This window comes from Panicum virgatum, chromosome 2K (assembly GCF_016808335.1).
Source record: "Panicum virgatum strain AP13 chromosome 2K, P.virgatum_v5, whole genome shotgun sequence".
Classification (NCBI taxonomy): Eukaryota; Viridiplantae; Streptophyta; class Magnoliopsida; order Poales; family Poaceae; genus Panicum; species Panicum virgatum.
Window position 1 is genome coordinate 58,722,894 of NC_053137.1, and position 121,896 is coordinate 58,844,789.

At 47.4% G+C, this 121,896-nt stretch overlaps 13 protein-coding genes and 2 long non-coding RNA genes across 39 annotated transcripts; 6 read left to right on the forward strand and 9 right to left on the reverse strand.

The window, feature by feature from the left end:
* Window positions 1-1,106: 1,106 nt before the first annotated feature.
* LOC120696185 (GDSL esterase/lipase At4g10955-like) lies at window positions 1,107-2,782 on the reverse strand. Its single transcript, XM_039979320.1, has 2 exons — window positions 2,522-2,782; window positions 1,107-2,411 (listed from the first exon to the last, which is right to left on the reverse strand). Exons 1-2 carry the CDS (start codon window positions 2,605-2,607, stop codon window positions 1,325-1,327), a joined length of 1,173 nt encoding a protein of 390 aa, XP_039835254.1. The 5' UTR covers window positions 2,608-2,782; the 3' UTR covers window positions 1,107-1,324.
* Window positions 2,783-36,809: 34,027 nt separating this feature from the next.
* LOC120689914 (GDSL esterase/lipase At4g10955-like) lies at window positions 36,810-38,465 on the reverse strand. Its single transcript, XM_039972365.1, has 2 exons — window positions 38,140-38,465; window positions 36,810-38,059 (listed from the first exon to the last, which is right to left on the reverse strand). The coding sequence occupies exons 1-2, from the start codon at window positions 38,205-38,207 to the stop codon at window positions 36,946-36,948; spliced, it is 1,182 nt and encodes a 393-aa protein (XP_039828299.1). The 5' UTR covers window positions 38,208-38,465; the 3' UTR covers window positions 36,810-36,945.
* A 1,166-nt stretch (window positions 38,466-39,631) lies between these two features.
* On the reverse strand, window positions 39,632-41,211 carry LOC120689922 (GDSL esterase/lipase At4g10955-like). Its single transcript, XM_039972377.1, has 2 exons — window positions 40,987-41,211; window positions 39,632-40,840 (listed from the first exon to the last, which is right to left on the reverse strand). Exons 1-2 carry the CDS (start codon window positions 41,049-41,051, stop codon window positions 39,814-39,816), a joined length of 1,092 nt encoding a protein of 363 aa, XP_039828311.1. The 5' UTR covers window positions 41,052-41,211; the 3' UTR covers window positions 39,632-39,813.
* A 1,639-nt stretch (window positions 41,212-42,850) lies between these two features.
* Window positions 42,851-46,362, forward strand: LOC120689999 (syntaxin-132-like). Its single transcript, XM_039972505.1, has 13 exons — window positions 42,851-42,982; window positions 43,251-43,358; window positions 43,512-43,568; window positions 43,723-43,771; window positions 43,871-43,959; window positions 44,034-44,107; window positions 44,401-44,443; window positions 44,520-44,580; window positions 44,685-44,710; window positions 44,789-44,860; window positions 44,967-45,047; window positions 45,248-45,313; window positions 45,465-46,362. The coding sequence occupies exons 1-13, from the start codon at window positions 42,965-42,967 to the stop codon at window positions 45,624-45,626; spliced, it is 906 nt and encodes a 301-aa protein (XP_039828439.1). The 5' UTR covers window positions 42,851-42,964; the 3' UTR covers window positions 45,627-46,362.
* Window positions 45,648-60,546, reverse strand: LOC120689930 (putative nuclease HARBI1). Of its 17 annotated transcripts, none has more exons than XR_005681531.1 (11): window positions 55,441-56,099; window positions 55,280-55,353; window positions 55,123-55,193; window positions 54,278-54,371; window positions 53,994-54,077; window positions 50,245-51,166; window positions 49,727-50,160; window positions 48,659-48,842; window positions 48,319-48,535; window positions 47,852-48,003; window positions 47,709-47,754 (listed from the first exon to the last, which is right to left on the reverse strand). XR_005681531.1 is itself a non-coding variant. In XM_039972478.1 (10 exons), exons 4-10 carry the CDS (start codon window positions 54,316-54,318, stop codon window positions 46,603-46,605), a joined length of 786 nt encoding a protein of 261 aa, XP_039828412.1. In that variant the 5' UTR covers window positions 54,319-54,371; window positions 55,123-55,193; window positions 55,280-55,353; window positions 55,441-56,087; the 3' UTR covers window positions 45,648-46,602. The 17 variants fall into 17 exon arrangements, 14 of the variants coding, with proteins under 14 accessions (XP_039828412.1, XP_039828425.1, XP_039828419.1 ...); XR_005681538.1 differs by having other exon boundaries at window positions 49,727-50,157; window positions 50,243-51,166; window positions 55,441-56,097; XM_039972478.1 differs by lacking the exons at window positions 49,727-50,160; window positions 50,245-51,166 and adding an exon at window positions 45,648-46,670 and having other exon boundaries at window positions 47,715-47,754; window positions 55,441-56,087.
* On the forward strand, window positions 57,388-59,883 carry LOC120690007. The gene is made up of 2 exons (XR_005681547.1): window positions 57,388-59,374; window positions 59,495-59,883. It is a non-coding gene; the product is annotated as an uncharacterized LOC120690007 (long non-coding RNA).
* A 3,209-nt stretch (window positions 60,547-63,755) lies between the features above and the next one.
* On the reverse strand, window positions 63,756-67,579 carry LOC120695514. Its single transcript, XM_039978743.1, has 3 exons — window positions 67,001-67,579; window positions 64,339-66,832; window positions 63,756-63,835 (listed from the first exon to the last, which is right to left on the reverse strand). The coding sequence occupies exons 1-3, from the start codon at window positions 67,577-67,579 to the stop codon at window positions 63,756-63,758; spliced, it is 3,153 nt and encodes a 1,050-aa protein (XP_039834677.1).
* Window positions 67,580-78,005: 10,426 nt separating this feature from the next.
* On the forward strand, window positions 78,006-80,253 carry LOC120690012. The gene is made up of 4 exons (XR_005681549.1): window positions 78,006-78,176; window positions 79,101-79,145; window positions 79,271-79,391; window positions 79,914-80,253. It is a non-coding gene; the product is annotated as an uncharacterized LOC120690012 (long non-coding RNA).
* Window positions 80,254-81,106: 853 nt separating this feature from the next.
* On the reverse strand, window positions 81,107-83,413 carry LOC120690020 (isocitrate lyase-like). The gene is made up of 2 exons (XM_039972530.1): window positions 81,670-83,413; window positions 81,107-81,547 (listed from the first exon to the last, which is right to left on the reverse strand). Exons 1-2 carry the CDS (start codon window positions 83,303-83,305, stop codon window positions 81,456-81,458), a joined length of 1,728 nt encoding a protein of 575 aa, XP_039828464.1. The 5' UTR covers window positions 83,306-83,413; the 3' UTR covers window positions 81,107-81,455.
* Window positions 83,414-87,438: 4,025 nt separating this feature from the next.
* On the forward strand, window positions 87,439-89,583 carry LOC120690031 (probable xyloglucan endotransglucosylase/hydrolase protein 8). The gene is made up of 5 exons (XM_039972541.1): window positions 87,439-87,797; window positions 87,923-88,023; window positions 88,111-88,253; window positions 88,421-88,480; window positions 89,015-89,583. The coding sequence occupies exons 1-5, from the start codon at window positions 87,587-87,589 to the stop codon at window positions 89,442-89,444; spliced, it is 945 nt and encodes a 314-aa protein (XP_039828475.1). The 5' UTR covers window positions 87,439-87,586; the 3' UTR covers window positions 89,445-89,583.
* A 1,716-nt stretch (window positions 89,584-91,299) lies between these two features.
* LOC120690036 (protein translation factor SUI1 homolog) lies at window positions 91,300-94,254 on the reverse strand. Its single transcript, XM_039972554.1, has 5 exons — window positions 93,608-94,254; window positions 92,175-92,250; window positions 91,867-92,078; window positions 91,681-91,734; window positions 91,300-91,586 (listed from the first exon to the last, which is right to left on the reverse strand). The coding sequence occupies exons 2-5, from the start codon at window positions 92,209-92,211 to the stop codon at window positions 91,542-91,544; spliced, it is 348 nt and encodes a 115-aa protein (XP_039828488.1). The 5' UTR covers window positions 92,212-92,250; window positions 93,608-94,254; the 3' UTR covers window positions 91,300-91,541.
* Window positions 94,255-98,471: 4,217 nt separating this feature from the next.
* On the reverse strand, window positions 98,472-107,259 carry LOC120690043 (tyrosyl-DNA phosphodiesterase 1-like). Of its 5 annotated transcripts, XM_039972571.1 has the most exons (16): window positions 106,828-107,247; window positions 106,727-106,752; window positions 106,335-106,526; window positions 105,996-106,253; window positions 105,141-105,359; window positions 104,654-104,714; window positions 104,289-104,365; window positions 103,955-104,212; window positions 103,094-103,183; window positions 101,152-101,286; window positions 100,380-100,529; window positions 99,920-100,023; window positions 99,371-99,424; window positions 99,185-99,275; window positions 98,793-99,012; window positions 98,472-98,718 (listed from the first exon to the last, which is right to left on the reverse strand). In XM_039972571.1, the coding sequence occupies exons 2-16, from the start codon at window positions 106,742-106,744 to the stop codon at window positions 98,645-98,647; spliced, it is 2,001 nt and encodes a 666-aa protein (XP_039828505.1). In that variant the 5' UTR covers window positions 106,745-106,752; window positions 106,828-107,247; the 3' UTR covers window positions 98,472-98,644. The 5 variants fall into 5 exon arrangements, 4 of the variants coding, with proteins under 4 accessions (XP_039828505.1, XP_039828498.1, XP_039828510.1 ...); XM_039972564.1 differs by having other exon boundaries at window positions 106,727-107,248; XM_039972576.1 differs by lacking the exon at window positions 103,094-103,183 and having other exon boundaries at window positions 106,727-107,252.
* Window positions 107,260-107,647: 388 nt separating this feature from the next.
* LOC120690092 (protein LTO1 homolog) lies at window positions 107,648-109,280 on the forward strand. 4 transcript variants are annotated; one of them, XM_039972616.1, is made up of 2 exons: window positions 107,648-107,790; window positions 108,454-109,280. In XM_039972616.1, exon 2 carries the CDS (start codon window positions 108,522-108,524, stop codon window positions 108,954-108,956), a length of 435 nt encoding a protein of 144 aa, XP_039828550.1. In that variant the 5' UTR covers window positions 107,648-107,790; window positions 108,454-108,521; the 3' UTR covers window positions 108,957-109,280. The 4 variants fall into 4 exon arrangements, with proteins under 4 accessions (XP_039828550.1, XP_039828543.1, XP_039828566.1 ...); XM_039972609.1 differs by having other exon boundaries at window positions 107,650-107,790; window positions 108,457-109,280; XM_039972632.1 differs by having other exon boundaries at window positions 107,759-107,892; window positions 108,457-109,280.
* A 1,574-nt stretch (window positions 109,281-110,854) lies between these two features.
* Window positions 110,855-116,251, forward strand: LOC120690075. 2 transcript variants are annotated; one of them, XM_039972602.1, is made up of 11 exons: window positions 110,855-111,264; window positions 111,557-111,708; window positions 111,815-111,985; window positions 112,545-112,706; window positions 112,909-113,138; window positions 113,262-113,347; window positions 113,445-113,620; window positions 113,716-113,900; window positions 114,901-115,078; window positions 115,204-115,368; window positions 115,937-116,251. In XM_039972602.1, exons 1-8 carry the CDS (start codon window positions 110,955-110,957, stop codon window positions 113,815-113,817), a joined length of 1,389 nt encoding a protein of 462 aa, XP_039828536.1. In that variant the 5' UTR covers window positions 110,855-110,954; the 3' UTR covers window positions 113,818-113,900; window positions 114,901-115,078; window positions 115,204-115,368; window positions 115,937-116,251. The 2 variants fall into 2 exon arrangements, with proteins under 2 accessions (XP_039828536.1, XP_039828529.1); XM_039972595.1 differs by having other exon boundaries at window positions 114,914-115,078.
* Window positions 116,252-118,596: 2,345 nt separating this feature from the next.
* On the reverse strand, window positions 118,597-121,185 carry LOC120690115. The gene is made up of 2 exons (XM_039972639.1): window positions 120,979-121,185; window positions 118,597-120,854 (listed from the first exon to the last, which is right to left on the reverse strand). The coding sequence occupies exons 1-2, from the start codon at window positions 120,989-120,991 to the stop codon at window positions 118,738-118,740; spliced, it is 2,130 nt and encodes a 709-aa protein (XP_039828573.1). The 5' UTR covers window positions 120,992-121,185; the 3' UTR covers window positions 118,597-118,737.
* Between the last annotated feature and the right edge of the window lie 711 nt (window positions 121,186-121,896).

The window sequence follows — 121,896 nt, forward strand, 5'->3', positions numbered from 1 at the left end:
CAGGGAGATCAGTGATGCTTCCCCCGATGTCGGCGGCAAGGGTGGAGATGTTGCTGCTGGTGGTGGAGGGCCGGAGGCGGAAGGCGGGGACTAGGAGCCGATGTTGATGTTGACGAGCGGGAGTTGCTGGGCACGATGGAGGGGATCGACAGCGGGGACAACGGCTCAATCTTCTCCCATGAGCCACCATTCGACTTCAGTGACGGCGATGCCGAGCTTGACGACATCTTCCAAAGTGGCGTCGGGTGGGAGCTGCTCCCGATGCCCATGGACGAGGATGACTTCGAGGTGCTGCTGGGGCACCTCACAGTCGTGGAGGCGAGCGTGGCCGCGCCGGCGGTGGGCACGACCGTGGAGCGGTTCCAGGCGGCGATCGTCCGCGGGGAGGTGGCCACACAGGATGCGCCGTGTGATGGGATGGGCTTCACGGGCCGACACGGCACGAAAATGGCCCATAGGGCTGTGCCTGGGCTGAAGGCCAGACACGGAGCACGCGGTGGCACAGCCTGAGAGGCACGACCACCACTGGGCCGGCCCGGCCCATTGGCCATCTATAGTCCTAGTGGTAGTGGCCCATAGAGCGAGTCCCTCTGTAGTAGGGAACTGCTTCCACGGGCAACGCATGCAGCCACCGCCGAGTGTCCCTCGCTCGATGGCCACACTTACCGCCTGCCAGCTATCGTTTGTGCAATTAGAAGAGGAGGAAGAGCCAGCATTGTAAAAGGAGTTGCTTCGTGCCGGATTTCGGCCGCGCTGCAACTGGGAGCCTAGCTGACTGTCTACCGAATGGTTGAGCAGGCGGATGATTCACGGCTCCTAGCACTCTGACTGCAGGGGTAGGAACGAGAAGCAGAGCCATCGGAAGAAGCTTGCGACACGGCGGCGGACTACTGCATGTTTCTGATTCAAACGAGCAGGAGAGCCAGCAGGTCGACGGGAAGGCGGCGGTGGATCAACGAGTAGCCGTGGGGCGGATCGACGGGAAGCCACGGTGAGGGGCGGAGGCAGCCAAAAGAATCATCGGTGTCAGCTCCATTAAGAACCGCTGTCAGGTCATTTGATGAACAAGATGTAACAGTAATTTGCCACTGATTTTGGAAAAAATTATCGCTGTCAGCTTACATCCACAAACAGCCATGGCTCCGCCCCTGACGGTGAGCCAACTTTGCCAACCAGCAGAACGAAGATGACTTTCTTAGATGAACGGCTAATAAAAGCTCTTAACACCATCCTTGAATACCACACACGCAAATTGGTAAAACATAAAATTAAAATTATAAGCATCCACTGAATCCGGGGGCCGGGCCATGTGCATTGAAGCTAATTAAGCAGGCCATTTGTATGCCTTGTGGGTCAACACTAGTTCCGGGCCTTGTGGCTGCCACCACTGCCGGAGCTCGTGCGGGTCACCCACTGAGCTCTGGTTCTTGCACAGCATCGCGGATGGCAGGAGGTGCGGCCGTTCGTTCTGCATGCCGAGCACAGCGCGGCACATGTCCCGGTAGGACAGCGTGGAGCCCGACACGGCCACGCAGGGCAACAGCTTCTGCATCCGCTCCCGCTGCTCGAAGTAGTCGATGAAGCCCTTGCAGATGATGTCCCGCTGGTGCACGTACAAGTTGGGCACCCACGGCGACAGCTGCTCGAACTGTTCCTCCATGTTCCTCTTGTGGGGCTCGAGGATTATCCCCAGTCCGTGCTTGAGGATGTAGCTCGAGGAGATCACAACGCTCTTCGCCACCTTCGCCATGGGCAGGTTGTCGTTCATCGCCGCAGGCAGCGATACCTGTGGTGGGTTGAATAGGAAGGTCGGGATGTTCAGCTCCCTTTTGGCCATCATATCGCGCCCCACGTCCAGCGCTATGGACGCGCCAAGCGAGTGCCCCGCCAGCCACACCGAGCAGCTGCCGCCGGCGCCATTGACGACGACGGTGGCGCCGCCGCCGCTGGTCATGGAGTCGGGGAATAATTTCCCGACCTCCTCGCGCGCATGGCTGAAGCGGCCGCAGCCGCGGTGCGCGTTGAGCAGGATTCTGAGGTCGAGGCGCATGTCGCACAAAGTTGTGGCATCCCGTCGCATGGTGCCCCGGAAGGCGACGACGTAGCTCGGGGCCGACGGGTGGCGGGGCGAGCCGCCCGGTGGCGCGTACTCGAAGATGGCGCCGTAGATGAAGCGCTGCCTTCCTAATTCGATCTCGATGCGCCGGCCGATCATGCAAAAGACGCATTCGCACTCACACTTAAGCACGCGAAGCTGGCGGAAGTGGAAGCTCTCCCACCACGCCGGCGCGAGCGGCACGCATGTGTCGTCGTCGTCGGCGGCCTCGCGCAACTTGGTTCGCTCGCTCTCCAGAACGTAAGTGCCTTTAACAAGAGAGGCGGTGATGCAGCGGCGATGCTCCTCGTTGTCCCTGAAAAGCATTGCATTGGAGGTCATCATGAAATGCAAGCTATACCAAGAAGAGATCAGCATAATCTAAAAAAAGAAGAAGAGATCGATCAGCATGTTGTACGTCCATACCAGTCTATCTCAATTGTCTTTGTCGGAGAAGTTACTGCCATCAAATGCCTCGGGCCGATGATGGAGAATTCCTCGCCTGAATCCATGGCTGAATGCTGCAGCCTACTAGCTAGCTAGCTAGCTGGGGAATCGAAGGCACGCGGAAAAAGATTGGCCGATCGAATGCAGTAGTGGGCTATTGCTGGATGCTGGTCGATCTCTGCCGCCTATTCGATCGTTTGCTTCGTTCTCAAAGAGCTAGCCTTGTGCTCTTTATATTTATACACATATACATACACCGGCTGGGGCGTGGGGGTATCTAGATGATGCAATGCAACTAGTTGCCAATATATATATATATATATATATATATATATATATATATATATATATTCTCGTCTCTTCTCCGTAAGAGCATGGCAATAACGCAGCCGGCGAGCGGGCTGCATGCGAGGCCATGCGCCTGCTGCCGGCTGCATGCTGGTGGTTCAGCTCATCCGGGTCCACAAGTAGACAGTAGGATGTCTGCTTTGGCCGGTAGCAAGAGAAACGCTCACTTTTGTCTCTTTTTTCTCTTTTTTCTCCTTTTTCTCTTTTTCTTCTCTCTCCTCCACTTAGAATTCAGTCTTTTTTAGTCCACTATAATACTTGCTTTAAATTCACCAAGTAGCTGGCAGCGGCTGTGATTACGCCAAACACCCTCTTATTGGTGGGTGGACTTCTCTGGCCGGCTACACATTTTGGTTTGAAAGGAATCGAGCACTCGTAGCCTAAGAGGGGCCGGGGAAAGGGTCAAGTAAACAACTTAAAACTTTAATCCAAGACTTCAACTAGTTTGCACGTAAATTTAAACTAAAACAAACTATCTAGGGCTGGCAACGGGCACAGACCCGTCAGGTTTTGCCTACCCAAACCCGTGCCCACGACGCTAGAATGAGATCGGTTAGAAAACCCATGCCCGTCATGGGTTCGTTTTTAAGCCCAGACCCGTGCCCGCTCGGGCCTCGCTTCGCTCGCACCCGGTAACTAGCATACGCCTACGAGGGATGGTGGCGTGGTGTGGTGCAGGGCAGAGGCACGGCGAGAGGTGGGCGTGTGGCGTGGTGTAGGGGCGGAGGCGTGGAGCCATGGAGGTGGGCGTCGCGCGTCACCTGGTGTAGCGGTGCTGCTGCAGGGGCGAGTGGGTGCGGTGAAAAGTTGTGGCGTGGCGCGGCGATGTGGTATAGGGGCTAAGCCGCGGAGGAGGGCGTCTCCGGTGGAGGAGGAGATGACGGGCCCGGCCGCTGGGTCGGAGCGTCGGAGGCGCGGCATGGCCGCATGGTGCAGGGGTAGAGGTGGGTGGCGCCAGCGAAGGAGGAGACAACCGGAGGCTGGGCGCGGAGGCTCAGCCTCGGTCCCTCGGATGCACTGCCGCCAAGGGGTGGGGTGGGGTGGTGGAAATGAATTAGGTTAGGCTTTTGGAGGCGGCGTCAGGTTTTATATGAGCTTAATTGGGCCAGGATGCTTGTTTTATTTGATCTGAGATAACTATTGGGCCGGGTTAGAAAAACCGATGGATTTACATGTTCGGGTTTTATGTTCCTAGACCTAAACCCGTAAACTCGTTGGGTCAGACATTTATCCATCCACCTATTCCTCTGCAAGCCTCGTATTCTTGCCATTGGGCTTGGAGAGCGGCTAGGGAATACTCGGCGCGTGCGGCTCTTGCCCGTTGTTCCTCCAGTTCTTGGGTTGCCTTTTCTGCCCTGTGGATTTGGTGTTTCAATTGTGCCGCCTGTTCGCGGTAAAGTTCATCCAGGCCGGTGAGGTAGATGGATAGGTGGGAGACCGTATCTTCTAGGTCTTCTTCTTCTCTTCCAAGTCCTCTCATCCGGGCAATCCATGAGCATCCTCTTCCTTCAGTAGGCGGGAAAAATCCCATAGAAGTCTGCTGAAGATGATGCTTGTAGATCACATGCAGACGTCGCAGGGCTTTTCGGGCAGCTTTTCGGTAGGTGTCAGGGAAGCGAAAGCCAGTGGTGGAGATGAACCAGGGGTCTACGTCAAGATAGCAGGTGCTTCTTCCCACGAAAATCATCACGTCGCACCGAAGAGTGCCCCTGGAGTCGTATTCCCGGTAGACATACTCTGGTGGGTCCACCACTCCGATGCATTCCAGGCTGAGTATCAATAACTTAGGAAGGCCGGGCTCTGCGTGGCAGATTCCGCCACTCCATCCATTGTCAGCCATCTGGAACAGGGCAAGAATCAGCGGTGAGTGTTTGTGTGAAAAAAGGATTAAGTAAGGAAAAATCCTAATGTGAAAAGGCCTGAAAAGGGTTTCGATCCTAAGGGTCACGTCCTACGGCCAACCTACGGCTCTGATACCACCTGAAGCGTCCCCTTATAAGAGAAGACTTGAAAGTGATACAATATCAGTCCCAGGAGGCTGATAACACTTTTATTACATCAGATGGTACATCACCATACAACTCTACGCGGAAGTGGGCAGTGAAACGCCACTATCGCGAGGATAACAACTAACACCCACACAACGATATTAACTACGAAGAGAGGGTCATCAGAGTCTTGCGCCATACGGAACTTCCTGCGGGTGACCCTATCCACAGGCAAGGTTGGGTGCAGGACGGACTCCTACTCAACGTCTTCGGGAAGAAAGTCGGGATCTTCCTCTGTAAAAATTAATAATAAGTTTGAGGACCTAAACGGTCGATTTGTAAGTTTGGGATGAGATGACACATCCGAACAAGTTTAGAGACCTGTGATGGACTTTACTCTTTTCCATGTTACTAACTGTAATATATGGTGTGTGTGTGTGGATATACTAGCTGTCAAAGTATATAAAGTTCAGAACTAACTATATGTTGTTAAATTAGGTTTATCGAATGGTAACCAATCCACGATCCAGGGATGGAGTCTCCAACTTTGAGCAAATACAATAGTGCAGACGTCTGCTGTCTTTTTGTCACAAACAGACAGCTGAACAGACAGATTGTACAATGAGCTCTTTGTTTGGCTGTCTGCAGGGTGATTAATTCATCCTTTGACACACAAACTCATGAATTTGAGGATGTGCCTAAAGTAAAAATGTAGCCAAATAACAGGCCTATAACTTTCATTTGGGCGTTTTTTTATGTTTACATGTGGAAGAGATCCAGGGGCTGCAAGTTTCGGGTTCAGAAAGAGTGCAACTCAAATTCAGAAAATGCAGACTGAATCTGGCATGCCCTTGTAGACAAGGTTTGACCACGGGTGTACAGAAGCATCATCTTTTAATAATGCTGATAGCTTCTTACATTATTTAAGATTTTTGCTTGAACTTTAATAACTACAAAGTTATTTTCCTATTCTGATCCCTCTTTGAATTCTCAATCAAAGCATGTTCCCGTTGTATGTGCATATAATACTCTGCGCGGAGTAATGTACGTATCTGCCGGCGGCCGATGAGTCGAGCGAAACGGAAACGACGCGCCGCGCGTGCACGCACATGGTCACGTCCCGCGGGGGTCGTTAGTTCTTGGTTCGCGGAAGCCTCGATCGATCGATCCGATCCAACGGCAGATGCAGCAGGCTACTCCGATCCGTCACCGGTTTTCGCCGCCTCCCCTACGGTCTACGGTCTACCCCGTCCACTACCCGTGTGCCCGCGCCGTGGTCTGCGCTCCCCTGTAATCCCCCGGCGCGAACACGAGGCCAACCGCGGCGCCCGTCAGCTCCAGCTCAGCCAACATGCACGGGCCCAACCCTTTCTTCCTTCCTCGAAGCCAGTAACCCACCGGTCTTGATTCGGTGGCACCGTGCACTGCATGGCGATGCGCACACCGCGAGCTGCCGCCTACAGTACAGGCCAAGAGAGGCTAACAGCAGGCCTACAGGCCAAGTTGGAGGATCTCTATAATTGGCATTATAAAAATCGGCAGAGGAGGATCGGCGGGTGGCCGGAGGATCATGTTGGCATGGCACCGTGCACTGTGCACTGCATGGCTACCCGGGCGTGGTGCATCGCCCACCGTATCCCAAATCCGTATGATTGGGCAATGGCCAGGACTCGAACCCGAGGAAACAATCGCCGGCCGGCGGTGATCCGGATGCACGGGTCTCCGAGGAGGGGCGGACACATACCCCCTGCCGACCGCGTCGCGTCCCGCCTATGCAGCTACCTGGAGACGGGGGTGAATTGCGGGAATCGTCGTCGGGTTCTAACCGGCGGCCGGCCGCTTTCCGCGAGCTCGTTTGTGCGGTTGCTCCACTCGCGCGGCGGGGTCCCTCCTGACTCAGCGTCGAGGCCATATATCGCCCGCAATGCAAACTTGCAATCCGTTGTCTAAAGATTTCCACATATCTTTTTTGAGCTGTCCGTTTGCTGGGAAATATTTTTTCTGATTAGACAGCATATACATGCATACGCTTTTTTCATTGGACCGCATGTGCATGCAGCAGAAGCTCCTATATTTCTTTTATTTTCTCTCTTCATATTCTGACACGTGCGCTTTTGTGCTTCTTATTTTTACTCTCTCTCCATGCATGGTCTGACACCATACCCACTTGCATGCAAGTTTGGAGTTTGTTTTCTTTTCTCTCTCGGTGCATCATATGACATCACATATGTCCACTTGCATTCATGTTTGCGGCTTGTTTATTTTCTCTCTTCATGCATGGTCCACATCACACATGCCCACTTGCATGCATGTTTGCATCTTATTTTCTTTTTCCTCTATGTGAATGCACGCTTTTTTTCTCAGTACATACATGCCGGCACCTGCAGTTACTCCTCTCTTTTCTTCTTCTTTCTTTTGGCCGGAACATGGCACCGGTTGGCCGCCGCCTCTGCCGCACCATCGCAGACTGCCCCTGCAAGGTCCGCGCCATGGCGCCGCGCGCGCCAACCCCGCCGGGTTGCCTTGGCCGCGGGCCAGCCCCACGTGCCCCTCTTGTCCCGGCCGCCGCCAAAGTCCTCCGCCCGCCGCCGCCGGGAGTTGCGTGCCGAGAGCTGCAGCCGAGGTCCACTGGGGTGGGCATGGGCCCGCCCGCTTGCCGCACGACCGCGAGAGATAGGAGGAGGAGAGTGGGCCGCTGGCGGGGAGGAGCCGGGCTCCGCCATGCCGCACTGCCGGGAGCCGCATGCAGGGGGCTCAAAGAGAGAGAGGAGGAGGAGGAGGAGGGAGAGAAGAGAGGAGAGCATTCAAAGCAGCCCAAGATCCTCCTCCATCCTTCACCAGATGTGCCAAGCATTGGTACAGCCTCAAGATCCAGTGCTTGGACACACCAGAACACATTATTGACGATGAACGAGCATCGGCCGCTGACCAGTGAAAAAAGAGAGAGGAAAACCAATCCGCCGCCACCGACCAAGAAGCTGATGACCGGAAAAGAGGATCTTGAAGCTAGCATCGCCAGCTCCGCATCCAAGTGAAGCGTCCCCTCATAAGAGAAGACTTGAAAGTGATACAATATCAGTCCCAGGAGGCTGATAACACTTTTATTACATCAGATGGTACATCACCGTACAACTCTACGCGGAAGTGGGCAGTGAAGCACCACTATCGCGAGGACAACAACTAACACCCACACAACGATATTAACTACGAAGAGGGGGTCATCAGAGTCTTGCGCCATACGGAACTTCCTGCGGGTGACCCTATCCACAGGCAAGGTTGGGTGCAGGACGGACTCCTACCCAACGTCTTCGGGAACAAAGTCGGGATCTTCCTCTGTAAAAATTAAGAATGGGGTGAGTACAAACGTACTCAGCAAGTCCAACCACACCCACGGAGGGGGTATAAACAGAATATAAGGCATAGGATAAATCAAGGATAAGGCTAGGGTTTAATTTGCGGAAAGCTGATTTTTATGCAAGGGTTCATTTGAAAGAAAGGATTTTCAAAGCAAGTTTTTCGAGTAACACAGGATCCAAGTTTTAAGTTGCTACCGGACTCCTTATCCGCCGTAGCAGACGGCACAACTGTCGGACACTTTTCCAAAACAACTCACGCCAACCCATCCAATCCCAGAAGAAACACTAGTTATGTGACCACACCGTAACTCGCCTAGTACCGTGGGCACGGCTATTCGAATAGATTTTAACTCTGCATAGGTGTGCAACTTTACCCACAAGCGGGGTACCGCAACATCGATCACCTTAGTGTCGGCGCAGATCCCAACAAAGCCATTACCCACCTTAGCTAGACCTGACTAGCCATCACGGGATCCACCAAGGGGTCATTGACCTATCACAGAGGTTTTAACCGGGGCATAAGTCACACAGAGCTAATCCCTTCTCCTTGATCACCCGTTGCTCTCAGCTCTCCTGATGGCTATCAGACTAACTAGTGGGGTTTATGCTAAGCCGTTGCCCATACAACGGTCGAGTGGTTTGCACGATAGTGGAGTTAGGTGAGATGACACACCAACTCGGTCCTTAATTGTGACAAGATGGATATCTCCCTTCCTTGCTCAACCACACAGGCACGAGCACACCATTTGGCAAATCACACAGAAGTGCCATCCATCCCGTCTAAACTTATCTTTCGAAAATTTCACATTTTTTCTTTCCCACACACTCACACATTTTTCTTTTATAAAACAAGATGTATTGTGTTTAAGGTCCTAAGCGTTCTAGCAGCGATTTACGTCCAAACAAATCATATTCAGACATTAATCTAGGTGGTCAAGGAATGGTTATAACAAATCAAGGGGTGGCTATCCAACCATGTTTTCAGCAGGCAAAACATATGCAATTTTATAAAATATGCCAATAGGTTGTGTTTATAAAAACTAGGACAAAATATGCATTAAAGGGCGGGATTGAACTTGCCGTCTTCAAAGCCTTCCAGGAAGTCCTGCTCGAGGTACTGTCCTTCAGGTTCGGGGTCGCGGAACTAGTCCTCATTCACTTACTCGCAGTATTGCTCGTCGACGGGCTTTCCCTCGTTCACACCGTGGTCTACGACGCATACAAACAAACACACAATCAAGAAAAAAGAAATAAAAGCTTTATCGTTGAGCTCGAATCAGAAACAATTAAGATATGGAGATAGGAGTAATGTTTTTGGGAGATTTCCTAACGGCATGGCCAGAACTATGTTAGGAATGGCGTGGTAAAGTTTCGGGTCGATCGGAGATCGTTTGGCGCATGAAATGATAGGTTGGAGAGGGATTTAGGGTTAAATAAGGATTCAGGGGCTCATTTGTAAATTGTCTGGAATAGAAAGGACTCAGTTGTAATTTCTAGAAATATCTGGGGCATACTAAAAGTTGTGGGCATACTAATTCCACCATATAAACATAATTCTAAATAAACCCCCACAACTTTTAGTATGCCCCAGATATTTCTAGAAATTACAACTGAGTCCTTTCTATTCCAGACAATTTACAAATGAGCCCCTGAATCCTTATTTAACCCTAAATCCCTCTCCAACCTATCATTTCATGCGCCAAACGATCTCCGATCGACCCGAAACTTTACCACGCCATTCCTAACATAGTTCTGGCCATGCCGTTAGGAAATCTCCCAAAAACATTACTCCTATCTCCATATCTTAATTGTTTCTGATTCGAGCTCAACGATAAAGCTTTTATTTCTTTTTTCTTGATTGTGTGTTTGTTTGTATGCGTCGTAGACCACGGTGTGAACGAGGGAAAGCCCGTCGACGAGCAATACTGCGAGTAAGTGAATGAGGACTAGTTCCGCGACCCCGAACCTGAAGGACAGTACCTCGAGCAGGACTTCCTGGAAGGCTTTGAAGACGGCAAGTTCAATCCCGCCCTTTAATGCATATTTTGTCCTAGTTTTTATAAACACAACCTATTGGCATATTTTATAAAATTGCATATGTTTTGCCTGCTGAAAACATGGTTGGATAGCCACCCCTTGATTTGTTATAACCATTCCTTGACCACCTAGATTAATGTCTGAATATGATTTGTTTGGACGTAAATCGCTGCTAGAACGCTTAGGACCTTAAACACAATACATCTTGTTTTATAAAAGAAAAATGTGTGAGTGTGTGGGAAAGAAAAAATGTGAAATTTTCGAAAGATAAGTTTAGACGGGATGGATGGCACTTCTGTGTGATTTGCCAAATGGTGTGCTCGTGCCTGTGTGGTTGAGCAAGGAAGGGAGATATCCATCTTGTCACAATTAAGGACCGAGTTGGTGTGTCATCTCACCTAACTCCACTATCGTGCAAACCACTCGACCGTTGTATGGGCAACGGCTTAGCATAAACCCCACTAGTTAGTCTGATAGCCATCAGGAGAGCTGAGAGCAACGGGTGATCAAGGAGAAGGGATTAGCTCTGTGTGACTTATGCCCCGGTTAAAACCTCTGTGATAGGTCAATGACCCCTTGGTGGATCCCGTGATGGCTAGTCAGGTCTAGCTAAGGTGGGTAATGGCTTTGTTGGGATCTGCGCCGACACTAAGGTGATCGATGTTGCGGTACCCCGCTTGTGGGTAAAGTTGCACACCTATGCAGAGTTAAAATCTATTCGAATAGCCGTGCCCACGGTACTAGGCGAGTTACGGTGTGGTCACATAACTAGTGTTTCTTCTGGGATTGGATGGGTTGGCGTGAGTTGTTTTGGAAAAGTGTCCGACAGTTGTGCCGTCTGCTACGGCGGATAAGGAGTCCGGTAGCAACTTAAAACTTGGATCCTGTGTTACTCGAAAAACTTGCTTTGAAAATCCTTTCTTTCAAATGAACCCTTGCATAAAAATCAGCTTTCCGCAAATTAAACCCTAGCCTTATCCTTGATTTATCCTGTGCCTTATATTCTGTTTATACCCCCTCCGTGGGTGTGGTTGGACTTGCTGAGTACGTTTGTACTCACCCCATTCTTAATTTTTACAGAGGAAGATCCCGACTTTGTTCCCGAAGACGTTGGGTAGGAGTCCGTCCTGCACCCAACCTTGCCTGTGGATAGGGTCACCCGCAGGAAGTTCCGTATGGCGCAAGACTCTGATGACCCCCTCTTCGTAGTTAATATCGTTGTGTGGGTGTTAGTTGTTGTCCTCGCGATAGTGGTGCTTCACTGCCCACTTCCGCGTAGAGTTGTACGGTGATGTACCATCTGATGTAATAAAAGTGTTATCAGCCTCCTGGGACTGATATTGTATCACTTTCAAGTCTTCTCTTATGAGGGGACGCTTCACTTGGATGCGGAGCTGGCGATGCTAGCTTCAAGATCCTCTTTTCCGGTCATCAGCTTCTTGGTCGGTGGCGGCGGATTGGTTTTCCTCTCTCTTTTTTCACTGGTCAGCGGCCGATGCTCGTTCATCGTCAATAATGTGTTCTGGTGTGTCCAAGCACTGGATCTTGAGGCTGTACCAATGCTTGGCACATCTGGTGAAGGATGGAGGAGGATCTTGGGCTGCTTTGAATGCTCTCCTCTCTTCTCTCCCTCCTCCTCCTCCTCCTCCTCTCTCTTTGAGCCCCCTGCATGCGGCTCCCGGCAGTGCGGCATGGCGGAGCCCGGCTCCTCCCCGCCAGCGGCCCACTCTCCTCCTCCTATCTCTCGCGGTCGTGCGGCAAGCGGGCGGGCCCATGCCCACCCCAGTGGACCTCGGCTGCAGCTCTCGGCACGCAACTCCCGGCGGCGGCGGGCGGAGGACTTTGGCGGCGGCCGGGACAAGAGGGGCACGTGGGGCTGGCCCGCGGCCAAGGCAACCCGGCGGGGTTGGCGCGCGCGGCGCCATGGCGCGGACCTTGCAGGGGCAGTCTGCGATGGTGCGGCAGAGGCGGCGGCCAACCGGTGCCATGTTCCGGCCAAAAGAAAGAAGAAGAAAAGAGAGGAGTAACTGCAGGTGCCGGCATGTATGTACTGAGAAAAAGAAGCGTGCATTCACATAGAGGAAAAAGAAAATAAGATGCAAACATGCATGCAAGTGGGCATGTGTGATGTGGACCATGCATGAAGAGAGAAAATAAAACAAGCCGCAAACATGAATGCAAGTGGACATATGTGATGTCATATGATGCACCGAGAGAGAAAAGAAAACAAACTCCAAACTTGCATGCAAGTGGGTATGGTGTCAGACCATGCATGGAGAGAGAGTAAAAATAAGAAGCACAAAAGCGCACGTGTCAGAATATGAAGAGAGAAAATAAAAGAAATATAGGAGCTTCTGCTGCATGCACATGCGGTCCAATGAAAAAAGCGTATGCATGTATATGCTGTCTAATCAGAAAAAATATTTCCCAGCAAACGGACAGCTCAAAAAAGATATGTGGAAATCTTTAGACAACGGATTGCAAGTTTGCATTGCGGGCGATATATGGCCTCGACGCTGAGTCAGGAGGGACCCCGCCGCGCGAGTGGAGCAACCGCACAAACGAGCTCGCGGAAAGCGGCCGGCCGCCGGTTAGAACCCGACGACGATTCCCGCAATTCACCCCCGTCTCCAGGTAGCTGCATAGGCGGGACGCGACGCGGTCGGCAGGGGGTATGTGTCCGCCCCTCCTCGGAGACCCGTGCATCCGGATCACCGCCGGCCGGCGATTGTTTCCTCGGGTTCGAGTCCTGGCCATTGCCCAATCATACGGATTTGGGATACGGTGGGCGATGCACCACGCCCGGGTAGCCATGCAGTGCACAGTGCACGGTGCCATGCCAACATGATCCTCCGGCCACCCGCCGATCCTCCTCTGCCGATTTTTATAATGCCAATTATAGAGATCCTCCAACTTGGCCTGTAGGCCTGCTGTTAGCCTCTCTTGGCCTGTACTGTAGGCGGCAGCTCGCGGTGTGCGCATCGCCATGCAGTGCACGGTGCCACCGAATCAAGACCGGTGGGTTACTGGCTTCGAGGAAGGAAGAAAGGGTTGGGCCCGTGCATGTTGGCTGAGCTGGAGCTGACGGGCGCCGCGGTTGGCCTCGTGTTCGCGCCGGGGGATTACAGGGGAGCGCAGACCACGGCGCGGGCACACGGGTAGTGGACGGGGTAGACCGTAGACCGTAGGGGAGGCGGCGAAAACCGGTGACGGATCGGAGTAGCCTGCTGCATCTGCCGTTGGATCGGATCGATCGATCGAGGCTTCCGCGAACCAAGAACTAACGACCCCCGCGGGACGTGACCATGTGCGTGCACGCGCGGCGCGTCGTTTCCGTTTCGCTCGACTCATCGGCCGCCGGCAGATACGTACATTACTCCGCGCAGAGTATTATATGCACATACAACGGGAACATGCTTTGATTGAGAATTCAAAGAGGGATCAGAATAGGAAAATAACTTTGTAGTTATTAAAGTTCAAGCAAAAATCTTAAATAATGTAAGAAGCTATCAGCATTATTAAAAGATGATGCTTCTGTACACCCGTGGTCAAACCTTGTCTACAAGGGCATGCCAGATTCAGTCTGCATTTTCTGAATTTGAGTTGCACTCTTTCTGAACCCGAAACTTGCAGCCCCTGGATCTCTTCCACATGTAAACATAAAAAAACGCCCAAATGAAAGTTATAGGCCTGTTATTTGGCTACATTTTTACTTTCAGGCGCATCCTCAAATTCATGAGTTTGTGTGTCAAAGGATGAATTAATCACCCTGCAGACAGCCAAACAAAGAGCTCATTGTACAATCTGTCTGTTCAGCTGTCTGTTTGTGACAAAAAGACAGCAGATGTCTGCACTATTGTATTTGCTCAAAGTTAGAGACTCCATCCCTGGATCGTGGATTGGTTACCATTCGATAAACCTAATTTAACAACATATAGTTAGTTCTGAACTTTATATACTTTGACAGCTAGTATATCCACACACACACACACACACACCATATATTATAGTTAGTAACATGGAAAAGAGTAAAGTCCATCACAGGTCTCTAAACTTGTTCGGCTGTGTCATCTCAGTCCCAAACTTACAAATCGACCGTTTAGGTCCTCAAACTTATTCATCTGGGGTATCTTGGTCCTCAAACTTGTTTGGCCATGTCATCTCATCTCATACTTACGTTTCCGTATTTCATATTGCAACTTGTGTGCCTTTACTTTCTTACTGTAGTTCTTTTTAGGATTGGCTATAGGTTACAAAACTCTTTCGGGATAAGGCTTTCACACTAGAAGAACCATAGTTGCACATCTAGATAGCTTTTAGAGATGACAATGGGTACCCGAAACCCGACGGGTTTGCTCCATTAGGGCATGTGTTTGGGACAATTTCTCGACCTGCGGGTCTGCTAATGGGAAAATAACTTTGTAGTTATTAAAGTTCAAGCAAAAATCTTAAATAATGTAAGAAGCTGTCAGCATTATTAAAAGATGATGCTTCTGTACACCCGTGGTCAAACCTTGTATACAAGGGCATGTCAGATTCAGTCTGCATTTTCTGAATTTGAGTTGCACTCTTTCTGAACCCGAAACTTGCTGCCCCTGGATCTCTTCCACATGTTCTAGACATGCGCTTTTTGGGTAGTGGTTGGTTTTGCGGAAAAGAAACAATTACAAGTGAGTCCTTATTTTTCTATGTTTTAGCTTCAATATAAAGTAATATCAGCAATCAAGGTGAACAAATCAATAATTAGATAATATCAGCCCGCATCTCATCTCTTTTAATTCATTTCTTTGCTACGATGTGACCAAGAGATCAAGGCTCTCATGACCGCGAGACACGGCGAATCGATCCGATTTAACCTTGCATGGTGGACCTAACTAACACGGCAAGCAAAAGCCCTGTCGGACCCCACGCACCAACCTTTCCCCTCCCCGCCTCGAACTACAGGAACCAGCCCAACGACATATGGTCAGCCGAGCTCAACGTGAGACCACCAAAAGTAAACATATGCATCCCAATTCTCCGCGACTACTCGACTCGCCCCAGGAGTTGGGTGCGGGTTCCTGTACTTTCGAAGCAAAGCAGTACTCGGCTTACCAGTTTCGACTACCTCCTACTCCCGGCATGCGGCTAGTACAATTCAATCCCCGATCAGCACAGCCGACAACGAAATGGTCCTTAATCGACACAGATGGGGCTACACCTTTCCCCATCCAGTCTCCCATCCCATACCTTCTATCTTGAATATAATAATTCATATACTGAAATATAAAAACACCCTATATCTCGCGAGTGACAGTATTATCACTCGACTTCTATCGAGCCCTATTAAGCATATCAGTGCTAACGACCTATTTATACTAGTATAAGGCCCAGGAAAACCTAGGGATCATGCAGCTAAAGTTTCAAACAATTCCTAAACCTAATGCACAATTATAGAGACATATATAGGTGACATAATTTAAAATAGTAGGATGTGCACCGGGGCTTGCCTTCGGGTAACACTAAGTTAGTGTTAATATTATTTTCGGCCTTGGGCCCTTCCGACCTTGGGCCGGGTCTTCGGTTGTTTCAGCGGTCCTACCACCTTCTGGAGAAGTGGAGATGTCCACCAAACACCGTCTTGTGGTTCGACTCCATACCGCGTGCTTCACGTCCACACGTCGTACATCTAGAGTACCTAAATGAGGTGCAACGATGCATATGTATGAATGCATGAATAATGCAATAAAAAGTGGAGCAATACAAGCACAAGGTCGATATTGCCTAACTATAAACAACTACACCGGTGGAGGTTAATTAAACCTTACATGAGTCTACACAAAGTTAACCCAACTGGTTTGTATTTTTAGAATTCTCCTAACTCCAACTATGCATTTATAAACTATAAAAGCATTTTATCTAGCACCATTAAAAATTACATGTAAAAATTGTCAAACAACACACTTTATAGTTCTATCCTACCGAGCATGGAAATATAAAGCTAATAAACCTAGTTTTACATTCACCACCGTTCAGATTCGAGACCAAAAATCCGGAGTATCCGGACATATATCCGGAGTATCCGGGACAACATTTCCAGAGTATCCGGGCACCTTCTCGGAGTATCCGGACTCCCAAATCCGGAGTTTTCGGGCCTATACCCGGAGTTTCCCCCGAAGTGTTCCAAGTCCGGAGTATCCGGGCTTATACCCGGAGTTTCTCCCGGAGTGTTCCAAGTCCAGAGTATCCGGGCTTATACCCGGAGTCTCCGGGCCCGACAGCATTTTTATCTACCAAGAACAGAAATTCTCATGGTGGAAAAACTAGCCCACCAAAATTGAAACCCTCTTGAATCCTAGTTCAAGGATGCATAAGGAGATGATTGATCAAAGGAAATCACTTAAAACCTCCTAGAAAGATAGATCGGGCCGGCACAAGTTGGAGTACCTTGAACAAGCTTTTCCCCGCGTGAAGAACTCGAAACCCAAGGCTTCCCGGGGAGGAACATGTGGAGAAGAAGGTGCTCCTCGCCATCTTGAAGCCTTCTTGGCCTTGAGCTCAAGTTGGGGTGGAGGATTTGGGGTTTAGGGCTCTAGGGAGAGGGAGAGCACTTGAGGGAGAGAGTGAGGGAGGGAGTGGACGTGAGAGAGGGAGAGAGTGACGTGAGAGAGTGAGGGTGAGCGTGAGGGAGTGAGGAATAGAGAAGAGCTGATGTTTTAACATTTGGAAACAGTGCAAGTGCTAAAACACGTGATATAGAAAACTCCAGGTCCGGACTATCCGGAAGCAAACCCGGAGTATCCGGGTTTTCCCAGGCTCCAGAAAATTAGACTGAACTTGAGTCGATTTTGGTGACTCGATTTGTACCCGAAGGATTAAGTCTCTAATTAACTAGTTAAGCCCGTGATTAATCTTGATTATAGGTGATTAACACCTGGGTGTTACAATCGCCCACAGTTGTGGCATCCCGTTGCATGGTGCCCCGGAAGGCGACGACGTAGCTCAGAGCCGACCGGTGGCGCGGCGAACCGCCCGGTGGCACGTACTTGAAGATGGCTCCGTAGATGAAGCGTTGTCTTCCCAAGTCAACGTCGACGATGTGCCCGCCGATCTGGCAGAAGACGCATTCGCACTCACACTCCAGCATGCAAAGCTTGCGGAAGTGGAAGCTCTCCCACCACGCCAGCGCGAGCGGCACGCGTGTATCGTCGTCGTTGGCCTCGCACAACTTGGTTCGCTCGCTCTCCAGAACGTAAGTGCCTCTAACAAGACAGCCGGTGATGCAGCGGCGGTGCTCCTCATTGTCCCTGAAATCATGAAATGTGCACGGTGATAGTCTATTATTCATCAGTATGGTCAACGGTTGATGTATGAGTATGTGACAAATCAAAGTTCACCGTTCATCATTATTACTACTGCCTCCATCCCAAATTATAGTTCGTTTTGATTTTTCTAGACACATATATTTTGCTCTACATCTAGATGTGCACGATGTCTGGATATATTGCAAAAATTATGTATCTAATTAAGTCAAAGCGAATTGTATTTTGGAACGGAAAGAATAGTTCTATATGGAACTATGTAAGCTAGCTGAAGAATCCTCTTAATATGAAAAAAATCATTGATTTGGTACCTCCAGCAATATGTAATTTTAACAAATGATAATTTAACTAATTAAAAGGAACTCAGAGAATCAAAAGTGTCAGTAGGTTAACCTCGTCTAGCTCTATAACTAGGGTGGCAATGGGTTGACCCTAATATCCTCTTCACCATCCAACTCAGCTCTTAATCATTCTTAGCTTAAAATATATAGAGTATAAGTCTAGCCTTTTTAGCCTACTTTTAAAATTTCTATGCTGAATTTGTAGGCCATTTACCGCCCTTAACTATATCTCACGGGCGAATGCACCCCAAAAAATAGAAAAACAGTGATCATGTCCAATTTTTCACTATATTTGCACCCCTCATGACTCAATTCACCCTCTTCCAATTTACTCTAGCTTCGCCACTGCTATATCTCATATGCTTGGGATTGGCTAAGGAGCATAAGGAAGAGAGGAAATGTTTTGATTTTTTAGAAGAAATCATTCACTTTCTTTATGTAGGCAGGCTACTTTTGGAGGAACATATAATAGCTACGATTTTGGACACTATTCCAACACGTGGGGATACAAGAAAGATAGTCTGTTTATTTGATGAGAAAAGCATTCGAGGTCATGAAATGCACTCTCTACCTAGATAGAAGAGAGCAGGAAATTAAAGCATGATGTACATCCATACCAATCTATTTCAGTCGTTTCTGTCAGAGAAGTTGTCATCATATGCCTCGGGCCAGTGATGTGGAAATCCTCATCTGAATCACGCTTGGGTAGGGGCGGACGATCCGGCGTGGGAGTAGGGGGGGGGGGGGGGGGGGGGGGGTTGGAGCCTTTGCTACGCCCATCCAGTCCATGACGCGCTCTAATATATTTCGACCATAGATGTAGAGGAGAAAGAAAAAATGGAGGAGGAAAAAGAGAGAATGCAGAAAGAAGAAGGGGAAGGTGATCCCCTTCTCCATTGAGAACCTGGACCCCCCTGAGCTGGGGAATCGAAGGCACGCGGCAAAGATAGGCCGGTCCAAGACAGAATGCAGTGGGCTAATGCTGGTCTCTCTGCCTGTTCCTTTGCTTTGTTGTGATTTGTGAAATGTGGAGCCTTGTGCTCTTTATACTTGTACGCATACACCGGCTGGGGCGTGGGAGCAGATCAGCAGATGCAGGCAACGACTATTCTCATGCTCTGGTACAAGTTGCAATGAGTTTTAGGGTCGCGCTGTTTAAAAAATAATCCATCGAGTAGCTGTGGTTAAGCAGAGATAATGTAAGTGCATCAACTTGAAGACGAAGCTTCTGTACTCGTTATCAGAAGCTAGCTGACGGACGAAAGATAAATATAGATGGAGACTCCGTCAAATGCACCAAGTGTTTGGTTCGAATCAGAAGCGAGCTATATGTCGAAACAAAGAGAAATACAGATCGAGACCCCGTCAAATAATGCACGACCTAATAAATTACCGGGTGTTTCGTTAAAAAAAATACCGGGTGTTCAGTTGGACGAATAGAGTAATTGTTGCCTTTTCGCTCGCATTTTTATTTGGTTTGGGCAATGAATATATATGAGCTTAATAATGAGAAATACGTTCATCTCACTAAAATTCGAGAAATTTAGGTTAGTTTTTGCCATCCCAAATGTTGGGCTTCGCATAATTGAAATTGCAAAACGTTGGTTTCACAAAACTGCCATTTTAGTTACCTCATCTACAATTTAATTTATTTGCCATTTTACCTATTTAGCTAATTTTTAGTTCATTTTTCATTTAACAGGCATAGGATATGACGAATATGCCCATGAAATCCTGTGATGTTGTCCACATGGTGACCACATGTTGCAGCTCGCTGCTCACTCTGCCTGTCTGCTCACCGCCACGCCACGGCTTGCGCCACCCGCCGCCCACTCGCAACTTGCAAGCTCGCCGTCCTGCCCACCCGGCCTTGCACGCTTGCCGCCCTGCTCGCTCTGGAGTCTGGACGCCTCCCTGCCTGCTCCTCGCCGCCGCCGCTCGCTCGATCAACCTGGCGCGGCCGCTCGTCGTCGCCACGAGCTCGGTCCACTCCGTGCTCCCTGGCAGCTATCCATCCACACCCCTGCCACTGGACGCTCGCCGTCGCCGCGAGCTCCGTCCACTCCGTGCTCCCTGTGGCAGCTCTCCACCCTCCCCGGTCATTTTGCTGGCAATAACATCGTCAAATATAAATTGAGCATAACTAGTTGTTGCATTCACACTTGATGTTGATGAATTGAAACTGAAACTATTAGTTGCATTCACATGATGAATTGAAACTGAAACCAGGTATGAGTTCACATCTCACAACTGAAACAGGGCAGTGGCTTCAGGCTTGTAGTTTACAGTCATGCTTGTAGTTTCATTCCAAACAAGACACGAGTAGTTCCGTGAGTACATTACAGTAGCTATATCTATGTAGATACATGCATACATTCCTTAGTTTTCATAATGGCGCTCATCATTTATGTTTACTTTGAGTCTGTCTTAGCATATTAATAGTGGTACAAGTGTGCCATTTACAATCTATTATCTTATTATTTGGTCAACAAACGGAGCCTTCTCATTCGCTCTCAAGGCGTAGAAATTCCCACGTTAATCGGAGAAAAATAGAAAAATAAAAATTACCCACCACTGCCATTACGATAAAAATTAGCCTAAAATACCCATGTGCCTAATTAAAAATCACCCACCAATGCCATTACGAAAAATTAAATATTAAATAAAAATTAGCCTAAAATACCTCTATACCTAATTAAAAATCATCCACCAATGCCATTATGAAAAATTAAATATAAAATATCATTTAGCTATGTATTAGTTACAAATATATACTATTAATAAAAACTAAAGCTAACAACAATCAATCAAAATAAAAAGAAAATAAAAATAATTATCTGCATAATATTATTAAGCTCAACAAATCAAATTGTTATTATAGGTAGATTATAGTTGAATTGTTTTAATCAATAATAAAACATAATTTACGATAATGAACATGATGATGCATATATGGTAAAAAAATAGTATAACCTTTAAGTAAGGATATAACGACATGCAAATTTTTGAATTTTCAATACTGAAAGGCCCCTGTTTGGTTTTGGTAATTGAGTGACAACTTAGGTGGACTAATAAGTGTTTATGTTGAGATACACAGGAAATTAGTCAACACAAAGACATTAGTATGAGCAACATGTGACATGGAGGAGAAATGGCTAAGGGTTGATGCTATGCTTATATAGTGTGATCGAGGAGCTCATTGCATATGAGACATGACATGGAGTCATGTGATCAAAGTGGAGAAGATCAAGACTAGGCTTGGCTTGATGGACCGGTTGCAATGGAGAAGGGCAAGTCAAGGCTTTGAACCGAGGGACCGCGAGGCGGTGAAGCTTGGGCAAGATTTGGCGCTGATGGACCGAGGCAACGGTGAAGAGCGAGCAAGGTCAAGATTGATGGACCAAAGAGGTCATGTGATAATATGGAGTGGATCATATCATTCAAGAAAGATCAAGCCAAGTGTTGACTCATGATGATGATCAAAAGGCTTGATGGAGTTTGGTGCTTGTGCGGCATCAATATTTGGAAAGATGAAATGGAATGCGCAAGGCAAAGGTATGACTTGTAGGGCATTTCATTTCACCGGTCAAAGGTTGTGTAGAGAAGTGCATGACCGGATTTAGGATAGATGGCCGTACTATCAAGAGGGGCAAACTTGTTTGCATATTGGTCATCTAGTGCCACTTGAGCGATCTAACATTGCGATGTTGCTAGGATCGAGTGGCGTGGTGAGATCAAGTGAAAATCCTTTGAAAATGATTGTGAAATGCTAACACACATGCACATGGTGTTGTTCACGTGGTGGTGTTGGCACATTTGCAAAGGAGAAAGAGTTGGAGTTGATGTTGATCAACTTTGGGAAGTAAGAAAGGTTTTTCGGTTTTCTCCGGAAATTAGGTGGTCTCTTGGAGTGGAATACTGTTTTGATCCATTGTGTTTTGGATCAAGTATTTAGTTGGGTTGTGTAGCCCTCTGAATTAGCTTTCCATAGAGTCCAAGATCACCTAATTTGGACATCAGAGTTAAGAGTTATGGCCGTTTTACCGAGGTACATTTCTACTGAAAATATACCTGCGGACGGTCCGCTCAAGGGGGGCGGACGGTCCGCCGTTATCTCGGATGTGCTGGAACAGAACCGTTTTTAGCTCTGTTGGTGGTCCAAAATGAACTGCGGACCGTCCGGTCCATGGGGGCGGACGGTCCGCCTTTAAAAGCTGAAACGGGCGCAGAAACTTGGTAGTTCTGTCTTGGGTGTCCAAAATGAACTGCGGACCGTCCGGTCCTTGGGGGCGGACGGTCCGCCTCCTACTGAAATTTCTGGGACAGAAACACTGCGGGTTCTGTGTGTGCTCACCTTTTGAACTGCGGACAGTCCGCCGGTAACTTCCAGATTTAGTCAGAGACGTTTGCAAATCGGTTGGTTCGAAGTTTTGAACCGCGGACAGTCCGCCCCAGGGGCGCGGACAGTCCGTCCGGGGCTCTAACGGTCGACTCTGACACATAATCATTGCAGTTCTAGCCGTTGGTTTTGAATGGCGGACAGTCCGGTCTCTGTGAGGCGGACAGTCCGCGAAAACTCAGTTTTCACGGGATTTGAGTGTAACGGCTAGTTTGGGGCCTCCCTCTATAAATAGAGGGTGTGGCCGGCCATTTGTGAGTGCTGAGCACCTTGGGGACTTGGTGTCCATGTGTGAGAGTGCTTGAGAGCCCTCTACTCACTCTAACTTGATAGTAATCATCCGATCGAGTGAGAGAGCGATTCTAGTGCGATTACTTTGAGAGATTGCATCGAGTGGCACTAGGTGATCATGTTGCAAACCGGTGTGCTTGTTACTCTTGGAGGTTGCCACCTCCTAGACGGCTTGGTGGCAAGAGGCTCCGTTGAAGCCCGCAAGAAGATTGTGCGGTGCTCCGGAGAAGAGATTGTGAGGGGTATTGTGCTCACCCCGCGGGAGCCGCGAAGAGCAACTATAGTTGAGCGAGACGTGAAGAGCAACAAGTGGTTCGACCGGATCATGTGCTAGAGCTCGGTGTGAGCACTCCACGTGGGAGAGTGTGACTTGAGAGTCACCACTAGCAAGAGGATCGGCGGCAACCTTGGAGCTTGTCTCAACGGGGATTAGCTTGGTGGCAACCAAGTGAACCTCGGGATAAAAATCACCGTGTCAATTTTGTCTACTCTTCTCGGTGGTTTGCATTCTCCAAATCACAAGCATTGTATTTACATTCTTTTATATCTTGTGCTTGTGTAGTTGCTCTCTAGTGATTAGTTAGCTTGTGTAGCTTGGTAATCATCTTCTTGCTTGTGTAGCTAGAAGTAGAGATCCTAGTGTAACTAGTTAGCTTGTGTAGCTTAATTAGTTGCTCTTGCTTTGATTGTGTAGCTAAGCAAGTTGAGCTCTTGGATTTGGATTGTGTATCCTTGTCCTTGAGCATCTAGTGAGCTTAGGTTTGGCTTTGTGCTTTTGCTCATTAGAATTGTGTAGGAGCTCTCCCGGTTTGTGAAGTACTAGTGCTTAGGCTTGTATGACTTGGCATTAGAATTGTTAGGAGAGCTCTTACTAGCTTGGCACTCCATTTGCTTTGTGTAGGATCTTTTTGGAGGTGCCTTAGAGTCATAGTTAGAGGGGTGAAGTCTTGGCTAAGCGAATAGTTAAAATTCCGCATAAGTTTCGGTTAGCCGGCGCAATTAGTTTTAGAAAGGACTATTCACCCCCCCTCTAGTCCGCCATCTCGACCCTACAAGTGGTATCAGAGCCGAGGTCTCTCATTTGTGGTCCTTACCGACCCGAGAGGATGGCGACTTATGGGTTAGATGTTGAGTGTCCACACATTTTTGATGGCACACACTTTACACGGTGGAAAACTTGGATGATATGTAATTTCAAATTTATTTGCCCTCAAATGTGGTGGATGGTGGATGTAGGTTTTTCTCATGTGTTAGATGAAGGAAATCTAACTCCAACACAAGAGAAATGCCTAGATCTAGACATCCAAGGTACTAACATTTTGTTTAGATCTTTGCATAATTGTATACTTGGTGAGATCATGGATATGAAAACCGCCCACGAGATTTGGAGTTATCTCAATAAGAAATATGGGGCGGCCTCCGATGATGATGATGATTTTAAGGCCAAGGAGGAAGTGCATGAGGATGGTGAGCTCATTCACGACATGGTAGTTGTGGAAGATTGCTCCACCTCATGGTCAAGTGATGATGATGATAATAATGATGATCAATCTACAACAAGCTCACTTGACATAATTGATGGTGATGATTCAAGTGTTACAAATGATAATCCTACTCCAAGCACACTTGTTGATAAAATTAGTTCATGCATGGATGATATTTATACTTCAAGCTCATCTCCATCATCATATTGCTTCATGTCACAAGTTGACACGAAGGTATCAAATTGCAATGTGATTGATCCTAATTCATATGATGAGCTCTTGAATAGATATGCTAGCATGACCAAATTATTTGAGGAAGTGTTAGCCAAAACAATCAAATTTGAAAAAGAAAACTCTTTTCTCAAAGACACATGTGAACAACAAAAGCATCTACTTTATGTCATGAGTTGTTCACATGAGGAGTTAAAATTGACTCATGAGGAGCTTAGTGTTGCTCATGAGAACTTGGTACTAGACCATGCTTTACTCACTAACAAGCTTTCTAATAAAACAATTAAAACTAGTGAGAGCTCATCACATGGGTCAAAGGATCAATTGCAAAATGTTGCTAACCCTTGTGATGTAGGCAAGAAACATATACCCACCTCATGTGATGAATTATTGTCTATGCCATGTACTTCAAATATAGATGCTTGTTCTTCTTCTACTATGCAATATGAGACTAACCTTGTAGAAGAAAACAAAGAGCTCCAAAGTCAAGTGAAGTATTTGAGCAACAAGATAGAGAGATGGACAAAATCAAAAGTCACCCTTGAAAGCATAATCAAAAATCAAAGAAGTTTCGGTGACATGAGTGGCATTGGTTCCAACAAGAGCAAAGCCAAAGGCAAGAAATGGGGCAAGAATAAATATAATAGGAAGATGAAGAAGCAAAAAGAAATGAAGCTATCTCATTTTATGTGCTTTCAATGCCATGAAATGGGACACTTTGCAAATGGTTGCCCCAACAAAGAAAAGCTCAAGTTGAAGAAGGAAGAAGAGAAGCTTAAACATGTCAAATGCTTCAAGTGCCGCACTTGGGGTCACCTCACCTCAATGTGCCCAACCAAGCAATTGGTAAAATAACAAGAACCTCAACCAAAGCCACAAGTTGAGCAAGAGAAGGTACCCCAACCTCAAGTCAAGATCAACCATGATGATCAAGTTGATGACTTGAAGATGATGAAAAAGAGAACAAGAAGGGGTGGCAAGGCAAAAGCAAGGCATCAAACTCACATTCAAGATGCCAAGATGTTGAGCAAAAACAAGATTCAAGAGAAGAATCGACATGCTCACATCAAGTGCCATAGTTGTGGAATATTGGGTCACCTAGCTTCGGGTTGTCCAAATAAGCTTGAGAAGAAGGCTCAAGCAAACTATGAGAAGCAAAGCAATGAGAAACATCAAATGAGTAAGGAAGAAAAGGCTCAACAAAAGAGAAGATGCTACTTATGCCGGGAAAGGGGACACATGGCTTATTCATGTCCCTTAGGTCACAATTCTAAGCCTATTTCAATTGATGCAAATATTATGTTTAGAAAGGATGATAATGGTACCTCATTTGTTACTATTGCAAAACATCCCGCTATTCGTACAAGTTTGTTGCCAAAGTATGTTGCTCCTAACTTGAGAGGACCCAACCTAGTTTGGGTACCATCAAAACGTGGATGAATGAGTGTAGGTACCAAAGGCATTGGAGGCTTGATTCAAATAAAATTCATATTTTTGATCTTATGATTGAATCAAGGAATTGAAGCTTTTTGCATATATACAACCCGATGCCATGACAAGCTTATGAAGTTCAAAGTGCTTTCAACATACAAGTGCCATTATCATGTTGTGGGTGATTCTTTGGAAATATTTAATGGCTTGCAAACTTATTTGTGTTAAATCTTGCTTTTGGATGAAAAATCTTTTTGCAAATCGAAAAATGAGCTAAATATCTTTTACTTCTCAAATGTGGCTTGAAAACTAGTACATATGACATTTGGTTCTTATGTGCACTCTTTGCTTCAAATTTTTTATTTTTCAAAGCTTTTATGGGCTATTTATGAGTTTCCTTGATTTTACTTTATTTATTTTTGATTTCTCATTCTTACTCACTCTTATGAGTCTTTGGATGGTGTTCATGCTAGTTTTGAGATTTTTGGAATTTTATTTGAGCAATGATCCCAATTCAAAGTTGAAATTGTGAAAATTGGAAAAATTCTGGGCTGTCTGAAATTTGGTAGTGCGGACAGTCCGCAGGTAAGAGGCGGACGGTCCGCCATTAATGAGACTTATTTACCAGAGGCTCTGATCAGCAGAAAATTGCAGCGCGGATAGTCCGCCCATGGATCGCGGACGGTCCGCCAGATGCACCGGTAAGCTTCGGTTACACCGATGATACGTCCACTATGCAAGCGCGGACGGTCCGCCAAGTATACCGCGGACGGTCCGCCTGAGATAAGTTGAATCTGCCCAGAAAAGTGACAAATATCGGATTGATCTTGAGTCACTTAAATTGAAAGGTCCTCAAGTTGATCATCTTTACAAGTGGTTGATGAGCCTAGGTTTGGTTTTGAAATGATATAGAAGCATGACGAGTATTGGGTACAAGGCCATTTGATTGAGAAGTATTTTTGGCACACTTTTGGTACTCAAGTTGAGAATCAAGACCAACCTCAAGTAGAAAGAAAAAGACTTAGAGCAGACTCCAAAATTACTCATCATGATAAGTCCATTGTTTGATCAATCAACTAAATTCATTTCAAGTGAGTGTCAAAAATGGTTCTTGGAGAGATCACTTCTCTCTGGAGAGGGGCGAGCCGCCCAAGAGTGGGTTTGGCAAGCAAGGTGCTTGGAAGGCCAATATGTAAGTGGTGATCTAGAATTATTGGAGATGCTTAGTTGAAGATATCAAATGGGTTGATCAAGAAAAGCAAGTAACACCCAAAGTAGAGATATTCTTGAAAATTCAAGTGATATTCAAATGGTATTCTCTTATGCAAGCAAGAATCATAGAGATGAAGCAAGCCAACCACAACAAGATAGTGCATTTGATGATAAGTGGTATTCATTTCATATGGGTGAAGAATGGTTTTCATATTGGTATTCATTGTCTTCGCCAAGGTATTATAATTGGACTTCATGATGCTAGTTGGAGAACTAAATTTGAATCTAATGACTATCTTCTACTCCAACATAGCAAGGTGAAATTGATTGACATATGCATTCATACTATGCTAAGGACAAGATTAGTGCATATAGTCATATATAGTGATCATTCATGAAAAATAAAATAATTTTAAATGTTTTATGATGCCACTATTGCTTCTATGCTTGATATGATCTAGTGGTAACATATGACATGATTCATGAGCTAGTAAAACCAAGTAGTTGATCTAGAAAATGAGCTTTCAAGTGTTTAACTCAACATTGTCAAGATAACCCTTAGAATGAGGTGTGAAGAAGCTTGTCATTGGTTCAAACCGAGTTGAATTATTTGGGCAAGTAGTCTAGATCAAGTCAAAGAGAAAGAAGCTCATCGAAACAATCTAGTTCAAGAATTGATTATCAATGTCAAATTCAACAAAGTGGTCTATCATGATTTTACAAGTGATACTAGATTCAACAAATGGTATATCACTACATCTCTACAAGTGATATACATGGTCATACAAGTGGTATTCATTCAAGTAGATCTATTGCAACAATGGTGGTTCCACAAGTGATCCTCAACTTTAAGTGATCAATTCAAATCAAGAAAGCTACCCTTATCAAAAAGAGCTCAAGATTCAAGTAAATTGACAAACACTTTGACATAGGGGGAGGAGCCCCACTACAAAGTATCAAGATCAAGAATCCTACTAGTATCCTACATGTGGCATTTCAAGGTGGTCTCCATGCTTCCACATGTTGGTATTCAAGTGGTGTCAATTCCAATCAACTTGAAAGTGTCCATCAAAAATGAAGATTCAAGACTCAACCATCTACCCAAGTTCAACTCTTTGTATCAAACCACAAGTGCTTCATATAATTGCCTACAAGGGGTATTCAAGTGGTAACCCTACAAGTACAAGAGGTACAACTTCAAGTGGTAGTCTTTGATCTTCACATGGCAAATTTCATGTGGTTTCGGCCCTTTTATGGTCATTGATGACAAAGGGGGAGAGAAATGAACAAAGATATGAATTATCCTTGTATGACAAAGGGGGAGATGATATGAGAGTGCGATCATGGACATGGATCAAGAGGAGCAATATTGAGGAGGATCAATATTCTTGGACAAGAGGAGCACACAAGTAGGGGGAGCAAGCTCATGAACTTATGTAACATCCTAGTTTTCATCACGATTAAGGGGGAGTGTTGAAATTTATAATGCAAACTTCTAGAAGGTTCTATAAAAATATGAATAAACCATGGCGTAATTTTGTTCACCATGACAAGGTTCTAGAATGTTCCACAAGAATCATAAGAAGACAAGAAACTTGGATATTTTCTTGTCATGGTAAAATTTAGAATTTTTTAGAATTAGATATTTGTAGGGAACTTAGATATTTGTAGGGAACCTCCTAGATTGTGACATGTGTCACTCATCCAAGGGGGTATGGGTGCCTATATAAGGAGGGTGCCACCCCTTGCCATGCCATACTACTCCACCCCATCCCACACATCCAAGGGCATGGTAGAAGTGAGCATAGGTAGAGTGTGCTAGGTGTGTTCCTTTGCTGCTTCTATAAGGTAAGCATCTTTATAAGTGTTAGTCTCCCGGTTAAATTTAAGTACTTAGTGTATAAGTTGTGATCCATCGAATGTTGGCTCTGCCACCCGGGATCACAAAAGGGCCTGGGCTTCATCGAAGGTTGGCTCTGCCACCCGGAAGCCAGCTTCATCTGTTGGTAGGCTCTGCCTCCCGGAAGCAAAAGGCGGCTCTGCCGTCAAAAGGACCCGGTACACTAAGTAACTAGAAGCTGACCGACTCTGAAGTGAGTTGGTGTAGATTCTCAATTTAGTAGGACAACCTCGATTTCCAACAATCACTAAAACTTATGTTAAACTAGCAACGTAAAATAATAATAACGTTATACGAGGCATTACATAACTATTAGGTAAACTATTTTATACTCTTGCCTTGCATTAGTACATTCGTTCCCTCCAGTAACCAGCATACGCATGCTTACACCTACGACAAAAATCATCTCGTTTCCATAAAAGTCTCTCAAGTCACCGTACCATGCCATAATCCCCAGACAATCATGACAGCGCCTACCTCCTTTGCCATAACTTCATCATTCCCTGGAAGCCACAGAGTACCCATGCCATTGACCTTGAAAAGACTCATCATGGCAGCACCCACCTCGCCATAAATCAGGGTCGCCACGCACAGTGTCGGCCGAGATATTTTCCGCCAAACCGCCTCACCCGCTCGCTCTCGCTCGCGCACGCGCGACACGCCGGCCCCACGACGGGACCGCGCACTGCCACCGGCATCAGGCCGTGCCGCCCACTCCCGCGTCCCCACCTCACCCACGCCGCTGCAGCGCCCTCGTTGGCTTTGCCGCCTCGGCACTCGCGCCTTCAGTGCTGCCACTGTTCGCGTTGACGACGAGCTGCCGTAGCCCACGCCGTCGCCCGTCCTTGCGCGACGCCGCTGCTACTCTCCTCGCCTATAAAAGGAGCAAGGCCGTGACGAGCCCCGTCACCAGCCCAAGTACGCCGAGCCGCTTCGCTCCACCAGCTGAACCACTCCTCCCGAGCCCAGCTCACTCACGAGACGAAGCTCCAACAGTTGACCCTCTTCCTCGAGCTGTTCCGCGCCAAGGTGAGATGGCAGGCAGCTCCCCCGACCATTAACTCCACTAATAAAGGCCCAAAACACCCCCAGGCCGTGAGCACTTAATCCAAATCATTCTACCAATCAATACTGTAAACTCAATATCTCCTTCATATCAACTCCTTTTCACGTAACTCTTTTTCCTCCTATTTTCATCTCCATTTGAGCTTATTTTATTGCTTGCTTGTGTTGGTTTGCCGGTTGTGCTGTTCTCGCCCGTAGATCACGGAGTGACCGAGGAGGAGCCTGCCAAGGAGCCAGAAGACCCGTACCGCGAGCAGGAAGCCGCCGCCGCCGACGCGTACGAAAGCGAAGGCAAGTTTCATCGACCCCTACGTGAGCGGTTGCATCCATGTGAGGACGTTTAGCTGTAGCCTGGGTCTAGGATCGATTACATATACCAGTACTTGAGTGATTGAGTGTGCTCATGCATGCATCTGAGTAGTCATGCATATCCAGAGCTGATACTAGAATACGAAGGGATCTGGCTGAGACCAGGGCAGCTGGATATGCTGGAGCCGGCGCTACCGTGGTGGTAGACTGGCAGGTGAGTGCTACCGTGGTGGTAGGCTCGAGTTGACATGTTGAGGGATGGTTGCTGCCCTGGTGAACCATAAGGACCGAGTTGTTTTGACATCTCACCTAGCTTACTTTAGTACGACCGCAGGTTCCGGTATGGGCCGGACTTAGCCTAATCCCACTGGTTAGCCTGACGGTCGCAGGGATGGTTTACGGGCATAGACCATTGGGGTCAGGGCCCGAGGGTTGTGCGGCCGGGCTGGGGCGTGACCACGGCTGGGTGTCGGCTATGTCGGTTGTCCGTTAGGGCAGCCGAGCGTGTGGGTACAGTGTACGACCTCTGCAGAGTGTATAATCCATTCGAATGGTCCGTGCCCACGGTATGGGCAGGCTACGGTGTGGTCCTGACAACTAGTGAGCTACCTATTGTGGGTTGTGTCTGGAAGGGTTGCATACCATTAGTTGCATTGTTAGTAGAATGTGCTTATTATATGTCGTGCATGTCAGTCCCCTCCCGTAGGGTGAGGTGGAGCTTGCTGAGTACTTTTGTACTCACCCCTGTTGATTTTTCTCCAGAGGATCCTGACTTTGTGCCAAAAGACTACGAGTAGATCGTGTCCGCACCCAAGCTGATCGAGTGGAGCCGTGATGGATGAAGAGCTAGTCCTGCATGTCGCTATGCTAGTTGTTATCCTATGGTTGTTCTGTGTAGCCTTGTGTTGTCACTTTACTCCTCATGTACGTGTTAAATAAAGCTCTGTATGACTCTGGACTCCACTTGATGTAACATGTATTATGCCGGAGACCTTATTCGGTAATTAATACATGGTTTAGCCTTGATTTTCGGGTCGGGGCGCTTCAACTTAGTTGTTTGCATTTGATATGTGCATATTCATGTGCTTGCTTGCGTTTGCATAAGTTTTAAAATTTATATATGTATTGCTTGTGTGTGATGTATGCTAGACATAGAACTTGATTGATGATTTGATAACTAGCATGCATAGATTGTAGCTAGAAATTTTTTTTTACAAGTAAATCAAGAGCCTTGCTAATATTGTTGATCTCATGAGGTATCTTGAGTTTTTGATGAATGTCTAGTTACTCATTGATGCTAAGAAATGAACTTCAAGGATGCAACTCAGATTGGTATCACGCTTCAAAGGTTTATTCAATATACCTCAGCATCACTTAGTAGTGATAACAATCCCACAAATTTCATATTTATGCATGTGTGTGAGTTTAAAATCAAATCTCTTGAGCACACATGTAGGGGGAGTTATCACTACCAAGTCGGATTTTTATGGTGCTTATCCAATCCTTTACAAGTGGTCTTAATGGTGGATAAGAAACATAAAATCCAAACCAAGTTAGCTATTTACACATGTGTGAAGTGCTAGCTTGGAATATGCTTAATTTCCATATCTTTGTAGAGTTGTCATCAATTACCAAAAAGGGGGAGATTGAAAGGCCCCTGTTTGGTTTTGGTAATTGAGTGACAACATAGGTGGACTAATAAGTGTTTATGTTGAGATACACAGGAAATTAGTCCACACAAAGACACTAGTATGAGCAACATGTGCCATGGAGGAGAAATGGCTAAGGGTTGATGCTATGCTCATATAGTGTGATCGAGGAGCTCATTGCATATGAGACATGACATGGAGTCATGTGACCAAAGTGGAGAAGATCAAGACTAGGCTTGGCTTGATGGACCGGTTGCAATGGAAAAGGGCAAGTCAAGGCTTTGAAGCGAGGGGCCGCGAGGCGGTGAAGCTTGGGCAAGATTTGGCGCCGATGGACCGAGGCAACGGTGAAGAGCGAGCAAGGTCAAGATTGATGGACCAAAGAGGTCATGTGATAATATGGAGTGGATCATATCATTCAAGAAAGATCAAGCCAAGTGTTGACTCATGATGATGATCAAAAGGCTTGATGGAGTTTGGTGCTTGTGCGGCATCAATATTTGGAAAGATGAAATGGAATGCGCAAGGCAAAGGTATGACTTGTAGGGCATTTTATTTCACCGGTCAAAGGTTGTGTAGAGAAGTGCATGACCGGATTTAGGATAGATGGCCGTACTATCAAGAGGGGCAAACTTGTTTGCATATCGGTCATCTAGTGCCACTTGAGCGATCTAACATTGCGATGTTGCTAGGATCGAGTGGCGTGGTGAGATCAAGTGAAAATCCTTTGAAAATGATTGTGAAATGCTAACACACATGCACATGGTGTTGTTCACGTGGTGGTGTTGGCACATTTGCAAAGGAGAAAGAGTTGGAGTTGATGTTGATCAACTTTGGGAAGTAAGAAAGGTTTTTCGGTTTTCTCCGGAAATTAGGTGGTCTCTTGGAGTGGAATACTGCTTTGATCCATTGTGTTTTGGATCAAGTATTTAGTTGGGTTGTGTAGCCCTCTGAATTAGTTTTCCATAGAGTCCAAGATCACCTAATTTGGACATCGAAGTTAAGAGTTATGGCCGTTTTACCGAGGTACATTTCTGCTGGAAATATACCTGCGGACGGTCCGCTCAAGGGGGGCGGACGGTCCGCCGTTATCTCGGATGTGCTAGAACAAAACCGTTTTTAGCTCTGTTGGTGGTCCAAATTGAACTGCGGACCGTCCGGTCCATGGGGGCGGACGGTCCGCCTTTAAAAGCTGAAACGGGCGCAGAAACTTGGTAGTTCTGTCTTGGGTGTCCAAAATGAACTGCGGACCGTCCGGTCCTTGGGGGCGGACGGTCCGCCTCCTACTGAAATTTCTGGGACAGAAACACTGCGGGTTCTGTGTGTGCTCACCTTTTGAACTGCGGACAGTCCGCCCCTGGGGAGCGGACAGTCCGCCGGTAACTTCCAGATTTAGTCAGAGACGTTTGCAAATCGGTTGGTTCGAAGTTTTGAACCGCGGACAGTCCGCCCCAGGGGCGCGGACAGTCCGCCCGGGGCTCTAACGGTCGACTCTGACACATAATCATTGCAGTTCTAGCCGTTGGTTTTGAATGGCGGACGGTCCGGTCACTGTGAGGCGGACAGTCCGCGAAAACTCAGTTTTCACGGGATTTGAGTGTAACGGCTAGTTTGGGGCCTCCCTCTATAAATAGAGGGTGTGGCCAGCCATTTGTGAGTGCTGAGCACCTTGGGGACTTGGTGTCCATGTGTGAGAGTGCTTGAGAGCCCTCTACTCACTCTAACTTGATAGTAATCATCCGATCGAGTGAGAGAGCGATTCTAGTGCGATTACTTTGAGAGATTGCATCGAGTGGCACTAGGTGATCGTGTTGCAAGCCGGTGTGCTTGTTACTCTTGGAGGTTGCCACCTGGTGGCAAGAGGCTCCGTTGAAGCCCGCAAGAAGATTGTGCGGTGCTCCGGAAAAGAGATTGTGAGGGGTATTGTGCTCACCCCGCGGGAGCCGCGAAGAGCAACTATAGTTGAGCGAGACGTGAAGAGCAACAAGTGGTTCGATCGGATCATGTGCTAGAGCTCGGTGTGAGCACTCCACGTGGGAGAGTGTGACTTGAGAGTCACCACTAGCAAGAGGATCGGCGGCAACCTTGGAGCTTGTCTCAACGGGGATTAGCTTGGTGGCAACCAAGTGAACCTCGGGATAAAAATCACCATGTCAATTTTGTCTACTCTTCTCGGTGGTTTGCATTCTCCAAATCACAAGCATTGTATTTACATTCTTTTATATCTTGTGCTTGTGTAGTTGCTCTCTAGTGATTAGTTAGCTTGTGTAGCTTGGTAATCATCTTCTTGCTTGTGTAGCTAGAAGTAGAGATCCTAGTGTAACTAGTTAGCTTGTGTAGCTTAATTAGTTGCTCTTGCTTTGATTGTGTAGCTAAGCAAGTTGAGCTCTTGGATTTGGATTGTGTATCCTTATCCTTGAGCATCTAGTGAGCTTAGGTTTGGCTTTGTGCTTTTGCTCATTAGAATTGTATAGGAGCGCCCCCGGTTTGTGAAGTACTAGTGCTTAGGCTTGTATGACTTGGCATTAGAATTGTTAGGAGAGCTCTTACTAGCTTGGCACTCCATTTGCTTTGTGTAGGATCTTTTTGGTGGTGCCTTAGAGTCATAGTTAGAGGGGTGAAGTCTTGGCTAAGCGAATAGTTAAAATTCCGCATAAGTTTCGGTTAGCCGGCGCAATTAGTTTTAGAAAGGACTATTCACCCCCCTCTAGTCCGCCATCTCGACCCTACAAGTACTAGCCACGCGGGCTATACGCCTAGTTATATAGTATACAATATGTAAAGTTAGGCCGGCCCCATCCATATTGGACCCTTTACCGTAGCTTATAGGAAGACACAAGTAGTTCCATGCATATATACATGCATGCATTTGTACTTAGTTTTCATCATGGCACGCATCATTTATGTTTACATTGAGTTTTCCATTTTATATACCAACAGTGGTACAAGTGTGTCATTTGGAATTAGTATATACACAATACTTTATTGTACTGTTTTATAATAGCAAATTTGCGATCTATTTTTTGAAAAGAAAAAAGTCAAACTCAACGATACACCCCACACTTGATCGACATGAGTGTGACACCCCATCCATCCAATCACACAGCTGCTTCGCTGTTTCTTGCAGCAGGCTGCGAGTAAGCGGAGCCAGGCTCTGTTTCCGTGTTTCGTGGCTCGTGGTGATCGTCAAACTCGCACTTAGAGGAGGTACCGGTTGCAATTCGCGTATTCAACGGTTTTCTTTGCAGCCCACACAGCCCCTAAGACAAATTCACATATACTTGGGAAGAAGACCAATCTGTGCATCCATGATGAAACGAAAAAAAAAACAATATATGCTCCCTAAAAGACACCCCAATCTCTGCAATCCATGGAGATCCATAGCAAGATCACGAAAAACAAAACGTAGCAGATGAGGGGGAGTCACTGCTTCCAACAAGGAACCTTGTTGTTGCTGCGCATGGCACCACAGCTCTCGGCAAGTGGGAAAATAGAGCTCTGATTGATTAATGGAGGAGGCAAATTAATGTTGCTGGATGACGAGCAGAGTTGCTCCCTCGGCCAAGCGCCAGCGTGGGTGAAGGCAGAGGCGCGTAGACGCAGCGACGAGCGAACGCCGAACAGTGAGGTAGAGAGGATGATGAGATCTCATTACGATTTAGATTTAATCGGACAGTATGTATAAGCTGGTAACGGTTAACAGCGGGACTCGATTGCAAGGGAGCCGAACCAAATAATGAGTAATGGGATCTGTTAGCTTTTGTTTGTAATCAAGTCACGTTATATTGATAGAAACCAAACGCTACACGTCTCCGCTAGGACAGAGCAATGGAGCGTCGGCAACTCGCCGGCGTGACGGCGATCCATGACGAAGGCGGCCGCGCTGGCTGTAACGAGGCCGAACTCCAAAGAGAGCCCAACAGTCTCTTTAACGGCCTATACAAATTGGGCTGGACGCACTAGTACCACCAGCCCAACCCGTTAAATCCCGGGATGGCCGAAAGACCACCGAACGGAACCCTGCATTCCATGGGAGGCCTGCTGCAGCCCAGGAGATGAGAGGGGGCTGCCGCGACCCACACGTACTTTTCTTTATTTCCCTTCTAAAATTTTGCAATTACTTTCTAATCAATTCTATTCACACCACTACATTTTTATGATTAGATCTATCAAATAATAAGCATGATGTATATGTTTTGAAATACTTTTATATATTGGCAACTTATGTTGAATAGAAGTAGCTACTTATATATTAAGCATGTAGCAGCTTATGTGTAAAAATATTAATAAATTATGAATATAAATTTCTACAAAAAATAAATTTTACCCTCATATTATCTACCTACATGATGTCTAAATAAGTTGTCACATTAACTCTGCATAAGTTGACGCTAGGTACAATATCTAAGTTATCATACTGTACGAACACAACTTGTCATATAATTCTTTATATAAGTTGATGTATTTATTTTCCTATAAATATCTTACTGTGCAAGTAAATATAAGTTGTTATGTAGCCATAAGGTAACTTATAATATAATAGTTGATATATAGTATTTAACAAATTGATACAAAATATCAAAGTTGCTAAATACTGCTATATATAAATTGATGAAGAATATAAAATTATTGTAAAGATATGGAAAGTGTGTCTTTTTTCTTAGATAAAATTGTAAAGAATCTAACGGTGCAAACTAATTTGAAAATAGACGCTTAGTAATAAAGTTATCACCGATAAAAAAAATAGATCAAAATATCCTATTGGGATTCCGATGCATGCACAAGATTTGCTCTCGAGGGGATTGTTTTTTCTGGGATTCTGAGTTGTATGCATGTAATTTGCTCTGGATGCTCTGGAGATGGGGGCGCCATGATTGCCTCATGCGCAACTGGTCGCGTGTTAACGCGGTCCAAGAGTTTACCCGTTAGCACAAAAAATTTGGTCAAAACTGCCTGAATTAAAAGTACAACAATATAGCACTAAATTTCATTTTCAAAATAAAAGGAAATTTACTGTGCAAATTTTCTATTTTCAAGAGCTCGTCGGGAGATGATAGCAGCTTATGCTTCATATTTGTATAGTTTGTGCCTCAAGTTGAGCTCTTCGTCCGGCTTCCACCAGTGCTTGAGCTTGTGGGCGTGACCAAGGCCGCCGGTCTGTGTTGAGTTCTTCCACAGCCTCGCCGACGGCAGAAGGTGCGGCTGTACTCTCTGCTCCCCGCTGTCGTCGTCAGCGCTGTGGCCCCGGAAGCTGCGCCATCGTCGCCGTACGGACCGGGCCATGTCGCGCGACGAGTGTTTCATCCCTAACTGGGCTAGCGGCTGCAGGATTCGGGGGCACTCCGCCATCATCTTCTCCCGCCCCTCCAAGTCGTCGATGTAGCCTCGGCAGATCACGTCGTCCTTGTGCACGAACAGCTCCGGCACCCATGGCCCCAGCCTCCGGAACAGGGCCTCCATCATCATGTCGTGGGACCTCGTGAACGTGAGCGCGGCAGCCCCCTTCGCCATGGACTCCACGAGGCGCCAGTACTCCGGCCGCCACGCCGTCGCCGCGGCCGCCAGCGACACGCGCGGCGGGTTGAAGAGGAAGGTAGGCAGATTGTGCTCCCTGTGGACCATCATGTGACGCCCCACGTGGAGCGCCACCGACGCGCCGAGCGAGTGGCCGGCGAGCCAGACGCCGCCGCTGCTCCCGCCGTTGCTCTCCAGGAGCTCCGCGACCTCCTCGCGCGCCCTGCGGAAGCGCTCGCACACGTCCTGCCTGCTGAGGATGATGCTGAGATCGTCTCTCAAGTCGTGGATCGCCGCGGGCAACGATAGCTTGGTGCCCCGGAAGGCGACGATGAACCGAGGAGGCGGGGAAGCGGCCGGAGCCGCCGGCCGATGGCTGCGCCTGCGCCAGCGCCAGCGCGGGTCCTCTGGCGGCGGCACGTGCTCGAAGATGGCGCCGTAGATGAAGGGCTGGTTGGCCTCGAAGCGTTCGCAGAGAACGCACCTGCAAGAGCAGTCACACAGGACGAGCCTTTTGCGGAGGCGCAGGTGGAAGCTCGTCCACCACGGCGACGCGCGCGCGTCGGGGGTGCCCTGCCTCCCCTCGGCCCGGTCGCTCTCCAGGATGGAGGTGCCCTTCACAAGGCAGGCCATGGCGCAGCGCCGGTGCTCCTCCTTGCCCCTGAAATAAACCATCATTGAGGAGAATGTACATTATTCTGCTTGTTCTAATCGATCTAAAAACAAGCAGAATGCGTATACCAGTCGATTTCATCAGAAAGATGCTTGGGGCCGGACTCGGCGAAGCATTCCTTGTCTGAATTACCCATGGTTCAGTTCAGTGCGATCGAGCTGCAGGATCGGAGGCACCGGCGGTGACGACTGACGATCAGCCAGCAGCAGCATTCAGCAGCAATAAACAATCTGCAAATGAACAGAGCTAGCAAGGCAGCGATGCAGAAAGAGTAAGCTGCTAAGTGCCTAGCAGGCTAGGCTACTAGTACGTGCGTCCCTGCTCATGCAGTCATGCTTGTGCTTTCGCCTCGCGCGCCGCGTGGAAAGGCCGGGCCGTGTGTCCGCTAGCTGCAAATAATTTGATTTCTATCCCGCCGTGCCGTGTCTCTGCCGAAAATTTGAATGCGAGATGTGGCACGAAATTGAGGAGAAGAAACGGCCAAACTTGACGGACTTGTGTGTGTGGCTGTGCGCGCGCTACATCGTGAGTGAGTGTGAGACCTACTCAGAACCTCAAATCCAGTTGACCGACCCCTTCGCCATACGGCCAGATGGTGTTTGGATCCAAATGTTAATACCGTACCAAAAATACTAAAGTTTAACACCAGTCCACCCAAATAGGAGTGGATGAGCTAAACTTAACTAAAATTTAAAAAATTATCAAAGATATGAGTGCTAATAATGAGTAGAATCTAACTTTAACCCATTCAAACAGATCCCTGATCGGTCAGAACAACTCTCGGTCTCGTCCACATTGTCATAGATTTTTTTAGCGGCCGGATGTCTGATGTCTCTGCCGAGGAGAGACTCCACGCTGTCATAGATTGAGCAGTACATCGTCTTTTAGTTAATATACATGTTTATATACCCATTTCAAATAAAAAACGAATCAATTTAAATCGTCACCTTCTTAGAAGGTGTAGGATACATCCTTGTAGGACCACCCATCGAGAGTCGAGACAGGGAAATTCCAAGTAGCCATGTGACGGACATGATGGTTAAGTAGACCACTCAAGGTCACTGATCAGGTTTAGTTATCTGTGTCAATACTGATGTGTCCCTATCCGAGATCCCAAACGTGATCTCGGATAAACCACTTAACACGGTTTAGAGACACATGTGGATGATTTGAGAGTTTATGGATCTAGGTAAAACATCGGGACAAACTGGGGGACCTGGGGTGCAATTTACTCTAGTAGAAAAATTCTACTTTGGTCAAAAAAAATTTATCATTTATTTGGATCCTAAGCGAAATGGGTGAAATTTGGTGAAATTCGGTCACTTCGGACCAAATCCCAGAACCCATAAGTCTCAAAAACAAACATGTTTACAGATCCTTTTCAGGACGACATACCTAACCAGAATATCGATGTCACAGGAGGACAGGGGTACTATATCTACTACTTGCCTGGTTATGGAGTCAACTGCAATGGAGATCTTCGTAAGGAATGTGTGGCAGTTTGGTAATAGTTGTAATCTGTTTTTCATTTACTTATGAACTGTGATCTGTAATAATGGCTGGAGGCTGGGATATTCATATTCCTTAATCTAAAAATGTTCAACACGCCGCCCTCTTGTACCACAAATCAAAACTCGTATAGCATACCCAAACTGAAGTTACAAACGTACACCCGCTGAATCAATGCAAATAGATTGCAGATCGAACAGCAAGCACAATGCAAGAAATCATATCGTCTACATTCACGGCCACGTGTATCGCTTGGGGCTCAGCAACAGCTTCTCCGAGCCTTCGGGCTCCCGCCACTGCGAGAGCCCGTGCCCGTCGCCGTGCTGGCTCCGGTTCTTCCACACCATCGCCGATGGTATGTGGTGCGGCCGCTCACGCTGCTTGCCGAGCAGCATGTCGCGGTACGACAGCGACGCGGCCGACGCCAGGCGGGGATGGCGCTGCTGTATCCGCTCCCGCTGCTCGAAGTAGTCGATAAAGCCCTTGCAGATGGCGTCCTCCGGGTGCACGTACAGGTTGGGCACCCACGGGCTCAGCTTCCGGAACAGCTCGTCCATGTGGTTCTTGTGTCGCGGCAGAGCTTTCCCAAGCAGGTACTTGCCCACGTAGCCCATGGTGTACACGTCCCTCCTCGCGTCTTCCCCGATCGCCGGAGCCAGGGACACGTGCGGCGGGTTGAACAGGAAGGTCGGCAGGTTGAGCCCCCTTCCGCTCATCAGATCTCGCCCCACGTCCAGCGCGATCGACGCGCCAAGCGAGTGGCCGGCGAGCCAGACGGCCGCGGAGGAGCTGCCGCCGCCGCCATTAATGGGGATGGTGCTCATCAGGAGTTGTCTGACCTTGTCGCGTGCGTGGCGGAAGCGGCCGCACAGGTGCTGCTTGTTGAGCAGGATGCTGAGGTTGTTACGCATGTCATGGAACAGCGTGGGGCCCCGTAGCATGGTGCCGCGGAAGGCGATGACGAATCTCGGAGCCGACGGGTGGCGCCCGCCCGGCGCCGGCGGCGTGTACTCGAAGACGGCTCCGTAGATGAACCACCTGCCCCGGTCTTGGAAGACGCGTCGTCTGGTGTTGCAGATGGCGCACTCGCACGCGAACTCGAGCTCGTAGTCGCGCCAGCGCCGGAAGTGGAAGCTCTCCCACCACGCCGGCGCCAGCGGCCTGGGCGAGCTCTCCTGCCCCGTGCTCCGGTCGTGCTCCATCACGTAGGTGCCTTTGACTAGGCACGCGGTGACGCACCGGCGGTGCTCCTCCTTGTCCCTGAAGCAAGGTTGATCCAGATTACTAGCTAAGATAGCTAGAATACGTTTGCAAATTGGACGTTGTGATCTTGTAATAGGCAGAATTAATGGATTTGAGCAATAAAAATGAGAGTGATGATGAGAAATTGAGAATGGTGCCGTTACCAGTCAACCTCGATCATATGCTTGGGGCCGTCCTCGGCGAATGCCTGATTCTTGACTCCACCCATGCTTGGCTGATGGAGGATCGGAGGCAAATGGTGGTCAGGCAAGGCTGTTTTAATGCAGGAGCAACCAGTGGTGCGAGCGTCTATGTTAGTCTACGCTTTTTTAAAAAAAAAAAGATAAGGGAAAACCGGCCTTAAGCTTGTGCTCATCAGAGTAGCGTAGACGAGGAAGACTTAACCTTTGTGATGCGTGTATGCAGGGGCGGAGCCAGGAATTCCAAATGAGAGGGACCAAGCAGTCATTTGGAGGGGGCCAAAAGCTAATTAGAGGAATCATAAAGTGTAATTTTGTATTTGATTAGAAATTCTAAGTGGAATTAATGAAGCATTAGGGGGGCCAGGCCTCTGCCCGCCCCCCATGTGGCTCCGCCCCTGCGTGTATGTAGACACTAGACAGTATTGCGACCTTGTCTCTTGCGCGACATGAGTGTGACACCCCATAGCTGGTACGCTGTTTACTCTGGTGCTTCTTTCCCCTTCTGCACAGTACCGGAGAAGGCGAAACAGGGGTGCTTCGCTGCCGCCGCCGATCCGCTCGATTCCCCTCGCCGGCGGCCTCTCCGGCGGCCGTGCGGGGGTGGGAAATCGGGTGGATCGGAGGCTGGCGTACTTACTGCTACTAGTATTAGGGTAGGTTAGTGCTAGGTAGCTAGGTTGCCAGTGAAGCAAGCGACAGTGTCCTCGTTCCCGGCGACGGCGGCGTCTATTGCTTCATGGCGGCGTCTTTTGCTCCTGCTGGTCCCTGTGCGACTGGCGGGGGGCTCTGTATATCTATGCTGGGTCTCCGCCGGCGGTCGGGAAGACGGTGGATCCGGGTCCATCCTCGGCGTGGTGGGCGGCTTCATCTTCTTCCTTTCCATCATCGTCGGCGACGGTACTAGGTTTGGTTTTCTTCGTCCTTGCGAAAGGGGGGAGATCTTGTGCATCCATGGGGATGTGCTCTTTGTCCGCGTTGCTGCTTTGGTCACCGACGCTGGACTGCGGGTCTGCTTGCCGGCGACGGTGTCGGTGCCGGCGACGGTGTCGGCGGCGGTGGACTGCTCTGCCTCTTCCTTTCTCTGCGTGTCGGCGGCGATGCGTGCTGGCGAGTCCAGGCGTTGGCTCTTGCGGTGTAACCATGCTTTGGAGTCGTTCGTGGAGGAGGAAGGTGGATTGATCTTGGTCGGGGTGTTCGTCGCCGGCTACCGGGACCTCAGAGGCTCGCCTCTCCGATGGGGTGTGGTGCAGTAAATTTTAGTAGTTCTAGGGTGTTTCTAGTAAACTTCTATGGATGTACTGTGCTTCCTTTTTAATATAACCCCCATTTCGCAAAAAAAAAAACTGGTACGCTGTTTTTTGCAGGATGCGAGCGTGCCAAGTCAGCGGAGCCGGCTCTGCTTCGTAATCGCAGCACGAGCACGACGACCGAGCCGCCGGTCAACCTTGACCTGGGCGACGAATAAATGGAGCCCACACGCGAGTACGGCGATCCATGAGGCCCAGGAGAGCCCAACAGCCTCTTTAACGGCCTATGGAAATTGGGCCGGATGCACTACCACAACCAGCCCAACCCGTTAAACCCGGGCTATACCTATATGGACTGGGCTATTCGAACATATTATCCGGTAAAAGACCACCTCCCATCGTCCCTTTGCCATTGCCAAGTTGGCAGCGCCTTCATTACATTGAATATGCATCGAGTCTCTTTAGTTAGTTGCTAAACCCGGCTGTTTGCTAGTTATTTGTTTCTAGTGCCGGCCGGCGTCGCCACTGTCATCCTTGCTAACTACTAGTTTATTATACGGCTTATTATCCTAGCCCGGAACGGTGTCTCCAAAGTCCTCTGAGCACACCATTCCCTTCTCGATCGGCCTGCTGTTCTTCGCACGAGAAACCCAAGGAAGGCCTGCTCCGTCTCTTTCTCTAGGGGCGGCAAGATGAACAATCTTCTCACGGTATGTTCGTTCACTCCGTCGCTCCAAGATTGTCTCCCTTTTTTTATTTCTATTTTTCATTCATGATCAGTAGTTAGGCTGTATGCAAACACTGATCTCGTCATGCTCAGAACATCCGACTTTGAAGCCTAACTGGCTTTCTTGTCGGGATAACCTGTAAAGACCGAGATACCAAATTCAGTGCAGCAGGGTCTGTCGTAACTGTGGATGTTCTACTGATCGATACGCCTTTTTGGAACCGCTGTGGGTTCTGTTAATTTTATGACAGGATTCCTTTGAAAGCGAAGAGAAGCCAGAAAGGGAGAGGGACGTTGAGATGGGGAATCGAAATCCCAAGGACAACTCTGATTATGGTCTCAAAGACTTCTTTGAAGAGGTTTGATCTTCGGTTTATAATGAAAGCACAAGTGCAGATCTGAATTTTGTATCAACTCTTCCTGTATGCGGTTCGGTACTAGTGGTATAGTTAGTTATGCAGAAACAATTTTTAGTATTTTCTTACAAGGGGAGAGTTTTTTTCTTTCGCTAGGTCAAAGATATTGAAATGCTTTTGGATAAGATGTCCAATATAGTTCACAAGCTTCAGGTAACTATTACTCTGTATTTTTTTTCTAAAGTTTACTCAGAAATGTTGGTTATCCATGACCATGAGACCATGACTCTACCTTTTCCTAGATTTTGCCTCGTCATTCATTTTTGAACCATTATACAGACAGCTTATTCTTTCTGCAAACCTGCAGGAAGCTAATGAGGAGTCAAAGTCAGTCACTAAGGCGTCTGCAATGAAAGGTGCAGCTTCACTTGTTGAGAAAGACAAATATCTTCATTTCTTAGCACAATGATCTAACTGAAAGTCTGAAACATTTGTCCAAATATCACGCCTTCCAGCGATCAAAGGCCGCATGGAGAAGGACATTGATGAAGTAGGGAAGATCGCACGCAACGTAAAAGTGAAGTTGGAACAAATGGACAGAAATGTACAGACAACCTGATCTTCAGTATGTGATTCGCATGATGCTCGTCACGGCTCATTCTCCTTTCCGATTTGCAGAATCTTGAGAACAGAAAGAAGCCAGGGTGTGGGAAGGGCACGAGCGTAGATCGATCAAGGATGTCAATGACCATGTAAGATCTTCATGGATTTGTTGTGCATATGTAAAGCATCTAGAGTGATCCGGCTCAACTGAATACTGCCAAGCACTAGCTAGTTGTTGCTTACCATAACACTGAGAAATAAAGAAACAAATTCAAATTGGTTTGCTGTTTATCACTTTTTCAAGATCTTTGGCCAGTTTATGAGTTAGTCGGCGATAACTTGAATTTGGACAGAGATTAGTAGTTGCATGTATGGCATATATTACTTGTTCAATATATATAAAAAAATTCTTAACTGACAAAAAAGTGAACTTTGGTCTCAGTGCATTGAAGAAGAAGCTGAAAGAAAGAATGAACGATTTCCAGGTGCTATTCCTTCCTCCATCTTCCATGTAAAATAGAATGAAAGCTTTGACATCACATTATTAAGCATCCTTAACAGAATCTAAGGCAAACCATACAAGAAGAGTACCGAGAAGTTGTAGAGAGGAGGATCTTCACAGGTCAGAAAAACCTTCCATTGTTCTCTTTGACCATCATCTTGATCTGAGTTATCTTGTGAACATATATATTTACAAACCTCAATCTTGAACTTGAACTTGAACAGTCACCGGAACAAAGCCTTCTGAAGAGGTGAGGGTGCTGGTTCTACTAAATTAGGTACAGTGAATGCTAACCTTTTTCTGATCACAATTTTGGCACAATGACTAGGTGATCGACCGTCTCATTGAGACTGGCAGCAGTGAGCAGATCTTCGAGAGAGCAATTCAGGGACGAGGGCAGGTCAGTTAGCACTAAAGCTTGTTTGGTTCTGTTAAAAATGATAATGTTCCTCTCAGTGTGTAAACTATTCTCGCTTTGTATTTCATTATTTGCATTTGAGGTATAGATTCTTGCAACAGTTGAAGAAATTCAGGAACGTCATGATGCAGTCATGGAGATTGAGAAAAGGCTTATGGAACTGCAACAGGTAGTTTTGGCAAGATGGCATCTTTGATGTTTGTGTTGTCAGTGTTGTTGAAAACTTCAACAAAGAGATTTACTTATAAAACTACGATAAAAATTAGTATTGTCATCTAATCTACTAACTTATAACATGTTAAGAGTTGATACGTTGTCTCCCAAATTCGCCTTGATCACAAAACCATGGTATGTTCTGTTTCTTTTCAGATTTTCGCAGACATGGCAGCACTCGTTGATGCACAAGGAGAGATTCTAGACAATATAGAGAATCAGGTTTGTCACTTATGCTCTTGCTCTGATTAATCTTAACTTAAACTTAATAACAGAAAAAAAATCAGATTTTTTTCAAGGAAAAAAACTTCAGATTGTCATCAGTGCTCTTGGAAATTCTGCCATGCTTGATAGCTGATGCCTTAACTGTCAGGTTCAAAATGCTGTGAACCATGTGGTTACTGGTACTGAAGCTCTACGCACTGCAAAGAGCCTGCAGAAGAAATCAAGAAAGTGCATGATGATTGCAATTATCATTCTGATTATAATTGCTGTCATCATTGTCCTTTCCATTTTAAAGCCTTGGGCTAAGTAAAGGAGGGGGGCAGAAAAGAAATATACTATGTCTTCTGTTGCGTGTTTTGTAAATCTAGGCTAGTACAGTTCTTGTGAGTTGCGACACCTCTCTTGGCTATTACACTCTGATAGTTTTATTTATGTGCTTGAAAAAGCGTCATAAAAGCCAAAAAGTTTACATTGGATGTACATTAATAGCCTTTCTCAGAACCTCTACTGAAGGAAACTTCATCCCAATCTTGAAAATTGGGTTGTTGACATCCTCAGGTCTGAATGATTTCAAATTCTTGCCAACCTCAGCTTCTCTATCTGATTCAGGCAACTCTAGCTCTTCATCATCAGTAGATAGCTGATCCCAATCTCTTTGTGTAGTGTCTGACTCCATCACATTGTACCTTATTATACCACTCTTCTTTCCCTTGGAGATATTCTTGCCCCTGCCAACACCATTATCGATAACTGTTTCATCCACATTGTCATAGAATAGGTCATCATCATCATTTTGTACCTCATATTCTGAGTCAACAAAGTCTGAATTTTCAGTATCATCATCCTCAATACCAGCCTCTGATCCTACCCCTATATCACCTCCACTACTGCTCTGTATGTTATTGTAGAATGAAGGTAGCCTCTCATCAAATCTCATGGGAATGTGCTCTACTTTTTTAGGGTTTAACACCTTAGGCAATGAGGAAACAGGGTTCACAACTGTATCTTTCCAGTTACTATTGGATACATGGTTGTGATGATCATAATACAGCACAAAATTTTTCACTCTATTTGACACTTGCTTCATGACTAAAGTCTCCTCATCTGAGCTAATTATGCGCAATCCATCGCTCAAATCCTTACCAGGTACTTAGTCATCTCTTCCAGTGTTGAGTCGCCGTCGTTGTGTTGGGCGATCATTATGGTCTTCATTAGGGAGGTCTGCCGTTGGCGAAATATATATTTAGTCACAAGAAAGTGTCTGATGTTTCACTCCAGCACTCTTCTTAGCCATCAACAATAGTTACACCCGGAGGGAGCGTCATTAGTCTCTTAATAACACGTTCCTGATCATAGGCGGAGCTGCCCATACCGCACGGTGGGGCAGCTGCCCCAGCTACTCCCCGGCGAGCTCACCCAAAGACCCCCGATATTTTTCCAGTGACCCCTACCCAGTTGCCTTTCTCCGTCTCCCGTCTGCCCCTCCATGGCTGCCCTGGAGGCTGGAGCTAAAACTCGGAGGAAGAAAGCTGTCGCAGGGCTCACAACTGGGCCTGATTTTTAGCTAGAATCCACACATGCCAAAGACCAAAGCCCAATACTCCTTTCACCTAAGCACTAGGAGCCAGCACCCACAGCTAGTGCCTTGCGGAGCAACCAGCATCCACAGCCAGCGGAGGAGTGGAGCAGCCCTAGCGGCGGTGGCGGCGGGCGTGCGGCGAGCCGATGAGGGACAGCATGGCCGCGTGGGCGCCGCAGGTCGCAGCGCAGGTGCTGGCCTGCTGTCCACTCAGACGCTGAATCCTCATGGAGGGAGAGGAGGATCAATTGCAAGGCCTAGCTGGGGCTGGGCATGGCTATGGCACGGCGCCGACGCCGGCGTCGGCAAGAGCATCATCCGAATAATTTAGGCACATCAACTCTTATACTTGGCATATCTTGCTGTCAATATTGGGAAATCATCTGAACAATTTAGGCTAAATCTCGATGCTAAACAGGCTATATAATTTGGATATGAAAGCTATTTAGTTCATTGTTGTTAATTTTGTTTCCCATGTTGTTTTGATCCTTGTAATTTCATTTACCTCTGCGTGCGGATATCAAATGTATGCATAGTTGTAAGAACTAAAAATTTATTCTTCAAATTTAAGGTAACATTCTAAAACTTAGCTTGTAATTTGTAAAATTGCAATGTGTGAATGCGCTAATGTGGTGTGAATATGTGTGTTTCTACATTTGATTTAGTGTCTTGCTAAAAGCCGCCCCACCTATAATATTTTTCTGACTCCGCCACTGTTCCTGATCAAGGCCCCGAGGACAACAAATACACAACTATAATCAATCCAGAATCGAACATCTCCAGTGGAAATGGTACCATACAACACAAGATATGACATTACCTTGTACTGGCGCCTTAACACAGCTTCCCTAGCTTTCACCTGTAAAATAAGGGGGAGATGAACACATGTAATCTACACCGAAGCAACAAGTATTAAAAGAGGCTGAAACGAGTCCCAAGGAAATAAATAATCATACATATTTAACATCATCACTGTCAGAGTCACTCCACTTTGCGAAGCCGTCACATGGCAAGCCCACATCCAAGTGACCAGCAATGTATTCAACAGAACTGTCAGGGTGCTTCATATCAGCATGTCCGCGATTGGTGCAACCATAGCAGTGCTGACCTAATATTAACAAAAGAAAAGGTGTCAACTTAGGGTAGCCAACCAAGCACAAACACATAAAAATATTGAAGATAATAAGAAGTCTTTATACAGTCATGGTTGTGCAGAAGCAGTTTGAAATACTGTAAATTCAAATTTCCAGGATAATGATGATGCCAAACATGGAACAAGGGGGCAAACAAACAGGCCAAAATAGCAAAGATCATGTACTACAACCAGAAACAGATTACAATTACAGGCAGATAAGTGGAAGTTACTAAGATCAAAGAATTCAACAATACTTATTTAAGGTAAAGAGTATATAATAATATATACCATTGTCATTAGGATTAACCGTGCAGAAACAGGTGATCAGCAGTTCTACATGTTGTCCTTGTGGCATATGTTTGACCTCCGCAAAGTTAAGATTGTCCATGCTACAATTTTTTGGACTAGCCACTTTACTTGTAGTGAAGTTGAGATGATAGTACAAACTCCGTTTCTCACAAATTGATGAGCAGTTCAAAACATCTTTGAGTTTGTAGGCATCATCCTAAAATAAGAAGCATGAATCAGATCAGCAATTGTTACATTAACAAGGTAATAAAGACACAGTGCAAAAATGCAAACAGGATAGATACAGAGTGGGCACAGGAGGGAGGGAGAGAGAGCAAACCTTCAAAAGATTGTAATCCTCATTATACTTGTCCACTAAAGCTTGAGCAATTAGGCACCTTTGATTATGAGATTTCTTGGCTATATATGATTTTGTACGCTTCCTAATTGTTCCATCAGGCCAGTAAAGAGATTGCCGTACAGCCCTCTCTATTGAAAACCCTGCACCTTCCTCCTCCACACACCTAATTTAGACCAGAACATTCTATATGTTAAGTAGATTGTATTTTCTCAAAAGTGAAGAACACACAGAAATACCAGTCACTAGGTTCGCTAGTGTGCATATAAGGTTGTTGACTACCCCTAACATTGCTAGTGGTAGTAAATAACAACAGCGTCGACAGCAAAATGACACCAGATTGTTCACATGCGTACATGCCTACAAGTTCTCAAGTGCATTAACCTCCTTTTAAGGGCCCTGTTTGGTTTAAGTGAAGAAAAAAAAACATGAAAACTTTCTCATGCATTTGGTACAGCCAAACACATGAAAACTGAGAGAATTGCTACGTGCACACAGCTTTGTGTCCCCAAACTCATAAATTTGCTAAGTGCAAACACATACTCCCTCCGTCCCAAAATAAGTACTCATCTCGCACTTCGAGGAGTCAAACACTTTTAAGTTTTACCATATATATACATATATATATATATATATGGTACTAAATAAACATCATTAGATTAATCATGACATGTATTTTCATAACAAACTTGTTTAGAGATATAAATGTTAATATTACTTTTTTATAAATATAGTCAAATTTAATGTTTGTTGACTTCTCGAAATGCGAGATGTGCGCTTATTATGGGATGGAGGGAGTAAGTACAAAACCAGCCCAACACAATATACAGACTTTGCTCCTTTGCAACATAAATATGGTCCACAAACATAAATTTTCATCAACCAACTATGCTGCCACAATGCACACATTGTCTCAAAGTTTACAGATCAAACATAAAGTCCCCAAACAAATACTAACAACGATACAAACTTGTTCCGGCCGCAACACATGTCACATATGGCATAATTCACAGTTTTCTCAACTACCCCTTTGAGCCAAAAAAAACATACATTTGCAATTTCATCACGGACAGCATTCATGTTGACATCATCTTCAACTTCATCGGCCTCCCGTGTGTTCTCCGCATCCTCATCTTCGTCAACCATTGACACTCCGAATGCCGCAGCCACATTAAAGTCCACATCGTCATCATCATTTTCCAAAATAAAATTATGTAGGCCACAACATGCTAAAATGATTTGTGCTTGTTTACGCTCAGAATAGCTAGGGATTTCCAGAAGCATTCTCCACTTCATCTTCAAGATCCCGAATGACTGCTCTATGACTGACCTAAGTGAAGAATGCGCTTTGTTAAATACCTCTTGTCTATCCGAAGATCGTGGTCCATATCTCCATGCCCATTGATGGTACTTGACCCCCCTGTATGGTGCTAGATATCCCGGCCGGTTTGGGTAACCCGCATCCACCAGATAAAACTTCCCTGCAATGACATTTCAACAATTAACCAACCTAGTTTACATAACCATAGGAAGATACGACACTACACAATGATCTGTGGAATGTACCTGGGACGGATGGGGGAAATTCGGCCCATATTTGCGAATGGCTTCTTGCAAAACTGTCCAATCATGTGCTGATCCAGGAATCCCGAAAGCCACAAATGTGAAGCGACGATCAAAGTCACATATGGCCAGGACATTCTGAGTTTTATCACTTTTTCTATTGATATATTGGCCCACCTTACTAAAAGGTACGAGAACTTTGACATGGGTTCCATCTAATGCCCCTATTGCATTGTTGAAGGAAGGAGCAGACTTATGATTCGCTAGCTTGGGGTGCACAAAACTGAAAGTGGGGTCCTTGGAGGCAATTATGTCTTTGGCTAGATTCGTGACACAAGTTAAGACATGGTTGAATTTGCGGCTAACAGTCTCCATGGACCTCTCAAACCTATTCTCCGCCTGCCTAATAGGTTGTGGGGGTTCAACCATGTACAAGAACAAGCCTAAAGCCTCTCTAGATGACATCCTCTTAGTAGACTGCAACCCATATTTGGTAACCAACTGTTCATGCAGCATCTCAAACACATGGGGATGCATCCTAAACATATTGTAGCAAGCAGTTGGATTTCTCAATGTCCTCATGACCCACTGAATTCCTGTCTCCACAGGCACCCTATATGGTTGTTTGCACAAGTGTCATGGTACATACCTAAGAGGATGGCCTTCTTAATAAGTTTCCGCCGCCTCCTCTTATGCTCCAAGACAATCTTTATGCCCTTGAACACTGGATTTGCCATACAACTCCTCTAGATCCTTGTACCGCTCGTCATCGGCCTCATGACTTGAGTTACCGTCACTCAACGAACTCAAGTCTCCTTCCGAGCCGATGCCCTCCCATTCGGATCCGGATGTGTCATCATCGCCTTCCTCTTGTGGCACGGCTTGACCCGTTCCAATAATTTCTGCATTGTCACCTCGACTTGAAGCCTGCATGAACAATCGCAAACCTTAGTTAGTATAAGCAGTATGTTAGAATAACATAAACAGACATCGTATGCAAATGATTTACGACGCAATTATGACATAACATGACATTAATTATTGCACGAACGAGTACAGACATGCCACATGGAATTGCATAATCACATAGTACGCACAAAACTACACAACACAGTACATCAAATCCACCAACGCACACATTACATGACAACGGCACATCACTAGGTCACTACGACATACTACATCATCCATGGAAATGGTAACAACTCATCCCCGTCGGTGCTTCTCGAATGCTCTCTGGATCCAACTCCTTCTAGCCTCACGCGTTTCAATTAGCAGGTACGCGTCTCGTTCTAGCTCGTCCTTGAAATGCTCATGAAGGAAGAAATACTCCTCGCTGCCATCATCGATCCCACAATCAATTGCCAGCTGCAAGCACTGCCGATAAGCCTGCCGTTCCACTTCTCTCCGCTGATGTTGCTCAGCATTAAGATGTGACAGAGCCTTTGAGGTTTGCTCGTCATCTGCTTTCATCTTACTTAAAAGTTTGGCTAACACCAATTTCGATTTTTTGGCCCGACCGCTACTTGATGGGGACATTGGTGGTTCTGCTTTCTTGGAAGGGCTGTCAGCAGTCGATTTGGTAGCGCCACTGCTTCCCCTCTTGCGGCTACCTGATGTTGGTGGAGATGTGCTGTCAGTGACCGGGGTGTCATCCGAATCCCTGCCTTGTGTGCTCCGTTGGGCCCCTGTTCCCAACATGTTGGTCCACTCGATGGCAATGTCGTCGAAAATGTCAGGCAGCATTGAAGCCCAACTTGGCACTTCCCACTTCAAGCGCTCAATCTCCTTTACCTTCTGTTCATGGAATATTGACAACAATTAGCATTCATCGAAGCCGTTGCGCTCGTCGAGGAGGGGCCGTACTTGTTGAGGTCGAAATCGGAGAACCCATGCGGCGGCGGTGGCCTGCCTCCAGCGGCCGGCGCTTGGCTCAACGACGAGCCGAAGTACGGGTTGTAGTACTCGGTCGAGAACCAGGGGTCCGGCTGTGAGTAGTTACCTAGGCCGTCATCCCCCTAGCCGGCCATGGCACCGCGCTGGCAAGGGTGGGGGGCAGGGGGACGGAAGGAGCACTGGAGGGTGTGGGACGGAAGGGGTTCACGGCCGGGTGGGGGAAGCTTGCTGCGGGGAGCACTAGGGTGGCCACGGACCGGAGGTTGAGCAGGAAACGGGGTGGCAGGGCGAGGACCCCAAGGCCGGCGATGCCACGACGAACTATGGCACAGAGACGGCCGCGGGGCAGGGTTTGGAGGCGGGATGCCGGATCCCTCACAAGGAAGGCGTGCGCCGGGCACCGGGCCAAGGAAGGAGGCCGGCCGGCACACCGAAGCCGGCCCGGCGGCGGCGGCGCAAAAGGAGGTCAATGACCCTGGCCGGCAGAGGGGTTGCAAGGGCGAGGACGATGCAGCAGCCGGGGATAAAAGCAATGGGGGCCGGTCGGCGGCGGATCCGTTTGCTGCCGCGGCGGAGGGGGGCGAACACGGGCCGCCGCCCGCCGGTCCGCCCCGACCTTGAGGCGTCGCTCGTGCGCCTTGTACGGCGGAGGCACGGAAGCCGCCTGCAGATCCGGTGTGTGGGGGGTGGCGGCCACCGGATCCGTGCAACGGACGGCAATGCGGCGGCCGGCGGCGGCGGCGGATTGCGGCGGCGCGTGGAGGAGCAACGGCGGCGCGTGAGGAAGGAGGCGGATGTGGTTTGCGGTGGGGAGGAGGGTGCATGAGCGTGTCGTTGCGCTGGGGCAGGCGACGGGGACACCTAACGCGGTAGTCCGTGGGTCCCCCCTATGGCCCCATCCCCTGGGTTACTGTTACAACCAAACACATGATATTCAGACCACGGGATTTTTTCCACTCCAACAACCAAACAGGGCCAAGGAGAAAAAGGGTATCCCTCTGCAATTTTCAGATGCCCAACTAAGTGTGCTCTCAATGTCCCAAGGTAAAAAAAAAAAAAAAGCTAAGTGTGCTCTCACCACTATTTGTACCAGTTCATGGAACATATTGTTTGGCTATCACCACTGTTGTTTTTACCTGAGAAAACATTGTTATATGGGACCCCTTTTTAGCTGACTGAAGGCTAAGCTTAATTCTACAAATCACAATTCACATAAAAATATACATTACAACAAAGTGATAGTGTGGTACCATAGCATCCATATGCATTTATATTCACCTTTGTCAATTTTTAGGCAAAGTGGTAGTATGATTTATGCATTACTAGCAACAAAGAACGATGTTGCAAAAAAAAATGACCACACTAAATTTTAGTTGCAACAAGCATTTTTAAGAAACTATATAGACAAGCAACGAGATCTCAGTTGTAGTGAAAATAGACAAATATTCGAAATATAGAAGTATATAATTATAAAGTAGGTAAATGGTATGAATAAGATAGTACAGAGCACGTGCAGATAATTAGATAGATAATTAGACAGATAATTAGATAGCATGATATTAATGCTAACTGTCTTAGATAGCATGATATCTCTTTACAGAAGAACACGATCTGGTGTCCATTATGCATCCAACCTCTTTCCTAAGCCAAGTTATTATCATGAAATCTTTATAGTTGCACTTTAGCATCAGTCAGCCTCTCTTTTGGCCTAATAAAGGGAAAATATATAACGTACTTTGCTTTAAGCTTATCATGCTTTCTTATCTGGTTTGACAATCTCTACTTGCTTTTTGCAACAAAATTTAGCTAGTAAGATGAAGAATAATATTCAGAGGTCATGAAGTGGTGAGTTGCTTACCTGTTGTTTAGTTTTATTGTCTGATCAAGACCTTGTAGTTTTATTGTCTGATCAAGACTCTGCCATGCTCCATCCAAACAGCCCCTAAAAAAGACAATATTCAAACATGTTGGATACTTTTATATCCAAACAGGCGCTAAGTGTTATATTAACTATTAAGCTTAAGATTTAGATAATTAGGTTAGAACATAGACTATAGTTCTCTCAGTCAACTGAAAACAATTATAATTCAGATTGAATTTATTTACTCATGCAGCTAGAAGATGAGATAAAGGAACACTTACTTGGTATACGGATGTTGGAACCCGAGTTTCATTGGGTTCATTCAGTGTGATAACTGCTTCAGGCGTGGAGCATTGCAAAGGAATGGAACAACTCCTACCAAAACATATGAAAAATAGAGGTGGTACGAAAAATGAGAAGGGATAAGGCATGCTCCCTATAAAAATAATAACTGGAAGAAAATTATTTCCAGCGTTCCCAAATATTCAAAGTCTAGTGTCAAAACTGTTTGGGTGTGTTTTTTCTAAAGCAGAGTCCTAATTCCAACAACAGTTAGATGAAAACAGCAAGAGAATAAAGACTAATTCCCAACAAAATAAACCAAGTAACACCCAATCAACATTGTATACAAAAGAAATCTTCAAATCTCCATTCTCAGTTGGGTGGTTCATTTGTACCTCGCAACAATATGGAAAAGGCTATTCTTCTTTTGATGTTTCTGCTGGGGAACTTCAATCTCATGAGGATTGAGCGGAATCTCTCTTTGATGCATCACTTTACTTTTGCACTGGCCATGTCAGGCTAGCTAACTCCACTGGCTTCCTAGGCACGGAGAGCCATTGCCAATATGCAGGGAGTATGTGAACAAGTGGTCGGAGTTGCGGACCTGTTGCTTGGCACTTAGAATTTGGTTTTATTTTTTGAACTAACAAAATGGTTGTCGCTGTTTCATAGTTACTTCCTCGGATCGAACAACATCATAAGATTCTTAACTGCCAAATCTAATCATCACTAATTTAGCCAAATCTCCCACCTTTTAATTCAGAGGCACATACAAAATTAGAGGATATATGAAACAATTACAAATGGTCATTGAAATCTAAACGGAGGTTTCTGCAGAGTGTACCTTTGAATCAGATGTGGGTTCCTTGCTGTCTGAAAATACTCCTGTATATCCTTCTTTTTCTCTACTCCAATCTATTTAATTGATCAAATTGCAATTAATATCAATGGGACAGCGGAAGAGAGGAATCAGGGCAAGGCAGGATACAATATACTGTTACCGCAATTGGCTTCTATCATTTAACATCTCACTGGTGCATTTCATCGAACATATGGCATTCACAAGACAAGGTGGCTGTTCAGATTTTCAAAACTAAGCAACTCGCGGTGGATTTAGATGCAAATAGGCAAAAACGGATAGAGGAGATGATTAAGTGCTCACTTGTGATCCTGGGATGTCGTGAGGATGAGCATTGTCGATGTCCTCACGACCTGTTCTCGAGCTCCAGTGGCGGGGGCGCGTCCGGTCCTTCTCGCGGGGTCCCCTGCAGCTACGGATGGCGTTCCCTGCAGCTGCAGCAGCCTCCCTGGGAGGCCAGCGATCCGTCGGGGAGACCGGAGCCGGACACAGTGGGATGGCTGCGAACGGCGTGCGCTGGGCGAGGGCGAGGGCGCGATCGACGAGCAGAGACGGCGGGCGAAGGTAGGTGCCACGGGGATCGCCAGGATGTTCCCGTCCTCCGACAACGCCCTCCGCGTCGCACCTACCGCCGGCCACCTCCGCTCGGCAAGGCGGGGACGGCGCAGCAGCTGGTGGGGTGGCGACGTCCCGGCCACCAGAGGTCTCTCACGGTGGACGCCGCCGGGGCCAGGCGAACGCGCGGGACTGGTGCGGCTAGTCCTGCTTCCTGCGCTACGACGGCATCTCATCGGCTAGGGCTAGGGATTCGCTAGGATCCTAGGATGGGATGCAAGAAGGTGCCCAGGAAGGAATTGCGCACCCAGGAAGGAAATCGCCCCACGAAGGAATTGCGTGCTCAGGAAGGAAAATGCGGCGGCGGTGCAGGTGGAAAGCAACGCGGGCAATCCCGTTCCCGTGATTAACGATGGAATTTCCGACGGTGGGTACGTCGGGCGGGTAAAGACAGCGCTCGGTGTCAAAATAATTAGCGATTGAGCGGAAACATTTTCTAACGACCAAAATTGATCGGTCTGCTCCTCCAGACCAAGGTTGGGGCTTGACAGGTGGGACTACTGTGAAGGGTACAAAGTGTTTTGTCCAGGTGAATGCTAATTTCAATTCTTTTCGTTTTTTTATAGGATAGATTTAAACAGCTCTTGCAAATAAATTTAAAAAAAAAATTCCTCAACTTTGGGTACACCCAAAAGAGGAATTCTAAAACTGAGGTTATATGGACCTTTTTGAATATAATCAACTGCAAACATGCACACAAAACGGAAGATAACCAATGAAAAGCTATGCAGGTGTTCCACTTCACATTTTTGGATCCCGACAGCCTTCAAGATAGAGATTGGTAGCCTTGGCTGTGTTTAGTTCCCCAACTTCCTCCAAAATTTCCAAAATTCCCATCACATCGAATCATTAAATGTACCAAAAGACGCATGCATGGAGTATGAAATGTAGATAAACAAAATAACTAATTTCACAGTTTAGATGTACATTTCGAGACGAATCTTTTGAGCCTAGTTACTCTATGGTAGGATAATATTTACCACAAACAAACGAAAAAATGCTACAGTTCGCTACAATGCCAATTTTACAGAATTTCGCAGGATCTAAACATAGCCCTTGTCAACTTCCTGCAAGTTCTGAAATGGCCCACCCACATCAGGGTATGTATGGAAACATCCCTGAAGATCGAGCCTGATGCAGAATGTACGTCCCCAATCACGCCGCTGCCGCTCCCAAACGCGTGACCCAAGAAACAAGGTAAGGCAGCGTCCTGATGGTTGCTAGGGCGAAGCTACTGGTTTTGACTGGAAGGCAGACAATGTTGCCTCTTGCACCGTCTGTGCAGATGCAGGCTTCGCCCACCATGCTCCTCGTCCTCGTGGCACCTGAATTTATTTATTGATGATGAGTAAAGATGAACAACCTATATTATCAGCATGCAAAGATGAGCAATCCATATTATCATCGTTTTATGGAAAGTTGATGCGAGAAAAGGGGCTGATATTCCTTTCAAAAAAAAAGAGATTTGCTCCTTATCAACTGATTGAGATTTTGCTTTTCTGTCAATCAACATGGAGAGGCGTCGGATCGGCGACGAAGGGAACAGATCGACTTGTGTGTCGGGTCCGCTTCCGCGATCCGTTTACTTCCTTATCGGATATTCGGGTCTGTATATTGTTGTCTCGCCTCGTGCGTTCTCTTCCTCGGTCCTCCCTCCTCTGTCCGTTACTCCATCTCCTCACCATTCATTCCTATTTTCCCATTTCTTAGATCCCGTGATGAGCAAAGGAGTTGAAGGTGGGGGAAGCAGTGCCGCGTCGGCTTTGCAGCGGCAACGACGTGGGTTCCGTGAGGCACGGCGCGATCCCCGCACGGCGGTGGATCCGCGGACCGCGGATGTCGGCGCATGATCCGCGGTGGCCTCGGCAAAGGAAGACTGCAGTGGTGGTGCGGCTTCCCGGCAAGGGGTGACGGCGTGTCTCCCTGGCGGGCGAGCGTGGCTTCCGTCCCCATGGCGTTAAGTGCCTAAAACTTTACTCCCCATTTCCTCCCTTTACTGAATCTTCTCCTTCTGTTTCCTTGTTAATTTTGCTTCCTATGAACTGTGTGTGTGATGCTTCATAGGTTGCGAGTTCCTATGGTAGGAAATGTGATTTTCTGGATTTGATGGTTTGGGAGGAGATCGAGGTGATGGGAGAATCTTGTTCACTCAAATCTGATTTGCTGAATTAAGAAAAAAAATGTTTAGGATGAAGGACAAAGCCACAAAGGAAAATGCGCATGAGTATTAACTATGCATGTCCATGACTTTGGATGAAGTTTCTACTCTAGTCTTCAGTAACCATGCTTGTGTGAGTGATTGTTTGATTACTTGCTCGCTGCAGCCATCTCTGAACTCTTGCTTTGTGCTTAAGTAATAAAAATAGCATGAATGAGCTGACTGTACTACACGTATTTTAAAATCTGATTGTTTTTGTGATCATGCTGTAAATTCAGTAACTTTTTTCTTTTTTTGTATTTGTTGGTTTTAACAAAATATTGCATTATTTTCACCCAGAGTCATCTTATTATGCTTAGATAGAGTGTAATCTTGTTTTATCTTCTAACAAATTTGCATGGAAGATTTTTACAATATCAATTCTTTTTTCATGTATGAGCTCGCCTTTTCTTTTAGTACTTGTATCATGTGTCTTTATTAGACCATTCTTTAGAAACTTAGCTGCCGCTCAAAAAAAAAGAACTCACTAGTTGTGTATATGAAATAACACATTCTGTAATTTATTTATTTATTATTCAGCTACCACTTCAAAAAACATGTGCGTGCGTGCGTGCGCGATTTGCACGGCTAGCACATTCTCTAAAATTTTTATTTATTGTCCAGCTACAACTTGGAAGTAGCGGATGATTTAACCCATGCAAGTAGTTTATACTTTTGAACTTTGGAAGCATGTATCCAAATCCCAAGTGGCAGCTAAGATTCCTTATAGTTTTAGTTTTCGATGTTCTAAGCTGTTATTTTATATGTATTATATTATTATTTAGTAAGGCATGTCTTGCTCTAGGAATATAATATAACTGCCATGCCATTTCTTGAGTGTATACGGTATTACTCTTAACGCGAGTAATTTATCATCTCACCTGAATTGAATTATATACCACAAAAGGTTTAGTGTGTGTGTTGCTTTGTGAGATTGAATATGTTTATTTATAGATGTGCTTTTTTATTTTAGGACTTACCAAACTATATATATTCAAACACATCAACATGTTGCTTAATTGACATCTGTTTGTTACTATGAATGTTTTTTTGAATTAAAAAGATATAGTCTATACCTTCTCATTAAGGATAAGATGATGCAGAATGTGGTAGGACTAGGAGGTCACATGCCAGTAACTTGAGGCCAGGCAGTAGCAGCTTGGAGTCAATAAGCAGTATTATAATCTCTAGCAAAACTTTATTGTTAATTGACAAGACTTCTCTTAGTTGTAAGTCAAATTATGCCATATTTACTTGAAGGTTAGTTTTCAGACTTATGGACATTGTCTGGTTACCGTAGAAATCATGGTTTGATTGTTTGGTGTTATCTCATAAATAGATAGGCATTTGTGGACATCATCGTAGAGAGCCTTTGTCAATTTCTCTCTACACAAAGATTGTGAAGGTTTCTTGCTCCCCTTTCAGGTAGGTCAAATGAATAACTCATAATCTAACTCGAAGAATATCTCATTTGCGGAAACTCTATTATGTTAGTTGTAGTTGTAGCAAATCTTAGCTTAATTTTTTCTTAAATATCTTCTATAGGGTTTCGATTGTGACAGCTGCAGTTTAGGAGGTGTATCTATGGACGCCATCTTGTCAGCCACCAGATGCCCAGAATGTTTGTTGTTGGTGTATCAACAAATAATAACACAAACCCATATAATTGGTAAATTTGCTGCCTATTATGTAGTCACATTGAATGTGCATATGCCACCCAAAAATTTTAAATGTAAATTTTCTATTTATTGTTTTTGTTTTGCTATTTTTTTGTTTGTACTCGAGATGAGAAAAATACACAGACAACTTTTTATTTGTTCTATTTTGGGGATTTTTGTATGTATTTTAGTTGTAGAAAAAACAATTGTGGCTGATATATGTAGTCTCCTTGTATGTTCGTATTTTGCCCCAAAAATTTTAGGTGTAATTTTTTATTTTTTTGTGTTTATTTTGCTATTCTTTTGTTTGTACTCAAGTTGACAAAAACAAAGATACAAAATAGTAGTCACTGGGCTTAATGCTTGTACTGGGCCGGTACCGGTAACAACAAATGCAACATTTTTAGCAGAACTCCAACAGGGACAAAAATTACCAGGTCCAATAGTGAGGGCGCCCAATAGAAAAGAAACACAAAAGCTTGCTAGGATACGTACAACGTGGATGAAGAATCACTGGTCCAGGCCGGTGATTGACAGATATGTATATATCAATCGATCGACATGGAGACACTCCCAAAAAAAAGAGGGGGGGGCTGATAGAGGCCGTTCATACGAAATTTCCCCCTGTGGGGAGGGGGAATCCGATTGAATCACATAGCGATCTATATCTAAATAAGGAGGAAACATTCCCTCCCAAGGAACCACCCAATCCAAAATAGAAAACGAATGATGACGAAGGGGAAACGGACATACGACGAGCGGGAGCGTTCTTCACCAGATCCACGATGGCGGCGACGGCTTTTGGTACGATGGATAGGCATGCTGTGTGGTGGGGGTTTGGGGGTAGGGGTGGGGGAAGGGAGGGAGGGAGAAGGGAGGTGGTGAGGCGCGAGGAAGAGGCTAGGGTTTGGCGATTTCCTGGGACGGGAGACGGGATGGATCGGGACTTCAGGAGAGGACCAGAACAGACGGTGAGGGAGGCAAATATTATAAGGCTCTGTTTAGTTCGCGAAAATTTTTAAGTTTTGACACTAGCACTTTTGTTGTTATTTGATAATTAATATTTAATTATGAATTAATTAGACTTAAAAAAATTCATCTCGTGCTAATTAGTTAGACTGTGTCATTAGTTATTTTTTCAACTACTCTATGTATGTGTCCAAAAATTTGATGTGACGAGTTCTGTAGAAAATTTTTGGAACTGAACAGGGCCAAGTCGCGTGCTGCAGGGCGACAGGCGGTGAGGGAGGCAAATATTATAAGTCGCTCGGGCTACTAACAGTCAAATCATCGTACAAGGTCCAATAACTAATTTTTTGTTCCAAATAAAATTTTTATATTGCTAGAACAATTAAAAATTTGTTCTGAAACAAAAAATTTTGTTCTGCAACAAATTTGACTGGATTACATATGTGGATCTATTTATTGGACTGATTTAGGCCCAAAACAATAAATCTGGAGTGGGAGGGGACTTGTGCGACGTGACTGCTCGCAGTCACGCGCGCTGCCCCAATAAGCCCCCGGTGAGGGAAGCTGGGGTGTGTGGTTCATTGGGCTGACTTTTGTAGCCTGTAGCTATTTGGGCTGAATCTATACTATATCTAAAAGCTCCAAGAATTGGAGCTCCCTCATGAATTGAGGTCCCACGTGGGACCCATGTGCTGTTTAGGTGGGCTCCATATGGGACCCGTGTGCTATTCACGTGGGACCCACGTGGGACCCACACACATTTAGTGGGACCCACACTTTGGGGGCCCACTTAGTGGGGGCCCACACCATTTGGGACCCATGCACATTTAGTGTGGCCCATTTAATGGACCCACAGTACTATTAGGTGCCTCTATCATTTGAAAAAAATCGATGGTGATTTCGTATAGAAAATATAAAATAAATTTATCTTTTTCTATATATGAAAATAATAACTTTGTACACCACGTTCATCTATGATAGCTCTAATACTTTTTTATAGTTTGTTTCCCATACATAAATTCAAAAAATAGGATCGAATTATTCTTTCATCACTAATTTTATACGTTAGTCTGTCAGCTATTTTTACTCACACCTAAAAGTCAACGGATTTCTAAGAAAAAAAGTTATACTGTGTTTAGATGACCATTATGATAGCATAAAATATCTAAATTTAATATTGGATTGAGTACAACAAAATATAAATTTATGTTTCATCATTTTTTTCAAGTTAATATCTTTCGAATAGACGCGCATCGCGCGTCAACCTGCCTAGTTTTATACTATGGCTCTGTTTGGCAGGGCTTCAAAATCGGCTCCAACGCTGGCTTCGGGCGGAGCCCTGCCAAACGAGTGGGCACACAACAGCTCCATCCTAGAAACAGCACCTGGAGCCATTTTCGGCTTACACATGGGAGGCGAAGCCACGAGAACGTGGCTCCGCGCGGCTCCTCCTCCCCCTTCCCATCTCTGCCTCTGGGCACAGACTGCGCGCGGGCACGCGGCCGTAGGGCGCCGCTGGGGCGCGGCCCAGCAAGGAGGAAGGCGGCCAGACCGCCGGAAGGAGCAGGAGGCGCGGGGCGCCGGCGTGCGGAGGAGGAGGGGTGCGGACCGCCACCAGTGTGCGGAGGAGGAGGAGGAGACGCGAGTCCCCGCCGCCGGGAGGAGGACCGGAGGAGGAGGCGCGGGTCCCTACCGCCGGGAGGAGGAGGAGGCGCGGGTCGCCGCCGCCGGTGTGGAGGAGGAGGAGGCGCGAGTCCCGGCCGCCGGGAGGAGGACCGAAGGAGGAGGCGCGGGTCCTCGCCGCCGGGAGGAGGAGGAGGCGCGGGCCGCTGCTGCCGCCGCCGGGAGGAGAGGAGAAGGAGGCGGCGGGGCTGGCAACGAGCGCCGCGAGAAGGAGATGGGGACGGGGTGCGGCGAATGGATAAGAGGAGAGGAGGAAAAAAAAGAAAAGAGGAAGAAAAAGAAAAGGAGAGGAGAAAAAAAAGAATAAGGGTAATTTAGACATTTTACAACCTCAATACAATGGTGAACCTATTTTGCCAAATATTTTTGAAAACGGCTCCAGCTCCACCAGAGAAGCCGCTCCACCAGAGGAGCCAGAGCCGGAGCTATTTTCAGAAAAGCCGAAGCCCTGTCCAACAGACCAATGCTTGTAGGCCTCGTAGCATCTTTCTCGTTGGGAATCCTATCTATGTTGCGGAAAAAAATTACTTAGTACATATCTTCTCGTGTTTGGGATAATATGCGAATATTTTCCATCATCCAATTTAAGCACACGAGTACATTGAGCGCACCATGCGCGCGTCTTGTTGGCTGTGATCTTTTTTGGAAATATTAAGTGAGAGGGCACTAAAGAATGGTAGGTATATCTATCTATTTTTTCTCTCCTCTATCTCTGCTACTAAAAAGAAGAAGGTAATAATGACATTTTTTCGTCTACACCACTGGTGGGATCCCTTGGTCTCCTCTTGGTTAAGCCTCCAACGGTCTCGATCTATCCGTTCGAAATCGTACGATAATCACGGCCGCGCGTTGCCCTCGCCTTCGCCTGCTTCCACGGCCAATCTCGCCGTAACCATCGCGCGTCCCTCGTCGCCTTCCCGCCTCCCACCGCGCCCTCATCCGGCCCCACACGTTTCCGCTTCCTTAGTGCACGCAAGCTCCCAAACCCCCGACGCCTGATCTGCTCGTCAGGTTCCGCCCTGTTTACATTTATGTATGCTTCTTTTTCTTTTTATCATTATCGGTACAACTGAGTATGCATGATTTATGTTGGATTGCCAGATGTAGCTCTGCAAGTTCATTCCGGAATATACAAATGAGATTGCCAAGAAGATGGAGGCTTCTGACCACCGTTGGCCCAACAATCTTGCTATCACACCTATGGGTTAGTGAACATGCTCAACATAGATGCATGACTTTTAACGTGCCCACAACTTGTTTGATTGATTGCCTCAGAAAAAGAAAATTTATGTCCCGTTTAGTTAGCCACTCACAGTTATTGCTGAAAAATTGTAGAAAACAAAGCACATAGTGGTTTGGAGAATGGAAAGGAAAAAAATCCAGTGATGATGGAAATTTACATATTTTGCATTTGTTTGATCTCATCGAAGATTAGCTTATTTTCTAGCCTTGTTAATTCTCCAGTTTTGCTCCGTATTAATTACGGATGCTCTACCTCACACTGCTGAAGCTAATGTTAAGCTGGTCATGCTCATGTTGAATCTGAGAACCACGAGGGATTGCACATGGAAGAAGTCTGGATATGGCATGGTGGAATTCATGTAATTTTGGATGCCCCCAATCCCCGTCCAGGGCCGGCGGCGGCGGCGCCACATGCCTGTGAAGGAGGAACTGGATGCAGCGGCCGCCCACACCTCCCTCAACTCCTCAAGCCCTCCACCACGTAGCATCTGTGTCCCCTCCCTCCCGCGTCGTCGATCTTGCACATTGCCCGTCCTCATTAATCCTTACAATGACCTTGACCCATAGAGATGCGCGCTTACTTGGTCAATGCAGGAGGCCGAGCTGTCTAGATCGCCGCTACGACGATCTCGATCCCTAGCGATGTCGTTCACTACCACACCCTCAATCAGGTACGTACTTCAATTTTTGTTGTGTATGTAGTTTTTTTTTTTGAAGGGCAACGGGGGGAAGGTTCCCCACCTGATTTTCGATTGATAGGCTCTGTAGCCAGAATCATACAACAGTTTTGAGGTGTTACAGGAAGGTGATGAGCATTGAGCATTGCTAGCTTATTACATGGGAGAAAAAGTGAACACCAGGACTCAGCAATCGTCATGTCTTCCCTGGGCAGGCGCCACGCCCACAATCTGGCATCTTCACGGCATGAGTTCAGGAGGAGCGGGAGCGAGGGAGCGACTCCGTCGAACACCACCCGGTTCCTATGTTTCCAGATGTTCCAGCAACACAGGAAGATGAACACGGAGTTGTGTTTTGCAAGGATGGAGCTGGGGGTCGCCATGGAGTGCAGCGCGTCGACGGTCAGCGGCAGGTCGACGCCAACGTGTTGCCATAGCGACGCAGCAACCGGGCAGGCGAAGATGAGGTGGTCCACCGTCTCGGGGTGGTTTCTACACAGCTCGCACGTTGCGTCGGTGACGAAGGTTTTCTTGAGGAGGTTGCTGCGGCTGTGAACGCGACGCTGCACAAGTAGCCAGACAAAGAATTGGACCCTTGGGGGAGCCCGATTCTTCCAGACGAAGTCGGAGCAGGCGGTGTGGGGTGTGTGGGCGGCCATGAGTGCCTTGTATAGCGATGAGGTGTCCAGGCGGCCATCGGCTTTCTGGAAGGCACATACCCGGACGTCATCTCCATGCCGTAGTCGTACCGGTGTGAGGAGCAGCTCCAACTTGGCGCGTTCCTCCGCAGCCGCCCTGGTGTGCCTTGGTCGAAGGAGGGTGTCGATGCCGTGCAGCAGGGCGTCCTTGACCGAGGCATTTGGCCTCATTGCATGACTGTGGAGTGCCGGGAGGAGTTCTGAAAGGGGCTCCTCACCCAGCCAGGAATCATCCCAGAAGGAGGTCGCAGCCCCGTCGGCCACCCGGATCGTGGTGACCGCGCGGTAGAGCGGTAGGAGGCTGCGGAGCGCGTTCCAGTGTTGCCCCTGAATGTCTCCCTCCAGGGTTGCGAGGCAGATTCGTGGGCGCACCCAGCACGCCCATGATGAGAGGCCTAGATGGTGTAGGCGATGGATCATCTTGAGGAGTAAGCATTGGTTTTGGACGCTCAGATTCTTGAGGCCAAGTCCGCCGTTCTCCTTTGGAACACAGACATTGTCCCATGCGACAAGGCACTTGGCTCCGTTGGTCTTGTCGCCGCCAGACCACATGAATGATCTGTGTTTAGTGTCCAGGGCTCCAATTACACCTTTCGGCAGTTCCATCGCCCCCATGGCGTAGATGAGCAGGTTGCCAAGAACGGAGTCGGCGAGCACAGCGCGGCCCATCGTGTTGAGCAGTGAGGCTTTCCACCCGGCCAAGTATTTGTCTGCTCTGCTGATCATCGGGGAGAAGGTGGAGAGTCGTAGCTTCTCGTGCGACAGTGGGAGGCCAAGATATGACTGAGGGAATTGCTCCTTGCGGCATCCAAGTATGGAGACACATTGCTGCAGGAGGGAGGAGCTCACGGCCATCGGCACTAGGGTGCTTTTGTGAAAGTTGATCTTCAGCCCGGTTGCGTGTGCAAAGCTGTCCAGACTGTCCTTCAGCCTCTGAACAGAGTCGATGTCTGCCCGCACCAGTATCAAGGTGTCGTCGGCATATTGCATGACTGGGCATGGGCAATCCGGGGACAGGGGGTGCTTGATCGTCGGGTCTTTCTTGATGAGCTGTTGAAGGACATCCGCGACAAGCAGGAACAGATATGGGGACAGTCGATCTCCTTGGCGCAATCCCTTCCTGCAGGTGAACCAGGGCCCAGGCGTGCCATTCACAAGCACTGCAGATTTGGATGTACTGAGCAGTTGGAGAATCCAGGCGCGCATGATCCGCAGCAGACTGCTCCTGAGAACTGTGTCGAAAGCCTTGGAGAAGTCTAGCTTGAGCACAAGCGTGGGTACCTTCCTTTTGTGGCAGCATTGTACAAGTTCCATGGCGTAGACGAACGATTCGGATATGGATCGCCCTTGTAAGAAGCCTGTCTGGTCCAGGTCGATGAGGTGGTGGAGCTCGCGCTGCAACCGTGTGGTGAGGATCTTTGATGCAACCTTGACGTCGCAGTTCTGGAGGCAGATTGGCCGGAACGCGTTCACGGTCACCACCGCAGCCGTCTTGGGGATAAGGACGATGTATGAGCGGTTGATACGCTCGAGCTCCACGTCCAGGTTGTGGAAGCCTTCCAGGAACGCCATGAGGCGCGGTCGCACCGTGGACCACGCGGCCTTGTAGAAGCTAGGGCCGAAGCCGTCTGGGCCCGGCGCGCTGTGCGCGTTCATGCCGCGGATAGCGGCGTGGGCCTCTGAGCAGGAGAAGGGCGCAAGCAGGGCCGCCGTCGAGATGGTGTTGCTGTCGTCGTACAGCGCCTCCACGTCGAAACCCCATACGGCGTCCCCGGCCGTCCCTAGGGTGTTCTGGAAGTGTGTCGTGAGCGCCGTCGTCTTCGCGTCGTGGGCGGTCACCGCCTGCCCATCCACCTCGATCGACTTGATTTGGTTCGCACGGTGGCCGTGACTGGCATTGGCGTGGAAGAACTTCGTGTTGCAGTCACCCTCTTTGATCGCCCGGACTTTGCCTCGCTGTTTCCACGCCGCAGCCCGCTCTTACAGCGCGAGAGCGAGGCGGTCTTGGTTGAGGCGCCGGAGCAGTTGTTCACCTGCAGTCAAACATCGGCCTTCCTCTGCGGTGTCAAGTAGGTAAATCAAGAAGCGGCAATTGTGGTGGAGTTGAGGTGGGGAGCGTTTTACCCAGGCCCAAATCTTTGCCATGCGACGCACCGCCTTAAGGGATGCGGCCAGTGCTCCAGCCGTGTCGTCGGGAGAAACCGCATCATGCCAAGCCGGGAGCACCGAGGGCAGGAAGTCCGAGTGCAGGAGCCAAGCATTTTCAAACCGGAAAGTGTTGGTTTTGGGGATGTTTGAGGAAAGGTGGACTAGGAGAGGCGTGTGATCGGATATGTCACGCGATTGTGAGGTGATGGAGGAGTTGGGGAAGAGGAAGCTCATCTCGGTGTTAAAGAAGATCCTATCCAAGCGTTCCAAAGTTGGGTCCTCTCTACTGTTCAACCAAGTGAAGCGCCGGTCAAGGAGTGGGAGTTCATCCAGTGCCAAGGCATCCACGGTTTGGTTGAATAGGGAGCTGAGGGAGTGGTTGAAAGCGTCATTGTTTTTATCGGACGGCCACCTGATCAGGTTGAAGTCACCGGCAATCACCCACGCGTGGTTCGTGCGTTCCGGGATGTGCTGCAGCGAGTTCAGGAACTCAGCCGCATTTGCGTGCACGGCAGGGCCGTAGACATTTGCGACGGCGAAGGTGAAGTCGGACATGGTGGAGGTTAGAGTGGTAGTGAGGGAGTAGTGTTGCGTAGAGCTTGAGACGAGCGTGAACGCGCGATGATCCCAAGACGTGAGGATTCCGCCCTGGCTCCCGGAGGCGTCCAGGCAGCAGAAGTCAGCGAGGGAGGGGGGAGGAAGGAGCGAGCTTTGAGCGAGTTTGTGGTAGCGAGCTTAGTTTCCTGGAGGCAGGCGATCGAGGTGTTGCAGTGTGCAATGTGGTCGCGGACAGAGGTGCATTTGTCACGATCGCCCAAACCCCGGACATTCTAACAGAGGAGATTAAAAGTCCGACCGTCACTCGTCATAACCGATCACTAAACACCAGGGGTTTACAAGTGGCTAGGGCCACACAACCGGAGGTCAGACAAGCGAGACACCAGGCAACCACAGACTGACACCGAGCAAAACACAGGACTAAGGAGAACAACCACCCATCACGCAGGATGGGGTACGGACTACAGACTGACACCGAGCAACTACTAGTGGAGGGGAGCACAGAGCTTCCGATGATCGCGGCACGACACGAACGGTTGCTAACAGAATGTGGCAAAGCAACACTTGGACCGCGATCGTGGTTCAGGGGCGGACTCATCCCAGCTTGGTGTCCACCACGGCGATGCTCTTTTCTGCCGCACAGCCCATCCCTGCCGCGCTGACGAGCTTGCGGAGGGTGGAGGCGCCCAGGGGCTTGGCGATGCCTGAGAGGAGTACCTTCTTCTGGACCTCCTCCTTGAGCTTGCGGGAGCAAGGCTCCAGGGCGTTCTTCAGGGCCTTGAGGTGCATGGCCTTTGTCTCAGCCGAGACGAAAAGGCCTCCGGCCGCGCGCGCCAGGCGTTCGCTCTTGCGGCGGGGCTCGAGCGACGGCAAGTTGCGGGTCCTGCGCGCTCTGGCCACAGGCTGGGCAGGCGACGGTGGAGGGGGTGGCGGCAGGTTCTCTGGCGAGAGCTCAGGCGGCGCAAAGGTGATGACGAGTGGGAGCTGGGGAAGTGGCGGGAGGAGGGGCGCGGCCGGGGAGCCGTAGTAGTGGTCACGGAAACCCGGCAGGCCGGGGTTCAGGAAGAAGGGGGGTTGTGAGTTTGGGCCCTATAGGTCCCCTGTGGGTTGTATGGGCCAAAAGTCGCATGTGGGTGGCCGCGTGGAGCTGCTGGAGGGGGTGGAGGGGGTGGTGGTGGAGCCGGCCCAAAGAAGGGAGGCGGCGGGGGGCGGTTTTTTCTTTTTTATATTTAAAAAAAATTAAAATTTCAAAAATATATGTCTGTTTTGGAAAATTTCAAAAATATACCCCGGTCGCCCTCCCATAGGGCGACAGGACCAAAGTGTAATTTTTTTTCTTCAAATTTGCAACGAAGTCCTTGGAGAAAAAAAAAGGGGGGGGCATGTCGCCCCCCCCCCAACGGGCGACAGGGGCCTGTCGCCCGTTGGGAGGGGCGACAGGGGCCCGTCTCCCCCTATTCCCTTTGTGATTTGAGCCTAAAAATTCAGAAAAAAAGCCAGCCCTAGCCGCCATTCCCTTTGTCATTTGAGCCTAAAAATTTATGAAAACAACTGGAGTTGTTGCCGTGTTGTCACATCTTTTTGAAATGGTGGAAGGGCACTGCTATTGGGTCACATATGTCTGGGCAAAGAATGCGATATTTGGGAATTCCGTGATCGCCGTGCTGAGCAGTGGCAACCTGTGATCTCGTACTCGCAGCTAGATACACTATAGTTCCTATTTTGAGCTATTCGAACGTGTAGTCGTCCTCATCGTCGGCAGGTTCTCGGCCGCTAACTCCTACCGCACCTATCTTGTCCTTCATTAAATCACGGAAAAAAATCGCAAGAACTTCCCTTATTTTACGAGCATTATGGAACCCCCAAACATAACAAGTTCACATCAATAGTATCTATAGAAACAAATGACAAGTAAACTAGCACAATCATAAACATCGGATACAAATAAGAGGTCCACAGCTATCTCATTACAAATAAACATCAGATATATCTAACCACCCCTAGGGCGTCGGACCCTCTTAGCCCTCTGCTGGGCACGGACATGGCCCTCGGAGTAGGTGAGAACATCCGGAGACCTCACCTATCGCTCAAGACGCGCAAGGGGCTGCGGTGTCTGCTGCTGAGAGATCCCAAATGGTGCTCCTCCTAGCTGTGAATACCCCAAAACATCGGGGTTACCTTGCGCGGCAGGCTCTTCTGGAGACAAGCTGTCGAAGTCGTCTAAGGTGAAGGTCTCGTTATCTGGTCGAAAGGAGGAAGAACAAGGTCCGGCGTCCGCATCGGGGTAGAATCCTACGCAAAAAATGTGGATGTTAGCGTACGCTCGTATATTTCGTAATGACATGTAGAAACCGAAATACGAAACATAAACTAACCTGTGTAGACCGGTATCTGTGGCCCCGGTACCATCCCTGGATACGGTCCGCCAACTGGTGTTGTCCCTCTAAACATTCCAGTATGGCCGAACGCAGTAGCTGGATCGTATCCTGTATGTGATATTAGTAAATATGTAGGAACACTTGATCTAATTATAAAGAGATATGTACGTTACCTGCACTTGGGAAGAACTGCGACGTCGGCCCGCGCACGGTCGACGGACACGGGAACGACGACGAAGCCTGGGACGACCCGTGGCTGTTTTCGTACTGCACACGGCTTCCCAAGTTGTGCGCTACCTGACGCAACTGGTCACGCTGCCTCGACCATGCCTCTGTCTGCTCAAACTGGGTCATTAGGGATCCGGCACGTACCCTCGTCAGGTAAGTCGAGCAGTCCGTCTCCATCATGTTGCAAAGGCGAAACTGCATCCATTCAGTAAAGGTACAATTAGAAACACATGAATTATCTTACGAATATGAATATATATATACATATATATATATATATGCAAATATGATCAAGAGACTCACCGTGCCAGTTAGTGCCTCCACGTGGTGCCGGGCATAGCCATCCTGAGGCCTCGCCTGGTGCGGCTGCGGGTGAGTGTCAACATAAACCAGACGAGCTCGAGTCCGGGGTAAGTACCAAGTGAGGTAAGCCCTAAAGGAGTTGTCTGTGTGTGGTCCTGTTGGAGGGACCAAGTGCCCGTCTGCCTGTTCCCATTGGTCCATCCACGGCTGCATCTTGGTGAGCCAATCATCAGAGCACGGCAAGCCACTCCTTGACAACCTACAAAAGTGGACCACGAAGAATCGTTAGATTTGACACGAATATATGAGCCAAGTTCATTCATAATTACATGTGGTCCTGGCGACTGACACGCTCCAACGCGGTGGGCACCGGAAACTCCTGACGCTGCCCAAACTGCCTCATGACTCTCCAGGGGCAATATGCCTCAACCGCAATGTCATAAACCAGGACGGCGCTAGTAAGCCACAGGCTCGCATTCGCGGAGCAGTGCGAAGACAGGCCTGCTGGTGCACGGGTAGCCACAGCCTCTGGGCTGTAAGGCTCCCAGACAACGTCCTCGGGCGTCAGCATGTCGAGCTCCGAAACAAACTCAGGATATGCGCGTCTAACCCGCGCATGTGCCCAGGACCTCTGCATTCCGAATAAGTAAAATTAAAAGTGCGCTAATACATCATGTAACAATGAATAACAAAATTATATTTGTTGCGAATGTACCTGACGCCAGATCCAGATAGTTCCCATAGTGGGCCTCCCGTCCTCCTCGTCGCCGTACATGCCCCCGTGGTAAGGCTCGTGGCTGACCAAGGGCCGACCAACGGCTAGCCTCTCGTACGACCAAAGCTGTAGCAGTAGTGGGCACCCTGCCAGGATAGCGTTCCCATGTGTCTTCATGCACCCATCGCAGAGTCCACGGTAAGTGGCTTCAAATACCGCCTCACCCCAGCTGTAGGGCGGTACGTCCTCGTCCCCATCCGCAATCTCCCGTGCATATGGAAGGAGAATCCTATCGACCGAGTTGCCATGAGTGTTGTTGAACATGATGTAACCAAACAACCAAAGTAAGTACGCCTCCAGCGATCTGGTCACACTGTACTCGTCAGCATCCGCCGCCAACAGGGCAGGCTGCATAAACAATTAAGATTAATGGTTTCAACTGTCAATGAAATATGTGAATTGTAACAATTAAATTTATATATGCAATGAATACGTACTGTAAACTATAGGAACCAGGTCTTCGAAGGACCCGATGCTCGCGGGTGCGGGTTGATCGGACCTGCTTCTTCCACGCGGTCAACTAGGGCAAAACGGGCCTCCAGCTCATCCTTCCACGAGGCCGCCACCACACGCGGACCTACAGCCTCCCCGATGATAGGGAGGCCGAGGAGGTAGGCCACGTCCTGCAACGTAGGAGTCATCTCCCCACACGGGAGGTGGAACGTGTGTGTCTCCGGCCTCCATCTGTCAACGAGCGCCGTCAGGAGGGATCGGTCGAGCTGAATAGGCCCAACCTCGACAAGATGGCTCAGAGTCAGTAGACCGGCCTCACGTAACCTGCAAAAAAACAAAAAATGTCGAAACAAAGGAATACCGGCGAATACATAAGTGATAAACAATAATATTTCATTACATACTGGTCACACCAATTGTGGTGTATAGAGATCGCCTCGCCGGGTGGACGAGGACGTAGCACCTCTAGGGCTCGGTGCTCAACAGCTGCAAAGTAAGACCTGTGGCTCGAGTCGATCACTGGGTCTAGCAAGGAGTCCATCTCCATACCTGCATTCAAAAATATATGAGAACACATAGGTAAATATATATTTCATACAAACTGGACACATAAATACAATAATACTTCATTACATACCTGCAATATTTCATTACTACATATTACAAATAATGAAATACAATTGTGGATCATGACACCGAATGCCTTCCACGAGCAATTCTCGCCGATGCTCGTCTGAACGTAGGAGGTGCTCCATCTCTGGGATTTCCGGAAGGACCAACGTCAGCAGCATCGTGAAGTGCATTCTGATGACACTTCTTATAGTTGTGACCCAATGCTCCACATTAGCTACAACACTTTTGTGCCTTGCTTGCTTCTGACTCGTCCATACCATTCCGAATACGACGTGTCTGACGGCGGCCTTTGCCTTTCTTAGTGGCTGGATCAGGATTAAACATCTTATTCTCATTATCCTGAGTGAAAGGCCCCACAATTCCAATCCCGTATACCTCATGTCCCCAGGTGGATACAGCTGCTTCCTTGCTGAAGTACGGTGAAACAAATACTCCTGGCTGCAACGCAGACTCTGTACATGCCGCAATGAGATGGGAGCATGGCATATGCAATAACTTAGGCTTCATGCAGGAGCAGAAGGCTTTGCCATCAACTGTAATCAAACTCTCCTGTACCACCCTATCTCTATGGATACCATGACCACTTCTATCCTTGCATAGAACCTCAAATCTATGCTCCATTGTACATGTGGATATGACGCGGTGCAGTTTGGCCTTTTCAATCTTCTCTTGCATATATTGTGTCACTCTTTTGCAAAACTGAATTTGGGGGTTGCTGATGTTTATGCTTGCAGCCGTATAACGCTCTCTGAAATACTTCATGCACCCATACATGATGAACTCAACAATTCCCACAAGTGGAAAGACACGACAAGAACGCATAACCATATTGAAACACTCTGCATGGTTCGTTGTCTGAATACCATACCGTATTCCGTTGGTATCATAAAGGAATGACCATTTCTCCTTTGGTGCACCTCGAATCCAGTGTGAAAATGGCTTCTCAATTGAATCCCTAGCCTCTGCAGCCTGACTCGTGCCTGCTCCTGATGCCCTTACCTTCACTAGCTCTGCAGTCAACTGATCAAGCATCTGTCATAATGCATTGAATTTTCTCTGTTGATTTTGGGTGCACAACATCTTAAACAGGTTCTTAAGATCCTTGTTCTTAAAGTGTTCATAGAAGTTTGCACCCATATGCCTAATGCACCACCTGTTTTGGACATCGGGCCATAATGGAGGCGTTGTCGCAGTTCCACGTTGCAATTTCAGTATTGATTGCAGGATATCTGCATGCCTATCACTAATAAGGCACACATCTGGACGTGCAGCAACAACATGAATCTTCACTCATTCAAGGAACCAATACCAACTGTCTATGTTCTCATTCTCAACAAATGCAAATGCGAGCGGAACAATTTGGTTTTTGCAATCTACACCGATTGCGGTAAGTATCTGACCTTTATACCTTCCAGTCAAAAATGTGCCATCAATGCAGATCACCGGAAGACAAAACTGAAATGCTCTAACACAAGTACCTATGCAAAAGAAGGCTCGTTGCATAATTCTTTGTCCCCTAGTCACGGCTGGTACAAGGTATGTGTCATAAAAGCTTCCAGGATTTCTAGCAGCAACCTGGGATAACATACGAGGTAGGTTATCATATGATGCCTCGTATGTGCCGAACCGCATCTCGAACACCCTTTGTTTAGCCCGCCATGCCTTCAAAAAACTGATGGTGTACTGGTAAGTCTGCTCAATGTGTCGAACAATCATTTTTGGCTCATAATTTAGGTTGTCCATAATAAACCCATACATTTGCTTTGCAACAAAGTCGCATGATATATTGCGATACGAGGGAAGAACTTCTAACAGCAAACAAGTGTGCTCTGTGACAATAGAACATTTCCAGTTTAACTTCCATTTTCCCTTGACTGCATGTACTCGCCATGGACATCCAGCATTCACACACTTCACCTCATATTCTTTACTACCAGACTTTACGACTCTGAATTCTCGTTTCAATGAGATTGCCCATAGTCTCACAGCATCTTTTACGGCTTCAATGTTTGGATATGTTACACCTTGCACTACCTCATTCCCTCTGTACTCCCACTCCTGATTTCGTACATCTTCTGCGACATGACTGCCAAAATCATGCTCCTTCCACTCTTTTGGCAATGAGTACTGCTCGTCATCAGATGAGCCCTCATATTCTTCCATCTCTATTGTGGTTTGGTCTTCTGCCTCCATCTCCTCCACAATGCTATGTATCCTCTCTCCCTCATCAGCAAGGCCCTGTGGTCCCATGTTTTGGTTCTCTGTCTCTTCTGACTCATCTTGCTCAACATAATTGGTCTCTCTTCGAATACTCGGAGTTCCTTGATCTGCACAATGTTGGATTTCATTTTGTGTCTTCTCCCGGATTTGAACAAGAATGGCCAGAGGCCACCCACGCTCTATAGCTGCTTGCATGTACTTCTGCCAGTCATCAGTGCTGTGTATCATCATCAATTCTCATAATTCACTTTTTACCTCCCAATTAACAAGAGACTGGACAGTGATCACATGTGTCAACGGATCAACATGGAACCCACGCTGCAGCCACTTACATATGGAACCAAAACTCCTTTCCAGAGGTTTATCTATGCCGCTAGATGTGCACTTAAAGGCAGAAAGATCTACTCCATTTGGCCCATACATAACATTGTATTCACCATAAAATACTTGAAACTGCATCTTGCTCGACATATCTGTATATCACATAATACTTATCGAGTTATACTCTTTACTTCACTACCTTATTTAATAATCCGTAAAAACTAAGTATGAAATTCAACTACAACGTATAAGTATTCATAACTACATGATGACACTCAAATTCTATACTGCATATGCCAAATTCTATTCTAAATCATAATTAATTTATAAACACATCTCTAATAGTACTGCAATTGTAATAATAAATGCGTAGTACTAATTTTCTAAACTAATTTACTACTACGTAACTACAAACTAAAGTATCATTAAACTCCTACTTAAATAGTTCTACTATACCACTAATTAAATTAAATTACTCACCCTACTTAAATTACTTCTACTTAAATACGTATTACTTAAATATAAAAATATATAAACTAAATGTACTAACCTGCAGATCACAAGTGCTGAATCCGGCAAGGCTTCGCCGCTTTCCTTCTCCTCACTCCTCTCTTTTTTTCTGGAATTTTGGTGGAATTTTCGGACTCAAATGAGGAAGGAAGGAGAGGATTGGAGCTATATAGGGGGACATACCCCGGTCGCCCGCGGGGGGAGGCCCCCCTGCCGCGCTCGTGGGCCGGGCCCATTGGTCGCCCGATGAGGGGGCGACAGGCCCCCCTGTCGCCCGTTGGGGGGGCGACAGGCCCCCCTTTTTTTTCTCCAGGGACTTCGTTGCAAATTTGAAGAAAAAAATTACACTTTGGTCCTGTCGCCCTATGGGAGGGCGCCCTATGGGAGGGCGACCGGGGTATATTTTTAAAATTTTCCAAAACGAACATATATTTTTGAAATTTTAATTTTTTTTAAATATAAAAAAGAAAAAACCGCCGACGGGGGGAGGGCTGATGGGGGTGGCGGTGGTAGAGGCCCAAAAAAGGGCAGGTAGTTGTCGTCGCCGTTGCGCTGCCAGGCAAAGGGGGTCGCGAGCTGCACGACGCTGCCGTCCCCGCCCGGCGAGGAGATGAGCAGCTCGCGCGGGACCCTCGCTGGTGAAGCCGTCTCCAGGATGATGCGCAGGGAGCTGTAGTCGTGCCCGCCGAGGCACGCCGGGTCGAGCTCCATGATGTGGCCGACACCGGCGAAGGCGGCGCGAATGTGGTTGGGGAACCAGTGCTCGAGGGGGAAGTCGCTGGCGGAGACGAAGACGAGCCAGGACTCCTCAGCGGTGAAGCGGTTGTCTGTGTCCTCCGGGCGCTCGAACTCGATGGAGTAGTCGGCGTGGTAGACACGGCCGTGGTTGACGGTGGTGTCCCGGTCCCCAAAGGTGCTGAAGTGCAGGAGCATGGCCCCCCGCGAGGATGGCAGCAGGTCCACCTGGGGCGGTGCTCCCGCAGGGAAGATGCGGTGGAGGGCGTCCCAGACCTTGGGCGCAGGATTTGCTGCAGCATGCGCGGGGGAGATGAACGCGAAGGCGTAGCAGGATGCCTCCATCCAATCGCCTTGAGGCACCCAGACCTGGAGGAACTCGAGCGGCTGGTTGGGGTCGGGGGCGTCGGGGACATCGTCGCTCTCCACCTCCTCCTCGGAGCTAGTGTCCGACTCGCCCACGCCCTGCGCAGCGGCGTCCGGGGCGGTGTCCCAGCTCAGCCCACCGGCCGACGCCAGGTCGAACGGGGGCAGGGGGCAGCGGCACGCGGGGCGTCCCTGGAGGCGCACGGCGAGGCGCGACGCGCCACAGGGGGTGGCGGGGCCGGGCGGTCAGGGCCATCCCCGACGCAGCGAACGTCCCGCATGACGGGGGAAACAGCACGCCCGGGGGGGGCTCGAGCTTGAGGAGGGGATCATGTTGATCGGAGCGAAGGCTGTAGAGGCGAACGCAGGGGTGGGAGCTGGAGTGGGGGGTGGCGTGGTGGTGGGGGGTGGAGCGGGGGGTGAAGGGGACCGGGTGGACCGGCGTCGGGAAGGTGGGGTGGCGAGGCCAGGGGGTGAGGTCGCGCTCCAGGACCATGGTGCACCGGTGTTGTCGGTGGCCAACCCCGCGACACCGCCGGCAACGGACAGGGTCCCGGCAGTCGCGAACGTGGTGATCGGAGGCCAGTCACCGAAAGCACCCGGCGCCTGAGAGGGGGATAGGGTTGCGTGGGGGAGCCGCTCTTGGGGGGCCGGGGGGGTTTTAGCAGCGCGGAGGTATGGCGCGGGCGCTGTAGGTTGCTGTGCGGGGGCGGCGGGCGCGGGCGCGGAGGTGCCTGCTGCCTGGGCGGGGGCAGCGGGCGCGGCACCGGCCGACGTGTCAAGAGCTGGAAGGGGAAGGTGTGGGGGCAGGGTTGCCGCAACTGGGGCGCGATATGTATCCGGGAGGATATGGCCGTCTTGTCGACTGAATGCGCGCCCGAGCCTTGAGCCCAACGCCCCCCGTTGACAGCACGCGGTTGACGTCGCACAGTGGCCGGTAGGTCGGGAGTAACTTCAACCTCCGGGAGCGACGAAGCAGCAGCAATGGCGGAAGCTTCCAGGGAATGGAGGAGAAAGAGGTTGCCCCCAAAACGCAAATGACCACGGACAACGATCGCATTAGCCACATTCTGATTCGCAACCAGGAACCTAAAAACGTAATCCTTAACCCAAAAAGCTTTAATCTTTTCGGGAGGTGCCGTTAGTAGGAACGTTAGCATGTTGGTGACAAAAGCTTGGTTGAAGCGGGGGGAGCGTGATGGGGGGTGATCCAGATGGCCGCTGGGAGAGAGTGGTGTAGTGGGAGGACAGAACCTGGAGTGGCAGCGGTGTGGAAGTCGGCGAGCAGCCGGTTCTGCTCCAAGTGCCCCGGCCGGCAGAGCGCACTGTCCCGGCGGCCGGCGGGCGGCGCGGCTGCAGTCTTCAGGCGGGGCGTCGCAGGCGCAGGTGAGGTGCCGGGGTTGGAGGTGGAGGGGCTGGAGGTTTGGGGATGGTCGATGGCGGCGGTGGCGGCGAGAGCGCGGGGGGCGCGCCCGCCGTCGCCCCTGGGCTCGCGAGGGGCGAGCGCAGGAGCCATCCCGATCGTTGTGTATGTAGTTAAAACTGCATGACCATCTGCTCACCTAGGAGTCGAGGAGCCAATGGCCATAAGCTCGTCTTTTGGGGCGCCGTCTCAGTCCATGAGGGAGGACAACTACGTCCGGAACAACATCAAGTTCCTCTCCCACCCAAGGTGAGGGCCTCACGACCCAAGTGAACAATGCTTGGTTGTCTTTTTGTAGAAACTAGAATTTTCAATCAAAGTTTTTTTTTTCATTAGAGACACAGTAGAATGAACTAGAGAATTGGAAAGAAAGTGTTAGAGCAACTGCCAGCATTGCAGCACTGAAAAGGTGTTACGCGCCCGGCTCAATCGAGGCTCCTGGCAGCTAGTTAGCTACTGGTCCAGTGGGCGGGCTGCACGGCTGCCGATGTCACCTGTGAGCCATTGGAGGAGTTCATCAAACTCCATCCTCACCGGCAGCTCGAGGACGCACTGTTTCGCGAGGAGGGAGGAAGTGTTGTTGACGAATACGTTGGCAAGCAGTACTGGCGACACAGCAAGAAGCAACAACCGCAACAACAAAGTGGCTAGACTTGGGCGTGAGGTGCTGATATTACGGGCGTTTTGGTTTGTTAGCAAGTTGTTAGCTGCTAGCCTGATCGGGACCTGATCTATAAAGGTCACCGCCTAGCATGTACTTTGGATTTTATCAAGCTCTCCCGTTTGCTGGGCGCGAACTGGCTTCGGTCACGGCCGAGGAACCTGTCCTCGCCGGCGACGAAGACAGCCCTCTGGCGCCCATCCATTCCACGCGTTACGCCCTCCATTCCCTTCCACAATCACAACTGCTCCTGCACTCTCCTCTGCGTACTCCGCGGCGGCCTCGCCGTATCACTAGTATTAAGCTTTCAATTCAATTTAACTAATATGCTCTTGGTATTTTAAGTATGCAACTTGATTGTAGCTGCCCTGTTATTTTCTTTCAAGCCTGCCACTATATTACTTCTGTTATTTTATTTGCAGCTTTGTTTCTGAGGATATTATGATGCTTACTTTCTATCAGATTTGTTTGATATTATTAATTTAAGCTCATGGTTACATAGTTCTTTGCAGGTGGCATGAAGTTGAATGATGCATGTACTGCTTCTAGTTGTCTTGGTCAGTTATCTTCTACTAATAGTTTCTGACTTGATAGTCAACTTGAAATGAACTCAAACAAGTAGACCTCTACTTACTGCCTTCTAACCACTTGTTGAACTAGTTACAAATTTATGTTGGTGCAGGCCAGATGAAAACATCCTTTTTCTTTTCGAGAAAGTTATGTTGGGATCCCAAAGATAGTGAGTCACCTGGATGCATTGCCTAGAACCAGTGCTCAAGTTCACCATCAGAGCAATCATTGAGGTATGTAAACATGTGATAATTTGTCCATTAACTGAACATGATATGTTTTTTGGTGCTGGACTCCACTGAGTCCATGTTTGACTGACTATTGGATCATATCCTGCTTGGTCCAAAATTTTCAGTGCCTCGGTTCTGTCAATTAAAAGACTGGTTGCTATGTTTTATTCTCATTTTTTTTATCTATAGTATGATATTGTTAACCTGATGATATATTGCCCATGATCTTCAGGTAGAGTTCTTGGTTAAGTTTAAACTGAAGTTACTTAACTTTTTAGCTGTACTCTCGCAATTAATATCTCTGTTGTCAATTTCTGCCAAACGAAACTGGAGGGAAGTGAAATGCTGATAATCTGATTGTTGTTATGCACCATATTTGCTTATACTTCTGTTAGTCAAATGTTAGATAAGGACTGGACAACTATATGAGCATGTTTAATTTAGCTGTGGTGCATAGGTGTACACCCTTGCTCTAGTAATAATTAGTATGCATACTCATAATTTTGTATCTATTTTCTTGTCCAGCACTCTGATGTCGGTGCAGATGATTGTCCAAACAATTCCATATTCCACAAAATAACTTGGAATGTTTGTGTAATCATTGAAGCTCATTTGAAGTTCATCAATAGTCATTTATGCACAAGTCAGTGAAGCTCATTTGAAGTTCATCAATAGTCATTTAAGCACAAGTCCCTGGCTGGAAATAAAACTGCATATTAGGTGAATTTAGAGATAGTAGTTGATATGTATAACTTCAACAGATTGAGTATGTGTATGTGCAATGTATATATATGGATAGAACCTATGTATTTGTGACGTATACAAGATCTATTTAATGTATTGTTTTCCTTTTTTTGTTTCTTAATTCATCATCACAGACGCATTTTCTTACACCGCGTCTCTAATGATGAACATCAGAGACACATTTCAACTAGCCGCGTCTCTGATGATCCACATCAGAGATGCATCTCTGATGTGGATCATCAGAGATGCGTACGGATACATCACATACGCTGAAATCCGCGTCTGTGATGTGCTGTTATCACAAATGCGATGTAAGTGACGTGTTTTTTCCGCGTCACTAATAACTGTCTAGACGCGTTTCTAATGAGCTGTTTTCACATAGTTTCCCTGCACCGGCGCCCAGCCCCACCACCACCCGCCCCCCAGCCCTGTCGCCACCCCTTTGGCACGGGCCGTCTAGGGCTACGCCTTTGGTGCAGCCCTAGCCCGCCCATGCCGGCCCCTCACGCCGCCGTCACCCTCGTCCCAGCCTCGCCTAACCGCCTTCCTCCCCCTCTTGGGCCGACGGCACCACCGCCGTCGGCCTCGCCGCCCTACACCCACCACCGCTGCTAGGTTGGCATGCCGCCGCCGGCCCTCCTTCTAAGGCCGGCGGTGAGCACTACCACCGCTAGCAACCCTAAAGCTCTAACTCGGACCCTAACCTCGTCGGAGCTGCTCGCCGACTCGCCGGAGCTGGAGAAGCAGGTGTAGATGGGGAAGAAGAAAATTCGAGTGAGGAGAGCCTCCAAATCACTCGGGTGAGGTATAGCTTTCCCCCAAACGTCACCAGGCGCAGCGACTCTCCCTAGCATGGGTTTCCACGCATGGTCTTTTTTTTATTGACTTCGCATAGTACAAAATTACTTAATTCAAGATTGCAAGCAAACAAACTGTCCTTTTTTGGGGTGAAATTTGGCGGGACAACTCAACCATGACATAATTTTTTGAATTCATTATTACCTCGACAACTAAGTGTGAAAGACAGCATGGTACCGGAAACCGTATGATTATTCAATTTCAATTTATAAATAAATCGTGAAGGTTGACATTTCAATACTTTCAACCCAAGTGACTATTCCACAAGGGTGTCACAAGTCATATAACTCGATACATATATGTATCTATGCAGCTAGGCGATTGGTTTGGTTCGTGCACGCCCATCATCATAGTGCAATCTGTATATATATAGCATCCCCCCGTGGCTGATGATCTGAGGCTCCTTTATTATTTTCATTTATTTAGAGCCTCCTCTGAATCATTGTTCTTTCTCATCAGTCCTCATCAAATCCTGGATTTGGCGACAACTTGAAGGCTGGTACCACCACCAGTTCCAGTTGCAGGATACGAGTCCTTGAACTGCTCTTCAGTTACTCCTGCAAGCACACATCCAAACAGAGCACTCCATCATTCCAAGAACAAACTTTTTTTCCCAAATAATACTAGAGAGTTTCGGCAGATAAACCGCAAATAAAGGCATGAGTGAGAGCAAGCTTGCCTTTGCCCATGGCAGCAGTGGAGGAGATGCCGCCCTGCACGGTCTTGAGCACCCTGTCGTAGAAGTTGGCGCCCGACCACTTCTGGTGCTCCAGCGTCTCCACCCCGTTGATCCTCTCCTCCCTCTGGATCATCTCCACGTACGCCAGCATGCCGCGCCGCGCGAAGTCCCGGGCGAAGGTGTCGGTGACGAGCGCGTCGGCGTGGAACCCCGCGAGCGTGATGAACTGCCAGACGTAGCCGAGGCGCGCGACGCGCGGGATGAAGGCCGCCATGTCGGCGTCCGTCATCCCGGAGGCGTCCCAGTTGAAGGACGGCGAGAGGTTGTAGGCCAGCATCGCCTCCGGGTGCGCCGCCCTGACGCCCTCGGCGAAGGCCGTGCACTCGCCCACGTTGGGGCTCGACGTCTCCATCCAGAGCACGTCGGCGTGCGGCGCGAAGGCGCGGCCGCGCACCACGGCCGCCGCCACGGAGCCCCGGAAGCGGTAGAACCCCTCCCTGGTCCGCGGCAGGTCCCAGTCCCAGAACACGGACGCGACGCCGAGGCGCGCCGCGATGTCGCGCGCCTCCTCGTTGGACACGCACCTGTCGTAGCCGCCGGTGGTGCTGTCCCACTCCTGGAGCCTGCGCTGCTTCTCCTGGTCGGTGACGCTGAGCCCCGCGATGGCGTCCCGGACGCAGTCGGAGAAGGTCTTGAGCTGCGCGGCGGCGAGCCAGTCGTCCTCGATGGCCTGGAGCTCCCGGCCGGTCTTGCCGGCCGCCATGGCGTCGGAGAGCACGGCGGCGAGGCTGCGGCCCCGGAGGCGCGGGTTGGTGGCGCCGAGGATGAACTGGTGGTCGCGCGCGTCGACGTTGGTCTGGATGAGCGTGGCGGCAACGGCGTCGGTGCGCGCGACGAGGACGGTCTCGACACCCATGACGTCGAACTGGAGGCGCGCGGCGACGAGGCGGTTGACGTGCTCGGAGACGGCGACGAGCACCTTGCCGGCCATGTGGCCGCACTTCTTGGTCACCGAAGACTGGTCCTCGAGGTGGACCCCGGCGGCCCCGCGCTCGACGAAGAGCTTGCAGAGCTTGACGGTGGCGGTGGCGCCGCCGAAGCCGGTGTCGCCGTCGGCGATGATGGGCTTGAGGTAGTCGACGTAGGGCGCGCGGGCGCGGTCGGCGCGGGGCAGCGACATGCGCGCCTCGCGCTGCTTGCGGTCGTGGTAGAGCTGGGCGAAGAAGAGGTGCTCCACCTTGTTGGGCACGGTGTCGTAGGGGTAGTCGGCGAGGTCCGGGCCCGGCTCGTTGGTGGAGGTGTGGGTGGAGGAGCACTGCCAGCCGGAGACGTAGATGGTGTCGAGGTGCTTGGCCATCATGGTGACCTGGACGGGGTCGAGCGCGCCGAAGGTGCGGGAGGCGGTGCCGGCGGCCTGGTGCGCCCGGAGCGTGCGCCACAGCTTCCGGGCCATCTCCCCGGAGGCGTAGCTCTGCCGGAGCGTGCCGCGGAGGAGGACCACGTCGCGGGCGCCGTAGGGGCGCTTGGTGAGGCGGAACCGCTCCGTGCCCCACCACGACTCCACCTCCGCCACCTCCGCCTCGAACCGCCCTTCCTCCTCCATGATCAAGGAAGGAACGGAGAGCGGCGTCGCCATGGCCGGTAGCTAGCGGCGAAGCACGAACACAACACGAACCAGCAGGACACGCAGTCTCGAAGACGATGAGGAGTTGCGAGTGCAGGCGTGCCTTGGTTGCTTCGACGGCCTGGGATCCTGCCGTATTTATAGTCAGCGGGCGGTGCACGAGCACGACTGGAAAAGCTTCGTGCGCAGAGCCGATCGAATCATCATGCATGCAACTTGTACGTGACGTGTAGCCTCGCAACTTCCTATCCTTATCGTCTGGTGCAGGTGAGAGGCCGGTGGTGGCAACGGTGAGTGATGGTCGACGCGTCTCGCCCGATAGATGGCCGTCGGTTTTGCGCGGGAACAGGACAAAAACTTGTTTCATTCGCGCGCGCGCTTGAAGGTTTTGGACACTAGTAGCGGTGGTTAGCTCTAGCTGCACAGTTGCACACAGCTGCTGAGGGCGGTTGCGTGCGTGCTCCTCCGACGAGCCGATCGTTTTGCGTAAGCTGAACTGCGACCAAGTGAGTGAATCTGCGGCTTGCAGGGAATCTTTTTTATTCACGCATCCTTTACCACCTTAGGTGGTTAAACCCATTGCGTTGTTTATATTTCGACTGCAAAAACATCCCTAGGGTTTTGGTTCAGGTCAGGTGCAGCATTGGTAAATCTCTCACTCACCTCCTCTCAAAGTTAAATCAACAACGCTGTTTACATAACCACACAGAGCACATGTATGATTACAAACGGGCTTAGTGGGCCAACAAATTAGCCCAAATGGGCCAAGGCATTTCGATATTATTCCGCCGCAAGTTTCATTCGATGCCACGTGTACTGTGGACGGTACGGTAAAAAAATTATAGTCTTCCATTTCTGCTATCGTTTACGGCTTTCTACTGATCTGTTACAACATTGTAGTCTACTACTTCCTCCGTTCCGAAATGTAGGTCGTTTTGACATTTCTAGATTTATACTAGAAAGGCTGGCGCGGCGTTGCCGCGCCATTAACTGTAGACTAGTGATTGTTATAAAGGTTAGTGTTTTTTTGCAAAATTTTAGACTGCAGGATATTTTTTAGAAAGTTTAGGGTTTGTTTAGTAAAAATGCAGGGACTATAGGTTGATTTTCACAAAGCTAGGGGATTTTTTGGCAAAATTTTGGACTGCAATTTGATTTGTAAAAAGTTTAGGGTTTTTTTCATAAAAATATACGGGCTGCGGGTTGATTTCTGTAATCTTGATGCATTATTCTGTAAAATTTAGACTACATGTTATTTTCTAGAAATTTTAGGGTTTGTTTAGTAAAAATGCAGTGACTACGGGTTGATTTCCGCAAAGCTAGGGGATTTTTTTTGGCAAATTTTTGGACTGCGGGTTGATTTGCAAAAAATTTAGAGTTTTTTATAAAAATATACGGACTGCGGGTTGATTTCTGTAAAGCTGAGGGACTTTTTTGTAAAATCTACATGCGATCCGATGGTCCATAGAATGCGTCAATACAGATCAAGTCATAGAAGGTAGCGATACATCTCATAGAATGTAGGTCATGGAAGGCCGTGCATATTTGAGCATTAAAAGGTGTGAGCGTAGAAATATTCGAGCATAGGAACCAATAATTCATGGTTGTGCTGATTATACTTTCACATGGCATATAAATTCTAGTATGGAAACATATAAACTAATATATATCTAGAATTTGAATCAAATAGATATGTTGCTCAATTACAAAAATCATCTGTCATGGAAACTGCCATATAAATCATAGAAACTACTAGTAGCATAGAAACATAGGGCTGGTGTGTGGCTGCTCGCGCGTGGGGGAAGCAAAATTCAAATCTGAATGTCCTGGACGGAGGCTTTCACGCGTGCGCTGGGGCTCAAGGGCGGGATTGAGATCCTCTGCAGTCGACTGCAGTGACCGACGAGCGGCTGGGCCCACGTGCAGTGACGATGTCACTCCGCACTCGACTGCAGAGGAGTTGATTCCCAAGGGCGGGGCGGCATGCGCTGGGCCCCGAGGCGGGGGAGCGCGGTGCGCGGTGCCGCTGCCACGCGCGGGGTGCGGGGCCCGGGGTGGGGGCACGGGCGCGGGTGTGGGTGCGGGCGAGTTGGACGCGCCCAGGGCAGTTGCTGGTCGATCGGACGGCTTATCTTTTTATGACTGACGTGGCTCCACTGGAGGCAAAAATCACCCCCCCCTTTAGGTCTTTAAAAGATATTTTGTTATGTATCTAGACATATGATATATCTAGATGCTTAGCAAACACCATAAATCTAAAAAAACCAAAACGACCTATATTATGGAACAGAGGGAGTAATAAATTACTCGCAGCTAGCACACATATATACAAGAGGAGCAGCTTGACTTGAAGTGATGGACGTAACTAAGGCCCGTGACGCAGGAGTCAAACCAGGGTTGGGCCGGGTCACGCACCTACCGGCAGATCGGATTGGATAAGGACTGATTGGGCTGCGGAGGAGGGAGGGGCGGCCGAGTAAAGCATGGCAAAGAATGCTCACATGTTTATCGTCCGCATCGCGACACCACATTTCCCGGCCTTTTCTTCTTCTTTTTTCTTTTGCCATTTTTTTTTTTGGATGGATGGACGATGAAACGGATGAGACTTGCAACTCGTTCGTGTAGCTGCTGATCCTATCCCATCCCGGATGCGCCCGCCCCCGGCCAGCACGCCACCACAGCTGGAGCGCTTCTAGAAGCGCGATGCTGTGGCTCATGGTTAGGCTTTCGGCCCAAGTATCGGAGTAAGGCCCGTTATTGACCAACTTGCCGGCCTTTTGCTATTATTTAAGCGGCCTTTTGTTTTGTGCGGCAAAACCCTTGGAGGCCCAAGTGAAGCCGCTACTTGTCAAGTAGCGTGTAGGCACGTGGTGCTGGCGCCTTTCTTTTTCTTTTTCTTTCCCCTGCTGAAATTGTTCTTTCATCAATCACTCTGTTCAGTTGCAATCAGCCGATAATATTTTCTCTTACAACAAACCAGTATCAGCCAGCCAGCAGTATTTTTTTCATAATAAATCAGCACCAGCCACCAGTCACAGACAGCCGAACATAGTGAATATCTGTAGCTATTAGCTGTTGGATGGCTACATCTCATCGTTCACCACACGCAGAGAAAAAAGGAAAAGAAAAACAGGCTCTCCTTGTTTCGGTCTTCCCTCAGGGATCACTAGTGCCGGTTCAGGTCTCAGGCCACTCAAGGTCAGCGACCCGAAGATCAATGGACCCAAAGGTCCCAACAGGCCAACACTTCAAGTGGCCAATAGCAAACGATGTGTGTAGTGGATCAAGGACCCGGGCCTGCCTACTGTTTCCTTCATTTATTTCTCCCCAACCCCAAGGCAGGCAGGCAGGCTTCCTTTGTGCAGCGGTGCAGCCCTTGGGGCCTCGTACGTTTTCCAGACCTGGGTTCAGGGTTCTGCAAAGACAAGCAGCACTCTCCCTCCCCAACTTCCCATTGGCCATTGGGCATTGGGCGCCATGAATCGACGCTGTCTATATCCTAGCCATCCATGATCCATCCGGGCAGGTAGGCAGCATGTTAATTCTGTCGACACAAGATACTTCGACGCCCTCTTCTTTTTTTTTTTAGGAAAAAAGAAGAAGAAGAAAAGGATTGATAACTGCGTGCCAACTGGATAGGAGAGAGGCCCGAGTCAAACCTGCAGTGTGCCCTATCCTCTCCAGTCTCCCCGTTCGCGATCGGAATTCCGATCCACTGGGCCTCGACGCGATGCTAAGCCGGGCAGATCATGCCTTGCTTGCTGCTGCTGCTGCCCAGCGCAGTATGCTCATGTTGGCAGCCACGATCGTGCGGAGGGAACCCATTGATCAACCTGGCCTTGCCTTGAGGAGAGACACTGTGGCCTCGCTCGTGCCAACCGGTGGTCGCAATAACGGCGCGCTACGCCACCTAGAGCGACGTACTCCTACAGCACAGTGTCCCGTTCCGTTTCAAAAGCAAAAAGGCTAGCCGGCCGCGGCGCACGCAGACGAGCCCAGCACAAAGCCTGCCTGCTGCGCGCTGCTCGAGGCGTGCCCGCAACTTTTTTTTTCTTTGAGGGCAGGCGTGCCCGCAACTTGTGTCTTACTCTAAAACCCGCAGCTCAGATGGGTTTAGCTTTTTAAACAAGAGCGCCTTGCGCTTTGGCCCCGCCCGGACCCAAAGCATCTGCCACCGTCGCTCTCGACTCCATCACTCTCCCCTGCTCTGCTCTGCCTTCTCCCCTCCCCCAACTCGCGGCGGGCGCGGCGATCTCGGCTCGGGATCGGGGCCGCCGCGGCAAGCTGCTGGCGATGGGAACGGGATCGCGGCGGCGTCATCTTGCCGCCCTCGTCGCCCCCGTCGCGGCGCTGCTGCTGCTGCTGCTGTCTTGCTCTTGCCGCGGCGCGTCCGCGGCGCCGGCAACGTCGTTCGGCGACAACTTCGAGATCACGGGCGCGGAGGACCACGTCAAGACCTCCGCCGACGGCCAGACCTGGTACCTCTACCTCGACAACAAGACAGGTACAACACGAAAAGGAGCAACTTTCAAGGCTGGCTGCTGGTGTCCAGTGCAAATGACTGCAATCTCAGCCCCCGTCGTTAGCTAACCCGCGATCCTCCCCTCCCTTCAATCCTTCCTTCCGCAGGCGTCGGGTTCCAGACGAAGGAGCGCTACCTCTTCGGGTGGTTCAGCATGAAGCTCAAGCTCGTCGGCAACGACTCCGCCGGCGTCGTCACCGCCTACTACGTGCGCCATCCGCCGCCTGCCACTGCTAGCTACCAAAGCCAATGCTACCCCGATGCACGCTCACCTGCTGTGTGCTCTGCTCCGCAGATGTGCTCCGACGTGGACGCCGCCCCGCAGCGCGACGAGCTGGACTTCGAGTTCCTGGGCAACCGCACGGGGCAGCCCTACATCATCCAGACCAACGTGTACCACAACGGCGTCGGCGGCCGGGAGATGCGCCACTCGCTCTGGTTCGACTAGGGGTGGTAAAAGGGCCCAACATTTTGAACTAGAAAATCTAAGGATCGGGCCCTAAAAGGGCCGGGCTCTAAACATATGTATTTTTGAACTAAAAATTTTAAGGATCTTATTGGGCTGTGAAGAGGCCACTAGGGCCATGGCCCATTACCACCCCTAGGTTCGACCCCACCGCCGACTTCCACACCTACGCCATCCTCTGGAACACCAAGCACATCGTGTAAGCCCTCTGCCTTCTCATCCATTCATCGATCGACCGTTCCACTCCACATTCCACAACACCCCGGCCCGCCATTGATCGACCTCCTCCAGCTCCGGTCCGGGAGCACGGAGGTGGCTGGCCCAGTGGCCCTGGCCGTGTAGATTCGGCAGCAGCTGCCGAAGCCGACGGGGTCGTCAGGCAGGCGAGTTGAATGCGCCCGCTCGCCCCACCTACCTCCCTGTCCCCGATGAAATCCGGGCGCCAAAGCCATGCCGCCGCCGCCGCAACGCCAAAACTTGGGACGCGCCCTGTTTCGGGGCCGAACCGCCCTGTACCGTCGCGCCCATGCCCACCGCCGCCGCTCCATTCCCGTCCATCCGAGCCACGCCGCGACACCGCACATGGATCCGCCACTGTTCCCCGCGCGGAATAAAGAATAATTGGCAACTTGCTCCGTTCGTGATCGTAGCAGCCACTCGCAAAAAAAAAAGTGATCGTGGCAGCCGGCCGTGATGGTCCACCATGTTGATGCTGACGACCGTGTGTGCGCAGGTTCTTCGTGGACAAGGTGCCGATCCGGGTGTACCCGAACGACGCGAGCAAGCCGGGCGGCAACGGCTTCTTCCCGGCGGCCAAGCCCATGTACATCTTCTCCAGCATCTGGAACGCCGACGACTGGGCGACGCGGGGCGGGCTGGAGAAGACGGACTGGGCCAAGGGGCCCTTCGTCTCCTCGTACAGGGACTTCGCCGCCGACGCCTGCGCGTGGCCGGCCGAGTCGGGGCCCGGCTCCGGCGCGCCGTCGCCCACCGGGGACAGCTGGTGGGACCAGCCGCCCGCGTGGGCGTTGGACGAGGCGCAGCGCATGGACAACGCCTGGATCACCCGCAACGTCCTCATCTACGACTACTGCGACGACCGCAAGCGCTTCCCCGCGCCGCCCGAGGAGTGCGCGCTCCGGAACGCCGGCACCTCCTCGTGATGATCCTTGTTTTTTTTTTGTGCGTGTTTTGGTTATCGATTTTTTGGGGAGGAAGGTCGGTGGTCGCCGGATCGATGGTTGTCACGTTGGGACGAACAGTCATTCTTTTGGGGGAATGGATTCAATTTTGTTCTTGTCACGAAGCTTTTAGTCTCGTAACCTGAAAACTTCAATCATCCTGGCAATCGGCGAGGGCACCGACGCCATCGCCGCCGCTGGGAGATGGAACGTGCGGCGTCGCAGCCTCGCAGGGCCGCGCAGGGCATGGGCGGAACGTGCGCGCAGATCTCAGTCCGGCACGCTTGTCAGGGAACAGTAATGCTCCATTGCTCCTGTCAGGCCACGGATCTTGCCGATGGTGCTCTGCTGCCGCCTGCCTGTGCCTAGCCCTGCTGAAACGAAGATGATCGATGACACCATTAGTCATCTACAGGATCGTATTCGATTTAGCCTTTTGCTTTCGTCTGGGATAGGTGCTGCCGTGGGAAATTCGGGGAGCACGCACCATGAATCCAGGAACCAGGAAAAGTGAAAAGGGCAAAAGGGTTGCCGCGCGAACAAGTGCATGTGAGGCTGACGAGGAAAAGAAAGAAAGGGCGAGGAGAGATCAGATTAAAGAAACAAGCATCCAAAAAGACGCCGCGACGCGTCAACGGCAGGATCGAAGCGACTGCGCCGCACGGCCACGACAACGAGCTCCGGTTCTCCGCTAGCCTCCTTCATTCAAACTTCCTCTTCTTTTTTTTTCAGTCCGGCGATCTCAGTCAGGCCCGTTTGTAGAGCAATGAATTAAATGTAGCAAATGACGCATGCATGAAGCATTAAATGTAGGTAAATAAAAAAACTAATTGCATAGTTTTGATGTACACGACGAGACGAATCTTTTGAGCCTAGTTAGGTCATGGTAGGACAACAATTACCACAAACAAACGAAAAGTGCTACAGTATACTACAGTGTTCGATGGGACTTTTCGCATCATTTTTCCTCCATCTAAACACAGCCTGGGTAGGATAAAAATCCGGTCATGATCAGACCAAAAGGTTAGGCCCTGGAATCCTGAGCAGTGCTGCCGACATGGTACGGGATGTCGGAGAATCATTTTCATTTTCAAGAACCCCACCCTCCAGACTCCACAGGGGGCACAGTAGCCGGAACCAACTTGTCCCTAGCTTTGACACCGGGCTGCTGCGGCAGCCGGCAACAGCCAGCCTGTTTTGCTTCAGGAGTTCAGGCCATGAACTAGCTGTATACACGCCGACAAGGTAGTATAACAGGCAAACCGGGCCATAATATGCGGTTACCGTTCATGCCAGGCCGGTGAGTAGTTTCAGTCCAACAAATCCTACTGAAATTCAGTTAGGTTTCCTTTCGTGTTTGCAGTGTTAGCCCAGGCTCCATGACTGAAAACGAGGGAGCTTCAGGCCTTCAGCTGGTACAACCTACCTGTTTCTGTATCACGCTCATGCAAAGCTTGCGCCCCTTTCTTCCAGCCGATGCAACAAATACAACTACTCTCTAGTAGTAGTCTCTGTTCAGGATCTTAATTATCACCACACCCGCGATGTAAGAGCATGAGTAATAAACGAGTTAACAGATTGCAAACCAAAAATCTTGTCGATGGTTTCAGGCTTTGAGCTATAACCCACTGAACATTCATTCAGAAAGCCACAGGAAACTGGCAACAAGGAAGCAGAAACCACTGAACACACGACAAACCAAGGCAACTAGTATCAATTTCTGTGGACCAAACAAAACAGAAAGCTCCCGTGTGGCCATTTTGATCAACCTTGGCATGAAGCTTTGCAAGAAACACGGCAACAGAAGTTGAGTGAAGCAAGTTCAGTAATAAGCATCTGACACACAGCATAGCGAAATAACATTTATTCAAACTTCTGATAGAGAAGCAAGCCATCGAACGATGGTGCCTCGTACAGGTTTGGACACAATGGTAACAAGCATACAAGCAGAGAGGTGGCTAGGTTTTATGTGTATAGTAGAACGCACAGGCGTAGGCCTGCTTTTACACAGCCGGATATGCTCCACCCCGGATATATAGCTGCTTTGCATGCAGGGCTTGCTATAGACCCGACGGTTGCTCAGAAACCATGAATCTTGATATGTTCCTTCTTCACAATGCCGGCCTGCAGGACACAGTACAACAAGAATTGAGTCATCTTGCATGCATGATGCATCCCATTATCGCCATAGGCACGAGATGAACAAAACGACCCCTACCTGGACAAGGAAATTTGAGACGTTCTTCCTCTGATCACCCTGGAGTTGAATGACCTAAACCAGCAAAACATTCATTTGGATAAGAACTAAGAAGCTTGTAGGCATACGAGGTTAAACAAACACATAGGCATGATCCAAGAACACAAGTTTGGCCCAAAAAGAGACAAAAAAAAAAGAACACCGTACCTGTCCAAGCTCTGGGTCCTGAACCACTGTACCATTGCAGCAGAACTCTTTCTTGAGATCTTTTAGGATCTTGCTGTAGCTGAATTCCTTCTTCAATCCCTGGACAGTAGTCAGACTCTTGCGACCATTACGCTGCTGGCTGCGTACATGAACGTAGTCCTTTGATCCTGCTGCCGCACCAGAGTCCCCAGCATTGGCCTCAGCAAAGGGATCTGTACCGTGCAACACAAATTATAATAAATTACTTGTATTCCAGGCATTGCAGCCCTAAGGCAACTGAGGAACAAAAAAAACTATAACTATCATACCGAAGGCAGTTGGGATCTGAATGTCAAGATCAGACATGAAAACTTGACTGGCGAGAGTGGCAAGCTACACCAAGGGCTGTCCAAATGAATGAAATAAATTATTAGAACATGCAGTGTAGACAAGCACATTGTAAATTCAAACATCTAAATTTTCCTTGATCACGCATTATAAAAATGACAGGACAAAGTTCTGCTCGAGCCAGATCCCAACTGACTACCGAGTAGAGAAAAAAACTGACTACAACTGATTCCATACATCCACAACGGAATCTAGGAGCAATTTGCACAGTTGTAATAAAATCTCAACTGTATGATAATAGCTTTTCCTGCAAGCAAAAAAACAACCCACAGAAATGGGGTGTGTTCAAGAATTCAGACATAACCCACACCATGTGAGTATGTGACATGTCTATATTGAGATGCCAATGGCTTCTTATCACTGTTTGTGCAACCGTCTATGACATGTGCCATTGTAATTTACACCTCATTATTCCTCTCAGCAGTTATTTATACCTAGAATACACACCTTCTAATCAAGTAGTTCTGAGGTTAACTTAAGGCATCTCAATTATAGAAAGATCTTGCTCAATTTTGTTTAACAGAAATATGTCAGGGAAAAAAATGATGTGATGGACTCATTGACATTAGAACAAAGGAAGCTACACTCAAATCAATCAGCCAAAACAGAAATTGAGCCATTTGAAGCACCATCTCCAGCCCTTTCAATTGCTATTTAGATTCTCTAACATAAACCTAATTAGCAACCCTTTGATCTTTATACTACTATTATCAACTTCGGCTTCATGCCTTCATCTCATGAAGGATGTGATCTAAATTATTTCCATCAAGCTTAAATTATTTTTGTACAGATATGTTCAAATTATGTAGCAAAATATCCTCATGCTGGATCAAATTGACTGACAGAATCCAGGGCCACCAACTCTACCCAATCTGATTATAACCACTTGAAAGCAAGAGAACAATCATCATATTACTACCTAAATATAAGTCATGGAAAAATTATCGAACAAAATTAGAGAGAGAGGGAGGGCGGGGGGGGGGGGGGGGGTGCACATTTGTTCACTTATATGGCAAATTATAACGAAGGTTTTTTTTTGAAACGAAATTATAACGAAGGTTGGTATAGTCTTCATAGGAAAAACAAGATCAATACCAATTTAACGCAACCTAGCACATATGGAGTGAAAGCAATTATGGCCTAGCATCATTCATAACTACTGACCCGAGACAAAAATAAGAGTGAACCCCACCCTAAATCCCAAACGTTTTCTACGAAAACAACTAAGATCTTCCTACAGAATGGACCCTAAACAGCTAAACCGTGACGAAACCACAAGGACACAAGCAATAATCAACATATTTCTTCACAGAAAGGGCCAAAGGGGAAAGGGGGAGGGGAGGGCGCTGCATACCCTTGGAGGTGGTCGAAGAGGAAGAGATCAACCAAGAACTCGCTCGGGAAGATGTAGATCCTGAACAGGCGCCGGAAGTCCTTGGTGCTCCTCCCTCTTCTTGGCGTCGATGCCTCCTATATATGGAAGGAGAAAGGGAGGGGAATTTATAGACGGGAGGAGGAAGAGAAGACGCTCCGTGGTTTCTTGCCTCCCTTTTCCTCCTCGCTTCTCCACCCTTTTCTTTTGGCCGCAAAGACTGCTGTTCAATGGCTGTCCTCCTCGATTAGAATAATATTGTTCTGGTTGCTATTCTGTGGCAACGCAACTCTGGTTGTATCACTGTGCCCGGCTGTCGCAGAGGTCGCACGAGCAAAACGAAAACACAGTTCGGTTCTCGGTGCTTTTTCCGTTTCGAATTGTAGATTATTTTAACAAATTAACATACATAGTTTTTTGTTATTCATCTAAATAAATATCATATTCAGATACATAGCAAAAAAATATATATCTAAATTTAATAAAATAATTTATAATTTGAAACGGAGCGAGCAGTATTTAAAGAAAATGGAGGGAGTAGATAAGTTAATTGTCTCGTGCCTTATCATTTTGTGATCATAAAATAGAGAGACGGTGCTCAAGACTTGGTTAGCCACTATTGCATTTGCATCATGTGGTGATGCCTCGTTTGCCACACGAGTAGTTCTTAAATTAGTCATGTGGTGCTGCTGCCGGATATAAAATTTAGTCGCGTAGTGGACCAGGACTCGGTCACGGGGGAATGGTTTAGTGGAAGCACCACAATCGCGCGCGCAGAGGATCCCAACCAGACAACCGACGTACGCGAATGGTCAGCATCCCAAGCAGCGTCAGGCGATGCCTCCCTCGCCGGAGGATTTAGCATCAGCATACATAATTAAGGTGTTAATTGATTTCTACTAATAACAAATTAGTATATTAACTAAGGCGAGCGATCTCCTTGAACCGGGAAGGCGGACGTATCGGATTCCCCAAGCCCGGCGCTCGCCGGGCGGAGAAGATTCGCGACGGCGACGCGTCGGCCCCAGCGGTGCGCTTGCCGCCTGAGCGCGCGCGCACGTCACGCGTCACCGTTTCAGCGTTTGGTTGGTGCGCGGCCGTGGGTGGCGCCGCGCCGCGCACGGCGCGAGCGGTGGGTTCGCGTCGTGCTTGGCGTGGCGGCCTCATCCCAACGCCAGCGCGCGGGCGCGCTTGGCGTGAGCTGGAACCGCCGCGCCGACCGGGACCACGCGCCGCCACTGGCCGGCCGGACCCGGCGAAACGTGCCCGCCGCAGACGCTGCCGAGAGGGGCCACGCACCTCGGGCGAGGAGCGGCCACACCGCGCCGACGAGTTTGGCGTCAGCGGTTAAGGCTAGGCTGATTCACTGACGGATCATGATCGAGGACCGACTAGTAGATTAGATTAACAAAAGCAGAGGCGGCAGCAAGAATCAAGAACCAGCCCAAGAGTACGCTACACAACACAACTAAACAAGGGTTGGCAAGTACTTGAATTTTAGATCGCTCTTTAAAGGAGCATGATGCTCCGCACCGAATAAATTCGATCAGGACACCTCGGTGCCTAGGCACCGCAGCAGCAAGGCAGCCAATGGCATTTTTGCGCACGCGTCGATAGGATGGAAATATCCGACGCCACGCTAAAGCTGAAAATATCCAAAGTTTACACGGCTCATGAATGTCTCACTCCCACAGCTGGTAGGACATGTCACGTTTGGAGTACAGAGAACTAGCAAGGTTGCCCACGCAAATAACGTGTGTAGCTAGTTATTTTTTTCCACACTAAAATTTAGGTTTTTCACTTAGAAGCAAATTTATATAAGGTTTTTTTAGTTGTTTCATTGTCATTATTGTTTTAATGTCATTGTTTTGTTAAGTGACCCAGACCAAGACATTCTCTCTTCTTATCATCATATTATATGATTTGGAACATGAATTCATTTTTCAGGATAAAGGGTATGTACTTATATAGAAACATATTTTTTGTGTTATTGAACTTAATATAACTTTTTTTCTTGAACTTTATTTTGTTTCTCCTCTTGTTTCCATACAAATTAGAGTTGCTTCAATTTTATTCAACACATATTTTAATTGCCACTCGGGGGGTCTGAGTTGCAATATCCATATACGGATCCAATCTATTTTTTTAATCTTCTATACCTCATCTATTCTTCTAAAAGATTAAATAGTTATAACACAAACCTACTATTATCGATGCTGTTCATTTTTCTATTTATTCACCATTTAATGTGGTAATAGCTAGTTTTTCTAGATGAACATGTAGCTCAATAGTTTTATTATAAAATCTATTTACTAAATAAATTGACATGAATACTATAAATATATATTTTTTCAATTGACGTGGTAGCCTATTAGTGAAAATAATTATATTATCCATGGGATCTTAATTTAAATAATTTTCTTCTAATATCAATGAAAATTTCTCTTAATTTTATTTCTCAATTATTTAGTTATAGTATTTGACTTTGATTACTTTTCTAAATTCATAAAGAATATTACTATTTTCCCTATTAATTTAATTTAACACTATTCATCTAGGGAACATATTTAGCCCATTTACGCGCCATGTAAACTCTAATCAGTGGTTAACCTTGTTCATTATATCAGTTGTTTATTCTGTTTAATAGCTATTTAACCTATTTAAATGGTCATTTAGTCCAAATAAATAGCTAAATGGGAGATGTCCGACTATTTAGCGTTTACTGTTTTTGTGCTAACACTGAATATTAGTTTAGTTATGATTACAGAAGTAATAATTTGCTTCCCAATCTCAGAGGAAGTCGAAATATATATTAATCACATTAGATTGGGGTTTTGTCATCTATTAATTTTTTATTTACAATTCTGACTTTTGCTATTACTAATCGTACTTGACATAGATTATTTCGGTTAATATAGATCATTAGATAATGCAACACTGCATTCTATTATTATTATTTTTTCAACTACCCACCGTTAAGATGACAATTTAGAGCACACCCTGCTAATTTTATGAACACCAATTCATTTAGACGCTAATTTTATGGGGCTCCAACATTTTGATGATTATATATAGCATACTATTCACCTTGGTGCCCTCTCCTCTTGTAACATCAATATTTTTATGATTATTAGAAAAGCATTTGTTGCAATTACTTTATTATTGTTGTCCACTTGTTTTACCTTATTATTTTGGAGTTCCTAGACTTGTACCTATTTATCTAATATTTTACAATGAAAATTGCTCATAATCAGGATAAGTTAGAAAATTAAAATTCTTCTGCTCAGATTAGGACATACTCTAATCAGTATCTTTATGCTACCTGATGTGCTTTCTCTTTCCACCACTCAAGTTTGGCTCAGTCTATAGCACCTTTTCTGATTGTGCCCAACGATTAGCATTTAGAGCATCTTCCGCAGATTATTCAAATCAATAACTATTTTTAAGTTTTTTTGTGATGGTTGCGGACTACCAAAATTTAATGACTGGTGGATACAGTAGAGAGATAAATATTGACGTTTATTTATGTAAACCCGATGTGTGTTTTGGTTATCATAAAGAAAATTTGATAATAAAAATTGGATTGGTAATCTATTGAAACATCTCCAACCAACAATTTTTTTTTCTTAGTATTAGGGAGAGATATGAGTAATTTGCTCGAGATGCTCTTATACCCACGAGGTGCTACCATCATTATTGCTCCTCCTCCCTATCACCATGCCCACCATGTGTCCATATCCAATGATCAATGGCTCGAACACATGATTATTGACCACCTCCTTAGCTTAAAGTAGTTCATACTTTCTCTTCTAGTTTTAGCATCCCACTTCTATATAGACCTAATTATTGGTTGGGTTGGATCAGACAAAAAATAGCCATCACTTTTCCTTTAGTCTGAATCCTAATCGGTCGACAGGCTAGGCATTATGGCATCAGTGTGGCTCGACATGTGCTCGGGATGGGCCGGGTTTAGCTAGGTTAGGTAAAACCCAACTTTTCGTGCATATAGTTTTTGGATTGGCTCTAGTTTTTCATATTTTGGGTAAGAAAACCTTTGGCACATGTGTGATCTGGTTTTTATGGTGTGCTACAAATCTCAGCCAAACCTACTTACAATACATTGACCAGGTTGGGTATTTTGGAGTGGGTTGAATTGTGTTCTTCAGGTCGGATGGCTCTTGATCAAGTCTACTCTCATACAGTGATTCTGAATTTTTCTGCGGCTGGAAAACCAAGTTGTCTTCTTTTAACTCTTGGCTAATTCTTAAAAAATAAAAGCATCTTCCAGTGCTCTTGCAAATTCATTCATTCATTTTTTGACTCTTATGTTTTTTTTTTGCCTCGTGTCTAGCTCTAGAGAATCTGTGCACATAGTTCTTCTGTATTGAACATCACGTAGTTCCATCTACATTGCAACACTACGTCACCAAAATTGAGGTTATATGCATGCCTTTCTATTTTTATATGCTACAGAGACGGGATTTGGTTTTGGTATGGTAAAGTGAATTTGGACGCCCGAACACTTCTATCTCCTTATATAGAATCTGAATAGGATTGCTAGTTTTTATTTAATTTTTAATTCCAAATTCAGCTACTTAGTAATTGTATTCGGCAATGACTCTTTGGGCTATTCTGGATCGTTAGATTCTAAATAGGATTCCTAGTTTTTGTTTAATTTTTAATTCCAAATTCAGCTACTTAGTAATTGTATTCGGCAAGGACTCTTTAGGCTATTCTGGATCGTTAAATCTTCATGAAAATCTAACAATGCAAATTCTTCTCTTTTTTAATTAACGTGGAAATTTCTAGACTCTTTCGACGAACGTGGTGACTTCTTTTAACACTATTGTATTAAGATAATAGATGAGAAGCGAGGAATCGAGCCGGCTCTAAACAAGAACGGTTCGACTCATATTTGACCAATAATCCAGGGGCCAGTGAATCACTGGCTACACCGCTATACCGACGTTAACCATGGAACAGGGTTTGGGAACCGTCACTACCTCGCACAGACAGTAGCTAGCCATGACGAGGCCAGACTGAACCATACACATCCTTCTTTGTGTACCTCCGATCCCATGACCAAGGGACATTTGGAAGGGGGGAAAAGATACGTTTTAGGACCTTAACCAAGACCAAGTTGCAACATTTGAGACAAGCGGCTAACCTTCTGGGCCGTAAGGTTGTGGAGGGAGTTGATATGGCACAGGCAATCTGACCGTTTTCGTAGATGGTTCCGTTTCCTCGTCGCCTTTCCAGCAAAGCGTGACCAGCTTGGTCTTGATCGTCTTGCCAAGGGTGAGGCCATCCTGGCTTGGGCGGTTCTTCTCCGTGCACGAAAATTGTGGTATGGACTTGAGGGTTTGGGGCAAGAACAACACACCTAACTGAAAAGTGGTCAAATGAAGAGGCGTCAGCCATGGTTCTATATGATTATAGATCGTTCACAACAATATATGTAAACACTTCCTGGTCTTAAGTTGTTCCGCGTTCCTTGTGACTAAATTGATAATCTTAAAAGTCCAGAAAGTCTCATGAGCTCATAGTGTTCCCCCTTACCTCATACGAGCGTATCATTAGCTGTGTGTTGTTCTTCTGCAGTGCACCCCAAGCAGCTTTGCTTAAATTTGATGAGGTAAGCAGAAACCATCTGATGGACATGGACAAGATTTCAGATAATGATCATGCAGCAGAGAAAAATCAGACATCTAGACATGAAGCGGAAGAGAATGCGCAAAAACTTACGCAATATTTTGACCATCGTAGCGAGTAAAAGTTTTTATATGAGGCATAGCACGACTGGCAAATAAACAAGAGCAAATTGTTGTCAGTTCTTGTCAAATAGTAAACACTTGGTACTTCAAAGAGAAGAAAAATTAAGATCTAAAAGTTGAGGATGCCAAGGCTATATAATTGATTTGGCATATTGCCCACTTGAACAGGATACTTCAAAAAAGACGAGCAAATAAAATCATTGCTTGCTACCTGATTAAGAGTTTTGACGGTTAAGAATTTTTCAAAAAAAAGGAAAAGGAAAAAGTTATGGCACCTGATTAAAGGTCAAAACACCAATCTTTAGTCCTGCAAACATGTGAGGTAAAAAGAGACAGCCCAGAAATTCTTGTGACACAGGCCATATTACATCATACAAAAACGGTGGAAAAAAGACTATGCAATGTGCAAAAAACAAACTGGTACATAGCAATAGCACCCTATAGGGTGGGGTAACCATCACCAGACTTCATTTGAACAATATCATATCTATTCAGGTAACTGCAAGGAAACAGAGCATACCAACGACCCACATGGTCTGCTTTCCACCTGGTCCAATATTTTCTCAAGAAATCCTTCTCGACATTCTTTTGAGGGCTTGGAATGCAACTACCAGCCGCATAACCCTACAGATGAAGTATCAACCACAAAAGGCAAGTAAATGTGGAAAGGTGATATCATCATATTCAAGTTAACTACTAGAAATCACATTGTGCAAGCACTGATCTCAATGAGGCAATCAATGCAAGACTATAAGTTTTATTTTTCTATGTGCTCTAAAGCACAGTACTGATCAATCATGGTAATCATAAACAACTAACAGGTCGTCAACATTGGTCAACAATGCATAACCAGCAATGATATTTCATATCCACCATAGTAAATTCATACATTAAAGAATCAATTCATCAATTTCATGATGCAGGCACTAGAAGCAATATGTTCCCAACTATCAAAGCTTCTACATAGCTTAAATTAATACCTCTATTGAGCACCTAACATCCTCGACTGTAGGCCAGACAATCATTGGCTTCCCGATACCCAGTGGTGATCCATCATCTGATTTACCAGCTGACAATGAGTATGTAAATTCACTCATCCATTTCTCGTCAAGTGATCCCAAGGAAGAAAACTGCATTGAAGAATAAACCAATGCTAAGCATCCTATAAGATTTCAAGTTTGATGGGAGATAATAAGTATGGAAATTGCATGCAAGAATGTAAGTCAAATTGTTTTGAGACAGCAGCGATAACATAATCGCTGATGGTCGCTCACCCCAGACTCGTAATCTGAGGTTTGTGTGTTGGGTGTAACTAGGAGTGGGCCTTTTGCCTCCCTCCCATGTATACTTTTCCTCTTCTTAATGAAAAGACACACATCTCTCTTGCGTTGTTATTAGAGAAAAAAAACATAATGGTTGAGGCAGTAAATGCTGATTGTTTGATACTGATCCTGCATCCATACACTCCAGTAACACAACACAAGGAATTTTCCTAAGCTTTTAATTGTGCATTATCACAAAATTTAAGACAGCTTCTAGGAACCACATTAGTATGCAGCAAAGTGCGAGGATCAGGTCACTCCTAATGAAAAACTATGACAGAACAACTAGCTGGGCACAAAATTTGCATCATATCAACTCTGACTCTTAATTTTAAGCAAGTCCACATCAAGATTCAAGATTTACTAAATATATTTACCACAGCATTTGCAGACAAACAAAATGATAACTTGACAAGTAAACAAAACGCACCTGATAAATCAGAGGGGACTTACAAAACTGTTTTTCAAACGTGCATTCTTCAAGGACACTCCTAAGCTTCATATGGCCCCACTTCTTAATACTGGGGCCCGCATGATAACCAGGAACTGATCCAATCAACCTGACCTGCAAGCAGCGTAAAATCGGTTCGAGATTAGTTTATGATTATGTATAATAAAGGACTAAAAAGATGGACTACATGTTTGTTAGTGGGCTTATGTTTCCATGTACATCTGCTCTCGGAAGTAAGGAAGTTGATCCCATCAAAACAGAGCTACGCGTGCTCATGCTGGAATGATGGTGTGCTTTTTATGTGGACAGTAGGCTGTCTGTTCATGAAGTGGAGGAAGGTAGAAGGCCAAACTTGATAGCAGATGTAATAATGAGTGAAATCACAAACTAAAGTGGAAACAATACTTTGAAACAATGAATTAGAGCAGGCAAAAACCACTGAAAATGATAAATTATTATTCATTTTGCATGACAGAAACCTATTAACATGTCATGTGGTGGGTTTTGGAGAAGCACAAAGTCCCAACTAAGTACATTACCCTCATTAAGGATATGTACAAGGATGCGACGACGTTTGTCCGGACATGTGATGGCAACACCACTGACTTTCCTATTAACATAGGCCTACACCAGGGGTCAGCATTGAGCCCTTATTTATTTGCTTTAGTGATGGATGAGGTCACAAGGGATATACAAGGTGAGATCCCTTGGTGTATGCTCTTTGCTGATGATGTGGTGCTAGTTGACGAGAGTAGGGCAGGGGTTAATAGGAAGTTAGAGCTGTGGAGACGCACGTTAGAGTCGAAAGGGTTCAGACTTAGTAGGACCAAGACCGAGTACATGATGTGCGATTTCAGCGCGACTAGGCATGAGGGGGGAGACGTTAGTCTAGATGGGCAAGTGGTGGTCCAGAAAGATACTTTTCGGTATTTAGGATCGGTGCTACAAAAGGATGGCGACATTGATGAAGATGTTAGGCATATAATTTCAGCTGGCTGGTTGAAATGGCGGCAAGCTTCTGGCATCCTTTGTGACAAGAGGGTGCCACAAAAGCTAAAAGGCAAATTCTATAGGACAGCAATTCGTCCGGCGATGTTATACGGTGCTGAATGTTGGCCTACAAAAAGGCGACATGTGCAGCAACTGAGTGTAGCAGAGATGCGGATGTTGCGGTGGTTTTGCGGGCACACAAGGAGGGATAGAGTCCGGAACGAAGTTATTCGGGATAGGGTCGGAGTGGCACCAATTGAGGAGAAACTTACTCAACATCGGCTGAGATAGTTTGGACATGTCCAACGAAGGCCTCCTGAGGCGCCGGTGCGTATTGGAGTTCTTGAGCGGGTCGATAATATAAAGAGGGGTAGAGGTAGACCTAAACTGACGTGGGATGAGTTGGTTAAGAGAGACCTTAAGGATTGGAATATCTCTAAAGAGTAAAGAGATAGCTTTGGATAGGAGCGCTTGGAGACTAGCTATCAATGTGCCTGAACCTTGAACTTATTTCTTTCGGGTTTCATCTCTAGCCTACCCCAACTTGCTTGGGAAAAAAGGCTATGTTGTTGTTGTTGTTGTTGCATGACAGAAACCTCACAAATCAGCAATCTGTGTGCAAACTCCACATAATCCAGTGCCAATGACCACAGTGGGGGCTTCCCCCGCTGTATAGCTTTCAAAAAAATCTAGTGCCAATGGTCATATTGTTAAGTAATTGCAATTATTTAGACGTTAACTGAACTTGGAGAGTCATGCTAACCCAAATGACATACAGACAAAAGTGGTATACTGGTATATATATGGCAAAGATAGCTCTTTTGGGGGGGTATTCATTTTTTTTACAGAAGACAAACAGCATTTATGGTACAGCAGCGTGTATTCCATATCATAATTTAAAGTAGCTATGAGGCCAAAGAATTATACTAACCATTGCGCTACTATAATCAAATCTCCTAAAGAATGATGCATTGATATTGACATCGCCAACCACTGGGAGATTCGCCCTGAACTCAGGCCACTGCATTGTCATGAGAACAATTCACTTCGCTACTTATCATAGACAATATGAGTTTAATAGAACTGCAGCTGCAGGGGAGACTATTACAAGAAAATAATAGTCTGATTCAGAATTAAGAATAAGCATGGACTTTCTATAATCTAGATTCTAGACAGCTCCAAGATAATTAAATATGTTAGGATGAGTTATGGTGCTATTTATTTTGCATCCCTTCAGTATGTTGCCAACAATTCATGGACACCTCTGACAACAATCATGAAGTGCATATCCCCTCATTCAGCAGTAACATATTGACTTCCTTTCTCATACTAATACAGTAGAAACCAACAAACACTATAGTTCACAAGATCATTCCTTAAGCCAACTTGTTGAATAGTGGACTCTGTTTTTCTTTCAAAAAAAAATTCTGGAATCATTTCTGATTTTCAGAAGAATGCAGTTAATTATTTCCATTCTCTCTGATATGATAGGAAACTGATTGAAGTTCTAATTTTCATCCATCAGTAAAAATCAAGATTTAACTCCTAAACAACTAAAAGGTGAAACAAAAGTCTGAAACGATAGGAATTGGGCCTAGCTCAACTGGTTGTGGGTGGGAGGTGTCCAATCATCCAAGTTCAAGTCCACATCAACTCAAATTTGGGTGCCTATTTCTTCCTCTAGAGGAAAACCATCTAGTTCCTCCTAGGTTAGATTTTATTTTAAAGGTCTGATGAAACAATGCTATAATTACATGTTCATACCAGCAGCAAAAAGGAAATAACCTGCTACCTTAAGTGCACTGAGATAATCAACCAGATCATTTTCAAATGGAACTTTTTTATTGATATCCTTTGCATCTTTGCAGGGAAAGTCTTGCATCCATAGACCTTGACTTTTGTTATTCCAGTCAACATGTATCATGTTTGCTGTGTGCACAACAACACGAATCCCTTGAGGATATACAAGCAGCATGGCCTTGGAATGATGTGTTCCAAATGAAATCGGGAGTGGAGGTTTGTGGAGGATCCAATTTGCAGGCTTCATTTTCTGTCACCCAAGCATGAATGCGAAATGAGAAAAAAAACAAGCAAGATGAGATAAATGGTTTTAGTGATTTTACTACCTTCAAAAGCTCCAATGAAGCACCGTCTTCTCCATGTATAACTAGGACGTGAGGAACTTTCCTCAAACTTGGACAAGCTGGGTAATGTAGCATCTAATTACATAATATATTTATATAAAAATGAATACTGCAGAAAAATTAGGAAAAAAGCACATTTATATTTGACCACATTATCAAACACAATATAAAGAGCATGAGTTACCGAATTCCACAATTAAAGTAATATTTCTATCTAAAGAGAATTTATCATTGCATCAGAAACAACTTTAGCCCTACTTGCCTTTAACAATGCTTAATATTTGACCTGAAAATCAGGTATCATAAAAATGAATATAAGCAGCTTACTTGTAGCATAAATAACTTACCAGTAAGCAACCAATCAATGTCCACCATATAATCTGAGAGAACTGCAAGAAGCACTTCACCCTAAGGTAAAAATTCCTGGTATGAGAACTAGTATTCTTCTCAGTTGAATGTGGCAATATTGGAAATACAGTGTGAAAATGATAAAATACGGAAGCAAAATTTCAGAATTTTTTTTGATGAACTGCACACCAGTTGAGCTCTTTTTGCTTGTATTTGTACCATACAGGTTATCCTTGAGTATATGGTGGTGAAAATGAGGGCATGGCGTGCAAAAGTGCTGCAATGATTGCTTTTAGAAGTTTAAGGAATTAGTTCTAACTTCTAATGCAAAAGTTGTGTCAATAATAGATGTTATCTGAATATAGCTGTAACATGACATACTAAGTAAAATTATCTGTAACTTCAAAAAAAAAAGTAAAATTAGCTGAATGAGCAAAGCATGTGATTTACACCAATGATATCACATAGGTTGAATGAGCAGTGTACCTGTATGACATCCTGAACGGTAACTGACGAACTGTTAGCCCATGATGGAAGACCCTGGACACGCATAAGGCGAAAAGTCAAAGAGGGCACATCATTTGAAGGACCGACGGAGTGCATTCTCTTGTTACTTCTCTTGGAAGACCCAGAACTGTCAAGCAGACTTGATGTTTGACCAGAAGCCATGTCAGAAACATTTGTGCTCTCTTCTGCAAAACTCTCCTGATTATATAGCACATACAAAAGATATGTAAGAATCAAGATAGTACACCAATTTGAATCATTTAATGGTGTACTGGTGATTTTACACAGGGAATGGAAATAGAAATAAATTCAAATACTCTGCAAGCAAAATGGATGAGCAATTCAATACTATGTTTAGGAGTCCACCCTAGTGATGAAAATCGGGAACTGTTTATGATGTGCAGGGGAAAAAAATACTTCTGTTCAGTGGTTCATTTCCACCAGAATCTGAGATCATGATATACTAGATTTCAAAGAACAAGAAGATTAATACATATAACGTTGATCAACACCTCGATAGGATTGTGTGTGTATTGACCTGACCTAAGTGTTGACCAAAATAAGCAGAGTCAGACCATAGGATCACCCCCCACACTATACTTGCAAAGGTAACTGATTGGGCCCAGATCAGCTAAAACAAACATCGCATACATGGATGGGTGAGTATTGCCCAGAACAAGCAGAACCTAAAATATATAACTGCAACTAATAACAAATTAACAACAGGACATCAGCCCCATTTACTAACTCTCACAAAGACCATGAATTAGCCTCTTGTCAGTTAAGCAAACATCAAACAGGCTGATTGTTAAAAAAAATAGAACATTAGTTAACCTGTAGTGTTCTTGCCAAAGCTTCATCTTCCATAATCTGCCGATTCCTTTTGACAGCTGCACTATCTTCCTCACTGTGCCTCTTTCCCTTCTTTAGGCCGTTTGAACCAATTGGGTCATCAGCCATATCCATGTACTTCACAAAATAATCACCCGGAATCAGTTCCAGGACATCGTTGTGTGTAATCTTGGCTGTTTCCTGGGCAGAAACCTTCCTCCTCTGCCCCTCTGATCGGACAATAATAGGATTTGGCCCTTCCTGAAAATTCATCACAACAGCTTATTTTCCAAACTAAAAGACAATGGAATGTGGCTATCCCCAAAATTTTATCATACTCACTACTACGACTTCAATGGAGCCATCTGCAGAGGCATGGAGGCTCAGATGCTTGCGGCTGATCCTCTTGTCGGTGATGACCAAATGATTCCTCCCGACGACATTGGAACCCTCGAAGATGGGGATGGCTGATACGGATCCATTAGATGAGCCAGCATTGTCCTTGGCAAGGGGAACCAGAGTGCCGACCCTCACCTACAAAACCAACGCGCCACATATCACTTCAACGGAATGCAACGCATCGTCCATAAATTCCTGATGGATCAAAAGGATCCCATCGAACCCCAAATTTCGCCCCGGACTCGACCGCGTAACGGGCCCAATAAATCATGATTCAGAGACAAATCGCTGCACTGTACTCCATCTCGCACGGAGAGATAGAGGCGGTAACTTACTCGAGACGCAGAGGCCATGAGGGAGGCCCGGGGAGAGGGGTTCGAGTTCGAGCCTAAACCCTAAACCTCGGAACTATAGCCATGGCGAGCCTAATGACATGGGGAAGTCTATTTATCGCGCGCGCGAGTGGAATCGAGCGCGTCGCACAAGGTCCTGTTCATCTTCTTCCTCGAGCTGTGTCGGCAGGACTTCGAGGAACGGGGTTTGCCGGGGACGGCTGTGGCCACCGGCGACCTGAGAAGGTGGGAGGGGGGCAGGGTTGCGAGGGCGGCACGGCGAGGCGACGGTGGAGGTGGGTTGCGAGGGCGGCGCGGCGAGGCGGCAGTGGAGGCGGGTTGCCAAGGCAGCGGCGGGGACGCCGCCGGCGGTGGATCTAGGGTTGTGGGTTGGGGGTGATTAGCGACGGCGGTGGTGGAGGGCGGCGGCGGAGGCGCCGGAGGGACGCCGGAGCTGGAGGACGCGGTGGATGGCAGGGGAGCAGCAGCGGGGCAGCCTTCTGCGACAGTATCGCGGCCATGCGCGCGCGCAGCGAGAGAGCTTGCGGCCTGTTCGGCATGCTGGACCAGCGGCTGGCTGGGCTGATTTGGCTGGGCTGGTCAGCCCAGCCGTTCGGCGGCCCAAGTCCCGCCGAACGGCTGGTGAATAACCCGCGGCTGTTTCTCCCGTCGGATTCCTCTTGGCCTCTCTCCATCCCGCGCCCCGTTTAGGGTTCACGGGACTCCCCGCGCCGCCGTGCAGTCCTCTCTGGGCTGTCGTTGGGGTCTCCTGCGCCGCCATCCGCGCCTCCCCGGAGCCGCCGCCGCGAGGCAGCGCCCCTCGCTCGCCTTCCGTCGCGCCCCTCCTCACCGCTCCGAGGCACCGCCCCTCCAATCGCCTCCCCGAGCCGCTGCCCCCCCCCCCCCCCAGGTGCGATTTAGCCCTTTGTTGGACGGATGTGTTGCACGACGATCTGCTTTATTGTAACTGTCCTCCTGCTTCTGATGCTTGGGGTCTCTATTTGCAGCCTAGCTCCACGAAGGCACTGCCGCAGCCGTCGCCGCCCCGACCCAGCGCCCCTCACCTAGTAATAGCTTTCTACAAGTCACTCCGACATCACACATGAGAATTATATAGTCATAATCAATCACACATCAGAATTATATGTAATTACGAAAGCTATTACTAGGTACAAAATTACTTGCTGGTACATGTACAGTCATTAATATGCTTTTGAATTTCCATAGTAAGAATGAATCTGGTGTGTCCCTAAATATTAGGAGTCGCTCGGGCGACTGGGTCAAACCATCACGCAAGGCCCAATAACTATTTTTTTTGTTCTCGAACAAATTTTTTTTATTCCCGAACAAATTTTTTGTATTGCTGGAACAACTAAAAAATTGTTCTGGAACAAAAAATTTTATTCTGGAACAAATTTGACTGGATTACACATGTGGGCCTATTTGTTGGGCTGATTTAGGCCCAAAACAAAAAATCTGGAGTGGGAGGGGCTTGTGCGATGTGACTGCTCCCAGTCATGCGCGCTGCCCCGAGCAGCCCATTCCTGAATTTGAAAGTTTTTAATGTATCATTTGTATATTTCCGTATCAACATGTAGGTGATATTTTAGAGAAGACATTAATACATCTGCAGTTTCCCTCTCTTGATTTTACAACACTATGGCTATTTTCTCCTTGTAATATGTATTCATTGATTTTATTATCCTCATCCTTTTGTTTTATCAATGAAGCAGGCCTTTTGGAATAACAGTTTTTGAAGAACTGTCTGTTGTATAGTGAAATTAGGCTCCTGATCATTATGGACCAGCAACCTCAAAATGATGCTGATTTTCTTGAACCATCAGTACTCTTAGATGAGACACATTACCAGGAGGGCTACAAAAATGGTTATCATGATGGCCTGTCATCAGGGAAGGAAGATGGAAGGCAGGTTGGTTTAAAGATGGGTTTCCAGGTCGGTGAAGAACTGGGTTTCTATCAGGGCTGTGTGGATGTGTGGACGTCTGCAACTCGCATTGATCAGAATGTGTTCTCAACTAGGGTCATGAAGAACATCGAGCAACTAGCCGCGCTGGTGAGCAGCTATCCGCTCTCTGATCCGGAGAATGAACAAGTTCAAGACGTGATGGAGAAGATAAGGCTGAAATTCAGGGTTATCACTGCAAGCTTAGGGGTGAAGTTGGAGTATGAAGGTCGCCCAGCATCATCGAAACAGGACGTTGAGGATCTGTGAGTGTGACCGAAATTTTGGTCCTCCCCTTATCTTTGCCATATCGAGTTCTCTCAATCCTGTGTTCAGCTCATTGCTATCATGAAGAATTTACCGCGAGACAACGTCAAAGCATGAATCAGTATACTCTACTGTTGTAACCTTGTCTTCAGTTTTGTCTACCTGCTCTCTCATCCATGATTAGTCTTTAGGGTTTCACCAGAGATCCACAAGTATTTTGTTTAATTGTGGAGTGATTCTCTTCCTCTTTCACAACTCAAAACGCACTATAAATATTATCAATAGTCTTAAACTTTTCGTCGAATGGCTTCTTATTATCCTATATCATGGAGTGTATACCAGCACCCTGCTATACTCCTATTTTCAGTTGTAGAATCTTAACGTTGTCTTTAGTGTGTCTTTCCTGTTCTCTCATATGTTGTTCATACGATTAATCTTTATAAGTTTGTGAATAAGATTATAATCTTTATAAGTTTGTGAAATATCCAATGAGGTTCTTGGTTAGTTGTGGAATACTCCCCTTCCACAGCTCAAAGCCTGAATGAAATGCATTACAAGAAGCACCAATTGTTTTCCTTTGCCATTTTTATTACTGGAGGATTGCATTATTGTTGAGCACTGGAGTATTTTTGGCGACCAGTGTATAACCACGGATAAAAAGGAAATCAAATCTTGTCATACGTTCAAGGCTGCATGCCCTCTTGTCATACGTGCAGTGTCTTCAACCTCTTGGCCACCTCCTCTGCCTCGTCCTCCCCCTCCACATCCATCTCGGCGGCCTCCGGACGGTAGGTGATCACCACGACTCGGGGCCGCTTCTGGAACCTCCTCCTGCGCGCGATCAAGCCGAGGTCCACCGCCCGCCTCATGTCCTCCAGCGCCGTCCGCGCCGCGAGGATCTCCCTCACCTTGCCGCCCCTGTACCGGTGCGCCCTCGCGATCTCCAGCAGCCTGCTCTCCAGCCGGGCCGCCGCGTCCAGGCGCGACCTGATCGCGTCCAGCACCCCGAGCAGCCCCTTCCCGGAGACGTCCGGCCCGACGCCGTCGTCCGCGCACTTCCAGTAGTCGCCGCGGCCGCCGCCGTCGGCCCGGGCCAGGCAGAGCGCGCCCGGGGACGCGCTGATGCTCGCCCGGCCGAGGCGGTGCCGCGGCGGCCAGCTCCGCTGCCACCGGAAGGCGTGCCTCGCGGGCTCCCGGCCGGCAGCGTCAGCGTCGCCGGTGACCACGTCGATGCGGCAGTGACGCGCGCTGGCTTCGACGCGGAGCTCCGCCGGCGACGGCGAGGCGGGGTCGGCGGCGGCGTCGAACAGGTGGCTGACCGTGACGTGCCCGCCGTCGCCGCCCTCCGGCGGCGGCACCGCGTGCCCGAGGATCTCGAGCAGCGCGGCGTACGTGTGGTCGATGATGGCCAGCGCCATGTTGTCCAGCATCTCCCATGGGCGGTGGTCCTCGAGCAGGTGCAGCTCGCGCCGCGCCGCCGGCGACGGCGATTCCTCCCCCTCGTGCGGCTGCACGGAGGGTGGCGAGCTCTGAGCGGGGGCGGGGCAGCAGCTGAAGGAGAAGGTGATCGGCATATCGGTAGAAAGCGATTGGCCGGCCGTGACTGCGATCGATGCTATTCCTCGTATTTGATGGCTAACCGAGCCAAGTCCGACTCGGATTGGGTCGATCGTTTAGAGTTGCGTACGGACCGAATTACCGAAAGGGATTTGTTATTCGTCTGCAAGTTTAATTTAGTGTGCGAAGAAACTACGTGCAGAGGAGCTGAGCTGACATCTGCCCATCTGCTGATCTGCAATTCTGCATCACCTTGAACTAGAACCTCCCACCCTTCTTCCTCCTCTCCGGCACAGCGAACAAGTCACCCGTCAAGTAAGACAGAGAGGTTGTTGGGCCTGCCTTTCTTCGCCAGACTGCGGGAACCAGTAGGCCCAACTAGCAGCGAAGTGATCTCGTCCATTCGCGGATCCGACGGCCGATGTCGCTTTCGCTTCCCCCTCGATGAAAACCAAACCTGCCTCCGGCCGAACTCAAATCCATCCCACTCCATCCTTTCGTTGCGGGAGGCGCCGCAAGTTTTCGCGGGGCGCGATCATGGAGCTCCACGGCCTCCCGTCAGCGGGGCATTCCGACGACCTCGCGAAGAAGCTTGCCGAGGCAGACCTCGCGAAGAAGCCGGCCGAGGCAGGGTTCAGCGAAGAGCAGTTAGAAAGAGAGTATTTTGCCGATCTCATCGGAGAGATGGAGGAGGAGCGTGAGTACGGTATAATCAGAAAAGAGATGCCTATACCAGCAATTGTCAAATACCATGGTGAAGTTTAGCATCCATAGCTTGTTATCATTTCTTTTCCCCCCTTATTACTCAAGGGCTACTTGCGCTCTGCGTGCTGGTGTGTAGATTTCTTCATGCTCCCCGCATTTTCTGTTACACATACGTTGCTTTGCCCTGTCGCTATTGTACTTCCTTCCCCGTTAGTTTTTCCTTATATCTACTTAATATATACAAACATGAATAAGAGCATGCCACCATCATATCCTTGTGGATGATGGTTTCCTATCGACTCTTCTTTAACTGTGTGTTTTTTATTTACTTGTTTCCAAAGATATGTTGGAGAAAATATGGGGATGGGACAAACTGCTACCAAAGGGACTTTCCGTATCGTGGTCTGACTATAGCACATACCTTCAAGAGTATCACCATCACAATGTGCATGCAGTTACTAAGGACAGCAGCGTAGCTGCTCTTGCTGAGACTGTAAGTAAAACGTTGTTTTTGGTAACTTAATTTTTTTTAGGAACGATCGATTATTTTTTTTAGGATCGAGCAATTGACTGACTGTCTCATGGTTTCAATCAAGCAGTGTCTCAACAATGAGGAGCAACTTGTATCAGAGTTGAAGATCCAGGTGAAACCTGAAGAGGAGAGACACTTGCAGATGAGGAAATCAAGCATTCTGAGTTGCCTGATCCACAAGCGTGCATGTTCAGTGATCCACACAGCAGGTTCTGATGTTTGTGGTGCCGCTTTGTTGGTATGTTCCTCACCCCTGTAGCACACCAAACATTTTTCTTGAATAAGTTATTCTGTAGCCACCTCTATTTACGATAGTTGGGTTACTATAACACATGGGGATATACCGTAACATTTTATAGTAAATCGCATAGTAAGGAGTTACTATAATCTTGTAAATCAGCATAGTAATTGTCGTAACTGAAAGTGGCTACAGAATAAGTTATTTTGTAGCTAGCTGAAGCATTTGTTTACCGTGTGTACCTCTTGGGAGTAGGGAGTAGCTGCAAGGTGGTCAATCTGTCCTGGTCATTCAATTTTTATTGTTTCATTCTTTCTCTATGGCGGTATCTTGGACTGGCAATCGAACACTATCCTACTTGGTGCTTACACCTTAGTAAAATAGTTGAAACATCTGGTTACATTATAGAAATGTAGACCAACTTAGGAGGAAATCGGTGGGTTCCTTTTTGTAAAGGATAATTTAGCACCCAAATTCGCCTTGAAGAGTGGGATGGTATATGAATTATTTGCTTGCCTTTTTTATGATCATTTTACTTATGCAAGACTATGGTTTCAAGTGTATTGCCAAGGAGGCTGACCTGATGTGCGAGTTGCTGAGGCGTGGTGCTCATCCCGTTCATGATTACTTAATCGACCATAGCAGAACGATGCGCATGTGTGCCTTGAGCCTTATGAACTGCACTTCGGACAATTCTGTTTCTGCCTCTGCTGTTATGTTGGTACGTGCCTGCCTTAAAAATCCACTTAATATTATCATCCATCCAATTGTCAAACCGATGATCCCACATGAACTATATGGGCCATTTGTCAAACTTTGTAGTATCTTCCATCCATTCTTGCGCCTTTTGATTTGCACAATTTTGTCTTTACTACTACTTTTATCGGCACAAACTGTATACTGACAGGTGGCTTCAATTTAAGGGTATGACAAAGGAAGCCGAAATGTTGTGTATGTGGATGCGTGAAAATAACAAGCTTGTTGATTTCTTTGATGATCCTGTACCTGATGAGATTGGGGACAGCCCCCTAGTCCGGTACAAAACTTTGGATTTTGTGGTTGACATACTAGAGAAGTCTTCAGCTGCTGGTAGAAATGGTCCTGGTGGTGATGGGAATGGCGTTGCTGCTGATGGAGCAGCAAGCACCACAGGGTACGGATGGTCCATTTGTTTTTTCTTCCTTCTTGATGCAGTTGTATGTGGTCTAAGATAATTAGATTGTTACTTCCTGATGAGAAGCACTGAAATCATGCCATTTCATTGTATTATCACCAGGGGTGGCGTTTCAGATGTATTGAATTCTCAGTATATGAAACTGATTAGTGGTGGTGAGAAGAGTAATAAGAGGAAGATGAAAGAAGGTAATAAAGAAGATAATCACTAAAGTTATAGTTGCTATGAGATTTCATATTCCCCTTGCAATACATTTCATATGTTATGCTGTTTTTGTGTTTTCAGAAGATCTTTTGGATAAAATATGGGGTTGGGAAGGGTTGGTACCACTTCACAGTGACATTAAGTGGTATGAAGACTGTAGCAGCCATCTGGAGGAGTATTACAAACGTAATGCTTATGACTTCATTGCTCATGCCTGCCAAAATCAACAAATCGCCAGCTCTGCTATTTGCAAATCTGTAAGTAACCCTCTTGCATCTTTACTAAACCACTGATTATCTAATTGAAACTGTTTGCATAACATATTTCAACTCAAAACGTTTTCAATTATTAGTGTCTCAAGATCGAGGAGGAACCGAGGAACTCCTTTCCATGTGGAAGACGAGTCCAGTGTGGTGTACCCTGGATGATGCCATTGCAGTCAGCACTGTCATAGAGAGTACCCTGATCAAGGAGCGTGCACTTGCAATCGGCAGCACAGGGGTTGAGTTGTCTGTTCCTTCTACCATTGCTTTTCTGGTATGTGTCCCTACCTTGCCTGAACAAACCAAACAAAACATGTTTTTTTGTATTGCACCACTGTAATTTGTGCTGGATGTTTACTATTCCTTTCTGAAACCAAGTGGCTGAATTTATTCTGCTGTTAAGAAAAAAAATAGCTAAAGTGAGGGAATGGGGAATTGAAATTCTGCTTGGAGGCAAGGAAAAATGAAAAACCTTTGTCTCTGTCCTGTTATCATTGTGATAAGCTACTCATTGTCACAAATTAAGGGTAATCATTCTCTCTTTCATGTAATCTTGATCTTGAAATACTACCTGGACGATGTTTGAATTTGGACAACTGTTGCAAATTTTGAAAACGAGCTGTAAGAATTAATAGCATTTTTCAAGGTTTCCAGTCTTGATTCCACTCTTGCTTTAGGCCAGTCTCAGTTGAGAGTTTCATTGTGTTGCTTCCAAGATCGCCATGTCATATAGAATGAACTGAAACTTGATGCAACACCCACTCTCAATGCAAAGTTTCATTCCATGGTTTCGTAGACATTTAATTTTAAGACTCAGAGAGAGAGAGAGAGTTGGTAATCGTGTCCAGTCATCCCCATGAAACTCATTTCTTCACTCATTGCCATGTCATCAAAAATGCATATGTGGCAGACTATTAAATGCAAATAAAACTCATGAAACTCCCACTGAGAAGTACTTGAAATCCTTGCCTATCTCACTCATTGGATGTCCAAACAACGTTGAGTGTTTCCCTAGAAGGCTTGAACTTTGAGCATTTGTTGCTACTTTTAATTATGGCAAGGATATATATTATATTGACTTGTGTGTAGGATTTATTGCACAACATTCATGTATGGCCTTATGGACCCTAGTCTTAAATGTTACTCTCCTAGCTTGGACTGGTCCTATCCAACCCAGTAGCACATGTACTTCAGTAAAGCACTAGTTCTTTGGGTAGAATTATAGGGTATTTTCTTTGATTCTTCCTATGGTTTTTTTGACTAATAATGCTTAGCATTGGTTTCTAGTGTATTACCATGGAGGCTGACCTGATGTGTGAGCTATTGAAGCAAGGTGCTAAGCATTATGACGACATCATCCAGCTGAGCAGTGTGATCCGCATGTGCGCCTTGGGCCTTGTGGACCTCACACTCGCAGGAAATCAATCTATGGTCTCTGCTGCTGCAATGATGGTTAGTGCCAACCTGCCTCCTGTCAATATGTGCTTAACTTTAACTAGTATCGATCCATTTCTTTTCTGTAAATTACCTGCTCATATTGGCACTGGTCGCAAACTGATGGTTGTATTCAATTCAAGGCTATGGCAAGTGAGGCCAAAAAGATGTGTGATTGGATGAAGAGAGAGAACCAGCTTGTTACCATGTCCTTGTCTGAATCTCATGAGCTGAAGAGAGGCAGCTTGATCCGAGGAAAAGCCTTGGATGTTATGACCAGCATATTGCATGATTCTTTCCTTCCAAAGGTGTGTAAAATACTATCTCTCTTTCATGCCATAGGTGCACATAATTGTATGTCTTCCTGGTCTGGCGGATTACTCACCATAGCTGTGACTAGTGCATGATGTTTTTGTTTTCATCATTTTATTTCTGGACATTTGTTAATGTATTTGTACATGTTCACATACTAGTCATGCTTGGCACTATGTTGTCTGCTATGTAAGAACCAAGAAACACTTGAGTTTCTTGTCTCCTCACTTGAACAATCAGGGCAACGGCGAGATATGGATGGAAGCATATGTTTTTTATTTTTTTTCCCACTTGGCGCTGTCTTGTTTCCTAACCCGGATTTTAGTAGTAGTTGGCATCCCCTATGAGTTGTAAGCCAAACCATTCTGTTTTTGGTCCTCTCCAGATTGTGGCCAGTAGGAATTTGCCTATGATTTTTCAAACTGATATGTCGATATAGAAAGATGATCAGTAAAATTATTGTTCCTGGCAATTGGTCTTATCATGATTGGCTTGACCCCCTTGTTATTTGTTTACCCGGCCCCATGAAAACTTGTCTTATTAATTCTATTATTTCCACTGCAGGTGGGGATGCAATGTGACTAAGCAAGGATTGGACCCGAGGAATAGGTTTCTTTTGTCTGGAACACTTATAGGGTCGTAGTTTGATTTAATACTTATTGTATGTCTCAGATCTTCTTTCGGCTACTGGGTTATGCACATTGACAGTAGTGTTCAGTCTTATATATCATGGCGCTAGGGCGTGTTTGGCGCTTCTGCCAGAGCCGCTGTCGCAACTAAAACGGTTGCCCAACAATTGGATAGTTGGGGCGTGCGTTTCGAACTACAGTGTGCGGCGCATGCCAGACCTACGGCGGTGTGCGGTGTTATTGTTTTTTTTTTTCAAAACAACGAGCGGTGTGATTGTTTGGTTCACGCAGCGCGGTTTGGAAATTGGACCAACTGAATTGGAGAAACTGATCGGAATCAGATTACCTGACGTTGCCCTCCGTGACTGCTCCTGGTCCCAGCAGTCGATGCGTATCAGTCATTCAGTCGTTCCCTGCAATACAATGGACCAACTGAGCACAGGCGTTGCACCTCCTTCGCACAGGCCCAACAACATGGCCTGCTAAGACGTTTTTGGCAAGCAAATTGAAGAAGAAAAAGGATTCAGCGGTACGCACCAGCGCAAACAAAAATGTTTTATTCTGTTTGATTGTATAAATGAAAAAAATGTTCAGTTATATGTAATATTTTATTTATAGAAGGCACAAGGAAGTACCCCTTCGTCCCTGAATAACTATCATTTCTCTTCCGAAGAAAAACAACTTTGACTAAATATATTAAAAATATTAATATTTGTGGTACAAAATTAATATTATTAGATAGATCGTTGAATTTATATTCATAACAGAAATACGAGCCCAGCATCCCATCTAAGTGCATGAAGATAGTAAAGCGCGCAAGAGCACGCCAATACACACGCAAGGAACACTGCATCGCCGCCACATAGCTCGCTCCGCAACCGCAAGCATGAGTTAGCCGTGCCACCGAGTGGATGGTCTATCTAATTATATTAATTTTATGAGGAACTTTCTACTTTGACCACCGTACAATTCTGTTAGATGGACGACTCTTATTTTTTAAATTTATTGAAAAATTCTATAATTTTATACTATAAATATTAATATATATATATATAGGGGCGCTATTTAGAGCGTTGGATGCTAGATTATTATCCAGCACCCCCCCACCCCCCACGCTAGCCCCCCACCCAAAACCGGAAAATTCTTTATTCAACCGGAAAAACCCATAAACAGGGATTTAAAACCGGAAAATGGAATCCTGAAACCGGAAAATTCTTTGTTCAACCGGAAAAAGACATGAATAGGGATTTAAAACCGGAAAATGGAATCCCCAAACCGAAAAATTCTTTGTTCAACCGGAAAAACCTATGAACAGGGATTTGAAACCGGAAAAAATATTTCTATAACCGGAAAATGGTTATCACAACCGGAAAAGAACAATCCGAAACCGACAAAAGATATTCATCAAATCGGAAACTTGTAATCTTAACCGGAAAAGAACATGACACACCTCTATTCAGGGATCTGGAACCGGAAAATGTATTTCTTAGATCGGTAAATTGTGTTTTACCCCGAAAATTACTCGAAATAGGCTGAAACAGAAAAATAAAGATTCAATAACCGTAAATGTGTTATTGCAACCGAAAAATCAAAATTTATATCAAGAAAATTATGAATATATCAAGCATGTTGGACTACATAAGAAATCCATTTGCCTCAGAAAGAGGTTGGGCACGTGAATTAAGGAGTGATGAAAAATTAGAGAGTGCACAAGAAACAAGGAGGGGAGATATAAAAGAGAGTTGTATTGGAAAACCAGATGGACACTTGTTTTGGGATAAACTTTGAATCATATATATGGACACTTATTATGGGATGGATGGAGTAGGATTTTTAGATGATTATGGAATGGATGGAGTAGGATTTTTAGATGGCATGGCATCAAATTTAATAAGATAGAAAAAACAGTTTCATATAGATGAAACTATATCTACACGGATACCAACACATGATGAGTCATGAATTTAAATGTTATATAGAGCCTATGAAATTCCACCATGAAATTATGTATTGGAAGATTAGTTCAAATACCATATTATTTTTTTTCTTGCTTATGTGGCGCTTCCAAACAACAATATGAAAACCTCATAGGGATTATTAGTTTGACCATTAATTTCTAGAGACCAGGAATATTAATCTTAGACATTTGTTGTTCAAATCACCTGTTGAAACTCCAAATGCAACTATGATTGGAACAAAGTTTGAATCTAAACGTATCTATATCCTAGAACGAAGGAAATGTATTGTAGAAGAAGATCCATTCATCATTTTATTTTTATTTTATTGATGTGGCCTTTTGGACATAACAAATTATAGTCTTACGGTTCGTAACGTATCTAAGAGATCCAAGTGAAAAAAATAATTCACTGCATCCTAAGTGTTTTTTTTAAGATCCGAAGCATTATCTGGCATTCATTAATAAGAAGAATAAAGTTTACAAACGCAAGAATGCAAGAAGTGCTGAACAAAGCATCTTTATTCTTTTTTGTGATTACATAATATGTACAACTCAGTCACTCACAATGCACTCATACTCACCCCTATGAGCATGTTCGAAGACTGAGCTGACAGATTCTCGAGATTGATGAAGTCACCACAACCGTCTTACCGTCGATGGGAATGTCACCTAGCACTGAAAGCACAATGCTGTTAAATTTTAGAGCCCAGAATGTAAGGTGCTACTTAGAATATTCGCTCACAGCCCTCGTACAATTTTCTGCTGGATCCACCCCCGTTCTAGCCGGACTCTTCATGACGGTGACGATGCTCTGTCATGAGCCATATGAGTGTTGTTAACTCGCCACCTCTGCTGAGCTGCTTGGCATGCGACTCCCTGCTGCACCGGTTGGCCGTGAAGACTAGAATATCTGTCCACAGAGCTAAGACTATTTGCAGCGAGTCCTTCTCCGTTTTCTCCCTCTCGTAAAGTCTTCTGGCGAGTTGGATCCCGAATCTCACACGAGAACTTTTCCCATGTTCGTCCAACTCGGGCATGTGTTCGTACAGCCACTTGGCAAGTTTCTCTCTACGTTGGAGCCGAGGATCAGAGTTGGGGCCACCACAACGCAGTTGTTCCATGAACATTGTACAGACACTGTGAATCCAGCTTGCAGGCGGCTTGAGAGTAGGGGCTAGCTTGTCGGCGGCGGCGGCATCTCCCCATTCTTTGGCCAGAGTTTCCTCCGTCCGTTGATACAGCTTGACTTGGGCAAGGCCGGGGAGCATAGCAGGGCGCTTGACGAGGAGGAACATCATGAACTGGGAGATTGCCTTGATTGCCCCCACATCAAGGTCGAGCACGTCCTGCTGCTCGATCCTGACGGTGAGCTTCCCAAGTTTTGCGAGGAGAATATCAGTAGCAATGTGCCAGACGACGATGGCCTCCTGGATCTCAGCACCGAGGCGTGCCACTTCGGCGATAGATTCGTAGGGCTTCAGTGCCTTCTCGCCCCAGTTCTTCCTGATCAACCCCAGCGTGTTGATGTCATTCCCCCTGGCAATGCTAGAAATATGGTTCAACACACGGTCCTTGACTTTCCCCGGAACCTCAACACTCCACGCGCTACGGGGGCCTAGTAGGCCTAGCACCGCCCAAGCCCATACGCCGGAGAGAGGAGGAGGACTGCCTGTGCGCCAGCGTGTGCACTTGTCCAGCATGCTGTACTGCCCCATGGTGCCCTGCCACTTCCTCGACAATCTCAAGCAGACAGCGATGCCCGTGGCGTAGGCTAGCCGGTGGAGGGAAACGACCACACGGCGGAGCTTGTCCCACCTTCCAGAGCACAGCATCGCGTGCCGAAGGCGGCTCCACCGCGTGGTGCACAGGAAGGCAAACGTCCAGGTGGAGAGGAGAGCGGTCAGCAGCAAGGTCGTCTCCAGGAGCAAGGCGCCGCCCAGCAGGGTGTAGGTGATGGCGACGTCGACCCTGCTGTAGCCGGCTTTGTTGCTGAACCGGAACAGCAGGAGCGAGGCGGCCACCGCGAGCGACGAGGCGGCACGGATGCAGTAGCCGGGCAGGGTGTGGACCACGGCCGCCTTGGTGTAGAGGATGTCATACATGAGGGACAGCTCCGTCTCAATCAGCTTCCACCTGTAGCTTATGCCATGGTCCCTAAAGCTATCAAGCAGCGGCGGGTTGTCGTCGACTGAAGAATCAACCATGGCGGACTTGCAAAAGTGGAACAGGGCGTGAGCACGCTTCTTGACGAATTCTTCCACTCGGGCACGATTACGACCGTCCTCATTGAATCCCCCTCGAGGGGGCGCATCGTCCTCGACCTCGAGGAAAAAAGTGCACTTGGCCGATGTCTCCGTCTTCATCGAATCCCGGATGATGCTTAAGTTGGCGCGCCTGAGAGCCAGTATCTTCTCGCAGGACTTGACGAGACCCACGACGGCCATGAAGACGGCCGCCAACCAGAAGAAGGTGCCGCCGCTGGAGATGTTCTTGTTCTTGTAGAGGACATATCCGGCTCCCAGGGCCTGCGCGGCGACGGTTAGGGTACTGCGCGCCCAGAGCTTGTTGTCCTCTAGCTCATAGGCGGCGATGTTGTCCGGGCCGCCGAGGTGGAGCAGCAGGAAAGGCGCCCACAACGCCACCAGCTGGTGCCCGTGCAGAGCGCTGACGGCGGCGAGGTTTCCCAGAGCGTACGTCGTGGTGTAGTCGGCCAGCTGGTAGGCCAGCCAGATGATGAAAATCCTCTTCCCGCCGTCTTTATGCCGGCGGACTCCGGCGAGGAAGAGCAGGACGAACTGCAGCGTGAGGCTGAAGAGCACAAGGAACTGCGTCGACCATCCATTCCAGAGGTCCACCAGCCACCGGATCACGGGGAACAATCCTGCTATCACCTGCACTGCTCGTCGTGAAACATTAAACAAAGTTAGTTAATTAATGATACGGACGAAAATGCGCGTCCCTTAATTATTGAAACTATCTGTGCTGCATATATAATGCATGTGACATGTATGCATACTTACAAGGATTAAACATACTGGCTTTAGCGATCGTGCTAGTATCTGTTACTTTGCGTCTTGCGATCAACACGGTCGAGCTAGAGATGAAAGTGTGATCAGACACTGGGACACTGGGACTGGGATGGGATACGTGTGTGTGTGTGTGTGTGTGTGTGTGTGTGTGTGTGTGTGTGTGTGTGTGTGTGTGTGTGTGTGTGTGTGTGTGTGTGTGTGTGTGTGTGTGTGTGTGTGTGTGTGTGTGTGTGTGTTAGTGAGTAAGAAGTGAATCAAGTGTTGTGTGCTCGCCGTTGAGAGGAGGTATATATAGGCAGCCAGTAATCACGCTAGGTCGCTACCTACCCGCGACTGGTGGCAATAGTTTATGTGGTCTTTCCTTTTCCCCCTATTTTACTGTTAGGCTCATGCCACGCCGTGTCAGCATATAATTAATCATAGCCAGCGAAGGAGAGAGGATAGACTCTCTCGAGCAAATCCAAGGCCTTTCGATGGATCGGGCCATGTGAGCCTCCGGATGGGCGTGCTGCTCTCGAAAGTGGATCGGAGCAAAAGGTTTAGGAAAGATCCTAGGAAAGAGCACGGATGGCGATGACTTGCATTGATAGGCTGAGATATAGTTCTCTATCTCCTAATTAAGAGAAAAAGAGTCCTAGACATAGGACAACCTAAAATTAAGGCGGATGATATTATATACACACTCTCTCTCGCTCATTCTCACTCACGTGGCGAGTAGAGTATAGACCAAAAGTACGACCATGCATTGTTGCTGTGGAATTGAATCTGATAAAAACCGCCTACTGCGGCGAGTACAAAACAGTGGGCTGAAACCAATGTGAGGCGCAGGGGCGAAACCACGTTGGGTTTTCATTCCTGGTGCATGCGCACCACGGTAAAACTAAAAAAAATACTAATATCTATGTCAAA

Coding starts and splice junctions, on each gene's coding strand:
- LOC120696185 (XM_039979320.1), bottom strand. CDS start 2,607: ATGGATTCAGGCGAGGAATTCTCCATCATCGGCCCGAGGCATTTGATG. Junction 2,412..2,521: donor AAGACAATTGAGATAGACTG/GTATGGACGTAC, acceptor AATGCTTTTCAG/GGACAACGAGGAGCATCGCC.
- LOC120689914 (XM_039972365.1), bottom strand. CDS start 38,207: ATGGGTAATTCAGACAAGGAATGCTTCGCCGAGTCCGGCCCCAAGCAT. Junction 38,060..38,139: donor CTTTCTGATGAAATCGACTG/GTATACGCATTC, acceptor GGTTTATTTCAG/GGGCAAGGAGGAGCACCGGC.
- LOC120689922 (XM_039972377.1), bottom strand. CDS start 41,051: ATGGGTGGAGTCAAGAATCAGGCATTCGCCGAGGACGGCCCCAAGCAT. Junction 40,841..40,986: donor CATATGATCGAGGTTGACTG/GTAACGGCACCA, acceptor ACCTTGCTTCAG/GGACAAGGAGGAGCACCGCC.
- LOC120689999 (XM_039972505.1), top strand. Junction 43,569..43,722: donor ATATAGTTCACAAGCTTCAG/GTAACTATTACT, acceptor GCAAACCTGCAG/GAAGCTAATGAGGAGTCAAA. Junction 44,581..44,684: donor AGAGAGGAGGATCTTCACAG/GTCAGAAAAACC, acceptor GAACTTGAACAG/TCACCGGAACAAAGCCTTCT.
- LOC120689930 (XM_039972431.1), bottom strand. CDS start 50,821: ATGAGGACATTGAGAAATCCAACTGCTTGCTACAATATGTTTAGGATG. Junction 50,161..50,244: donor GAATTTCCCCCATCCGTCCC/AGGTACATTCCA, acceptor GAAATGTCATTG/CAGGGAAGTTTTATCTGGTG.
- LOC120695514 (XM_039978743.1), bottom strand. CDS start 67,579: ATGTCCGACTTCACCTTCGCCGTCGCAAATGTCTACGGCCCTGCCGTG. Junction 66,833..67,000: donor TGGCAAAGATTTGGGCCTGG/GTAAAACGCTCC, acceptor GCGTGGAAACAG/CGAGGCAAAGTCCGGGCGAT. Junction 63,836..64,338: donor GTGTTCACTTTTTCTCCCAT/GTAATAAGCTAG, acceptor TGCCATATCCAG/ACTTCTTCCATGTGCAATCC.
- LOC120690020 (XM_039972530.1), bottom strand. CDS start 83,305: ATGGCGACGCCGCTCTCCGTTCCTTCCTTGATCATGGAGGAGGAAGGG. Junction 81,548..81,669: donor CACTGCTGCCATGGGCAAAG/GCAAGCTTGCTC, acceptor GTGTGCTTGCAG/GAGTAACTGAAGAGCAGTTC.
- LOC120690031 (XM_039972541.1), top strand. CDS start 87,587: ATGGGAACGGGATCGCGGCGGCGTCATCTTGCCGCCCTCGTCGCCCCC. Junction 88,024..88,110: donor GCGTCGTCACCGCCTACTAC/GTGCGCCATCCG, acceptor TCTGCTCCGCAG/ATGTGCTCCGACGTGGACGC. Junction 88,254..88,420: donor GAGATGCGCCACTCGCTCTG/GTTCGACTAGGG, acceptor TACCACCCCTAG/GTTCGACCCCACCGCCGACT.
- LOC120690036 (XM_039972554.1), bottom strand. CDS start 92,211: ATGTCTGATCTTGACATTCAGATCCCAACTGCCTTCG. Junction 92,079..92,174: donor TCAGATCCCAACTGCCTTCG/GTATGATAGTTA, acceptor TGCACGGTACAG/ATCCCTTTGCTGAGGCCAAT. Junction 91,735..91,866: donor AGGACCCAGAGCTTGGACAG/GTACGGTGTTCT, acceptor TTGCTGGTTTAG/GTCATTCAACTCCAGGGTGA.
- LOC120690043 (XM_039972564.1), bottom strand. Junction 104,366..104,653: donor CATTGATTGGTTGCTTACTG/GTAAGTTATTTA, acceptor TACATTACCCAG/CTTGTCCAAGTTTGAGGAAA. Junction 100,530..101,151: donor AGTCCCCTCTGATTTATCAG/GTGCGTTTTGTT, acceptor TCTTCAATGCAG/TTTTCTTCCTTGGGATCACT.
- LOC120690092 (XM_039972616.1), top strand. CDS start 108,522: ATGGACCAGCAACCTCAAAATGATGCTGATTTTCTTGAACCATCAGTA.
- LOC120690075 (XM_039972602.1), top strand. CDS start 110,955: ATGAAAACCAAACCTGCCTCCGGCCGAACTCAAATCCATCCCACTCCA. Junction 111,265..111,556: donor AGCAATTGTCAAATACCATG/GTGAAGTTTAGC, acceptor TTGTTTCCAAAG/ATATGTTGGAGAAAATATGG. Junction 113,139..113,261: donor GGAGCAGCAAGCACCACAGG/GTACGGATGGTC, acceptor TATTATCACCAG/GGGTGGCGTTTCAGATGTAT.